The sequence below is a fragment of the Nesoenas mayeri genome (assembly GCF_963082525.1).
Source record: "Nesoenas mayeri genome assembly, chromosome: 1".
Lineage (NCBI taxonomy): Eukaryota > Metazoa > Chordata > Aves > Columbiformes > Columbidae > Nesoenas > Nesoenas mayeri.
Window position 1 is genome coordinate 41,059,088 of NC_137541.1, and position 144,179 is coordinate 41,203,266.

Sequence of the window (144,179 nt, forward strand, 5' to 3'; positions counted from 1 at the left end):
CCGGCAACAACCACCACCTGCTCCATTCAAGCTTCTCTGGGGAATCTGAGCTGAAAAAAACCTGAGAACTCTATCAAGCGCATGCAAACCGGGTTTTCAAGTGCTTGTAACACGGCCAAGTTTGAGCACAGTTTTAGAGAGCTGGTGCAATGTGTCTTCCTAACAGAAAGCTGCCTCCTGCCAAATTTCGTGCGTAATGCTTCAAAGCATTAAACTGAGAAAGGAAAATATCGCCAGAAATTTTTCTAATGGGTTAGGAGAAGGTCAGATAAACAATGTATTTCTAAGAATGATGTCAGCCATTAGAAAGGGATTAAAAAATGTTTGGCTGAACGTTACCAAACAAATTTAGCCTAAGGCACAACCCCAACTCAGGAAATTTTAGTCTCACTTGGTTCATTGTGACTTTCTTGGCCTTCAGATGGGGTTTTATACATTGGAAGTACTTCTGCAGCCTTGAGATGGACTGTGCTAACAGATTGTTCATAATAAAGCAGTCAGCAGAACTGAAACAGCCAAGTCTTTCATAGTTACTGTTACTATGACTTACTGCCAGCCTTCCCACATTGCAAAGAAATCTGTTCTTCTGGCTTTTCCTCCTTAAATTCCCTGTGGCCTCCTACCCTTTTTCCTACATCAATCAGAGCAGATCACCTGTCACCAAAGCCAGGCTTAGCTGGACTTTACTTCCTTCACCCATCCCATCCCATCCCATCCCATCCCATCCCATCCCATCCCGACCCATACATGTTCCTTGCTCCATTGCTCTTAAAGAGCAACAACTCTGAACTGGATACCAAAAGTGGGGCAGGTCTTGCGCCTCCTTTTTCACCCCAGAGATACAACTTTACACAGATACTGTAAGATATGGAGCATCCAGCCTGTGAACGACCTCCCCAGGTACAGAGGAGCAGCAGTGTCCAAACTCAGCCCGTTCCCAGGTCCCACAGGGACAGCTGCGTGGCCAAACAAATGTTTTGGCAGTCATGACACTTTAAAAAATGTTGGGTTGCTTAAAAAGTGAAAACTTGGAAATGTTGAAAGCCGCATCACCTATGGAGATGTCAAACCTTAGTCCTCCCATGTACTGGATGCAGGCACTACGTATGTGAATTAATGCCTTTTTGAAGCTCCCATCTGATTTGTGTTACTGCAAGATAAGACACATCGGTTCATATCCAGAAAGAGGGAAAGGCCTAAGACAAACCCTTAATTGCTTTATGCTCTTTATTGCCTATTGCAAAGTCCAAAGGTTTTTTTTATTTGTTGTCAATGTGTGTGTTGAACTAAGGCCTAATACCTGGGATAACCTTGGTAGTTGGAATCAAAAATTCAACAGCTATGTCTAAAGTTACCTGTTTTGCTGAGCAGGTCCTGTAAATCTGATAGCAAATGGCACCTCCTGTGATGACAGCTTCACGTGAGATAGATCCCACCACCCAAGTCTGCCTGTGGAAACAAGCGCGCCTTGCTGCCCAGAGGGAACAGCAGCCGGGGAAAAAGCTGCCAGCCTTGGCCAAGCTGTCTTCTGCAGCCCGTGGCCCGAGGGTGAGCTGCTGGTGACCGCGCTGCGTCCCCTGGCCAGGTGCTCCAGGGAAGCGGCTTCAGACCCTCAGGCCAGCGGCGCCCGCTCAGACCCACGCGGTGCCGGAGCTTTCGCCTGGGAGCGCGGTGGGGACGGAAAGGCTGCAGATCACACGAGCGGTCAGTGAACAGCAACATTGGCCGCAGAAAAGCTTTCAGAGCGCGCACGCCATGTGCAAACTCGCTGGTGACTCTTGTTTGTGTCCCAGAGCGCCAGGCCCTGAGCTTCGGGGCTGGGGCAGCAGAGCGGCAGCTGCCACGCGCCCCTGCACCCACCCCTGGAGAAACGGGTGCTGCAAAAATCTGCGCCGAGGGAGGAACTTTCATCTTCTGCCTCATCTGCCCTGCAGCTTTCAATGGGTGGCTTCTCATCGGCCTGCAACAACAAGAGGTGCGTGCCAGGACCTTGGCTGAAAGCCCTCTGTAGTTTTCCATGAGAGGCAGGGGGTAGCCACAGGGCCCAATGACACTTTATATCACCCTCAAACTGCTACAAACACCTTTGGTGGGTCCCCAGCTCCTTACCCTCTGTCCCCAGACTCATTTGTGCGTGTGTTTTGTCGGGAGTATGAATTCAGAAAGCCTTAAGGTGGCAGCAGCCCATCCCATCCCATCCATCCCATCCCGTCCCATCCCATCCCATCCCATCCCATCCCATCCATCCCATGCCGTCGCCATACACGTTCCTTGCTCCACTGCTCTTAAAGAGCAACAACTCTGAACTGGATACCAAAATGGGGCGGGTCTTGCACCTCATTTTTCACCCCGGAGATACAACTTTACTGATTTCTGAAATGAGTGATCCCTGGACAAGCCTCGGATATGAAAGACAAACTGAAATAAGGGCAGAATGGCTTTATCTTGACGTGATACTTTCCGTGGCTTGAGATGACATTGAACTGATCTTGCACACGTACGTAACGCTGCCCAGTTCGGCAAATGGCTTGACTGTGGTGGTTATGGGCCCTAACTCCAGTATCCTCATCGTGTTAACTGAGGTTAAAGCAGAAATCAAAACAACCCTATTTTTTATCGCTGAATTCAAGTTCAGCTTCTTCTACAGACCCTAATTCCTCAGGCTAAAATGTTCCCACTGTTACTTTAACCTGAGTTCACCAAATGGAGCTCAGCATGTGACATTTCTAACACCAGGATGGAGAAACAATGAATCCCAGTGCTGTTTGGCACAGGTCGTGGTACCAGCACCGGTCTAAAATGGCTCCTGAAGACACTGTTAAATCTTTGTGATGTGGCCGAGCCCTGGGAAGACACTTGCTCATTTGGGGAATGACTGGTAGCAGTTGCCTTGACTCACAGTCTCCTGTGAAACTGCCAGAAAAATATGGCTTATGCTCCTGATGCCATAGGCTGTTCATTTGTCTCAGCTGCTGGTTTTGGTTTCTTGTTCCTTAAGCTTCTCAAGAGCTATGAATATATTGCTTTTCTTTTCATTCTTGGTTTAGTACTGATACCACGGGTTTTTTCTTTGCTATAATGGGAGCATCCAGGGAAATTTTGGACTGAGGTACCAGCTAAAATCCTGGTTTTACTTTTTTTTTTTCCACGAGAGATGCATTTAAATCCACCCGGGGAAACTCATCCTGCTTCCCTGAAGGGTGAGATCAGAGAGATGCCTTTGAAAATAATGAGGTGATTAAACCCGGGGTTTGCAAGCCAAAGAGACAAAAGCATCTTGGTTTCCTGTCTGCCATTGATTTGCCCTGTGAGTTAGAGGCAGCACTCAGCTGGCTCCCGGCTCAGTTACCTCGCCTGTAAAATGTGTGTGATGAGGCTGTTTACCCAGCTGTGATAAAGCATCTGCAAATCGAGGTGCAAAGGACATTAACGAGGACTGATGCTGTAATTGTCACACAGCAAAGAGGTGTGTTGCCAAAGATTTCAGAATAGAGGTTAGAAAAGATAAAAAGTTAATTTGAAGACTCGCTCTTCTTCCAGGGAACATCTAACTCTGGTCTTTTTCTTCTGGCAGAGGGAGCATTTGGTGCTGTGTGGGGTCAGTAAACAGCTACAGCAAACAGCGCTGAGCCTGCGGTCTCTATCCTTTAAACCCGGGGAAAATGCAGTGTCACTTCTCCGGTAATGCCGTGGAGGGTCATCTGCACTCCCCCAAAAGTGACAGACTTTTGCTGCTGTTTCTGTGTGTTGGGGGGATCGTTGTGGATGCTGTTTTTTCACAGTTAAGTCCTCAATTCAGTTATTTATGAATTTAAAAAGAAAATAAATAAAAGGAAGATAATCAGGCTAGAAAGAGAATTGCATTTTTCTGTTTTGCTTATGGCGCTGAGGAGCAGACAGGATAACCTTGGGTGATGCTGTCTCCCAGAAGCTAAGTCAGATTTCAAGTTTTGGTGCCAATTTTCCAGGCTCGTTAGGCTGGTTTTGGCGGCTCCTAAGCATCCCTGGCTTCCTGGGAAAGTGTTCAGAGCTGCGTGTGCTCAGCACAACTCAGAAGGAAGAGCTGAAGAGAGGCATTACTTGTAAACCATGCTTGCTGTTACAATTTCCTTAGGTTCAATAAAAGTAGAAGTGACTCTCACTGTTCCCATCACCTTCCTCCTGGCTTGCTGGTGCAATTTCTCCAACGGTGAGAGTAAAATTATTCTTGTTCTGGTAAAGAATTAAGCTTTGTCTGTTTAAGCACGTGTTCAGAGTGATGCCACCATGGTTATTTTGGTGCTTGCTCTTCGCTCCTGTCTCCTTTCAGTTACGCAGCCATTGTCAACATTGTGGGCCCGTGCTGTCCCTCAGCTCTGGATCCCTTTTGTCCCCTTGTCCTGCCACATTTACACAGCTGTTTTGTACAGAGAAGCTTGTTTTAGCTTGCCTGTCGCTGTGCGATCAGGTGTGCAGGACGCTGGCCTCTCAAACACGGTCTTTTGGGGTGTTTGTCTTAGGCCGGGCCTTGCAGATATGGCGGATGCTACAGGAACAGTAAAGCCGTACCTGGTTCGGGGCCCTGCTGTGCTGGTTTCTACAGAGGGGCGATAGCAGATACCTGCTCCCCAGGACTTAAAGACTAAACTGCAGGGGAACTAAAGGCTCATCAAGCTCAAGTAAACACCTCAGAGTGAACTGAGCCCAGTGACTTTTGCAGGGGTGCAGATCACGCTCCGCAGCATTACCGAAGAAGTTGCAGGCAGAAGTGACGCTGCAGTTTTCCCCGGGTTTGCATGAATCAGCTGTTTGCTGTAGCCGTTCATTAACCGCACACGGCACCGGGCAGGCGGTGGGACATCCCTGTGGGTTGGACACACCGCGGGCACATGTGGGTCACGCATCGGGGACAGCACCGGGGACACAGTTCCCGCTGCCACAGAAGAAGTGAAATGAGCACATCTGGCACCCCGCGAGGAGTTCCCAGGGGAATGTTTTCCATCCTCCTCCAGCCGCTGAAACCCATGTGGCTTCTCCTGGCAACCTGCGGAAACCAAAAGGCGCCTCTGGCTTCACTCACTAACAAATGGGCACAAATCCCAACATTCTCAGCGCTCCTGTCTTACGCCCAGGCACCTGAGGAGCATCAAGGGGCAGGAATTAATGATAAGAAAGAAAAAAAACATAGTGACAAATAGAGAAATGCAAGGAGAGAAGGGAAATAAGAGAAAAGACAGCCGGCTCCGGAGAGAGCTGGCAAAGGCACGTGTCCCGCGGGCCTGGCCGCACTGCAGGACGAAACAAGGCTGCTGCTCACTGGGTACAAACTGGTGATTGTTCTTTCTGTCGAGCAGTTCATCATCTCCTGAATTCTGCCCTTCGTTCAGCAGTCCATTAAGGCAGCAGCAGATGATGAGCAGAAGAACTTGCAGTGATTCAATTAGGAAACTATAAATAACAGCAAAAATAAAATGTGCGGTTGTCCCAGCACTTTTTACCCAAATGTTGTTGATCCACTTAAAATGAAAATACTCAAACATACAGTTTTGATGATGTAAAACCTCTGCTAATAATTTCTAAGAGCGTGGTGTGCTTGTGGTTAGAGGACAGAATTCATTATTTTGCTGTTTTAATGAATAATGCAGTGTCACGCTCTCATTGGCAATTTTTCATGGCCTTATCTGCACTTTTTCGGTCAGTATAAACAATGGCTTGAATACACGTCAGCATTTAGGAGTTTTTATCAGTGTGCTGGAAGCAGAAGATTGTTCTGTGTTACTCTGACAGTGAAACAGGTTGTTTATGTTTGATTTCTGTGTGATGCTCCTAACGATAGTCTATACTTCACAAATCCGAATGTGCATTGGAAACCAGAATGTATATTTCTTTTTTTTCTTTTTTTATGGATAGGAAACCCGCAAATAACTGTTTTGGTTTGCAACATTGGCTCAGTCATGTTCACAGTTTGATTAATAACAGTGGGAGCATATGGAGCGAAACAGAAATTAGAAATTATGAAAATGCAGGCAAGATCTGACTAGGGAGTGTTTAGTCAGTTGGTTACCTTTGATACTCCACCACAAATGATTTGTAGGCTTCTTTTGCCAATAGCAGTTGCTACTGTCTCATAGCAACTGTGCGTAACGAGCTTATTTGTCTGTGTTCATTTTTATATTTTCTACAGCTACGTTAATTGTGGTTTTGTGTTAAGAAAAATTGCATTTAAAAAACCCACCACCTCTCCTTTACCCAGGAGGCATCTGTAAGTAGTGATCTTTCCACGGGAGGGAGGAAGGAACCAGAAACTATTTTGCTCTGTGTTTCTTGAGATGGCCTGAAGACTGAATGGATGGTGCCCAAAAACGTGAGGGTTGTGAGTGGGAGAGAAATGACACGGGAGACGTCGGGGCCCCCACTGGGCTGGCCCAGCTCCCCTCCTCCCGACGGCGAAGCACCGAGCTCCTCAGTGCAAACAGCCTGCCCAGGTACAGAGGAGCAGCAGTGTCCAAACTCAGCCCGTTCCCAGGTCCCACAGGCACAGCTGCGTGGCCAAACAAATGCGACACTTTAAAAAATGTTAAAGGGTTTAAAACCCTTCTGTCTCCAGCCTCATTTGTGCGTGTGTTTTGTGGGGAGTATGAATTCAGAAAGCAGCAGGCAGCCCACACAGCTGGGACCCAGCGCGGCCCTGGGCTGAGACAGGTGGCCACAGGGACAGACAGACCACAGGCTGGGGAGCAGCAGCCATTCAGGGGTCAGCAGGCAGGCAGAGGAGGGTGTGGAGGGCGGTGGGGGCTGTAAGAAGGAAAGGAAACACCTACACAACCTACCCGCCAGGGTGAATTTCACACCACACAGGATTCGGCGAGGTGCGCTGGGACCTGTGGTTTCTATGCAAGGTTGATGTGGTTCATCGTGCTGAGCAGTGCCCAGTGCTAGCAGTGATGGAAAGCTGCTGCAGCCTGACGTGCTCTGTCATGTGCATGGCCTGCGGTTTCAGTGCTGCTTCCCTCAAGCAGGCTGGGCTTGACTGAAGTCACCTTCCATCCCTGGAGGTGTTCGAAAGATACATAGATGAGGTTCTTAGGGACACGGTTTAGTGCCAGGTTTAGGTTAAGGGTTGGACTTGATGATCTTGAGGGTCTCATCCAGCCAAAATGATTCTATGATTCTGTGAAGTCAGGCTGAAGACCTCTGGTATCAAGAGAATCAACCTGAATGTCAGGTTTGCTAGAAAGCAGGAAAAAAGCAAGCGAGGAACAAGCAGAGAGTTTCAATTAGGAAGCAGCTTCAGTTAGGAAGAAGCTTCAATTAGAAGTAAGGCTTTGATGGCAGAGGCTCTGATAACTCTTTCCCAAAGGCTTCACACAGGCAGTGAGTGTTCTGGGCTCCCCTTTCCTGCCGCCTGCAGAGGGGGGATGGGGTGCAGTTCCCTGCAGGAACAGGGTCCAGAACAACCACGGTGAACCGCTGCATTTATAAGAAAGTTGGAGCCAGATCCTTCTCTGAATTGCACAGTGACAGGGCAAGAGGCGAGTCACACGCTGAAGCAACGGGACTTCTGACAAGATACAAGGAGGAATTGCTGCTCCGGGAGAACGGCTCAGCACACGAGCAGGGGCCCGGAGAGGGTGTGGAGCCTTCACCCTGAAGGTTTTCAAAACTTGACTGTCCAAAGCCTTGAGTGACCTGGTGTGGTCCTGAGGCTGGTCTTCTCTGAGCCACAAGGTTGGACCAGAGACCTCAAGAGGTCCCTTCCAGTCTGTTCTACAGCAGGATTTCCAGATAGCTTTACAACGTGAATGTGGATCACAGGTAGAAAGTTCACGTGTCCTTTTCGTAATAGTCATGGTTGCTGGACCAGGATTCTGGCTCATAGACACAACTGGAATTGTTATTTAACTCTTGGTCTAGAGCAGGTGTGTGTATATATATATATATATATACCTTTGCAAACAATGGAAAAGATTTCCTTAATTTTGGAAAGAATAAAGCAAAGCTGAGGAAGTCTGGAATGAATTTAGTGATTCTATTTTAAAAATAAAAAAAGAGAGAGAAAAAAAGGCAGAATTTCAGGACTTCTGTCCTGCCCAGGTAGTGAGGACAAGCGACATGCGAGAGGCCAAACCCCTATTGGAGAAGTTGCTGAAGTGTAACAGCACTGATACAGCCCCCAGATACTGGGGGTAACCTGTGGGTGAGCCTGGAGCGTTTCTGTGCCGTCTGAGCAGCAGAGAGCAGCTGCAGAAGCTCTGGGCCAGCCCGCAGGTGCCAGGGAGGGCTGGGAAGCCTGAGCTCCTGCATCCCAAGTCCTTTTCGCCCCAACTCTGAAACACAACCCTTGAGTGACTCCAAGACAAATTATGAAAAGCAGGACGAGTTACCTACAAGCAACACAGATGTGCCGTGCAGATCACCTGAAAGTAACGTAAAAGATGGAGAAATGCAACGATAGCGTCTTACAAAGGCTCCCGTAATCAACAGAAATGAGGCAGAAAATGTCTCAGCATTATGAACTCTCAGGTGCTTTCTGAATTGTGGTGTTTCAGAACAACTGGGATATGTGTCTGCTTTGGCAATTACCACAGCCTGAGTCGCACGAGCTGCAGCAGAAATCAAGCTCAAACACTCACTGTCAGTTGAGGCAGAAGTGGAAATGAATGAGAAACAGAGGAATTAGTTACTTTTCTGTCCTCTAACATGAGTCGCTGTGTTGCGTGGCTGTTAGCAGCTCATTTCAAGGACGGGCACTGCTTACTGCAAGGAAGGATTTTGTTATTTCATGAACGCTGCCTGTTGGCTTGTGGACAGGCACCGTGCCTTGAGGGACACTTTGAGTTGTGACATTTGAGGTGCCCAAGTGGCCCCTGATCTCATGACACAGCCGTGGTTTTCCCCACTCCCACCCAATGCCATGCAAGCTGGTCAGGGAACCATTTTTTCTCAGCTATTGAGCCTTGATACTCATATATTTCCAGACATATGTATACACTTAAAAATTACAAAGCTAAGTACATGTATTCTTAAAAACCACAAATGGCGATGCCCCTAGTGAAGGTCCGAGGGCTGTCGCAAACAGCCAGATTAAAAGGCTGCTCAGAGCTGCCCCAGATGGGTCCATCCTCTTGCGTTGTAAGGGACAAGAAAGGAAAGTTCCACCAGACCCCACACTGAACACTTGACCGCAGACTGGGAAGGGTTGTTTGGGTTTTCGTTCAGCTGCTCCTGAAGCCCAAATAACTCCGATAAATGCTAAAAATAATGGATAAATTTCTCTCCCTCTGCAGAAATGGTAAATACAGGTTGCACAGACTTCTGGTGTCTCCCTGTCTCAAGCAGATCTTTTAATTATCTCAAAAGGAATCCTAGAAAATGAACATCAGCCTTTGTGTTCCACAGTTTCTGCGGGTTGCTATTGACTGGAGGTAGAAAACCAAGATGAAGTGTGTGTGCCTTGAAGAGGGACCAACCAGCCCAGGTGACCTGGCCAACATTCCCTTTCTAAGCACAACAGAGACTATCCTCTATTTGGAACAACCACTTGGATGCAAAAAGGTTGTTCTACATTGAAGATTGATTTCCGGACCGTTGCTGTGTGGTCTAGTAAGTGGCACAGAATGAGTCTGATATATTAACAATACCTACACCTAGACTGTTCTTCCAAAACTCACACACATGCAACTTCACACAGAAAAGCTCAGCAGGAGCAGCCACCTCCACCAGTGAGGACTCCAGGCACCTTTCCAGTGGTCTCAGGTCTCCTGCTCTCATGTCTTAGGATTCCCTAAAAGGAGCCCCAAGAAAAAAATCTTCTGTGACTTCTTCTACTGACCTGTTATTTTTCCATGGCTCTTTCACATGATTAGGCCATTTGTAAAAGGTTTTCTCACCTCTCCTTCTTTTCAAGAGGAACGTTGGACTGTAAAGCTGCAGTTCTGACCCTCAGCTCAGGGATGAATCCATCACACACGGGTGGTGAGTGGTGTTTGAGGCTGATGGGCCACGCTCCAATGCAGAATTTGTCCCAGCTACTGGCGATCTGCAGTCACTGCTGTCAATTACTGGGGACTTGGATTAGTTTTAGTGATTTCTGCTTCTGATTTGTTCATCTTCTCGACTGTAACAATCCTGTGTGACCGAAAAGACGCACCTTATTTCCATCTTATTCTGAAGCAACAAACCACAAACTCGATGCTTGCTAAATCTGTCACATTTGTCATAAGGAATGCTCACATTTCTGCTACAACAGCATCTTTTCCAAGTCTTTTGTGTTTCTGTGGCAACACGCTGCTGCTGTTTTTAATAAAAACGAGTTTTGTGGCTGAAGTAGGGCACAAAAAGCTGCAAATGCCGACTTCCAGCTCATGGCTCTGGAAACCATCTCTTCTCCCAGCACATTTTCCCATGGAGCCAAGAATGTTTTGTACTTGGAGCAGAACTGAACACAACCCTGGAAATCTGCTTAGAGTCTGTAAAATTGGTCCATTCTGTATGACCTAGTTTTGGTTGCTGGAAGTGTCTCCGTCAGTGGTGTCTCACAAGCTTTGTGTGTTTTCTTGCAGAGTGCACTCTTTGGTTTCATTTCCAAAGGGTTACTTATAGTTTCACCGTCTATCACCTGTACACGTACCAGTTCCTCCTGAGCAGTTTTAGCCGTGGCAGAAGAGGCTGCAACACCCATTTCATACAGCATCCTCCTCACCTTGGTTTCCAAAGCAGCAAAGACATCGCAAAACCCAGAAGTGTTACACTGCATCACAGTCTTTGCTCTGCTTTTACACAAGGTCCTTCCTTGTCTCTTGGAGATCTGTTTCCACCTGCCAATTCCTGATTTCATCACACGACACTGAATGTTTGTCTGTATTTCTGTATTTCTTCCAACTACAAATGGGAACTGTGAGGTTTTTCTTGTTTGTAAGGCACTTTGACACCAGCTGATTAAAAAGTACACGAGAAGAAGCAGATACTGTTATGCCCCATAATCCAGGTCCATATCTATTCATAGTAATTCCAAGTTTCCAAAATAATGTCCTCAAAATAATCCACAATTTTAAAAAATCTAATGATTCCACCCCTCTTCTGAGAGGGAAACACAGCTCAGATGCAGGAGCTCAGGTGGAAATCCTGTTAAGTTTTCCTAATACAAATGCTATAAAACATACAGACTATTCCCTTTTTAATAAAACCATTAGATGTGGTGACGTTTCTCTGATCAACTGGTTTCATCTTACAGCTCTCTCGCTATACAGCGCAGCCTGATCCTTACAACACTACACTTATCTTTAGTGTAAATGTAGAGCACCTCCCAGCTCCTTCCCTGAACACTTCTCTGCCACTTTTTGCTGCTCCCCACTAACAGCTGTGGCACTGAAAATCAGTAATTTCAATGAAACTCAGGAAACCATTGTCACAATGTACCCCAAAGCCAGGGAGCACTGACCTCCAAACCCACTGTGACCTCCCAGTCTGGCTGTTCAGTAGCTCCAGCCCAAAAGCCACTAATGTAAAGCAGGTGGTATTTGCAGATGACCTGGATGTGTTCATGTTCAGTAGTACATGCACACAGGTGTTAACATGCAGATGAGTGCACAGTCAGTGTGCATCCTGATCACCAGCTGGAGTGAAGATTTCCTTCATAGGAGGTTTGCTATGAGCTAGAAGAGTATTTTTCTTTTCCAGGCTTATTTGGATGGGAGATAATGCTACGGCTGCTAAGAAGTATCAGCATTTCTAAAGCTGGCCAGGTAAGATCAAAAACCTGAAACCATCGCATTCAAACTGAGTTAAGCAAGAAGTTACGTGAAACTTCTAGAGGATGAGGAGGAAAGGGAAGCAATCTCGGCTCTGTGTACAGCCCTATGGAAGAAGCCAGCACACAGCAACGCTTTCCCTCTAATTCAGGCTCCATTCTCTAGAGCTATGAGTCCCACTTAAGAAATTAAATCCTACAAAAAGACCCTGTAACCAGCACTCTGTCCACTTTTCAGCGGGATGACATAGCGAGCCTTTTGGATCTGACCAAAAGTATAGGCAGAGGAAAAAATTAAACACTCACGTATAATGACAGGCACCATTTCACTGACCTTTATGCTGTAAGGAAAACCACACACTTTCCTTCACAGCTGTACATACTAATTGCTGGCTGAATAGCACAGGTCAGTCTGGGTGCAGGGTGTCTGTGTGGGTGGAGGTGATTTGTCAGTGATGTGCAATAGCCAAACTCTCTTTAGCACGCAGCAACGCCACAAAGTACCAGGAATTTATTGGTCTCCTACCCTTTTCTAATAACTACTTTTACCCTCTACCTTTATCGACTAAACTCTCCAACTCACAATATACTGCAGTAGCTCTATCTTAAAAAAAGAAGGCAACAACCACAAAGAAAAAGCAAAAACAGACAAAACCACCACAAAAAAACCCCAAACCCAACAAAACCAAACATGTTAGAAATATTCCCCAGCCAAACAAGGATATAATGTTTTGCAATAGAAAGATTTCTAACTGAAACCTAAGGTTGTAGCTACACTTTCAGCTTCTCAGAGGAAAGTCAGCAGAGCCACAAAATATTTGCCACTTCTTTGTTTTCTAGATCTGCAACTGAACCTGGATTACCTGTACTCCATGTTTTCACACAACTTTTAATCACTAAAAAAATAAATCCAGACCATTGATGACTTATTCATCCTCAGCCATATCCTGTTCCACTTCCAAAGGTCCAATGTTTAAACTGAATTTTCTACATTTTCAGAAAGAGCACAGTCTGATAATCCAGGGATTAGGTCAGACAAACCAGTTCTGTGTCTAGGACAACCACTGCACTGAAGATGGTGTAGATATTTGCTCATGTAATAACACTGTTATTAGGCATAAAAATTTAGAAAGTTGATATCCAACTCAGCCCCAAAATGTTCTCCCTGTAACTGTACCAGTTAAATTAAAAGTATTGTCTCTCCTCACATACGTTCTGATGTATGTTACAGTTGATACTGTACATTAAGCAGTCAAAATACCAGAGCTGTCATTCAGTTGCCCATATCTTGACCATTTTCTTTTTTTTTAACATATGTTCCAGCAAAAATGTTTTCCCTTAGCTTGGCATGAGCTGGGCTCCATGAACCAGATGTGCAACATTCCCTGGCAGAGGCTCTGCCCCGAACCCCTGAATGTTTTTTTTTACATCAATACTTAGACCTTGCGTTTGTCTTGTTCTAAGGCGAATTCAAAAGGTTCAGGAACGTCACAACCCCAGGTAAAATCCCCACAGGTGCCCGTGTGATACGCACATCAGTGAGGATGGCCGCCACCTCCTGCAGCAGCAGCTGGGACCGCTTTCTGCTGGGCTGCACAACCTCACTATAAACTCCATAGCAGCCTGTGCCTTGGACTTCCAAGTGTAGATTTCACATGCAATAAAAAAATCCATGATTAATCTATCAATTGGTAGCTCCTAGTATCACAGTGTGCTTGCTGTACATATCCCAGGCCCTCCATCAGTTCCTATATCCTCATCTCCAGCTGAAAACTGATCTGCTTGTTATCGATAGACATCCTTTGCACATTGGAGCCATTGCAAATCCTTTATGGAAAAACGACATCCTTCTTTTGCCCTTGATTTGACTCGCATTCATTGTTGGAGTTTCCTTTTTAAATGGCCACCACGCACTTTGGAAACGCTGTTAAACCATCACGTACATTTCTCAGCAAACTGGTGTCTCTTTCCTTTCAGAGATCCTGATGGGAGTGGGTGTGGAGAAACACTTTGGAAATGAGATGCCTTATCCAAACTCTCGTTAGTACATTCCTCATCCAAACAGGTAATTCCCAAGTGGCCGGCAGGCCACTCTTTTTCTTCTCTACACAATCTCCATGTTCTAATGTTCTGCTGCAGGTCATTTCTGCTCCACAAATTCTAAATGAGCCAAGATTGCCAAACTTTTTCCTTCCAATTCTGGGATATCCACAATATCAAGCTGTTCATTGCTTTTGCACAATAGAGCCAGTAAAAATATTGTACAATGGCTTTTAGAATCCACTCATGCACTTTGTATCTTCTCAGGCAAAATAAATTTTTATTTCCAACTGGATTCTGTGACTGCTCTGGATTGTTTCCAGGTTCTCCCACATTGTTTTAGGTTCCTCCTGGTCTGGTTTTAGAGAATCATGGCAGCTCCGGTTTCTGTAAAGACTTGGTGACAAGCAAAGACTACCAACTTGCAAGACCTCTCTTTACTAGAGAGCACAGCCCTTACCTCTGACAGCAGCGCCGATGAAGGGGGAAGCAGCAGCTACTTTGAAGGGTTTTAAGCAGTTCCCACCGAGAAATATTTCTCATAGAGTCAAACGCATTACCATACATTTATTTGCTCTACATGACTCCCGCTAATTTCCAACCACAGTGCACGAGGAGCTAGAGAACCTCCACCACTGCCATGAGCACAAGGGAAGCCCCCCAGATTCCCCCCCAGCTTCCCCAAAACCTTCTCCCTCCGCCGCGTGACACCGCCCTGAGGAGCCGGCAGTACCCAATTCAGCAGTTTCACCGCACCGTCCTCTGCTGTAGTACTACATAGGGGATTCTTCACCCACATAAATCAATGCAGTAGCAGTAAGTGTTTGTTTCTATGGAACAGGTAGAATAGAACAGACACTAGGAAAAAAAAAAACAATTTTTATTCAGTTGAAAAGAAGTCATTTACTCAATCACATTAACTATGCTAAAAATGATTTTTTGTTTTTTTTTTTTCTGACTACACCAGCAGTTAAATATTTTCAGCACCAATTCAGGACACATTAGTGACATTTATCACAACAGGTCTATTTCTTAATGTAGAAGGACATACTAACTTCAGTAGCTGCTACTGGGAAAGGAGTAAGCAGAAGACTGCCCTTTCTTTCCAAATACTTAACCGTGAAGAGTAGCAACTTCTAGAAATAAATAACTGCCAAATTATCTCCCGAATCTTTAAATCGATCTTTTAAAAATAGAGTTAAAATAGATATCTTAATATGAGCTATCATAGATTTTATTTTTTTATGTGCTGAATACTCCAAAATGCGAGCAGTTGAGCAAGCATCCAGTACATAACTTTTTAAAATAGTTCTTCCCACAATATCAACCCCGTTTTTTGATCCAAGTCATGCTGGTTAGATCCCTCTCTCTGGTGACTTCCCAGTAAACACCACATAGTTTGATATCGCTGGGATATGCTACCGTCCAATGAATGACACAAGTCAGCAACCTGGTGAGGTACCACCAGCCCACAGGAACAGAAAACTCATCCAGTCATTGGCTTGTTATCTCTGCACATCAAACAAATCCCAAGCTTTAATTTTTAAAAGCTTTTGTGGTCGTCTTCTTGCTGGGCCAGTTTGGAAGGTCATCGCTGAAGGCAGAACTGATGAAGGCAAAGAAACCAAAAAGCAGCAGATAGTACTGTCTCTCTGTCCTTTTAAACAAATCAAGTTCGCACAAAACAAAAGGAGACAAGGTTAAAATGAAGTTTATTAGTTTTTTTGGTTTTTTTAAGCTTTTTTTATATAAAACTGTTTGTGAAACAGCTATTTTATTCCCATGGCAGAGTGACCCCTGAAAGATGCACTAACCCCTTTCTTAAGGCCTTAACAAGAAAAAGAAAAATGGTTGCTGTTGTTCCTTAAACCCAAATGTTTTAAAATTACATAATTTACAAAAAAACCAAAAAACAAAAACCAAAACATCCCAAATAACCATATAGTGTAGGCTGTTCCACTGACATTCCCTCTTCCTGCCTTAGGAAAAGCAAAACATAAAATAAAAAAAGGGCTAAGTGGATTTTCCTGATCAGTTTGAAGACACCTTGACTCCACCAACATTCAGACTTCCTTTCCAATTCCCCAATCTGGCAGGCACACCACATCTTCCTCTCACCTGCTCTCAAAACTGAAGGCAGCTTCTTGGAATGATGTGGGGGCGCATGTTGTTGCCACAAAAGGCAGATATTCCCTCTTCCGTCGTGTGGTACAGACATTCCCACTCAAACAAGGTATACGGGATCTAGCAAGCAGCAACTACCTCTTACTTCATGACTCTCATGACCTAAGAGTCTTCAGATGTTTTTCAAGCTTCCACTATTGATTCTATAGTGTTTCTCAAAAATTACACCCCATTACCTGCAACCATCCAAGCCTTCCTCCCACACCCTAAAAACAATTTATCATTACTTTGTTTGCCTTTTAAAACTGGACGTTGTGAGAAAGAAAGCAAGAGGAGGGGACACAAGTCCTGTCTGCAGCGCTCCCAGTTCTGCTGTTCTTTCCCACAAAGTGTTAGGCTCCACGAGCCTTGCTTTAATCTTGGATTTAATATTTCCTTTAGCTACAGTTTTCTTTTTTAATTTGTATGGGTTTTTGTTAATTTTAATCAAAAGCATCAAAAGGGATATAGCGCACCTTTCATTTAAAACAAAGTCTTTCAAGACTAAAAAATAGATCTTTATATATATATATATTTATCCCTCCCTCTTTAATTCCCCCCACCTGTTTCCTTTTTCCCCCTCCCCTTCCCACTGTCACTATGGAGATTGTGTCCATGGAAACAGCTGGTTCAGACTCCTTGGTCAGGTTCTGTGATGTCATCAGTCTTGAGTGTGATGTAAGAATTTATGAAGTGCTGGCATTGGCAGGCACGTCGAGAGGGGGCATGGCTGCACAGTGGGAGAGATTCCATTCAGTCACGAATGTCCACCGCTTTTTATCTCAACAGCCTAACCTGAAAAACAAAGCAAAACGGTAACATTGGGATGGTTCCTTCCCTTCAGGCTTCAGAGGAACCCGCTCGGCAGCCCACCGCAGCGGTAACACCAAGAGCTCTTTTGTTTTGGGGACTGCAAACGGATGGAAGCACAACAGTAACAGCTCATAAAAGCAAATCCGTGTAATAAAAACTACTAGATTAACAACCTGCAGAAAGTTAAATGAGCTCAGTTACAGAGGAGGTCCAGGACGACAGGACAACCTGTGCCAGGAGAAGGGCACGGCACGCACAGAGCAGCTGCCTTCAGCAGCCAGAAAGGAGCTCGTTTGCCTCATGTTCACTCCTTATCTTGACTATGAGAACTGGAAACACAAGGGCCAAGCACGTTCCAATGCAATGGCAGCTTCGGGGTTGCCACGCTGCCCCTCAGGGACTGGAACCAAGCATTTCGATCCGGGTCACCAGGCCACCATCCAACAGTGGTTTTCAGTGAATATGTAGCAGACAGTGAAGCAGGTATCAAAATCACAGGAGTCCAACCACAGGAACAAATTTGGCTGGATTTCAAAAAATGAAGTTCAAGCTGCAGTTAAACTAGTCAGAGGGCAGGTGGTATTTCTTTCTCCTGCTTGTTTGGTCTAATTGCCAGATGGTGCTGATGGTGACAGTTCACGGAAGGACTAGGCTTCTGATGTCTTTCAAGATAAACGTGGAAATGTCGAAGTGCTTGGCACGCTCATTCTCCCTGTCCAGAAATTCTCTGAGGCAAGAAAATTAACTTCAGGAGTTTGCTAAGTTGATGGAGGCTCAGTTCAAAAGAGAAACTGCACACAAAATTAAAATTTCATTTCTCTAAGCCATGGTTCTCATTCTTAATCTGCACAGCCGAGAAAGCAAAGCTTGAAATAATATATTCCTTTCTTCCCTTCTCCCATAACACAAATGACCCCACAAGCAATCTGTTTATTTAGTAAGGTTAACCCTTTGATAGAACATATAAATCCCACCCCACCAGCTAATGAGCTTGGAAAAAGGAAAAAAAAAAGCTCGCACTATAAGCAACACATATGGAAAACAGTTAATGGCATTAGAGGTGTGCCTAGGAACAAATAACACCCGTGTTCATTCACAGCTGGCAATTAAACTCCAGGAAGCCTAACGAAGTGTGACACAGAAGTCAGTGCTGTTGTGATGATCGGCACACTGATTAGATGACACCCCAGCAGGCCAACCTCCCGGCTGCACGTACCCCCGTGGTGCAGGGGGCCAGGCTGGGAACCGAGAGCCGAGCGAGCACGTGTGGCAAACAGTGGGAACGCCACGGAGTGGCAGCTACGGAGGAAGGAGGGAGGTTCCTTGAGATCTCAGGCAGCTGACCTTCGCGGGGTTCATTACTGTGCAACTGCGAGCCCTCGCCAGAGGAGCATCAAGGCCGCGTTGCTGCCTCTGGCTCCTGTACAAGTGCAGCTCGGCTGTGCCTGGAATCGGCCCAGAGCGCGAGGCGCCGGCTCCGCGAGGAAACAGGCTCCCCACACAGAGAGAGTCCGGCCCCGCTCCTGGACACGATCCAGAGCACCAGACTCACTCTCCAGATCTGGACTGGATCCAAATGTTCTAGAGGCAACTGGCTCAGGCAGAGAGAAGCAACAGAGACGGAATACACTGACTTGCCTGGATGTTATCCAACACGCAGGGTTGTTCTTCACTTGCTGGGCCCAGGAGTGAACCAGGACTAAACCAGCCCAACAATCTAACAGCTGAGTGCCCATTCTGTCTTACAGTAAGGGCAGTGGAAGGGCAGCTCCTGTACTACCAGGACTACTGAATTCCTCTACACTTCTTTACCACAGTAATGCAGCAATTTTTTAACTATTATTATTTTAGATAACTGGATCTTTTAGATTTACATGGTTTTTACTTTGGGATTCAAGGTCAGGCTGGAGAACATCTTTAAGACATTCTCAGCAACAAAAGGAGGAGACTAAGTAGGACCTTCAGAAAAGAACTACTTGACACAGAAGTGGCTTTGGAAACAAATGATGCCTGAGAGAGATGTCTAGAGCACATGGTGAACATGATACAGAGATTCATGGTACAGACTGAAACACAGGAGGTTCCATCTGAATATGAGGAGAAATCTCTTTACTTTGAGGGTGCCAGAGCACTGGAACAGGCTGCCCAGAGAGGTTGTGGAGTCTCCTTCTCTGTAAACATTCAAAACCCACCTGGACGCATTCCTGTGCGATCTGCTCTGGGTGACCCTGCCTTAGCAGGTGGGTTGGACTAGATGGATCTCCAGAGGTCCCTTCCAACCCCAACCATGCTGTGATTCCACAGCCTGCAAAGTCTCAAGCCAATACATTCCTATGTTACATTGAAAGAAAGTTAGCCATTGACTATAAATGAGGAAACAAAGCTGTGTAAATATCTCTGGGACTTAGTAATGTTCACCAGTACCTTAAAGAAATGGCCCAGAAAAAACATAACTGGGAAGACTACAGTCATAGCAGATGCCCTGTGAGACGATCATCCTGTTTTAATACTATGAATTGTATTGCCTTTTACACTTTAAGGAAAAGAGAAAAGCTTAAAAGAATCCCAATGACCTTTACCATGGAAGGAAGAAGTTACTCAGATAATCAACTTTACATACTGTTAGCATGGTAACTGTTTTAACAACACTCCAAAGCCAAGAAATAATGTTGTTAAAAATGAAAAATCACAGAGCTAAACCAAGTCAACAGTCAGTCTACAAAGTGTTTATATGAAACACTACCTGTCTTCTGCTACTGCACTAAAAGTCAGAAGTTTCTGTCTAATCTCTCCTCCTTCACAGAAAACACCATTAAAAGTACTTTACAATTACTTAACTCAAGAAACAGGTAAGGTTTTAAGGTAAGAGAGGTGCCTGGGAAGCAAGGAGACGGCAGTGAAGGAAGGGGATTGTTATCATCAGCTCAGAGAACAGACATCAAAGAGCAACTTCACCTGCATGATTGCAAGAAAAAGAGAAGCAACGAGCTTGAGTGAGAAATGCAACTCAGCAGGAAAACTAAGACAAGAGACCTTCTTGGGAAAGGGTGCCAACAAGTATTAATTTGAAACCAAATACATACTGCATTTAGATGTCCCTGTTGCCACCGAGTGGTAATACCCTTGGTGGAAACGAAATAAGAAATCCCAACCACATCCCATTCCCTGGGCGCTAACTCCCACCTCTGCGCTCCTCCCTCGTGCCAGGGTATTTGCCCACAGAGTGAACCAGATTAGGAAAATGACCCAACTCAGACATGAACGTGACAAAATGTAGTTTCAGCCAAACTGAACTCCCCGCCATGTTCACCCATGGCTGCATGAACACTGGGAGCGGACAAAGGAGGCAGGAAGGAAGAGCAGCCGGGGAGCTGGGGCTGCAGCACAACTGCTCTTTCCCACAGACTTCTAGCAACCACAGCCCAGTCTGGATCCAGAGCGAGAGGAGACAAGGGACCAGAGCAAACATTACGAGCTTGTGAAATTATGGCCACATGTGGATACAGTTCCACCTTCTATCACCCACATCTGTCTGCAAAACAGAGGAAAATGCTGGTCTGAATGTAATGGGCTCCCGATAAGATTATTTTACTTACTCCTGTCTTTGCATTTACAGAAAAAGGGGGAATCAAGATTACAATAATCTTGAACTTATCAGTATTATTAACTCTTCCTTACATAACAAAATGTAAGAGATTGATTAATTTATTTATTTTTAGAGAAGCTTACTATTAACTACTCTGAGACTTACGGAAAAAAAAACTTTCAGATCCTCATGGACGTGATCACAGCAATATGAAAGGAGATTTCTGCCACTGGTTTAGCTGGGAGAGTAATCAGGTAGTTGTAACAGCTAACAAGTTTTGCCTCTCACTGCTAAACAAAAGAACTGCTGCAGAAATACAATAAAAAAAGTGCAGTCGCTAGTCTGAACAGAATGGTAGCAGGGGGAGAAAAAGAAACAGTTATTACAAGTTTTCTGAATATACACGAGAGCACCTTGATTCCTCATAGAATCGGGGAAGGCACTGGAGGTAAGGAGCCACAGAGGGCAGCAGGTGGAAACTGGAAACTCTCCCCAACTCACCTGTGCTTGCTTTTATTTCCATTCCCAGGTGTACACTTCCCCCCTCACCCCCGCTCCGACTGCTCTGTGCTGAGGCTGCCTTTCACCATCTTGTTCTGCAAGGAGGGAAGAGAGCAAGGAAGGAGGGGCTGACAGACCAGCAAGCCAAAAGGAGGAGGAAAAAGAAAAGGAGGGAGGAAAGGAAGACAGGGGTAGGGAAAGTGAACATACAGGAAGCGAGAGAGAGAAAGAGAAGTCAGTATTGGAACCAGACACAGATTTTTCAGACAGAGTTTTCCCTGTGACAAAAGCAGGCAATTCTGCAAAAGGAAAGAGTTTGGTATATGAAAGCCTGGTTAATTTTAAGAAAAACAGAATTTAATGCAAAAAGGTAGAACAAGCTGAGAAACACCACTTAAAACTGCCCCACAGATGGCTTAAGACAATCTAAGACTGACTGCAGTGCCACCAAAAGGTGAGGTATCCCATCCCCTTTATGCCCTCCTGAGTGCCTCGGCATCCTCTTCAGTTCTGTTGCAACAGCGCTTGCTGTGCTGCAGACACACAGCCAGCCGGGTTTGCGAGAAGAAGCTAACCCTTCGAAAGATGATTAGTTTTCAGACAGCATTTTCCCAGTGATAAAATCTGCTATTTTGCAAAAGTAGCACATTCCGGACATGGATGGGTGAAGCATCAATGCTGACAGAAGGAAATGGGAAAGCTCGCTGGGGAGCAGGGGGAAAGGCAGGACCCATCCCCATCCCTCTGGACGTAGCTTGCTTATGCCTCGGTGTCAAGCGCAGTTAATGAGGCAAGAAGCACCTTTGCCCTCCAGGAGCCACTTACTATGATGAGATGTATTTGCCTACGACTGAAAAAGGATAAGAGGCACTATGCTGGGGGATTTAGTGTTAGCACAGAAGAATGAGGTATTAGACAGCTACTAATTAGCTACTAATGTTAAACTGGTGTTACCTAAAAGCATAGTTTTAAATGGTCTAATCTAAAGTCTTTCTTCTTCTCAATTGCTCATGTTCATGTCATGCAAAAAACTGATGCAATTTGTTCTCCGGTCACTCCAGAGCGATGGTTTTCAACCCTCTTGCTCCTGCTTCGCAGCTGGCTGGAACTCCCCTTCCCAGCCACTCCAGTGGAAGGAGCAGGGTGATCCAAATGTGCCCTGCAGAAGGATTTGGAACAAACCAGTAATGATCAGTGAACCACAGGGCAAGGGCAGAGTCACAGCCAAGCGAAGAAAACTCTGCTTGACTTCCACCAAATGATTCACGTCTTTACTAAGCAAAAGCCAACAAACTTCAGTGTCAAAGGGAGGCTGCTGGTGTTGAATTTCCATTTTCGACGTAACACAGAAAACGATCTGCAGTGGGATAGTTTTGAATAAAATCCAAAATTTTATTGCCTCATGAAGTACCTTTATCAACTTAATTGGCAGCTCTCCCCCTCCTGCCCCACAAGACTACTTTAGAAACCAATGTGCCTGCTCAGTATCTTCTCCAAGAGTATAATCTTCTGGAAAATGGTTGTTTCCTTTCACAGTTTGACCACCATCACTGAAAGTACTTATGTACAGCAGCAGTGACCCAAGTCAGCCATGAAAAACTTTAACACTGTGTTTCCATGCAATACTTTGGACAACGGGCAGCAAAAATAAAACAGCCTTGCTACTCTCTTCAGTCAAATATCCAAAGTTAGGCAGCATGTGGCACTCGGGTAGTTGCATTCCACAGTAAAGGAAGCTCATCCTTCATGATTTTGTTTGGCAAGATCTGCAGTTTTGTGTAGCATTAACACATCAATTTAAGCTTGCTGCACATGTTCAACACTATTCCACAATTGTGCAGAATAATTAAGTTTCTTTTATATGATGAAAAGTAGGCCAGTTCTGGATAACAGCCTGAATGTCCCCAGAATCTTCCAGCGCATTTTAAATACGCGTGTATAAATACATCATATTGTGGTAGAACATCCAGAAAGGAACATGAGACTAATTCTTGTGTGTTTACAAAAGGCAGATTAATGATAATCTGTGAAGACAAAAGACCACCAGATGTCAGTCTAATTCTACACAGAGAAGAGATCTGCAGACAAGGGCTAAATGGAGACTAATCTCTGCCAGAAAGCAACCCAATTCTTTCTTCCCTATTATCATTTGCTTTCCATTATAAGCCATCCACACTCTTTCTCAATTCTTATTGCATCCAACTGGGCACAGGAATAGCCATTTTTCCTGGATATTTCTGAGCATTTAGAACTGGAGGACTGGTATCCACAGCCTCCCTGAAATCTATCCTCCCTTATGGGCTGGGAGAAGCATTCCCAGCACTGTATCATGTTGCTTACACGTAAAAGAGAGTATGCGCTGTCTGCCTTGTCTCCTCTTTCCACACAGACACAGAGCAACAGCCATCCAGCTCTTAGCACCACTGTGTCTGGAGGCCCCAGGGACTTTCAGTGAAGGACACCCAAACCCTAGGCAGAAGCAGCATGCTGAATCCATCATCAAAAATCAAAAACAATGATGGGTCTTCAGAAGAGTCAAAGATCTGCAGAACAACTAAACAGATATACTGAAGGCTGAGTGGTCAGACTCAGTCTAGTTAAGTACCACTAAACTAGAACAAGGTGTTTCAGGCACGTGACATAGTCTAAACGCTCCCAAAAACTGCTCGAAACTTTTCCACGAGCCATTTTTCTTCCTCCCTGCATCCTCAGTAAATCCAAGGAGAAAAACCACTGCCAGTTTCAATGTAGCACACAAACAGAAACAGCGAGCAATGCACTGATTCTATCACAGAAGACAGGAAATGAAGCTGGGCTTTCTGGAGAGTCATCAAGAATCTAAAGAACAACTGAACAGATAGGGCAAAAAATTAAATTTATCCTCTTAAACTCTCTGTATTCTTCTCAAGTCGATGTTTGCCCCCAGAATATACCACAAGCACACATCACAGAAGAATTAATCTAAAAGCATCTCTGGCTACAGATGTTATCAAAGTATAAAATTACCAATCCAAATTTAGGTACCAGAAGAGGGCAGCAAAAAACAGGTCTTATCCAGGAGAGGATTCTTACCTTGTGCTTGGGGCACCTCACTGAGAAATTCTCTTCGTTTAGTAAACAATCTAGAGGAGGAGAAAACAGTAATTTATTACTTATTTAATTAAAAAAAAAAAAAACAACCAAACTTGAATAATACATCACATGTGTTAATCTTCCTTCATAGGTATATATTTTTCATTCAAACATCTCTTATAGGAATAGTATCTTATCACAGGTTCATCCCTTCTACTCCCAAACTTTTAGCAAATAAAATTACTAAACACCCCAAGTGACAATGGTGTCTGGATTACCAAGACAAGTCCAAGCATTCCCAATCTTCTCAATCCTCTGTATAGAGTAAGAATGACAACAGCAAGCCTAAAAATCCTACACCCAACCCGCTTCAGCTATTCCAGCCCTCCTTGCTACAGCAAAAGGAAGACGGATGAATTCATCTAATCTGAACAGATGATCCCCACGCTTTATACTTTATAAGAAAATAGTTGCCTTTCATCCTTACCCCAAGGCCTCATCAGGATCAGGGGGAGAAGGGGTGTGTGTCTCTAGGTATGGGTGTACCTGACAGCTCATTTGCAATCCCAAATCCTGGTGATCAGTTTACACTTTGACACTATGTCTGGTACTCAGGTCACTCATGTTTGCTCTTGGATCTGCTTCCATGATTCGTATAGGTGAAGCTTCTATGATCTAAGCAATAGCTAAATTAATGATATAAACCTATTACAGAAAGTGGTGCACCTATGTAGAACTGCTTATTTAGGAACAAAATTAAGCAAAACTGTTGTTTGAAGAGCATTTCTTTAGTGGCACTGGCAGTGTAGGTGTTGCTTTCCCTTCTAGACAACACCTCCAAAGCACGCCGAGTTGCAGCTCATGGAACTTCAGCACGGTGCCCACAACAGGAGCACCGCTGCCCAGCTCTCCGCCTTCCTTCCATTTGTGCCTTCCAGATACCCTGTATTTCACCCTCTCTGCCAAGTGGAAAAGCAGCGCTCTCCAGAGACAATTCAGCTGCCTCCCCTGGGCACCCTGACCTGCACCTCTCAACCTGCCCAAACTCCTATGTTTTCCTCTCCCGTTGCCTCCCGCACAGAAGCCAGGCTGACCGAGCACCGTCACCAGCTCAGCGTGACTGACACCGCGAGAATTCAGCAAGGTGCTTCTGACCTCCTCTCTGCTCCCACCTACCCAAAGAGCTAGCAAGTAAAGAAGCACAATGGTAAATAAAACGTGCTAATTTAAAATGCTCTTAAATACGTATCATAACCAGCGCTACCTGCTGTTTCAATCTGCTGGAAGAGTTTAGCAGACAGCAGGAGACTGCAACTAAAGCTTGAGGGAAAAAGCTTTCTAGACACCCAAGCTTTGGCAGAGCATCCCTCTGCTATGAAATGCTTATGTTTCAACATGAATGCCTCTGGCCCGAATCAAAGGGAAACAGCATGCGACAGGCTAAGTTGAGAGATTTTAGCAAAGGGGAGTAAAACCCTTAATCCTGCCATGGATAGCAATTTCAAATGCGGTATTAGCAAATATCAGGAAATAAATAAAACGTTGCCTCATTATAAGGGCAGGAATTGTGTGTTCAGACTACAGCATGAATTATCACTGCATAATACACCAATCATCAAAAATATACAGAGCAATCATCAAAAATATACACAGTATGTTAGAACAGGATGGAGCTTTCTTCTTTCTTGGAAACGCAACATGGGTAATGAATGCACTTCTCCAGCTAGTACATCAGAAAGGAAGATCATACAAGGATCAGGAGGAACTGTCAGAAACCTCGTACCTCATGCCTGATCTGCACACAGAGCTCCATTTCTTACTGACGGTGGCATTTTTGTTGCAAATACTAACAGCAGATCCAATTAATAGCATTTTTTTTTTGTTTCTCTTAAGGGACATCTATGAAAAATTTCATCGGCTCACTGTAGAAAATCAGCTGAATACCAATAAGGCAAAACTTGTTCATCATTACAAAGCTGGCCTGGATTTCAGTTAGCAGTTCCAAGTACTTTATATCACAGATTACAATTCATCATTTAGTCACCAGACACATAGCTATGATCAGTTCATTGTGGCAGAAAGGGAAAAAGAACCGAGACTCGTCCTTGTTTGTACAGATTTTTCTCCATAAAGTAGTCAGAGAAAACCTAAAACATTTTTAATAGAAGCAATTATTCTTCTGTAAGCGTCACACTTTGTCTCACCCTCTGTGTTCTGCTTGTTACTCATCTTTAATGATACTTGCGAAGACACAGGATTTCTGTTCTCTGAAAATCCGTTTTATTTTGCTGCTAGTCTTTTCCTCATTTACAGTCAAAAACCTTTTGTATGTGAAAGCGCCTACGATACATGTTGTGGAAACAAGTGTGCCACAACAATCAGGATCTGACTCCAGGTGGGGAGGAAAAAGCAGAGGGAGAAAATACAAAATTTCAGAAAACAAAGATCCTGTTTCCATGGAGACGTCCCTGGGACTAAGTTATCTTGAGACATCAGAGGCTCTTCATAAATTTGGACAGACGGAAGCCAAACCCAGACAATGTTAACCACAGTCATTTCCATTTAAAAATCACTTAAGTGGCACCACTGATCTTGATTTTTACGCAAACACCAAGGAGGAGTTCAGCTCTCTTGCAGCCTGTACTGCCAAAGATTACTTCGTATGAAAGCAGATTAAAAGGAAGGCTGAATTAGGCTATATAAAAGCATCCATATGTACTAACTGGCAGCTTATGAAGCCACGTGCCTTGCATAGCAGCCAGTTAGTAACAGCAGTGCAGGACCTGGCTCCTCCAGCACGGGCGCAGAAGCCAGAGCCCAGGTCGCACCGCAGGGCCAGCCCTCGGCGCTGCCACTGACTGAAGCCGTTTTGAGATATTTCACCCTCCAGCATTTACCAAAAAAATGTTCTGCCTTTCAAAGGAGGCACAGAAACTGACAGGGTGCTGCCTTCCAACCCACACCAATGCAAAGGTGAAAACACGCTCACAGTGCAGCCGCCCAGGAGTACGAGGTGCAAACATCATTCCAGCTACAGTGTGGTCGCTACAGCAAACTCAGCCAAACAACAAGTGTTCATGACTTGACATACCCTAAAAAAAACCAACACTCCAGCCAGTGTTTTCTGATTATTTTTTAAAGATACAAAACCAGCCATACGTATTCCAAAAGCCTGGGAGCCCTTGTAAATGTCAGCACAAACTTCTGAGGATTCAGAACAGATCTGTCCCAGATCCTCAGTAAAGCAAGGTGGCACCATCCTTCAAAACAGGATGGTTGACTTCAAATGAGCGACCACAGAGCTCAAGGAGCTTGAGAAATATCCACAGCTGACTCGCTACAGGAAAGACGGCAGCCCTGCATAACCAATAAGAAGAGTTTATAGGCAGACAGAAGGCTGAGGAAAGAGAAAAGAATGCTGATTGCTTCTCAAGGCAGCCTGCATCTTCTGCTTGGGCAGAAATGAAAAATCAAGTCCTATTCCATATAGCTTGCTTATTTCTTTTACACAGATTTATTGGAAGAGGGGCTACAGATTAAGGCAGCTTGATTACACCAACAGATAAAAGCAACTGCAAACAAGGTCTTTTACTTTCATATCATCAGGCTGAAATCTTGAATGCTGAGATTTTACTTCAAGCTGGGCTCTTCTATTTGTTTTGGTCAAAAGCTTCAGTTAAAGCAGCCCAACAATTTCCTTAAACCTCCTTCTTGGAAAAGTTATTCTGCCCATGCTAAACATCCCAGAAAATTTTCTCTGGAAAGCTCTAACATACCCTGATTTTCAGTATGACTTGCATTTTAGCCAAGGCGTGCCCTGGCCAGCTTACCGCAAAACCAGCAAATATAAGTCTTTGAAAGGAGAAATGGGGATTTTAATCTGCACATGCTCAGGAGCAGCCTCTTAGATTTTAGTTGCCAGTTCCTTTAAAAATTCCACCAAATATACTTGTGTTTGGGCGAGAGCAGGTCTTTCCTGTAAATGAACCTCTGGCTTCAGATTTAAGCACCAGAGCCAAAAGCACTGAAGCTGTCAGGGGACATTTCCAAGGCTTGGGCAGCCTGAAGGAAGAAGGTGACCATTTCAGAACTGCACAATGGGAAGCACTGACCCAGAAGGCAGCAGAAGTGAAAATGTTACTGAGAAAGGCAATCTGGAACTGGAGAGAGTGGAGGCTCGCAGGATGACAAGACTAGTGCTGGCAGAAGTTAGGAGTAGGGAATTATGGATGAGTGCCAGTGGAAAGAAGCTAAAACGGAATCAGGATTGATTCAGTCAGAAGACTGGAGACCAAGAACTGTTGGGATAAGGCACAGAAAGGTGAAAAAGATCAAGGGCAACATACAAGAACAGACAGGGACCAGCAAGGTTAAATTTGACAAGGAGCTAAGTCAGGAGAACCAAAAGGGAGTGAGAAGCCCAGAAATGAAAACCAGAGCTAGAAACAAGAAAGGAGAGGAGGACGCCAGAATAACAGCTAGAAAACTGGGCAAAGTTAGAAGGGAGCAGGGAGAAGTGGGTCTTGGATAAGAAATTTGAGAAGGGGAACCTGACACCAATGAAATAAAGAGCCTGTGGCTGGTATGAAGAGCTGGAGTGAACATATTAGACACATACAGACTGAAGAAACAGAAAGGGAAATGTAAAAAGAAACAGAGAGGAGTTTTTGTTCTTACTAAATCACACTCTTCCTGGAATGAAACCAGAGATTCACCAGTTTCACCACCCCTCTGCTATTATTTAAATACGGTTGTGAAACTCACAGTCAAATTAACCCATCTCCACACGGCTCCAGCCCACCAAGTGGCTTGCAATTTATTACTGTTGTATTACTCAAAGGGGGGAAATTAGCTCTGAACGGTGTGCTCTGACTGACGGCCACATGACAGCATAATGTCTCATGAGAAAATTAAAATAAAATGAAGAAAGTGTAGCCTTGGAACCTGAACAAAAAAAGCTACTCTAAAGAAAATCCCAAGGGCTAAAAACTCAAGAGAACCGTGAGGAAAAGCCAAATTTAATGTAGCCCACTTCTACATATTATATGGCAGATCTATTGTATTTACATTTAATATGGACTAGAAAGTATGATTATATATATACTAGTTTTTGTACAGGGCATTGCCTCTTCTGTGCATAACACACAATTGCTCTTGGGAATCAGTCACAATTATTCAGTACATTTGTCATCTGGAGGATCCTACCGCATTTGCTGGAGTAGGGTTAATGAGCAAAGTATATCTGAAGAAAAAGGACAATATCTTAATTTTGATACCTGAGTCCACAACAAAGAAAATGCTACATACCATACCTAGTAACACAAGAATTCAAATTAAGCACCCCAAACTATTAGGAACATTCACTAGATTTATTTTGTCTTTTCATGGTATTGAAAAAGGCGGGTCACAAACCAGAAAACAAATTACTAAAGCACAATACGAATGCAAATCTGATGATTCTGCCTCTCAAATGTACTGTAAATAAAAGTTTTGTTAATGTTCATGAAACTCTTAGGCATGACAAACATCACAGAAAATTCCATAGTTCCACTTTTAGAACTGAGATGAAATCATATGCAGTAAATAAAATACAGAATAAGTGAGGACAACATATGTTCATGAATGAGTGCCCCTTCATCCTACAGGCTGAGGCAGGGCCTTATGGAAAAATATGTCAGTCTTTAATATGGCAATTACTGTCTTATAAGATACATTTGTAAGAGACTAAAATTAAACCTACAAAGACTTCCTTATTTCTGGCAAATTTCTGAGTGTGTGATTTTTCCAACCTGAACAATATTACCTGAACACCTTATTTCATGTAAAATCAAAAATTCTCCATATATAATGTGGTGCTATGTGTATTCCACTGCAATATTAATTTCATTGAAAACATTTCTATTAGAATAAACTGCTGTGCTCCAGTGGGAGGAATTTCACAGTGAGAGGTGCACAGTGCAATCATTCAGAAATGAACAAGCCTACTTCAAATACTGTAACATTTAAAAACCAGCATAAAATAGGTGCTGAAACAAGTGGTCTGCTGTGGAAGTGGGATAACAAACAAGAAGCTTGCAGTTAATTGCCAGTCAAGAGTTGTATTCTTGAATCCATACCTGCTTGCTATCAGACAAAGTTTTGTATGACAGGAGAAGTGAGTTACAGAGGTCTGGAACAGCGGGACATTGTTCATTCTGAGCTGGGATATTTTACTCAAGAATAAAGTTTATCTCCATGAAAAACTTTTGTACACAAAATACAAACTTCCAGCCCCAGGTTCATAGCTGGAGATAATATCAGCCAAGCCATCAGCATGTCCAAGGATGAAATTTGGACCTACTCAAGAGACTGGCTGAAATGCTTCTAAGGAGGGAGAAGGAAGGTTGTTCTGCAAGTGGTGCTGACAATTCTACAAACACCTTGCACCTCAAATTATTACTATGACTATCCATAGGAGTGTCACCCTGAAAAAGAAAACACCCTTCCGGTTACTTGTACCCTTTTAACACAGGGGGGTGGGGTGGTGGTGGTTTGTTTTTCAAGAAAAGAGTGACCAGTTCTCTAATTTGCAGCCAAATTTCAGTCCTTGTAGCTGCACTCCCCCAAACCAGGCTTTTTCTGCACTTTCAGGTAGATTGTTTTTCATTACAAGTTCCGTCTTGTCCCAACGCGTTACTGTACACTGTTTACCTGATGCCATTTCTCACCACTTATATTACTGTCCCTTCACAGTAGGTGAGAAACTGAGAGGGTATAAATTTGTAAGCACCTTGCTTTGAATAAACATGAAATACATGTCATTTGTTCTTACCTGCATCGATGGCACATGGGTAATGGTATCGGAAGGAGCAGCCTTTGTTGTAGCAGCCTAAGGTGGCTCCCGGTTCCTGGCAATGGGAACATTTCTGAAAGGGAAACCAACAAATGGCGATGAAGACTATTGTCTTTCAAAATACCTGTATTTTCCTGGGAATTTTATCAACCACATTCCAGCACAAATTTCTTGGGTGTCACAATGACACTTATCTTTCCACACCATATAAAGGCAGGCCTTTTGAACAGGCAACAACACAGGCTCTTTCAACAACAAACTTTTCAGCTGTGCTAACCAGGCAAGAGATACCAAATGTTCAAACCAACCTTTCAGAAAGAATTTTAAACACTTCTCCAATCCATTTCACTGGCCTATGTTTCAGTATCTCACAATGACATCAGTGTTAAAATTGGAGGAAAAGAGCTTTTTTAAATCTACAGCAGCTTTAAAATGAGAATTAGCATGACAAAGAATGATTCAGAAGATACCATCAGATACCATCAGTGTAAAAGTAATTTTCATTATCACTAGCAGTCCAAGAAGATCAAGGCCAAATTGAACATTTTTTCACAGGTGATCAAAAAAGGTTTACTGGCAGCAGGAGAAGATGCCATCAAGGGAAAACACCTCACCACCACAGAAATGGCACATCTCCAAAACAAGTGCCTGCAGTGCTGGAAAGATGCTCATACATTTATTTTCAAAGTAGTAAGACTCATCTGATGACCACATTCAATTTTCATTACTTAAATCCTATTATCTGACCTGGTCAATGATGTATTTAACCACATTATCAGGCAGATGCGAATGCAGCAGAAGGGAAGTCACTGGCTTATTTACTTCATCCTGAATGACTAAAGGAATGATCTAAGGGAGGAGGTCTATCATGCATCTTACTCAGACAGTAATGTTTTTTCTTGGAAGTATACAGTAAGTGATTTTCATTACCTAATCTAACATTCTGATGAAAGATAATTTCTGACAGGTTGACATTTGTCCTTTCTAAAAAGAAAACAAAGCTCATCTGGTAGAAACCACCAAAGGCAAAGAGATCACTACTATTTAGAAATTAAAACACAAATAGACTAGTGACAGAAAAAGGAAAGATAACTGACAAGAACTTTTGAGTTATACCTTAAAACAACAGGAATTTTGGTTTTGAGATATATAACCAACACCACAATAAGGCCTCATATAACTGATACAATTCACCTTACATTTAGGCTACAAGTTGTCTTTAGTCATCGACTGCACACCAAGAGATGATGACACGATCTAAAAACTCTTTTTCTACTGGAAAAGCTAGTGTCAAATTACATGTGCTCTATTAACACTATCAGTAAGCTACACCTGTAAATGCACACAGAACAGATGTGCGCAAACCAGCAGTGCACCTAGCACTGGACAAATGCAGGTTTTGCTCAGGTTTTTTTGGTTGTTGTCAGGGTGTGTATGTGTTTTGTTTTCATATAGAGGCTCATATGTCAAAATGGCCACATGAGCTACACCACACTTCTTCACATCCCTCAATAATATCTGTGGCAGTGGAGATTGCAGAATAGATGTGGCCAAAGACAACAGCCACAGCGAAGTTACTTGCTCTGCACAGTAAACAGGGTTTTAGCTACAATATTTCAAAAACCACTATGAAGATGTGGCAGTCATTGCTCTTCCTACTATTCTGTGCTATGCAGAGATGACTATAGTTTGTATTTAAATGACTGAATAAAGATGAAAGCAAAACTAGCTCCAGCCATAAACCAGGCGGCGCTCTCTGAATCAAAGCAGGTGCAAGTAAGAGAAAAGCTTGTGAGACGTCAGTTCTCATGACATCTACATCTGCAGTCTGGAATGGTCTTTTTGGTTATGCCAGAGCATCCTGAGCCTGATCTTCAGTACTCCCTATTAAATCGTGTCTATCTTCTAAGCAGTGAAGGTGTGTGTCACGACAAACTACTGCAGCATTTATGATGTAAGAAAAGTGTCCCCAAAGCCTACAGAGAGACATCCAACGAGCTTATTTTTGCCTGTCACAACATAAACACCAGTTTCCAAAGGTAAAAAAAAGAAATAATCTAAACCAAGATGTAAATTAACACCAAAATGTATGGACCTCTAGCCAAACTGCAGTGTATTCCACTCTCTCATGGGAGTAAAACCAAGTTTCATGCACAGAAGATGTCTTTTCCTGGCTATGAAGCCAACCCTAGAAGAAGAATATCTACTGGCAACAGTCCCAGATTCACCTATGCCAAGTATTCACAAAGAGCAGCTTGAGGAGTTCTGAACCAGAGCTCTTTACCTGTCTGCTTTGTTCTTGGCTTTCAGATGTGGCTGCCTGAGATTAATTATTCTAACAGGACAAAACCCAAACTGACTATTCTTTTTGAACACAGATACGCGATTCTAGTTTTCTTCCTCAGAGGCATTTTGTCCTTCCCCCTTTATCTCGTCTTTGAAGTACCATCACGCTGTTGCAACATTCTTCCCTGGAACACTGTGTCCTGTATAGAGCAGTCAGTAAGAGCATAAGAACTACAGCAGCAGAGATTAAACTGCAGCTGTGTAAAATATTTCTTAAAACTAAACAGGCATGTCTTAAAAGAGTATGCTGTGCAACACAACTGAAAACAAGACGACCCCCAGCAAAATTTTTGATACTTTTCCAAATGTTAATTTAGTCTTTGAACTTATTCTTTGTTGCATCCAGCGTTGCTCATCATGCTATTCTGAAACTTCCCGCAGAAACACGACAGGCATTTAGACGAATTTTAAGTGTGCCTGTAGCGCTGCTCAGCTGAGAATGGGTACAGAATATTTTCAAACTGGTTGTAGACAGGACCGATTAGACAGCAAAAGTGGGTAGTTAAGATGCTAGAGCATGAACATCAAGCCTTCATTTCCCTTTCTTTAGTCTGCCAGACCAACTAGATTATTACCAAGGTTACCTGCAGCTACGCCCCCAACAGCAATTCCCCAGTGGACGACAATACCGTTGACTGCTCAAGGCAGAGATCATCTGCTGCTGCTGCCTCCCCTGCTGCTGAACAAGTCTCATTTTGGCAGATGCTTCTGCTTTTCACAAGCCACTGACAGTCTAATGGCCCCATTTCTTCTACCTCCTGGGACCCCCGACCATCTGCTTCTTTCAGAGGAAGCTGGGGGAACCACATACACAATAACTACTCTTTTCTTTCGAGTTCTTCCTTCTTGACACACCACCGAGTGACTGAATAAAGTAGACACCCTACAAAGCTGTACGGTTCTAAACCAACTTAAGAGCCTATTACTTAATCTTTGAAAGAGACTATAATCACATAATGTCATGTGGTTTCCATATATATCCAGGTGTTTCTAGAAAGACAGAATAAAGTGATTGAAAAATTTCTGGATGGTCTCGGTCTTCTTTTATGAGACAACACTGCTGTACCTTAAAAGATAAAAACATTCATAGTCCCTGCCGGTACTTTTTGTGGCTTTGGTTAGAACCCTTATCTTATGCATTTATATTTCAAAACAAAAGAAAATATGTACAACGAGAAAACATTCTAAAACCCAAAATAAAAATCACAGAACTCATACAGGAAATGTGTGAATTTGGCCTAATGACCACTAATTGTTCTTTTTGGCCCATGAGCAAATTTTCACCCAACCTCCACCATCCTGCAGCCATTCACCAGCAGATGGTAGCAGCCTGCTTGTCACTTGCAAAGGAATTATAGCATTCTTAGCCAGGGAAACAGCACTCAGGCTCTCATGGGAAGAGAAATTCCTTTTGCTCAGTAAGCAGCCTGCTTAACCTCCCCTGCCTGAAAGAGCTGAAGGCTGGTACTTGGAGTGTGCTCCCAATGGGAGGTGCCAATGGATAGTAATCATTGCCAGGCGTCTAATCAACTCCTGGCTTAAATGAAAAAAAGGAAAGGGAAAGGAAAGGAAAAGAAAAAAAAAAAAAAGACCACACAGCAAAGATTGATTCAGAGGTCCTATCTCCACAATTCATCTCTGGCCACAAGGCACATATATCTCACTTAGAATAGGCTGGAGAGACTGAAAAGTGCCATTTAGAAGAGACACTCCATCCCTTGAACTAAATTATCAATAGTATTAAAGCCAGATACATTGTCTCTACCTCTCCATGCTATTAGCAGCCCATTTCTTCCCCGCTACAGCTCATCATTCTTTGTCTACCAAAATGAAGTAACACCCAACCTGGAAGCGTGAACAGTAGGGGGACAGCTACCACAGCACCAGCAGAGCTGTTCCAATTCATTCAAAATGCTGAAACATCCACTAGCTATATCTGTTCTGCTTTAAGGTTATTGCTGTGCCTTTTTTTTTTTTTGCCCCTCCTTTCCCCCCCCAATCTGTATTCCTACAAGCATATACTCTTCTGACAGTACATCGCTCTCAATGTAAAAAATAAAGGTGCAGTTTTGATATCTTTTTTTATGCCTCCTTCAGATTTGTACCCAACTCCATACAGCTGTTATGACATAAGCATGTCCTGAGATCCCTACCTTCCTCCTCCCAAGCAGGCATGAGCTCTTAGGCTTGTGAAAATCAGCGCCCCAAACTGCTCAAGTAAAACACACCCTTTAACTTGTCCCCTGGGCTCCACACTGACGGAAACCATGTCTTCGTCTGGGAGTGCTGGAATCCCACAGGGGATACGGTTTTGCTGGTGGGAGGATGGGAGCTGCATGACTAGCCCTTCCAATATGATCTAGGCAACAGCAGGAACCCTTGCTTAGAAGCAGAAATTAATTGCTTCTGCCTAATAATAAGGTGCTTCCGGAGGATTCCTCCACTATCTATCTTGTGGAACAATACCAAAGCAGTTTTAGCAAGGACATTCACAACAGATGCAACTGTATCATACTTGCTACTGTCTACAATCCAAAGAGACTTTTTCTTGCTCACCTGCACCCCAATTCAGGCCTCATTCTAACCTCCTCTCTTCCAAGCACCAGCTTTTCATTTGTCTTCTGCTGTCTTCCCTTTTCCACTGCTTTGCTTTCTAGGTATCTCCTCGCTTTTCCCCTTCTGCACATCAGTATCAAGAATAAATAAATGAAATAAAATGGAAAGCAACAACCAAAGATTACTAGAAATGAAAACCAAACAAAATCTGAAATATATGTGGCATTAATTATACAGGTATCGAGTCTTCACTTTACATGTTATATGCATTTTTCACACTCTCTCCTTCATCTGCTTGAATTATAAGCTTTTAGGAAAATAATTGCTTCTGTATAATTGCACTGCACGAATGCAGATGTAAGATAATGAGTATTTCAGAGTCAGCTGCAATATTAGGAAGGAGGGCCTTCTGACTATTTCTGATTAAACAGTTGGCAGGCTGGGCAGAGGCTCAGATTTAATATCCAGGTGAAAGGGCAACAGAAGCAGCAGGCAGCCACGTTCTCTTTCCTGGAAAGCAGGATGCAGAGAGACAACTCACGCCAACAAACTACAAGGAAGACTAAAAAAATATTTGTACCATTTTCTATGGGAGAAAGGAATAAGTGATTTTGGAAGGCTGCTGCAAAAAGGGACTGAGATTAAAAAAGAGCAGGGTGGGAAGACATTTTTAGGAAACAGGAGAGGAAAACAGCACTTTCACTCTGATGTCTGATACTGTTTAATGAAAAAATTGCTTATGTGACTGGGGCAAGGGATAACAACTAGTACTGAAGGGTACAAAATTATTAGTTTCCATTTCCTGTCAAACAATTTAACTTCTCAAATAAACAGGCACAGAATCAGAAAAGTAAACTCCATGATTAAAAAGCTAAAATTCCTCTAAACTTGCATTATAAAAAAGGTATCTCTTTTCAACGACGATATACTTTTGTAGCAAGCAAATCAAGTAATAATAAATGAAAATAGTCAGGGAAGTAAAATTGTGCAGCTATCTTCAATTCAAGAGATTAATGACAAATTTAGATTCCAGGATTTCAGCAAACAGACAAATCAGTGATCTGGAAGTTGCCATACTAATAAAGCTGCACTAGGAAATGCAGTAAAAAGTCAGGACTGCAGTGCTGCACGGGCTGTTGAAGCACAAAGGGAAACTGCAGCTCAAAATGGATGGCGTGGAAAAAAACAGAACAAATACAAGAACTGAAAAATGTCTTAGAAAAGGGAAATCTGATACAATACATACAAAACTGATTAAAGTACAACAGAAGCACTTGAAATGAAGACCAGAGAATTCTATTTCCCACTACTCAAATGAAAAAGAGAAAGGAACAAGAACAGAAATAAACGGTTCGTTTTGACAAGGAATGTTTTGTCAGCAAAAATTTCTAAGGTCCTATGCAGACACTGAAGCTATTCAAACTGTTCTTAGAGAGAAACTCAAAAAGGGGAGTGAACAATAAAATGCAAAAACTTGTGAAGTTTGTAAAATTATCCAAGGTAGTCAGATCTCAAATTGATGGTAAAGAGCTGCAAAAACATCTCACAAACCTGGGCAACTGTATGGTAAAACAGAGCTGAAAATTCATGTTGTTAGGCGCAAACTGATACACATAGGGAAAATATTTTCACCTACGTATAGAAAAGATTCTAAATTAACTCTTATCATGGGAAGGTATTAGTAGCATCCTGAACAGAAACATCATGAGGTCCCTGCAACTGCAAAACCAACAAACAAACAAACAAAAACCAGCCAGAGTGTTTAGAAGTTATTAGGAAAAGAAACTGGCAACGAAACACAAATCTTCATTATGTCTATCTGTTACTCTTGTAGTATCTTGGCATCTTAATATTGTGTGTGGTTCTTGTCACCCTATTAATAAATATAACAGATCACAATAAAAATGGACAGATCCCAGAGTTAACTAGGAACCAAAGACTTTCCATATGATAAAAAACTAAGTATTTTGGAAAAGAGGTAAGTGAAGGGGGATTGAAATCTACAAAATCAAATACGGTGTGCTTAAGGGAATTATTATTAGCAAATTCCAAGAAGGAAGAGCAAATAGCAGATTTAAATTTAAAATAAATCTGCTTTTTTTCCACATGAGAATTAAACTTAAAAGTCACTGCCAAAGAACGCTGCACTGGCCAAAAGTTGAGTTCAAAAACAGATTAGCCAAATTCATCAAAGATAGGTATGCCACTGCCCATTAACCACAGCAATGTGAGAGAGACTACTCTAAAGCTGTGATTGCTGAAAAGAGGGAGAAAATACACAAGGAATGCTCTGTGCATGCCTGGTTTACTGCACATCTCCAATGATAACTGCTCCTGGCCATTGCTGCAGGCAGGACACCACAAAAAACCACACTTCTGCATCTGCCTGGAATGGCAATTCTTTTGCAGATCAAGATGTTTGATCATGAAATTCCACAATGAACAACAAAGAAACCTCATGAGTATTAAAAAGAATGCAGGCACCCAGAAATTATAATGTTTGGTTACAAGATTTGAAGACTATTCAATCCTACCTCCATAACAGGAAAGCTGAGCTATGACACCATAGATCAGATTTCAACCCTTTTATAAGCGATAAATTCATGTTCACCACTCTATACATGCCAAAGTGTTTCATTCACCCGGTGGAGTGATCAAAGGCTTTAATGTGCACGAACATACTTCTAGGAGACAAGACTGGTGAAAAGCTGAGAGAGTCATGGAGGAGGATGAACTTCCCCGCCTCTCTGACAATGGAAAGAGCAAAAAGACCCAAATGAAATAAGGACCAAGCATAACTGAACCAGCATAGAGGTCACAGACTTCAAGAGTAAACTGATGGTTAACTAAAACAGCTTTAGCAAAATTAACAAAAAATATTAACTAAATAGTAATGAGAAAGCATGTTTAATTTCAAATTAAGCAGGCTAAATCCACACCTTTGTAGTGATTTCATATTTTAAAGGAATATTAAAGTAATACATAGACTACCAAATCCAAGAAGAAAAGAAATGCACAACTCTTATTTCCTTTGGTGACAAAGAGACACCCTGAATGACAGAAATGTTTCAGATGACCACTCACAAGTATATGGACTTGAATTTGCTAAAGTATGCAAGTCTAGCATAAAAAAATTACAGAGTTTATGTTATCTTGGCTATTCATTTGGGGAATTAAACGTGCAACAGTAAGTGCAATTTAGTTACAAAAAGGTCTGAAAGATAGAAGAGCAGACTTAAAAGAGGAAAAAGAAATTCAAATTTTCAAGCAGTGATTATGCGATAAGGACACACAGACTTGTGGGAACAGCACAGTCAGCAAGAGAGAGTGTTTACTCCAGTTGAATATTCTGCCAGTACTAGATTTCACGACTACCTTGGGTTCTGATTACAGGAAATATCCAAATATATGGTGAATTTCTATCGAGCATAAGGTCTACCAAGTGCAGTACAAAACAGTGTGCAGTTGCCTTAAAGCAACATCACCACCATAATGAAGGAGGCTTTAGATATATTAAATAATTACCAAAAGCTCTCCTCTGTAAAGCAATACCTTTGAATATCAACAAACTAGAGTGACATAAAAAAGGAAAACACAGACATGAACAAAAAACTGCAATAAACTCAGAAATTTGTTTTCAAGAAGTAAGTACATGATGGAACCAGTTTTTTACTAGGCAAAGGAAAAACTGAGGTGATGCTTAGTATTTACTAGAACGCTCAAAGAAAAAGAACAGGTCTAGATCCTTAAGGACATGGTCACTATGTTATTAGTGATAGTGAATTCAAGAGAAACAAAACCTTTGTAAAGGCTTTTGAGTGAGGCAAACTGTAAAAGGGAAAGATTTTAACAAGATATTAAATACCTATGCAACCTGGCAGGAAAAAGGGTGAAGCACAAATGCAGCCCTACCAACAACTCACAGATTTGTAATGCTGGACAAAAATAAACCATTTGTCATTATTTGTGCAAGCCCTCATCATAAACAGAGCCCCACTGTGAAAGACACTTGGGTAATGCAGAACAAAGCATCGGCGGATGCAAAGGGATGAAACAGGAAGGGTGGGACTGAGCCAGCAGCATTGGGCAGCGTCCACCACAGCAGCAGGTTGAGCTTGGCCAATTGTTCAGCACAAATCCCAGACGAGAGGGGCTGTGAAGAAATGCGTGAAAGAAAACAAAAGGTAAACGTGCAGAGTTTTGAAGGTGAGGCTCTTCATCTAGGAAATTATAAAATTAGCCAGGATGCACTGATTGGAAGTAGATCGTAAGTTCTTGAGACTGAAAGAAGAAAAAGCAGCACAAAGAAGGCAGATAAAATAATGATGAGTAACTTATGTTTGAGGCTTAAGAAAAGAGGAAGCTGGCAGGTGAAAGCAGCAGGTATGTGAAAATGCTAGTTTAGAAAAATAAAAAAATGCAACAGTATTCCAAATGGATATTTGCTCATTAATAAGAATACCTATTCTTAAATAAAGGTTTAAAGATCTGCTCCTATTGTGCAGTCAAAATATATCCCACTGCAAGTAAGGATGGGGGAAAAGGTACAATGGTCATGTTTCTCTAGAAAAAGGTAGCAAATAAAAATACTTCTCAATACAGTTAAGGAGAGAATGACAGGAAAACAATAGCTCCTCCAGAAGGCTGCTGAAGCAGTAGTTGTCGGCAGAGCTACAACAGGGAGTAGCAAAGTGCATGCAAGTATTCTGGAGTCGCTGGCGGCTGTTCCTACCAACCAGGAAAAGCAACTGAAGATGAGCAACAAGAGCAGGTGAAATGAATTCAAGAGGAGAGGTAAAGGTGCAACACTTGAGGAAGTAAAAAATACCTATGAGTCACTACATCTCTGTTTAGTGGTATTGCTGTCAAGTAACGGTTCAGTGCTAAAGAAAAAAAAAAAATAATCGAAGATACAAGCTCATGAACCACAGCAATAAATAATCAGAGTTGAGGAAGACTAAAAAATTAGTAACACACATTGATGAAATGACCTCAGATGCAGAGGAGGTGCTCTATGTAAAATAACGTTTGCTGGCCAAAAATATGAATGGTTTTAAAGAAGCACGTGTTATTTCACCATTGAGTAATCACCGGGAAAAACCTAAAAACCATGATGATAAATGTTCTTAAACTGTCCATCACAATAACCGCTACCTTTTATGAACTCTAAACTGCGTTTATTCAAAAACATCTAGTGTCAGTGTGCTTGCCAGAGACACACAACACAGGAAAACTTTGAGCTCGCAGCGGTGCAGAAGCAGCAGCAAATATAAATAGCAGCAGAAGCCCGAGGCCGGATGGCGTTCCAGCTGGACGGGGTAGAGCAGCTGAGGCAGTGGCAGCAGCTTCCTCAAAGGACAGACCGTGTTGTCCTCCTGGGGGAAGAACTTCCTCCATCTACGGATTAGGGAGCTGTGTGGTTCTCCCCAGATCTGAAGGGAAATAAACCTCATGAAGATCTTCCGGGCTCAGAATCATGGTAAAGGCAATAATATTAATCTAACTCTTTGCAAGCCACACCTTCAGTTTTGATAATGCTAGATCAATCTATGCTAAGATAAAAAGGACCACAGACTACTAGAAATAAGTCACTGTGCAAGATCAAAGAGAAATTTCAATCTTCTTTCACCTGGGGCAGAAATTGAGGGATACAGGCATTTTTGTTTTGTTTTTCATTTATTTTACACCAGCACACCCTCTTCTCGCTGCTTATTCCTTCATCTTCTGAAGGCTCTAGCCCAAAAGCAGAAGTGTAAGTCAGCAGTAAAGTCATCTTTGTGATGCAGCTTTAGGGACTCTGAATGGAAAATTCTGCTTTTGGCATTACCCTTGAAGCTATTTGTCCAAAAAACTGAATTTATTGGCAACTATTCAAAACTCCTGTTCCCCAGGAACTGCCTCTGCAGATTTCTGCCTGGTGGAATAGTACCATGTGGCATCACTAAAGAATCCTTATTCTCCCCAATGACAGTATGTGAGACGTCAAAGGAGGAATAATTAAATTTAAGTATAGGAGTTAAGACAGCATTAAAACCTCATAAAATAGTTTTATGTACCTATAATGCGGGTATTGGAATTTTTCTAATCTAACGTAAACAATTTTCTAAAATTAACATCAAAAACATTTGTTGATTTTCTGGAAAGCACTGGTTGTGCATTGTGTCAACCTTGAAACTTTAGTGGTTAGATTTAACTTGAAGAGTTATTTGCCCAGAAAACACTTAAAAAAAATACAATCATGAATCTACCTATGATACCAGTGCATTCAAGTAGGATTTTCAGCATTTTTACTTTCTACAAGAAAAGAGATAGCTAATATCAGATGAACACATAACAAGACATTTTTGTTACCTGCTGGGGACTTGAATCCAAATGACACATGACTAAACTTTAAACTTTGCTTCTTCCCATTAGAACAATGCAACTACAACACACAACTTTGTATTAGCTCCCGAATCTTCCAATTTCATCAAGAACATCTGACAATTTAAACACGTACTGTACTTCCAACTTTCACAGCACTCTACAAATTTGTCTTAATGGTCACAAAATAAGTGGGTTTAAAGCCTACTTTACAGAATAATTAACTGACTTGTCAAAGGCCATGTAGGGAAATTCTGACAGCGCAGGCACAAAGACTACAAAGTTCACAGCTCCCAAATCTGAACTCAAGCACACGAAGTTGCCTTCCCCTGCCCTCCTCTTTTTTTATTTTCCCCCACCTTTTAAGTTTCATATTGAGCAGCAGAGTCTTTTAGAGAAAATCCCTATTTCAGAGATTCATGCCAGGACACCCTCCTCCTCCTTCCTCCCCTCTTTTAGCAGTAAGTCTTTTATGAAGCTGGACAGTCCCCTTTAATCATCCATAACTTTCTGAAACTTAGCAAGCGTGAGTTCTCAGTGAGAATAAAGGAGTCAGCGGTGCAAGAAAAGCTGCCATTAACAGCAGAATAGTGCAAAGTACCAACAAATCACATTTTGTGAAATGACAAACCATGTAAAAAAGACAAACATACAACTGAGTTAGAATTGAGGCTTTTAAGCATAAATCAAAAGAAAACATACAAGGACCTAGAAACAAACAAAAACTGACTAGTAAGTCAAATGACGACCGCACAAAGAATTTTTAAGATCAATCTTTAATATTTTCCTAAACAGAAGGAAAGCTTAGGACACAGACAACAATTAGCTGATTGAGATAAGACGTAAATACATTTATGCTACAATCAGTTGTGCAACCTGACCTCAGGAAGACATACACAATCTATTTTTACCATTGTTAGCTCAGGTACTGACAAACAGCACAGCTTTTGCCACTCATCATCATCTTTGCATCTTGAGCAGGGTTGGTGTTTCATGCTAAGTCCTACGCTGTTATGTCTACTCTTAACAACAGTTCAGCAAGTCTGAAGACAACTTAAGCAGATCTACGTGATTAAAGTCACACCCTGAGCACTGCTAGAATTTCTCAAAAAGAAACTGCAGCTATTTTAGTCCTTTTTAACTGAAGAGAAATGACTGCTTCAGGTTACTCTGGCTGGCAAATTAGGCCAGAGGAGGGGAGGGAGCATCAGTCCCTAGTGCTTCTAGATCATGTAATAATAATAATAATAACAACAATAGAGAAAATCCCCTACCTTTTCATGTCTAGACAACTAGATGGCTGCACTTGGCATAAATGGTGTAAAGCTATAAACATTCATGAAGCACCTTAGACAACTTTTAAAATGTACCTTTTATGGAATTTACTAGTTTGTGTAATTAGTAATATTGTTCTGCGAAAGCCTTTCTGAAGTCATGGTCTTAACCAGTTCACTCACTTCCAGACCATTTTAAGGCAACGGTTTGTATTTGCACCACCTGCTGCCCACATCCCCTCAGCCCCCAATCCTTGCCTGGGGCATTTCACCTGTATCAGTACTGACAGAGTCAAGAAAACTGGTCCAGACAAAATATTAGCTTAATAAAAATGAGGAGGGCAGGAGGAGGGGAGAATTTCTTGGCCAGATCAGCTATCTGACTTGGTTCATTTGCAGAGCAGTAATGCTGGCATAACAGGAGGTGTGAGGGAGCAAACCAGCTTCTGCTAACCCGAACTTAGCCTAGATTAAAATTAACACCATATTTCATCTTTACAGGGGAACAGAAGTGGCTTCCAAGGGATGCTCTTTGCTCTTTCGTACCTTTTTACAGCAAAGGAGCCCTGACCTTTTGCTATATTCCTACCTCTCATCTCATCTTATTCCACTCACTACCTCATCTATTCCACTTCCCTCAGCCCTTGCCCTGCGCTCATCTTTCTCAAACTTACCTCACTGTGGCACAAAGCAATCAAGGGCTGCTATCACAGTGAAAACAGGAATTTCATCAAGTTCAGGGGGGGATTCTGAAAAAAGAGTTTTCATTGTGGTAGACAATGGGATAAGACTATCAAAAAATGGCATTATTATGAGAGCAGTTAGGAACTTCAAAGTGCCAATTGAGGACCACGATCATTTTTGATGGCTCCCCATGAGGGCTAACCCACAAAGGGCTCCGTGCCCCATGTGCAGGCCACCCTGGTTTGGCCATTTGCTCCAGCTCCTGCTCCTGCTCCCATCTCTCCTCCTGACCCAATGTTGTGGCAGGAACAAGCTGCTGAGGGCAACTAACATCAGAACTCCCAGCTCCGTATTCCCCAAACAACTCTGTGCCCCCATCTCCAGCTACAGACCTTCTCAACATGGCTAAAGCCACTTGTGTTCACCCATAGCTTTAGCAATACAAGACTGCTGTTAAATGCTAATTGCTTACTAATGAAAACTAATCATCATGCAATTAAACTTTAATCACTAAGCAGCTGGCTGAGATCCAATCCGTAACAATGAAGGCTCATTAATAACTTTTTTTCCAAAGTGCTCTATCCGTGAAGACTACCCTATACTTCACAAGGAGTCCAGCTAAGTCTGTGAAATTGTTTGAAAAAAGTATTTTCTCTGCCAAAAAAGAAAGACAAATTACCCAGAGCACAACACTGTAACGGTAGCGTAGTTTAGATTAGCTGCAAAGGATGGGTTTAAGATTCAGGGAACCCAAAATCTGTTCCTAGATTCTTCCATAACCTCAGGCAAAGTGCGCGGCACAGACAGAACCTCTTTTCTTCACTCCTTGTCTCTGCACAGTAACATTCTTCAAAGCAAAAAACTTGAGTTTTAATTATGCTGTAGTTTCTATAATTATTACATGAATACTCATCATACTTCAGTTTTATTTTTACTCATCTTTCTAAATCTAGGGAAATTAATCTAACCTCTTTTAGAATATATTTCGCTAATTAAAAAAAAAGGATACTGGGGTTATATAACTAGGTTTATAATAGGTAGATGAAAATTTTCTTTTGAAAAGAAAAAAAATGTTCAAGAACTGCTTTCTATATTGTATTAAAAAAAATGATCCCTGACACCACCACTGAGCAAGTGTCTCTGCTTTCCCTGCACCATTCCCACCCTAGTCGGGCTACTGCACAAAGCAATGTGCTTAGACAGCTTTTGATGAACATGGTTTGCATTGCAGCATTTGAAGAGCTTTCCTTTATTATGATGGTAGAACATTAGTGTATTTGAAGCATTATTTTTGTTGTTCAGTCACCAAAGGATTCAGGATAATGTTTATTTTAAAAATGAAAACGAGAAAACGTATTTTTTTTTAATTTAAAAAGTCTTACAAAAGATAGAATGCAATTCTAACAATACATACAGTATTATATAACAGAAATTCACAAATTCTTACCTCCAGAAACTGAACAAGCAAATAAAGATTAAGAAGCAATAATCTTTTCTAAAACAGGGAAAGATATTTTTGAAGGTTTACAGTTTTGCCTGGTTGTAAGCCAATACAAGCTATTTTAAACACAGGTATGGAGCAGAATAAACTTCTGAAGTTCTTGAATGTCCTTCAATACTAACTTGTTAGCAGCACTCATCTAACAAAGCTAAGGGGATAGAGCTCAAGTGAATACCATTTGGAATTAGTCTAAGTTCAAAGAAGAGTTGGTTTAGTTTAAGTTAATAAAATAAAACACAAACAGCGCAACAACCTTCCTCCCCAGTTTTGGGGAATCTTAACAACCTTTTTGCCCACAACAGCTTAATAAGATTCAAGCTAAAATGACACACAAATGGATTGTATTCACTTGCTATTGACAATTTAGCAAGAGCTTGGCACCTCTACAGTAACAGGCAACTTAAATCTTACAAAAAGGATTGTGTGAGTTTGTGGATAGCCAGGAAAAAGAAAAAAAGCTCTAAAGCTTTGTTTAGAAATCTCCTGCATAGAGAAGGCCCCATTCACATTTGAAAGTTTTTTAGAAATTAAAGTTACTTAAATGTATTTTTAAATGAGAATTGTACATAGATTTTGAGGATCCCTGATGCTTTATAGAAAGGCCACAACTGTGGAATGAGCAAGCTACTCTTTACATACAAGTTTCCAGTGCTCCTGGCTACAACTAATGTAAGTGGTTAAACATCTTGTTCTTTCCCAATGCTCTATTGTCAGTAAATCTATTTTCTGCTTTCCTCACTCCACATGCTAGACAAACAGTAAATCCCAAACCACATGCAAGAACAGACATAATGCCCATGCTAATGGCAAAGGAGTCTGCTAATAACGATGCACAGAAGTTACTTCCCTGCCTACCCTTCCTCTTCTCTCTGCTCCCACACAAAAGGTCAATACTACATAAGTCTTTCCTCTTTTCCCAATATCATCTTTGACACCTCAACTAAACTGATCCTCCTGTCATCTACAATCCATGATCACCATATGCTGCAACAGTTTTAACAGCTAAAGGCACTTGGAGAAGAGGAGACTGAGAGGAGACCTCATCATGGTCTACAGCTTCCTCACAAGGGGAGGAGGAAGGGCAGGCACCAAACTCTTCTCTTTAGGGATCAATGACAGAACCCAAGGGAATGTCAGGAAGATGTGCCAGGGGAGGTTTAGGTTGGACATTAGGAAAAGGTTCTTCACGCAGGGGGTGCTGGAGCACTGGAACAGGCTCCTCAGGGAGGTGTCACAGCCCCAAGCCTGACAGTGTTCAAGAAGTGACTGGACAATGCCCCCAGACACACGGTGTGAACTGTGGGGTTGTCATATGCAGGGACAGCAGTTGGACTTGATGATCCTTGTGGGTCTCTTCCAACTGAGGGCATTCTATGATTCATTATTGATTTCTACTCACAATAAAGCCACAGAAAGCCAGCTTCATTTCACAAATGTAATTAGTGGCTTCCAGTCACTCAAGATGTTGAAAGACATGCATCAGAAATGTAGACGTGGATTCTGTCTGCTCACCTCTTTGGCATTTGAGGTTTGTGATACCAACATGCAGAGCTGCTGTGAACTACGAAGTGCTGTAGCACTAGTCACTGACGCCTCCAGCTCCCCACCAGAGGAAGGCAATGAACTGAGATACAACAGGGGCTCCTACCAGGTTCTTGTCTCCGTGGCAGCACCCTCGTACAGGCCAAGAGTCATGACAACTTGGAGAGTTTCAGGCATTGCCATCTGCTGCACTACTTTCTCAGAAAACTGAATCTGAAGTTCATTATTCAGCCTGTCTTTCAGAATTTCTTCTCCACCCAAAATTTCATGCTTCCTTATTTCTGTAACACTGCAGAAGAATATTAAAGATGCTGCCATTTCCCAAGGAATGAAAACGAATGTTAAACTAATTGTACTAAGGACTATCTTCAAGAAAGAAAGCGTACATTTCCAACTCCAGCAACTAGGTGTTTGGACAAAGTCTGTCAACAAAAACCAAGAACTCAACCCCTTCAAGGGGAATTGAAGAAGGTGCCTTGAGATTCTGTGGCACTTGAGGGCTTAAAGCATACTAAAAGCTGTTGCCAGAGATAAAAATAAGCAAACAATGTTCTCAATACACCCTTTTTTTTCAGCCTCTGCTAACAGGCAGTTTCAAACTTCGTTACTGGTTTCCCTTTCCTCACAGTGAAAAATTAACAAGCTCCAGTGTCACTTCTTCTTACTCTGGAAATTTCTCCCTACTGTTACAGGTCTGGGTGTAAGAAACACAGGTTTTTCCTTCCTGTGTTTGTCAGGCACGCAGCCTTTGAAGCAGCAGATTATTATTTCAGCTGAACCTTGACCTCATGCAGAACTTCACTTGAGGGGCTTTTTGGAGGAAACAAAAAAAAAAAAGAGTCAGGTTCTGCACATTTTTCTTCTCTAAGAAGAAGGATAATGAGTAAAAGGTCAGCATTCATCTCCCAACACATAGAAACAGTAGCACTCTCAGCCTAAAACACTTTCTAGTGTTGGTGTCACCTGGGCACAATTTTGTGCTACAGCTACCTTGATCTAATGGTTGTAATTAGCAGCGGGAAGGGCCCTCCCTGTCAGATGCAGCAAACATGGTTCAGAGAGAAAGTGGATTCAGATGGCTGATCTGACACAAAGATCCCCCACTCCAAGCTAGTCTTCTGATGGATTAGCTAGCTAAAAATCAACCCACTGTGATCCAGCATAAGGGAAACAGTGGGAACATGCGGCTCGCAAAGAGGATAAAGTAGGATCACCCCTCTTGACAGCAACTTGCTCCTAGCCTGGCTCTGGGGTAACACAGCACACCTGTGCCAAACAAGACATTTGGAATTAATTGACACCTTCAGACTTTTGGTGCTACACTGCTCAGGTTCCAGGGGCTAGAAACCATTTTGCTTTGTTTTGCCAGAGGCAGCTAACCTTTACACAATTTTCTCAGTTCACACTGATTCCCTGGCTTAGGCATTTGATTAGCCACACAGGAACTTCTTAAAAGCAATTATTTACTATGTGTAAGAGCACTGTTATTAGGTGTCCCCCACCCCAAATCTGAGAATACAAATAGCTTAATTCCTAGTGATCCCTCTAGGCACCCCTTCTTTACCCAATTTACAGTCACAATCCAGAATGGTAAACAGGAGAAAACGGTTCTATGAAACCAGCAGAGTAAACAAAATACTAGAGATAGGTAATCCTTATTTCCTCTTTGGCACACATTTCCATAGATAAAATCTGGAAGGTCAACTAGCATAGTCTTAAATGGCCAAGAAAAACTTATGTGCAAAACCAGAAGTTGTTCTCCGTGAAATCTGGAGAGCATATGCAAACCTACCTCCAGCCCTACAAACCAACACGGGCACACTCCACGAGCCAGAAGGCTGTCACTGCCCAGCAGTACTGGAACAGTCAAATATCTCAACATCAATTTGCAAAGAAAGAGACACACATTTAGGTTCTGAACTTCTGTAAGTACATATGCGGTTTTTAAGAACTTTTTCCAGTCAGTCTGACCTTCTCAACAGGCTTGTTAACAGTCCTAAAGAAGGTAGATTTCTCCTCTTCAGGTAAGCGGCAGGCTTTGAAAGATAATCCATGGAGAGCTGGACAGACAAAATTCCAGATTAGTGACAGAAAGCCCAGAATCTCCTTCAATTATACTGCAGATGATGGGCAGATTTTACCCTTCACTCCTTATTACTCTGAAGTTCTCCTGACTGAAACCCAAGATGATCCTTTCAATAAGAAGCAACAAAGGAAAACAGGTTCCAAGGGCTTCTTTCCATGTGTAAGGATTAAAAGATTTCTCAAGCTGGGAACGAAGCAGAGATTGATGAGAAAAGCATTAAATTCTTTAGACCTTTTAAAACAGATCTTTAAAAGGGGGATAAACAAGTTTTCCTTTCACAAAACAAGAGCTAGATTTACCTTCAGCAAGGTCAGTTCTGACAGAGAAAGGGGGTGGGGAGGGAAACCAGAACCAAAAATGCCCAGAAGTAATAGCCCTGCTAGGCCAGAGTCTCTGGCCTTGGGGAAAAAAGTGTTTTATAAAAAGAACTTCCAAGAAACAACATACCACCTCCTAGTGAACAGCTTTTTAGAAAACAATAGAAAAACCATCTTCTTGGATTCTGCAACTCAATAACACAAAGAATGTTCTCTGCGTTGTTCTTCTCTTTGCTAAAGCTTCTTAAATTTAATACTGAGAATAAAGACCATCAATTCTTTTGAACATTCAATCTCCTGACAACTACCAAAGTGACTTCATAATTTTGCCAGTTTTAAATGTAATCAAGATTTCATCTTGCATGAAAATGAGTTTCTCTTGAATAAGAAAACAATGAGAAGATAAACAAGGTAGGAAACTGTTTTCTTTAAGTTATTTATAGTAAACTGCATGCAGCTGTTAGTTTTCCAAATCTATAAACGCAAAGGAATGGTTAATACGACTGTAAAAAGAGAGACCAAAAAATTTCCAGAGGAAGAATATGGATATATTTTCAAATGTGCTGCAAGAATACCTGCTGTAAGATTCCCAGTATCGTAAGGCAAAGATCTTACACCAAATCACTTATAATCTGCTTTACGTATCCCGTAACACGGCCACCTTCAAAACTTGAAAGAAAGCATTCTAGAGGCAACAGGATCATTCAGCACTAGGGAGATGCTGTATTTTCAGTTCAGGATTTCATTAGCCTTGGAATCAAAGATGTCTAACTGCAAGAAGGCCAGTTAGCACCCTCACGATGGTTTAACATGCAGTTTAAGAGAGAAAGACAGTACTTGGCAGGTAGGTCCATCTGCTGTGGTATCTACTTCGAACCTCAAAATAAGGAGAAGGATTAAGCCATCCTGCATCTGAAGCAGCACAATTCATCTGATCTGCTATTCACATTCTCAGAACCAAGAGGCCCTCTAGAGCGGCTTTTTGCCTTTGAGAAAGGCAGATTCTGGCACTTTGGAAACCAGCTGGATTGGATTACTGTTTAGAAGGTAATACATTCATAACCATTTTCAGTCCAGGGCAAAATCAGGCTTTAAGGAAAGCTCAAAGCTCAGGAGAGTCACTTCATGGTTTGATAAACCTTTATAAGATAATATCTTCTCATCTCAAATTCTTCTAGAGCATCTGGTACAAGTTGATCTTCGAGCAATCTCATTTGCGTTCTAAGCCTTCCTTGAGATCAACCATGGGGCTGTTCTCAAAAAACTGCAGTAAAACACAGACATTTATTCACATAAGGAACAGGAAACATAGCAATAATAGTGCTTCAAATTCCTTCCTGATTTTGGAAGGCAAACAAAAAATAGAAGTGTTTTGAAAAAGAAAATATCTACAATAGGCATTCACCTGAGAAAAAACAGGTGAGCTTGTGCAAGAAGAAGAAATGTAAAGGGGGTTACTTATGCCACTACCTCTACATCATGGTTTGACAGTTTATGGCCTTTGACTAGAAGTTTAAGTTTCTTATTTCTATACTAGGATGCTGCATAAACAACAGCAATAAGAGCCAGATCTCTAAAGAAAATGTTTCAACTCAATGTTATAGATTCAGTTTAAACTGGGTGCACAGTTGCCCTTTGTGGGTACTAGAGTTTACATAGATTTTGAATTATGGCAGTATTTCATTTGCACAGAAGGTGTTACATACATGAATTATTCACTTCCAGGCTTATGACCCTTCATATGCCATAAACTAATGTCTTTCCTTACCATAGACCAATTTAAGACCTAGATTCCTGTATGCTTGCTCACACATCTGTCTACTCCCTCCTGCTAGCAAGCAGCTACATGGTTTGCACATCTGCTTTTCCAGGACACTAACACTGATGAACTGCATGTCAGAGGGAACAAAAAGAAAATGCACTTGCAAAGCCAAAAAGAGGTAAAGAGTGAGCATATGCAACTAGCATAGAAAATGAGCTGTTTGAGCCAGAAGGCTATCCTCAGGCAGCAGGGCAGAAAGAGTCTAGTTCAACAAAGCCTTTCCGCTGCCTGGGGACGGCTTCTGGCAGGTACACCTCTGAACACCCCAACTGCCACCTTCGTGCTGCGCATAACCCTCTCCTAACTGAAAGGGAGAGGATATACGGCTTCCAGAGAAGAGCACAGCATTGAAATTTGCTATAATAGGATAAAAAAGGTTAAGGAAAAAGTAACGCTAGGAGAAAAGCTATTCTGTTATTTGTGACAGAGGTGGGAGAGAAAGGTGGATTACGCACATGGATGTCAGGCAGAAGAGCCCACCATTGAGCTAGGACACTTCTGTAAGACAGAACAAAACAAAGCACACACAAGAAAATGGTCCCTGCCTCTAAAAGTTCAGAGCCTTATTTACTAGACTAAAAACTGACCCAGGCAGAAGAGTGGAGAGCACTGTAAGGCTACGTATCGCTTCCCATACACAGAAAGTACGCAGCAGTTCTTACAGCCTTAAATAGGAAGGATTAGGAAGAAGTAATTTTCACATCAAGTGAGGAGATTGTGAATCCGAGTGACAAAAAAAATCAGAACAAGATGGCAGACGATGGATTAAGGATGATGTAGATTAAAAGCCACATTTTGAAGTGAGAGCCTGAGAACTCACCATGAATTCAACAACAATTTTTAAGTTTGTGGCAGAAGAACATGAACCTGGAGCAAAAAGCAAGTCCTACAAGACTCTGGAAAAAAAGCGACCAAGTTACCGAAAGCTACGCGAAAGCACGATATTCTGGGATACAGGGAAAGAAAACACAAGCAGAACTTCAGTGAATCCCACACAAAATGCTGGGAATAATGAACAACAGCCTCTGCAAAAAAATAGTGGCAAGAAATGCGGTAAACAAAAGAGGACACAGATGGGAAACAACCGTGGAGCAACACTTCAAGAGCAGCACAGCTGATAGTGATAAATGTAGCTGACAGGGAAAGGAAAATGAGGTACTGGATCTGAACCTTAGCTAGGAAGAGATCACCGTAAACACTCATTACTATTATAGAAGAGCACAATCAAAGCCACAGTGGAGGACATGTGCCCCAGACAATGCACTCAAAGAGTTTTGAGATAAAAAAAGGGAAAGGAAATTAAGAGGTGGTTGCAAAGGCAAGAGAGGACACAAGCATTTCGTACATTTTTTTTTTAAAAAAATAGGAAACACTTGTGCCTACAGGTACTATGAGAGAAAAGAAAAGCAAGGAGTTGAGCAAGTGATTAAAGGCAAGAAGTAGAGAAAAAGGACACAAGGTTCAAAGGTGAAGGAGATATTTTTGTATGGTGCAATAAGGGCAGAAGAAAGGGTTAAGAAGAGGACAAAGAAAATTTCTATTTGTGACACAGAGATTATCATAATGGTTGGAAGAAGGTGATAAAGGCTAGGCCAGAGAGTATTCACTCAGAAAGTCAAGATCCCATGCAGAGAAATAACTAGATGTCAAATAACATACAAACCCCATACAAAAATGTGGTGGATAACAGGCTACTATTTGTCCAGTTTGATTAGAGCCTACCAGCACAGCAGGGCTCTGACAGGCATACCCCTTTGCAGGTACAGGAACACAAAAAGGATTGCTGGAGGACAACTTAAGGCGGTTCAAGAACTTGCAGAGAAGGCATTTGCTACTGAGAGAACAAGGATCAGAAATGAAAGACCCTTAAAACAGGAAAAATGGAAAATCCGGCTGGAGCGATTCAGATTCAAAACACTGGTGAACTACGAGACGAATGAAAGCGCAGCCACATTGCAAGTAGAGCTCAAATGGTGGTGGAGATCCCAAAAGAAACCTTGCAATTATCCAAGATAAGAAATTCAGCAGTTGCATCAGAGCAAGCATGCAGGCACGGCTCGATGAAAACCAAATGAAATTAACTGACTTTGTTTAATGAGAGGCTAGAAACAAGAATGCAAGCCAAATCAAGTTAGGGCAAAGAAGCATGTAATTACTGTCAAAGAACAGTGAGTGAAAATGCAGAACAAGCCAGGAATCAAACCTGAAGAGAAAAGCTCATGGGGAGGAAACGATCACACTGTAACAATACAAAGAGAAGATAAAAATGGGATCCCCAAACTGTTTAGAAAAGGAAAAAATCTGAAGGAAAGAGGAAAAAATAGTCTAGTGCCTCTTCCATGGTCTGGTCCAGAACAGAAAGCATAATGCAAAAGGTAACCATAAAAAAGGGATGTAGCATACTGATGATGGCAAAGAAAGCCACATAAATGGGATTTTAGAGTGTCATGTCTCAGAAAATCAAGAATAGTGAGTGTCCCCATCTACAACCAGGTGGTTGTGAATGAAGTTTCCCCTTTGTTCCTGCTTTAATCTTACACATTTCTTCTCACTCATTGTATACTCACACTTTGGAGAAAGTCAATTATCAGTATAATTTGTGGTATAATTAGTATTGAATTCATCAATAGTAAACCAAGCCACTTCTTACTTAAAGCTTACAAGCTTCTGCGCAATTCTACTCTATCCACTGTATTTTCTAAGTGCTACAAATCCTCCTACAGTTGCATAACATGTATTACAGTCACAGAATAACTTAGGTTGGAAGGGACCTCCTGCCGAAATCGGAGACAACTTTGAAGCTAGACCTAACTTCAGAGGTAAAGTGGGTTTCTTAGGGCCTTGCCCAGTCAAGCTTGTGAATCTCCAAGAACAAATACTCCACAGATTCTCTGTTGGTCCTCCTCCCTCAATCCAACGGTTGACCACTCTGTGAAATTTTTCATCTAACAGTGAACTGGAATTTTCTCTGTTGCAGTTTGTGTCTGCTGCCACTCGTCCTTTCACTGTATGACTTTACGAAGAGCGCTAGAGAATGTTAAATATCTAATAGGATAGAATAAACAAGAAAAAAGATCACTGTAGTTATGAGAAAGGCTTTGGACATCCAGGACTTTTAGTAGGTAATGAGCATCCAGCTCTTTGATGCCTGAAAAAGTCTGTCTGATCAAGTGTGGCAGAGATCTAAACAAGGTCATGAAAAGGACATCGCTACAGATTTATTTAAGATGAAAGATGATCGCTTAAGACACGAGAGAAGATCAAGGAAAAATGGTATTCCAAATGGTATGCATATTGCAAATGAAAACAAATAACGTTGTAGAGTAAGGTCAGGTACTCACCATCTCTCTTGCAATCTCCACAGCTTCCTGCAGCCCATAGAGCCTGCCACAGACCAGGTAGATCCCATTGGCCCAGAGAATACAACCCTCATGGACCCAAAATTCATTGCTGTCAAGAGGTAGTTCAGGAATTTGTAACTCCAGCTCAGTGCCACCTTCTGAAGTGGGCATAGAGGGTTTTGAGTCCAAAGGAGTCTTTTCACCACCACTGCCACCCTCAGTGGTTGCTTTTTTACACGAAGCTCCCCTTGAAAGTGACCGAGAGGCTCCACTACAGTCCTCAGAGCGGTGCCGCCTCTTAAAGCGGGGATGAGCAGCGAGGCTTCTTTGTTCCTTCTGTTGTTGCTGTTCCTCCTCCTCTTCCGTATCTGTCTTGGAACCATTAGAAGCACTTTTGTGCCGTACCTTGACTTTGCTCTGCATTTCTGTGGCCCTCTTTGGAGGTGGGTTCTTGGGCAAAGTGGCTGCGTAATCCTGGGGGTAGAAAGGACCAAAGAGGTCACCCATGTTACGATAGCTTGCCCATTTGCCACACAGGCAGCAAACCAGATGCCCCAAGACAGAAGACTCTGTTACTACAGGGCCCTGCAGCATGAAAGTTGAGGTTGGCAGCACTTTGCTCTCCGCATTGCTAGGAGGGGGTGTCGAAGACCTCTGTCCTTTCCGACCCCTCACCAATTTGTTCTGCTCCTCTTCCTCCGCGTTAATGATTGTGCACACAGCGCCTAATTCACACTTGTTTACCACATGAATATAAGGGAAAAAGGACTTATTCTTGGAGTCAGTTTTATCTACAGACTGGGTAGCATATTTAAGCTTGATCTCTGGTTCTTGAGGCTCCACAATTGGAGCAGCCCGTCTGGGCTTCCGCTTCCGTGGCTGTGCTGCCGGTTTTCGCCTCTCCCTCCTTTGTCTCTTAGGTTTTGGCTCACCACCACCTACCCCTTCTGAGGCCTGTGAAGGTACTGGTGGGGGTGGTGGGGGTGGTGGCAGTTGCTGCTGTTGCTGCTGCTGCTGTTGCTGCTTCTTCTGCTTGTTCACACTCCCAATTGGCCTCCCCTTTTTCTTTCCAGAGGGAAAATATCCCTTTGGAGGGAAACCATCTGGCTTGGGTGAAATATTTGTCACATCTCCATCTTTTTCCTCAGACTTCGGATTTGGTTCAGAAGTAAACACACTGGAAGGGGAAATTGTTTTTGAGTCAGAAAAGGTGAGAGTGCCAGCTCCACTTACAGATCCATCAGGCCTTCCCTGACCACTTGACTTCTGAGAAGGTGGTGGTGCTGCACTGGACCCTGCTCCTTCTTTACCGACACTGGCAGCTTCAGGGACCTCTTTCTTGGTTTTATCATCCTCACTGTTTTGCCACTCTTCTGAAGATCTTGGAAGAGCTATTTCACCAGTTGTATCCTGGCTTGCTGGCCCCACCTGATCTGACAGCTCTCCTTTTCTCTTCTCAGCCTCTGGTCCATGTCCAGCCACATTTCCTCCTTCAGGTCCACTCTTAAGGGACAGGATGTCATCAAGAGTAACAGTATCTGCACCAGTTTCAGCACTGTTGGTAGGAACACTTCTCCTAATATTGGGAGATGTAATTTTTTGAACAATAGCTTCCAGTTTTAATCCTCGCCCCTTTCTTGGGGGCAATATTTTGGTCTTAGCCGGGCTTGTGAGGGAAACAGCAGGACAATTCCTATTATCAGGACTTGGCAGGTCCTTGAAGGAATCTCCCTTTGCAACTGACTTGCCAACATCTTGGCTTTGAGATGAATGGGCATAGGAGTTGTATGTTTTTTCAGCTCCTTCTTTCGCTGAAGTCATCAGTCGCCCTTTATCTTCACTGCCACTATTCTTCATATCCTGTGGCTGTCTTTTGGTAGGGATAGGCGAGATGAAAGAACGTACTCTCCTCCTCATAATTAATGGGTTTTGAGGAGACTGGTCTTCCTGGCCAGGGAGCCTGAGCATGGCATTACTAGGCTTGGGCAAATCTGTAGATTCCTCTCGTCGATGCCCATCACTTTCTTGAGGGCAAAATCGTTTTTGGTTGGCTGCTCCAAGAGGGCCGCTGCTTTTGGCAGGAGAAGTTTGCCGAGAGAGGTCCCAACCAGATTCGTGATGCTGCAACTTCTGGTTGCCGTGTTTCAGCTCGGTGCATTTGCTCTGGGTACTGTCACCCCCCATAACACAGCGCCCAGCTTCCTGGCTTCCAGTGTCGTGGTAAGAGCTACCCTGAAGGTACATAATTCCATCCTTGTCATTTTTTAAGGGACTTCTTACTCTTTCCAGAAACTGTTGTTGTCTTGGGCTCTTCCTTGCTCCTTCCTGCCTGTGCTGAGCTGCAGCAATCACACCCTGAGCAGTGCTGCTTGCCCAATCTTTGTATTCTTCTTGCTGTTGCTGGTATATCTGTCTCTTGTAATGGTACTGGGAATTTAAACTCTGGTTAGGGTCGCCAAAAGCATGAGGCCTAGCATTTGTGTGATATGCTGAAGCCAAAGACGGGCCTTCTGAATTCTGAGGGTAGACAGAGTGCAAGGAACCCCTATTAACTCTTTCAGATAGTGTCATGTGTGGGTTCATGTGATGCAGATCTGCTCCTGGGCCTCTGCTCCTGCCTGGTGACATTTTTAGCTTATCAGCAAGATCCTGAAATTGAGAAGGTGATTTACCCCTGCTGCTTCCAGTTCTGCCAGGTGCTCGTCTCATTGGTGTCGATCTGCTGTCCTGCTGGGGAATGTAGTCTGGAGCAGCATCCGAGACTGCAGCTCCAGGGCTGGCGTTGCCTCGGAAAGACTCGTGCTTGATGCCAGCAGGATGACAATGGTCTCCTGTTTTTTTATTATTGAGACTAGCTGAGCTCTTTGACTGTTCAAAGTCTTCTTCTTTTATTTGCCCACTGTGAGCTTTCATCTTTGCTTCCATGGATACTAAACCACCAGGGAGTATTACTGACTGGCTCAAGCCAGGGGCAAGACGTTCACTCCTTCCACCTCTGGCCTCAGGACCCATGTGCCCCATTGGGTGAGGGCCAGGATCTCTGACAAGTTGCCTTAATGGAGATATGTCACAGATCACTGATCTCCTCTCTGAGAGCGCTCCCCCTTCATGGGCAGAAGACTGAGACTCCACATCGAACTTTCTAGCAAGAGGGTAATCAGCTAGATTTATCTGCTTCATGTCAGGAGCTGCACTGCTGGACTTCCTATCCCAGGGACCCCAGTGAGTGCCTTCCAGGAGAGACCCCATGCTTTTATTTAAGAGGCCTCTATTGGTCAATTCATTGGTTTGACTAATTAAGATATTGGGCCTCATGGCTCCCTCCAAACTCCCAGCCATCCCAGAATGCTCCTGTGCGTTCCTAGAATACCTTCTGTCTGGATGATGGTGGTACCCCTGTAAAACCTCCTGTAGGAGGCTGGGAAACTTCTCATTCCGGCCTTTGCGCTCACTATGCCCTGGAAAATCCCCTTTTTCTTGACCAGAAGGATACTGTGGAAAGCCACCAATACTTCTCTGTATACCAGCTGCTATATTATCCTTGTAACTGTATCTTAAACTGCCAGGAGATTTTGAAGGTTCTGTCCTTGTAGGAAAATTTGGCCCAACAACTGCATGACCAGGCTGGCTGTTCCCTTCTCCATTATGGTTAGTGTTATCTCCACTTTTGCTCCCTTTACTTCCTCCTTGAGTCTCTGGCTGTGTCCCTGCATGCCCAGCTTCTTTTGCTCCACTAGCACTAGCTGGTGCCTGAGTGGCTGCAGTAGCATCGTCTTGCGCAGGTTTATCTTGCCCACCTGACTTTTCTACTCTTCCTGTCATGGCTTCCCGGGAGACAATCACCCCAACTGCCTTTTCATTCACTTTTGGGGCATTTTCCACAGCCACCACAGCTTCCTTCCCATCAGGGGAGGCCACATCTTCCCTAGCTGCAGGGCTGCTGCTCAGTTTTGATGGCTCATTCTGAGAGCCTTGAGCTGGTGAGGAGTTGGACCTCTCTAAGTTACCCCCTTTGTAAGTGGTGTCTGAGCTGGTGCTCTGGCCACTCAGCTGTCTCACCCTTTCCCCATGATCCTCTGAACTACTGGAACAGCCGCCATCAAGGGACTCTGCCATGGGAGACTTAAGTTGCTCCTCTGCCTGAGAGGAGCCTTCAGAGTTGGTGCAGCTGTCAGCCTTCTTTGAAGATGATGACCTCTTGGAACTTTTTTTCTGAGGTGCCAAGGCATCTGAGAGCAACATGTGCTGGACTGTGTTGGGCAAGTTGGCAACTTGAGAACTTAGAGCACTCAGGCTGCTCAGCCCTGGATCTGTGAGCCTTTTTTCCTGCAGTCCTTCCAGCCCAAATCCCTTGAATCCTCCTGCATGAGCATTGGGACTTGGCATCATAGATGGTGTAGGACTAAGCTGAGGCATCATCTGCAGGATTCGGTTTCTAGAACCCATGGACATGTTGCCTTGCCCACACTGGAGATTCTCTCCACCTGGCATGAGTGGAGAAGGGGTAGAGCTGCAGCTTGGAGACTGAACCACAGATGCAGCAGGAGATGGATTAGAGATTGGACTGAAGTTTTGGTGGAACTGCATTGGTGACCTTACAGGAACTTCAGTCTGACTGTACTGTCCCACTTGACTTTGAAGAGAGAGCTTGGTGGCAGCATTTGAATACTGCATTACGTGCTGAGGTGGGTGCTGTTGCTGCTGCCCCTGCTGCCCGCTTTGGGGCAGCTTAGACTGCTCAAAGCTTTTCATCGGTTGAGTCTGAAAGCTGTAGTTTGACTGGGTCCCATATGCCTGTGCGTTGGAACCCACAGCGTGGCCTTCATACTGCGACCCAGAATTCACACTGTAGCTTCCATCATAATTCTGTCCTGACTGGCCAAAACGCTGTGGGGAGGGGAAAGAGGAGGAGGAGGAGGACGAAGGTGGCTGATAGTGTTGGCTGAACTGACCCACTCGTAACTGGTACCCAGAAGCAGAGGAAGGTAGGGTGGATGGACGCTGCATTGGCTGCAAGTGTGAGGTGCTAGAAGCAGACTGGCTGGAAGCCTGGGGTAAAGGCTGGTGAGACTGATAGATCTGCTGTCTCAACTGTTGCACCTGCTGCTGCTGGCTAGAAGCCTGCTGCTGATACTGGGCACTCCCTGGAGAAAAAGGACCAGTATAATCCTGTTGATAGTGGGATACACCCCCAAGGGTCGAATGCTGTGTTTGAAACTGGCCCACATGTCCCTCACTCCCATACTGACTCCCAAAGCTACTCCCTTGAGGGGGCCCATAGCTCTGCACTGGTCCAGAAGGCCTGCGCTGAGGTGGCTGCTGCCCTCCTGATGCCACTGGATCTTTGTTGGCAGCCATATAGTAAAACTCTCCTGCTTCTTTTCTGAAACCTTGGTAGCTCTGATGTCCAGAGCTCTCACCAGGCATTGCTGTAGAGGCTCCTGCTGCTCCACGACGTCCACTGCCAGCACCTCCTCCAAAGCTCTGGAACATCTGGGCCTGCTGGCGGGGGCTGAACTCTTCCAGTCGGGAGGAACCCTGCACGTCCTGTGGGTAGCTCTGCTGGTTTCCGTGGTAACTACTTTGCTCCCGAAAGGACTGCATGCTGTTCAGCAGCAGAGCTGCAGCTCGAAAGCCCTCCTAAAGGGGGAGAAAAAGAAAGAGAAAAAAAAAGGTATAGCATCTACATCTACCAGTCATACCAATACCACTGCTCAATTTCACTGTTTTAATGGCAATTAAGATTTGGTACTTTCTGGTACATCAATGGGTATCACCTCACCTTTCCAGCCTTCTAGGTAATGCAAGTAAGAGGTAACACTTCCAACAAAACATAAGTCTGGAGCCTACTACCAGTTGGAGCGTATTTTCAGCATGATTATTTCCGCACAGTCATTTACTAACCGGGTCTGTCTATGTGCCCCTGAAGAAACAAATTTCCAACGATATTTTGCAAAGCAAAGGAGAACAATCCTCACCCTCCAGCTATTCTCCATGACTAGCACTGCGAATAATCAAGTATTTTGCTACTGTGTTAAAAGATGCAACAATGAGAAGTCTGGAACACCCACAAACCACTCTTGGATCTACTGTAGGAATGATACTCAAGGCCTTAGTTTCATTCTGGGCAAGACCTTTGTTAGAAAACATTCAAGATACAATTGACCAAAGCTCAAACCAAGAGACTCCAATGAAAAGGATCTATGGGAACCTGGAAAGAACTGGCACCAGCATACTCAAAGGTATCTGCTCCAAGCTCCATTCCTGACTACTCCACTGACACTTAAGCAAAAACCGAGACAATATGTGATACTCTTCCTCCCGACTGCTTTGTTTTAAAAGATGGAAAGTCAGAACAAGCCTACTCTATTTGACCAAAAGGATCTACAACTTCATCCCTTAAGACTTTTATATTACCTTGAATGAAACTTAACTGAAAACATCTGTTGGCCAAAATAGATGTTTTGAAATATGTATGATCATTTACATAATCAACCCCTAAGTAAATGCACTTCAAGAGGCTCTCCTATGCACTTCAATCTACTATTCAGTGTGTGGAATCATGACTCATCCTTAAGGACTGGACCACAGCTGCAAAATTTGTTAGAGTCCCTAGCTAGTCCCTCTGCAAAAGCCTGAAACAACAGTAGACGCATTAAGAAAAGTACAGTAATGAACAAAAACAGGCATATACACTTTTTAAAAACCTATTAATTAATTAAATAAAATCAATAAAGAGATGACAAAAGCATTTCATTTCTGAAACACCTTGTGGTTTTCTCTTCCTGAAAACAAACCAGACAAAGCCACCTGGAGAGATTCCTTCCTTTAAATGAATCTTAAGACAATGCTCGCACTTTTCCAGGAAACAGAACCCTGACTCCTCCAATCGGAGACTTCCTGGAAGACTCGTCCGCATTGTGTTTTCTCATTTAGCCATGTTTTGTGCCACGTGTTCTGTTGCCACACTCAACTGAACCCACTCAAAATTAAAGTCTGGTTTTGCACTTAAAAGTTTTGTTAAAGTAGGAGATCATTGGAGTCCCAAGGAAACAGGCATACAAATGAGGAGATGCAGGCGATGTCTGGCATTGTGCTCTTTTACCATCTGTGCCTCGAGGGTTGGTTTGTTTTTTTTTTTTTAATTAATATGTATGTTATACACAGAAGACTCTAACTCCACCATTATGGTCTTTCAGAAAGGCATCCTAGTTATATTTGGATTTCTACTATCTGTTTATGCATGCAGGCTACAGAACACACAAAAAACCTCCACTGTAACACATGTCTCCGCAGTTCCTCTCTGCTAACTCAAAGACACCTTTGTGTTCCAGCCCTCGTTCATGCAGCTTAATGTCCACAAGAGTATTACTGAAACATTTCCTAGAATCAGAAGGAAACTTTCAAATTGTTGGTATTTCCAATTCTGTCTCTCCCCTTCTAGGAAGCCAACTTGACTGCTGTTTTAATCTTACACTCTAATATTTTAAGTGTCATACTATAAGAGAGGTCTGCTGTTCTGCTGAAATTCTACTTTTTTAGCACTTTAAAGACTACATATATCACATGCACAACACTTCTATGAATGCCACACCGTGTTAATCTGTCCAGTTTGGGCTTCTTATGGATAAAACCCTCCCTTTTCTCAATTATTCCCTTTGAGTCTTCACCAGTTTGAAGCCCCTGCCCTCAAAACTGAGATACCTAATGCAAGCTGCTTTCTCCCTTTTTGTATGACCTGCTGTTAGAGTGAAAAATGAGACAAAAAGTAAAAGCAGGAAAGAAAACAGACATATGAGTAGAAGGGAGCTGTCAAACTAAAGGTAAGGGACTATCTACTGTAAATGGCAGATGTTAGGAAGCAGCTTTGCTAGATAGGCAGTCTGGGGCTCTGCAATCAGCTCTGTCCACGTGCTGCGGAGGCTGCACACGCCCTGGCGCCCACGGGCTTCGCATCCTCACGACAGCAACGTCCCCATCCTCATCACAGGCTCAGTCTCTCATGGAATCTATTACTAGTTTTTAAATATGACTTTAATAAAGCTTACTTTGCCAGGTCTGAACAAGGTCTCAGGAAGCTTCTTTTGTACTACATCACAGAAAAAACTTCCATCACTTACGATATTCGGTCTTCTATAATAATACTAACGAAGGGCTTGAAAACCTCTAACATGCATTAACAATGTTAGGAAACATTTTTAAGACTTTCTCACTATTAATAAAGAATCATTTTGATTGCATGATGGAACAGAAACAGTATAAGATGCCATAAAATACCTTTAGGAACAGAGATCCAGTAAAGGTCAACCTGAGGCACAAATTCCTATCCTCCACAATGTCATGCAATCACATAATATTTATTTAGTCCAGAAGATATATATGTTAACTCAAAACAGGGAGAATGTGTTTTTCTCCTTCAATTTATTTACTTATTTTTTAATCTTTGCTTTTATCCTGGCAAATAAATAAAGCTTTCATCAGGAGAGCTTAAATTGCTGGTGACCTGAGCAAATGCTTTCTGTTTTCATGCCTCCGATGGAACAACACTTGCTTTGAATATCTCACAAGGACCTCAACTTGAGCAACACGGCCAGTAGAACAGCCACCAAAAAAGGCATTTCATTAATAACAAGAGTAAGAAAAGATAAGAGATGCTTCAATTAATTACAGCATTGATAACTTAAGACATATTGCATATTTCCTGTCATTAATGTACTATAAATACACGACTATCAAAATTACTATGGTAATAATATTTCTTAACAGCACTGTAAAGTGCTTAGATCTAAGTGCTATGTTCTCAGCAAAGCCACTGAAAATAATTCCATGGGCAAACCTTGTTAATAAAACACATTGACAGATGAGGCCTTCAAACTCTACCTCGATCCACAGGAAAAAAACAGATTCATTTGATTAAGAGAATGATACACCAGCTGCCAACTAGAGGCTACAACACAACCACATAAAACTCCATAATGCTGGTACATATCCACAAAACCATCTCCAGCAGAAGGAATGAAGTCCCATCTCCAAAGAAGTGCTCCATAAACAGTCACAAATTACACACACTTACAGTGTTTACCAACACACACAAAAACATCCAAAGCCTTCCCCATGTATTCAAAGGAAAGGTAAGATTCTGGCACAGCTTTCACTGCTTCAGTGTCACACCTACACTCCTCACTACACGTGCACCCAGTTCTATCAATAAAGCTTCATGATTCTCCTTAAGTATTTACAGGTTGTAGCTGTAGAGCCATCTAAGCACATCCATCTAGAGATTACAGGCTACGGTCACTAAGCTAAGCAGTTTCCCTCTGCTCCAACACTTTTGTTCCTTCCCCCATAGCCTTCAACCTGGTGGGAACAAAGGAAGCACATTACAAGCTTGTGTGGCTGATAAAGAAACAGCCTCACATATGAAATCACTGCACATGAGCCATGAATAGAGGGAAGTAGCAGGTCCTCTTCAACATACCTCAGACTTATTTGTGACACATCTGAAGTTGTTTCTTTCAACCTACCTTCTTCATGTGAACTTATTTTTAAGCATATCTACAATGCAGATTCTGTTTCTTGCTTAATCATCCGAAACAGCCTCGTAAAACAACTTTGTTAACACAGGAGCTCCTCAAAGTATGGAGCTACTGCATTCTGATCCTACTGTGAGCAACATTATTAAATGGTAATCAACAGCATGTAAGCATCTTTCAATGGTTCCTGCATGTATTATATGAGACCACCCCCAACCATTCCTGATTAACAGGGTTCATCAGTCCTCCCACACCAAGATTACTGTGTGAAATCATCTTCTGCAACATACTGTACTAGTTTTCTTTTAAAGCCATATATATCTTTAAAACTTTTTTTTGTCCCAATTATTCAAGACTGGACAAATACAGAATGGTTGCCCAGATTTTCCCACATAACACTGATGCCAGTACAGTAGCACCGCACTACCAACAGACAGTTCAGAAAGAAGGGAGCCGAAAACCAAAACACTGTGAGGGTATGCTTAATTCTTAACGATAAGCCTATAAAGGAGCAAACAAAACCAGCATCGCTTGATCCTGCAGGAGGCAAGTGAGGTCTTTCTGCTTCGTTAAATTTTCTTTAGATTTGGGTTGACTACTGCGACCCATCTGTGCAGAGAAGTCTCAGGCAGCAGTCAAATGCAATATATTTTCAGTGATCTGTCAAAGACCTCTCACTTCCTAGCACGCTTATCAGGAAAGAAAATGTAGCTACAGGCAGGTGACAAACCGTAAGACAGCATTTTCTGTAGTCAAAAAATGTACGTGAACAAGTGAGGTTTTCATAGTGTCCAGGCTTCTGATTAAAATAGACTCACTTGCTAAATGCTGTGCAAATAACAGATATACATACATCTCCACAGACATTTCTAGTCACAACTCATGCGAAAGGCAAAAATTACCATTTTTATCCTTCCCTCACTGTATCTTCTCACAACCAAAAAAACCCCACCAAGTCAGAACTTGAGTACAAGCAACTCAGTGGCATAATTTGTAAGTAAAGAATCCTCAGGATCTGAATTAAGCCTGAAATACATGAAAAAAAGATTTCCACATACTCAGTATCATTTCCACAGTCAAGGCCAAGTTGCTAACCCTCATTTCTGCAGGTGCAGTTATTACTTGCGCACCTGAGCAACAGCTGAGAATAGACTGATCCTGTTTCAGTTTTGAAGGAATGTTACCCTATCTGCAGCTTTTAAGAGAAGACAAATCAGCTATGCCACCAGCAGATGAACTTAACGATCAAACCTAAGACTGCATTCAATGAAGTAACAGTTCTAACTTATTTGTTCTACATTTGATGCCTTTTTAAAACAAAAGGGAAACTAGTTTTAGTTTTCAGCCTTATGTGTGATATTGAAGTAAACCAAGATAGCCATCACTTCAAAAGGTCACCAGTTTGTACGAGCAATAATCCTCACTGCTCACTTCTTTCAGGAAGTTGTGCTTGCCCTGAACTACAAACAGATTTTCTCCATATCCCTCTGTAAAGCTCTTTCAGATCCTGCTACATTAGAAGTTACTTTTTCCCACTACAAATAAACAGAATTATCTAAGACATGGGAAACTGAAACTGCCTTATCCACCACTGCACTTCTATCAGATCTGGCTCACCAAGCCTTCATAATTTATTCTATCAAAGAAGCCTTACTACACCACTCCAAGTTTAAATAGTATACAATTAATTTTCAATGAGAGTGCCAGAACCTGTTGAAGTAGGTAAACTGTGACATTAAATCCAGAATACTACGTTACTGAAAACTGGATTTTACATTCTAAAAAAACCATGACGTCTTAAAAACACCCATATGTAGTTGTTATACAAGTTTCAGTGTCTATTAGCAACATGCCTTGCAAATCGGTGCCAACACTGGCCTTAACATCAAAACTGCATTTTGTTAGGCCAAATGAAAAACTTCATCAGATTCCTCAAGTGAGCTAAAGCTTGGCCAAGTGGATTGCCACTAGTTCCCATTGCCTCGCTGAGACACTTCATCGTCTTTATCAAAATGTCTGTACGCCTTTTCAGAAAGTCAGTATGTATGAACTTAAACCAAAGAATTAAGGAAACATTTCTCTCCAAATGGGTGAAGAACAGATGGGTGTGGCAGAAGGATCAGAGTGAGCTTTGTCAGCTGAGAGGGGAACGCTCTGCTCTGGGGATTATTGTACTACATAAGATCCACATTGACTTCTCATTTCATATATTTCCCTAAGTGCCCACAGAAAATTTTGCTAAGCCTGAGTCACTGCATCTTCCTGTCTCACAGGGGAGATGTGAACAGACATATTCAGAGTATTCAACTGCTGTAATAAAAGGCCCCATATAAACAAACAATAACAACAAAATAATAATCAGAATTTTGTGTGTGGATATTATTTGGCTGCTCATTTCTTCCCCCAGACCCAAAATACTTTTCCTGATTTTTTTTTTTTAATTATTTGGATAACACCACATTAAAGATACCCAACCAGATTTTTTTTTTTTTGGCGGCTGAGAGTCTTCCTTATTTACCGCATGAACAGAACTAAAATACCATCTCCACTTCAGCTCTTCACTTGGAGCAAAATGTAATGTTAAATTCATATTCCTAAACATGAAGAAAAGTTTTGACGCAAGCAAAATTTTGTTGTAAGCGGGTATTAAAGTTGTGGTGTTATGAAAACGTGTATTTCTAGAAATATAACTAACGATCAAAGTTCAGCAGAATTTTATGTGGTTTTGTACACCTGATTTTATCATTGTCATTGGTTCTCAGTCTCAATCAACAGCACAGATGCATTTAAATGGCTTTTAAAAATCCACCAACAAATTGCTGAAAGTCATCCATCTACTTTTTTTCTTTATCGGATACCATTATTTTAATAAGAACCTAGGCAAATCAGTCAGATTCCATTTTATGTCAAAGATTAAACCAACAATTTTGGTTTCACATATAGGGTCAGTCCTCTATGCACTAGCTTTCCTCCACAGCACTAACACGGTCATTCATGCAGCAAGCCAGATCAGGAAATTGATACAGTTGAGAAACAATTCTGCAAGAGAAGAAAAGCCATTTCTGAACTGACAGATCCATTCACTGTATCATCACACAAACATCTGCACCAGCAAAACAGACACAGCAGGAACTGCTTAAGTGGCATGGCTACTGAAGTGCACTAGAAATGAGAAGTTCGTATGTAAAAGGCTCTTCATCTTTACACAACAGTCAAACAACCCTTCTCACTATCAAAGTGAAAATTATACTGAACCCTCTGCTCTTCGTTTCTTTTCTCCAAGATGCAGATCAGTTGATTGCACATCCTAACCCAATTTAGGTTAATGCAAAAGTAATTGTGGTTTTGGACTGTGAACTTTGAATCATTATGACAAGGCTCAAACACATCTTTATTAATCAAAATAGGATAGGAACCATTACAATCAACACATTTTTGCCAACGAGAAATAAGTGTGTTTATTCCTGTAGCATAAAAATCTATGCTTCGGGATTCGATGCTTGGAAAGCATTTTCTGCATCCTGCTGGTTGTGGAAGCTTTTTCCCTCCAAAAAAGTCGCCAGGATGCTTGTAGAAGTGTAATCAGCAAGAGGTCAGGTGAGTATGGCAGATGAGGCAGAACTTTGTAGCCCAATTCACTCAACTTTTGAAGCACTGGTTGTGTGATGTGTTGTAGGCGCTGTTGTGGAGAAGAATCAGGCCCTTTCTGTTGACCGATGATGGCTGCAGGTGTTGCAGTTTTTGGTGCATCACATTGATTTGCTGAGCAGACTTCTCAGATGCAATGGTTTTAGTGAGATTCAGAAAGCTGTAGTGGATCAGAGCAACAGCAGATCACCACACAGTGACTGTGACCTTTTTTGGTGCAAGTTTGGCTTTGGGCAGTGCTTTGGAGGTTCTTCTCAGTCCATTCACTGAGCTGGTCATCACCAGTTGTTATATAAAATCAGCTTTTTGTCGCATGTCACAATCCAATCAAGAAATGGAACGTTGTTTTTGTGTTTAATAAGACAATAACACTTCAAAAGGATGATTTTTTTTTTGTTTGTTTTTGGTCAGCTCATGAGGCACCCAACTATCAAGCTTTCTCACCTTTCCAATTTGCTTCAAATGCCAAATGACCATAGAATGGTCAACATTGAGTTGTTTGGCAGCTTCTCATGCAGCTGTAAGAGGATCAGCTTCGATGATTGCTCTCGGTTGGTTGTTGTCAACTTCCAATGGCCGGCCACTATGCTCCTCATCTTCAAGGCTCTCATCTCCCTTGCGAAACTTCTTGACCCACTACTGCACTGTACATTTGTTAGCAGTTCCTGGCCCAAACATGTTGTTGAAGTTTTAGGTTGCTTCCACTGCTTTGTAACCCATTTTGAACTCAAACAAGAAAATTGCTCAAATTTGCTTTTTGTCCAACACCATTTCCATAGTCTAAAACAAATATAAAATAAACAGCAAGTAATAACTCTGCAGTGAAAAAAAAAGTGAGAAAAGAGCATTAAAATTATGTATAACATAACCACACTTATTTAATAACGTATTCCAATATCAAACAGCAAATTTCAACAATGCAAGAACTGCAATTACTTTCACACCAACTTAATACTAGTTGGCCAAAAAGCTTAGCAGCTCATTATATGCCTCTTGTTGCAAATTCACCTGTGTCCACATCTCCATGTCCCCATACAGTCAAACATCACGTTTGCTTCCACAACACAGTAAAATCTGAGCAACCACTTGAAGGACCACTCCTGATCTGCTCTTCGCCTCCTCAGACATGTGAGACAGAAGGTTCAGCGACATCACAACTCTCACCAAACCTTCACTTTTCAGTTACAGAACTGAAGACAGTGAAAATAAGTCAATTATTTATTGTAAGAGGAAAGCAGAAAAGAGTGAGCAGGGTTGCCAGGTTCTACCTGTCCAAGCTCTCACTTCCGTTGCAGAAATTAATCCAGTACCACAAATACTTGGAACTACACAGCAGTGGGGAAAAAAATTAATACATTATTTTTAATTAACTTCTATAAATTGTTCATTCTAAGTATTAGCGCCTGCCTTTAAATTCTTTAACACATTATCTCTCCAAATTATGACAAGTCGCTAAGATGAATACTTAGGTCATATTTAATATTACCTGTAATACATGTCTTTCTTTTCTATTCAATGTAGTCTACACAATTAAGTCTTTTTATTCTGTTTTACAACGCCTGGTGCAATGAGCCTGTAACTAAGACTCCTGGGAACTCCTCAAGGCAAATGAAGTAAATTAACACAAAATCTCTATCAGTTATGTGCAAGTATTATTACAATACAGGTTACGCATTGTATACAAGAATTAAATCCATTGATTAGGATAAAACCATTGTTGAGGATAATACCACCTAGCTACTTCATACGCAATAACATTAACATCAGCTAGAAACACGACCTCGATCCACTTAAACTAACAAATAAAGAATTACCATACAACTGCAGAAAAGCTGTACTCAAATTTATGTCCTCCAAACTTTTTACAGATAATTTTTATTCTTTTAAGATAACACAAGAAATTTAGGTATGCACTATACCACTCTCAAGTTTCACTAACCTATCAATCTAGCACTTCATCTCCCCGTGACACAGATTTAAGAGCAATTTGGCTGTGGAAGGTCTGCAAATAGTGCTGCTATGGAAAACTTCAGACAAAAAATACAGTCAAGGCCATATGATGCTTACTGATAAAATGTTAAGAAAAAATGAGTTTTCCTCTAATGTAAGAGAGAAATGGTTTAACTTCCAAAAAAAAAAAAAAAAATCTCCAATCATTTTTAAGATCTTCACATTAAAACAACCAACAGCTTTTCCTTCCCTGACATTTCTCCTTGTCTCCTACAAGCTCTAAACATCACTTTGCTCATTTCTTCGCCCTCTGGGTTCCACAGCCATCCACCTCATACCAGAGCCAGAAGCTGAAGCAGATCCATTCCAACAATTTAAGTGTTTTCTCCTAAGAGAGACTAAGACTACAGTTACAGAGAGACAGAGAAACAGTTCAGATTAATACAAAATAACTTCACTTTAGTGACCCAACAAAAAGATTACTCCAGTGGCAGCACTGTTTTATGAAGTTCCTCCCGCACCTCCTACCTTGCCATTCCCAAGACTCTCATTCCCACCCCAGCACTGCAGGTTTTTCTTTGCATTTTTCAGACTGGACTAGTTTCTTGAATTATTTCATTGTGCATCTCTCCATTGTAGTTACACTGGCACAAACAGAGAGACGACAGAGAAGATGTAGCACACTGCAGCGTTGGAGCAAACAATTAGGAACTCCTTAAGTTTGTACTTTTTGAAATTCCTGTATCACTAAAGCAGTTAATTGGTTCACTTTCACCAGCTTCCCCATGGAGTCAATGAAAGCCTTCCAGAAGGCCTCCTCCCATGTCAATTTTATAAGGTGACTGAACTTCTAATACACCTAATTTAAACGTCTGAAATTATATGGTATAAACCCAGGCCACCATAACCAACAGACATGCCACTGTACCCTGGTACTCTAAATTGCAGACACCGTGCTTCTAAGTTCTGCTGCTCCAGCCAAAGGCACAGCAAATGACAAACAGGAGTCACACCACACCACAGAACCAAAATTAATTCTAACGAGCATACGCTGTTCAAAGAAGTCAAGAACTGCAGACCCTCTTAAAACTCGGGCCTAAAGCTTTCTCCTCCACAAGCAGATTTTAGTGCCACCACAGTGATAATGTCAGGCAGTGTTTGAGACTGGTGATGGAGACACACTTGGAAAGCTGATGGATGAAAGTTCCACGGTATGTATTCCATCCTGTATCCTAGAGCATATATCCTGAAGAAAGTCAACAGCTGAAAGAAAAGATTGTGATTCTGTGTAATTCAGCACCAAAGAAAAAAGATCACATATATAAATACAGATTAATGGAAGATAACAAAGACACTGAACTCTTGAGCATATTTTATTTGGAAATGCTAGAGTTAAGACTCCAAAGTAAGACAGAGGGAGCTTTGGATGGCTCACTACTCTGAGAATCAGCGCAGCATTCTGTTAAACTTGAGCTCCTGCCGTCACTCATCCTGTATATCAGAGAGGAGAAAAAACAAAACTAGAAGATTCCAGTGTTTCTTTCTCCACCCTGCCTCCCCTCAAGAGGACACTAAATAGACAATTAACATAAACCATACATGACAGATTATATATAATCATTCCATAATGCTAATGTATTCCTAGAGTTCTATTACAAAAACATAAGGATGAGATGCCGTTTCCTCACTTGCTCCAAAACATCCAAAGAAAAACTGAAAGGTTTGCTGCATCATTTCAGCTAGAAAAGTGACAAAAAACCAAGTCATTGACTTTTACCTTGATTATTGCTCCTGCTTTAAATTCTTTATTTCTTGCTAACCAACTGGGCGAAAGGTTCTCACTCCTTAGCTTATTTCAGAAGGGCGATATACACATGGAGCTAATAAGGAAAAGCTTCAGGAGTAAACACAGCCTAAGAAAGTCTTTATCAGCACTACAGTTCTGTGGATAAGCAAGAAGTTTACTTCCTAACTCCTCTCCCGTCTGCATTTAGGAGCTTCCTGACCCTGTTTCTCATTAGGCTGAGATATGTGCTTTCCCCAGTGAGCCTGATCCAGATTCACTCAACTCATCTTTTTCCACCAACTTCAATGAGCTTTTCATTAGACTGTACTCTCTCTCTATCTATATATATATATAGTTCATCTCTTCTCCCCTTGCCAGTTTTACACACCCCTTATTTCTGAAGGCCAAAAGACAAGGAAACAAACAAAATTAACTTCGATGACAAGTCAAATTTCTATATCCTAACTCCAGGATACTACCATAACTAAAAAACAACCACCAGACAAAAAAATACCACTACCAACACCACAAACAAAAACCAAAACATACACTCAACTGAGAAGTTCTCAAGAACAGTTTTGTCTCTGATGACTGGGCTACGACAAGGATAGCCACCAGAAAAGAAACCCAGAGCAGAAGGCAAGACTCACCATGCAGCTCCCAAACTGCAATGAACACACTGCTGACTGAGGTCAGAAGCGCAGAAGTGCAGACCACCACCCTTCAGTGGACCTCCCTAGGTCAACATCAAAGCCAATCCTCTACCACAGCTGGCAACCAAACAATTCTGCATCAGTGGTGTTCTCTTTATACGCTCCCACAGTAAATGCGAGATTAAGAAAGGCAAACGAATAATATTTCTCGATTACAATATAGTGATGTGGAAGGAAAGTGGATAAGGATAGCACAGTTCAGTTTTTTTCATGCAAAATAAACAGCGTCACTTTGGAGCAATTATGCTCCTGCTACTTCTACTCCCAGCAGCACGGAAGAGAATCTGCCACTCACTCAGCGATACCCCACAAATACAAAGACAATCTGCTACCACCTTCTGTAACAATTTTGCCCAACTCTTTTAATTCACCGCCTGCTAAGTGTCTATCATACTTTTCAAGACCTATCTAAATCGCCATTTTTATGTAGCAATATGCATAAGGTATGGTCAGGATCAAGAACATAGGAAAATCTGATGAGCACAACATTTCATCCAAATACGTTAGAGAAGGGAGAGAAAGAAAACCTCCTCACTTCCACATGCACAAAACAAGATTGGAAAAACTTAAGAATGGCAAACCAAAGTGTGCACCATATGACAGAACACTGTTGACTTCACTCTTTTTTTCCTTTGAATACAAGATGAGAAACAAAATACAGGATAATCATAAAATCATAGAATCATTTTGGTTGGAAAAAAACCCTTAAGATCGCTGAGTGCAACCATTAACCTAACATTGCCAAGTGCATCTCTAAACCATGTCCCCAAGAGCCACACCCACATGTCCTCTAAATATCTTCAGGGATGGCCACCCAATCACTTCCCTGGGCAGCCTGTTCTACCGCTTGATAACTCAGTAAAAAAGTTTTCCTAATATTCAACCTAGACCTCCATTGGCACAACCTGAGTCCGTTGTCTCTCATTCTATCATTTGTTATTTGGGAAAAGAGACTGACACCCTCCTCACTACAACCTCCTTTCAGGCACTTGTAGAGGGCAATAAGGTCTCCCCTCAGCCTCCTTTTCTCCAGGCTAAACAGCCCCAGTTACCTCAGCTGTTCCTCATCAGACTTGTTTTCCAGAGCCCTCACCAGCTTCATCACCCTCCTCTGAACCCTCTCCGTAGTGAATGGCCCAAAACTGAACACAGGATTCAAGTTGCAGCCTCATCAGTGCCAAGTACAGTGGCACAATCACTGCTCTGGTACCTCTGGCCACCCTGTTTCTGAAACAAGCCAGGATGATGTTGGCCTTCTTGGCCACCTGGGCACACTGCTGGCTCATGTTCAGCCGGCTGTCGACCAATACCCCCTGGAACTCTTCCACCAAGCAGCTTTCCAGTCACTCTTCCCCAAGTCTGTAGCACCGCATGGGTTTGTTGTGACCTAAGTGCAGGACCTGGCACTTGGCCTTGTTGAACCTCATACAACTGGCCTCAGCCCAACGATCCAGCCAGTCCAGATCCCTCTGTAGAGACTCCCTACCTTCCAGGAGATCAACACTCCTGCTCAGCTTGGTGTTATCCGCAAACTTACTGAGGGTGCACTCAATTCCATCGTCCAGATCATTCATATAGAGATTAAACAGAACTGGCTCCAATACTGAGCCCTGGGAAATACCGCTTATGACGAGCCATCACCTGGATATGACTCCATTCCCCACAACTCTTCAGGCTCGGCCACCCAGCCAGTTCTTTACCCAGCAAAGGGTACACCTGTCCAAGCCATGAGCAGCCAGTTTCTCCAGGCGAATGCTGTGGGAAACAGCGTCAAAGGCTTTACTAAAGTCTAGGTAGGCAACGTCCACAGCCTTTCACTCATCCACTAAGCCAGTCACCTTGTCACAGAAGATCAGGTTGGTTAAGCAAGACCTGCCCTTCATAAACCCATGCTGACTGGGCCTGATCACCTTGTTGTCCTGAATGTGCCACATGATGACACTTAGGATGATCTGTTCCATGACCTTCCCTGGCATCAAGGTCAGACTGACAGGCCTGTAGTTCCCCTGATCCTCCTTCTGGTCCTTCTTGTAGACAGACGTCACATTTGCTCCTCCAGTCAACTGGGACCTCTCCGTTTAGCCAGGACTGCTGACAAATGACATAAAGTTGTTTGGGTGAGCACCAGCTCCCTCAGTATCTTGGGGTGGATCTCATCCAGCCCCATTGACCTGTGTGTGTCTTTGGTGTAGCAGGTCACCCACCATTTCCCCTTGGATTATTGGGGCTTCACTCTGCCCCCTGTCCCTGTCTCCCAGCTCAGGGGGCTGGGTACCCAGAAGAAAAATGGTCTTACTATGAAAGACTGAGGCAAAGAAGGCATTGAGTACCTCAGCCTTTTCCTCATCCTTTGTCACTATATTTCCCCCCACATCTACTAAAGGATGGACATTTCCTTAGCCCTTCTTTTGTTGCTAATGTATTTATAGAAATATTTTTGTCACCTTTTACAGCAGTAGCCAGATTAAGCTCTAGCTTGGCTTTGGCCCTTCTAATTTTCTCCACACATAACCTCATTACACTTTCATAGTCCCTCCTGAGTTGCCTGCCCCTTCTTTCAAAGGTCATAAACTCTCCTTTGTTTTTTTCCCCCGAGTGCAGCCAAAGCTCTCCGTTCAGCCAGGCCAACCTTCCTCCCTTCATGCAGGGATGGCCTGCTCCTGTGCCTTACAGATTTCCTTCTTGAATAATGTCCAGCTTTCCAGGACTCCTTTGCCCTTCAGAACAGCCTACTCCCAAGGGACTCTAAACAGGCTGAAGTCTGCCCTGCAGAAGTCCACCATAGCAGTTCTGCTGAGTCCACTCTTCTCTAAGGACGAGGACTCTATCATTTTGTGATCACTGTGCCCAAGGTGGCCTCCAACCACACCACCTGCAAGTCCTTCTCTGTTTGCAAACAACAGGCCCAGCAGGGCACCTTTCCCAGCTGGCTCACCCACCAGCTGTGTCAGGAATTTGTCTTCTGCACACTCCAGGAACCTCCTGGGCTGTTTCCTCTCTGCTGTGTTGTATTTCTAGCAGACAATATAATAATGCTGATCATGCAGCATTCACTACATTTATCAGATAACCATTTTTATTAATTTTAAAAAAATATCATATACAGTGTCCCTGCTATTCCAGATTTTCTACTCATAGAAAACACTGTTTGACAAGTCAAATCGCATGGAACTTCAAGTGTATCCAGGCATCTGACCAAAGGTAACAGCAAACTGTAGATATTGAATTGGAAGCTGATTAACAACACTTCATTATAGTGTACAATGGTTTATTCCTTTACATTCTGGCAGGTGTGACAGCACATATTTTTCTTTCAGTTAGTAAGTTTTAGGTATGTTTTTCATAGTCATTAGTGCTGTTGTATATGGCCACAAGCCATCTATAGAGTCAGCTCTGCCAGTACCTAATCTCTAGTTCAGTTAAAAGCTATTACCAAGACAGAGTTTGCAGCACATATTTTCACAGGAAAAGTGATACGAACAATTCTCCCAATAAACTGTGTTAAAGCTTGTACCATAGTAGCTCCCCATACAATTTCTAGCTAAGCACTGAGCTCTTATCAGAACTCATCAGAGGGTTCTGTTGCAATTCACTTGCAATTAGATGACTGAGTTCATACTAGTAAAGTACTCTGAAATAAATCATCATATTCCAGCACAGAATACATAATGATTCCATATGCAGTTATTAGCATGAATGCAGACGTGCTGTGTGCTTACAAAGAAGTAGGGGGGGGAAGTCAATTTTCTAGCCTTTTTTGTATTTGTCGCATCACAATGCAGGCAAGAAATACTCAGCTTCTCAGAGAACAGATCACATCTCAAAGGGACTCAAGCCAGGGCTTTCAGACAAAGAACCTGGTAAGACTTTTTCCATTCTTCCAATATTATCACCAGTTACAAACATCATGCTAAAAAGAGGAAACACAAAGAGCACTGGGAAAGCACATGCATATTCACTGTCACCAGGCTGGAGCAACAAGAGGACGCTTGCACTTTCTTCTACCACTTCTTAACTTTGTTCTTGAGGAACCACTACACAAGAGGCAGGAAAAAAACAAAACAAAACCGGAGTTTTACTGCAACATGAATGCTTTGTTGTATCCAGGTCAAGACTGGAATTTTGACTGCTTGTGCTGTTCACAAATACAGCACAAAAAAGTTCAAGACCTGGTAAAAATTTAATTTTCGTAATTTTTTTGTCCTTAAAGGTAAATAGGCAGCTTATCACAGACTCTAGAACACCCTGAACTACTCTTATCCTCCAACAGGTCTAAACAGAATCTGCTTTTGCTTACACATCAGCCTCAACTTTTGAGTCTTTGTGTTTGGCTTTTCCCCCCGCCCCCTCTTAAAAAAATGAAAGGAAACCCATGTACCTGCATAGTAAAGAAAATTATATGCTTTTCCAAGTGTCCCAAAACAAATCCAAACATAACTTCATGGTAAATACTGGTTGAAAGGTTCACCTGAAGAAATCTAGGAGTGGTATAGCGAGACATTACTGTGACACAGATGCACCAGCAGTGCTGTACCCGGCTGTAAGACAGAATCCTTCATTTTTCCGGTCAGTCAAGACTGAAGTCTAGTCAAGAACAGTAAGGGAGAGGACCCAGGTCAGAAGAATAACAGTACCAACTTTATTTTTTTAATAAGAGTTTGATAGAAACAGAACCGCACCTTAGAATCCCATTACCAGAATACAATAGCTTCTCCTGTATAATTTTGGAGAAGTACCAACCTCTGTTTACATTATGTTTGTGTCCTCTATCAGTATCACTAAAGCGTTCTAAAAAATTTTATCTAGCATATCAACACTATTAGAAACAGTTAAAAATACTTCAGACTACCTTTATCTTTTATTTTAGAAGTCCAAAAGCTAAACCAGAAATTAATTTTTTTTTTTTTTTGAGACAGAGCTATCTCACCAAAAACAGCCAAGATAAAACACCTTTTGCTATCAGACTGCAGTTTAATTACTTGAATAGGAAGAGTTGGTTGGTCTCAGTCCAGTCTCTGCCAACAGATCAGCACATTAGTTGGCTCTTCAGAAACTGTCATACATAATCTTTCCTGTCTTGGAGGCCAAGTGCAGGATTAAGTAACACCAATTCTCACACAGCCATTGAAGGTACACACTGAAGCTTGAGAAGCTAGTGCTGCCAAAAACATTTCTAAATCTTTGGAAGTTATACGAACTCAGGTTCCAAAAACATTAGTCTAATACCCTTCATAAGTATAAAATATAATTGAATAGGGTATGAAAAAATAAACGTATGTTTTAATTAAAAAGCTGCCCCACCCAAATGGATATCTGGCATACCCTGTGTCAAAAGGCAAGATATGCATAAGCCAGCTATAAACTCTTAAATATACCCTTATCTCAAATTATATGGAAACCAAGCAAGCAGCATGAAATTATTCAAGTTTATTACATGTTATGCCCACATTCTAGATAGCAACCTGCCAAGCTGGTAGAGTAACAACAGGATTGTGCAGTACAATTCCTACAAAGGGACCCTCCTAAGAACAGCATTATTGCCATTTTGCTGTGCTTCATGGGTGGTTTAGTTAAACATGACCTAAAAAGGAAGGGAGAAAGGGGGTATGCAATGATTTTCCTTTTAACACTCTACCAAGAGCCCAAAAAGACTTCTTTACACACATTTCCACAACACAAAAAGGGAGAGGGGTGGAAAAAAACCCCAAACTAAACATTTCACTCTTTTTCCTACAGACTTTAAACAGGTATCAATCATAGACAGCACTATATTAAGAACGTTTTTACTTATACTGCTTGAAGTCCTTAAATTTAATATGAGTAGCCTTTAAAATGTAGTAAAGAAGTACTTACTATCTCCCCAGTTCTTCAGTTGAAGGTTAAGAAAACTTATTCTGACAATAGAGGGCCTCTTCACAACTAATACACAAACAGTTTTCTGGTTCATTTGCATAACCTTCAGATTTTATTAATGCATTATAGAAACAGATTTACTCATTCAACAAAAATTAACCTCAAGCCTTCTTTATGAAACATTAATAACTAAAAAAAGGTCAAAAAAGAAAATATTTCCTAACCTCCTGTTAAAGACACTCACAAGCAAGCTGTTCCTGGTGCTTTCATACAGCGTACTATGCTTAACCTGCCCCAGGCTGCAAAGGTATATTAAAGCACCCATTTTCAGCAAAAATGCAGGTTTCATCAATCCCAAAGCCTCTGGAATTTGATTTAGAGATCAAAGCCTGAATTGTGTCGAAACATGTACTATTCTACTGCAGGGATGCTAACGCATTTAAAACTATGTAGTCTGAAGAATACCAAACTTTCAAGGAGTTCCAAAAACCTCCCCTAGACATTTAAGACTATTAATACAAAGCTCAAAAGTCTGCTTTTCTGAGGTCATTCCCAAAACTATAAACAAAAATGTACAGTAGCAAGTCATGTTTTTGATGTGAAAGGTGTTGTCATACTCCCACTCACAAAGCATAGTAGTTTGCTTACTAATTTAACCAGGAAACACAAAAATAGGCATTTCATGTTCCAGCAATTTACAGAAGTGAGCAAACAATATTCTCCCCTCCTCATAACATCAACAAAGTTTAAGACACAGATAACTAATAAAAATTTATTTATTTACAGTAATTCTCTCTGCATTACACTAATGCAGCTGCTTTTCTCTATACCAATAGAACCTAACAGAGAGACAACAGATAAAAAACACACAGCTTCAAACAGCTTAAAGTTAACTAATATGAAAGCCTATTTAAATACGTAGATTTAAGGAAAAAAAAAGCACACACATAGATTTCAGTCAAATAAAAGCTCACAAGTAAAATATTAAGAAGTATTTCACACATACACTTAACCAAATGGACTTAGCTGCACAATACTCATGCACAAACCTCAAAAACCAAGGTTACCTAACAAAAGGCAGTCTAGAAAATAGGGGCAAAAGCCCCAGCTCTTCCTGACTTGAGCTCAACTAATATGATTATAACTCTAACCCAGAGCTTGGTGCATCTCCAACATCCAGTCACTTTATTGCTCTACAAAGACTGGGTAAAGGTGAGCCAACTACTACACACATACCTATTGATCAGGAAGCATGCTAAAAATGATACAGTCTGAAGAATTATCCATGGATGAATCAACAGATGGCAACAAGTGATACAGATGTGAATTGCTTTCAAAATGCTAACCTAAACATAGAAAGCTCCGAAACTGATCCTCAGTCCCCTCACAGGTATTTTTCCTTTCGTTTTCAAAGGAGGATTAAAAAAAAAAAATAGTACAGGAAACAATACTGCAATTTAATCAGACTGCCTGCCCTTTTAAACACAGAAATCAAGGACTCTGATGGTGCCATATCTACCCACAGAGACCATCACTTGTTGATTTACATACAAATGAGCTCCTACTTTCAACTTAATAACAGAGTCCCAGTACCATTAGACAGCTCTGATACATCGGCTAAGACACTCAGGTTACATAACTTTCTCTTATTCCTTCCTTGAAGGTAAGAAAAAATAACTTCCAACTGCAGCCCTAAACACAACTTCCAGCAAAGTAAGAGGCTATTAACAAAAGACGACCTGATCCTCACAACAGCCCAAACACACTGTATTCTTGTTACCTCTGCAAATAAAAAATGCTAGGTTAACCCTTCAGAACGAAAGAAACAAACAAAAACCACTACAAACCTCAGGCATTCACAACACATTCTGTCCGTATACTATAATTTGTGTGCGGGGTGCACTTATATGACATTTTTAATCATTTAGCCCTTAAACAGAAGTACCAATCCTCACATCACAATAAAAACTTCACAGTTCTTGCAAATGACCGTTTTTTCAGGATGGGAAAACAGGTGGGCACCTCACTATGGAGCATGAGGGCCTCTTTAAACACACATAAACACAAGCTTTTTTTTTCTCTCAAAAAACCAAACCAAACCTGGGGGAGGATTAAACCTCCTAATAACAGAACTTCCTAAGGGCCCTTCTGTAGCCAACGCTTGCCCTCTCACCCACGGGTGAGACCCCCACACCCCTCCCGCACCACCAAGGGGGCCGCGGCCTCCCCAGCGAGGGGCTGGCGAGCCCTGCCGGGAGCACGCCCCTCCCCAGGCCTCCCCTGCACTCCGGCACCCCCCGACACGGCACGGCACGGCCCGACCCGAGCGCGGGTGCCCCTTACCTGCGACCCTCCCCCCGCCGCCTTCCCCGGCGCCCCCCGCCGCCGCGGGAGGTGCGGGAGGTGCGGGGGGGCTCAGCAGCGCGGGCGGCGGGCGGGCGCTGCGGGCCGGGGGCCGGGCCGGGGGGCCGGCGGGGGCCTGGGGGCGTCTCGCTCCATTCTCCCCTCACACACTCACACACACACACTCACACACACACACACAGGAAATAACACGAGGTCAGCTGACCCCCGCCAGCCAATGGCGGAGGCCGCTGGGGAGCAGCGCGCGCCAGCGGGAACGGCGCGAGGCGGCGGGTCCCGGCCGGGCGAGGGAGCGGGGAGGGGGAGAGGCGCGCGCGCCTCTGTGCATGTGCGTGGCTGCGTGCGCGCGCGCGGCGGAGGGGGGCGCGAGGCGGCCACCTCCCCTCCAGCCACGCGCCCGCTTAAAGGGGCCGCGCGCCGCAGCCCCAGGAAGGGGCGGTTGGTGCCGCCTCCGCCGCGGGGACCCGGAGGGCGGCGGCGGGTCCGTCCTGCGGGCTGGGAGCGGGAGACGCCGCCCGCGCGTGTCACCGGCCCCCGCCACGCGGCCGCAGCGACACCCCCGCCCCGGCGGCCGCTCAGGGCGAGCGCGGCCGGCGGCCCTCGGGCGGTGCGGGGGCAGAGCGGGGCGGCGCGCCGCGCCCACCCAGCAGCTGCCGGGCCCCTTCGGCCTTCGCGGGGGAGGGACCGCGGCAGTTTCCATTTCAATCGTCTCATACATCAATAACACCCCCTCTTCCCCCAAGTTATTTTAAGAACCGGATTTATTCCCTTTGGCCGCTTCTCCTCCCAGGCAGCAGCCAGGCAGCTGCGGCCGGAGAGCCCGGGAAGGCCCGTTACCGGCCCGCAGCCCGCAGCACACCGTGAGCCCGCGGCCAGGCCGCACGCCGGGGCCGGGCGGGCCCCGAGCCGGCGCTGCCTGAGCCGAGCCGCGGGAAACAACATGGAGGCTGCGGGCGGCCCGGTGCGGGGAGCCGGCGGCGCGGGGAAGCCGGCGGCGCGGGGAGCCGGCGGTGCGGGGGGTCCGCTCCCCGCCGCACTGCCTGGGAAATTAGAAACAGTTCTCCCCGCCCTCCCGAGTCCCCTGCCAGCCTTAAATCTGGGAGTTAACGACGCCTAATCTGCGCCGGAGAAACAAGCTTTTTTTTAAAGCGCGTTCACTAGGTTTTTTTGGTATTGATTTTTCAGAGTGAGGGGGCCAGGAGACTGGCCGAGGGGGCAGCTCGAGAGCGAGGATGCAGTGCCTGTCAAACCATCATCATCTAAGCCTGCATGTCAGCAAAGGAAGCTCCCAGTGACACTACAGCTTCCTTCATCTGCCACTCAGAGCGATTCACCTGAAAACGCAGGAGGCTGGCAGCCCAAGGAGCCCCAAGTGCTGGGCACAGAGAGCTCGAGCATCATTTAAAACTTGTTTTGCCAGGAACTCTGCTGAGCAGATACAACAGTTCCGATAACTGTCCTGTTTCCCAAGCTTTGTTGCCCAGATCCTCACTGAGCACCATCTCCTGTAGGAAGCCTTATTCTGAGAGAATGCCCCTGCTTATAGCTCATCCCAAAATGCAATGAACTGTGTTGTAAGCACAGCCAGCTGACAGCTTCACCGATGGCTCCCCAACAGGTGACTCGCTCTTTACAAAAAATAAATATAAAAAACCACATCTTGTACCGCACGTTATCTGTCAAAAATAATTCGGAGACTGGCTGAAATTCCATGGAGATAAGACTGCGACAGTGGCAACAGTCTGGGGAAAACAACCAGAGCAGGCAAAAATTACATGTGCTCCTGCCATTTGTTTTTCAAGGTAACAGTTTGTGAGTGTTAGGGACTCCGCGGCTGCTGGCAGGAGCGCCCAGGAAGGACTCATCTGCTTCTCCGCTCCTCTTTGGACTCGACACAAGTACGTGATGGCTTCTTTCAGAGGCAAAGCCTTCTGTGCTGATCTGTGCCTTATCTCGTTCAGATGAGAGCACCGTGATGTGCTCCGCATTGGCCACCTGGGACCCACAGCTAGGGCACAGAGGCAATGCTTTGCTGCTTGCTTTTCCTCTCGCGGCGCAGTTCATCCCCGCTCTCCGCAACACTTGTTGCCCATTTGCAAGTAGCGTTTAAGGCAAGGTGCTTCACTTAGAGGAGGTGAAGGTCATCGCTTCCTTCACCTGAAGAAGAGGCTCCGACAGCACATTTCACCGTGACAAACTGTGAGGTTGCTCCAGCAGCGAACAGCCTTAATCTTGTTGACTGCCGCGGCACGCGAAGGCCTTGGTTAGCACAGCATTCCCTCTGGGGATCCCGCACTGTGATAAAAGCCCTAATGGGGTGGGGGAACTCGATATGGTTTTTATAATTTGATTTTCTATTATCTGTTTTCTGATTTTCAAGTGAAGCATCGAGGTCAATCCTTTGTGTAGATTTATAAAGTAGGAGTGCTTTGAGTGCTCTACCTTAAGTTAAACTTAAGGTAAAACTCTTTTATATATACAAACACGAGAACAGAGCTTACCTATATAAGCTTCCTATAGCAAGGGATTTTTTTAGCTAATGTACACAATGAAGTTGCAGCATAAACAGAAAAGGTTTTGTAAAATGCTCAAAAAAGCGTGATAAAACTCTAAGGACAGCTGACATTGACAAGTCAAAAATTTCTCAAAGGACCAAAAATAATTTGCATACTTAAATACCTGGATCTCTAGCCTGCTGCACAGCAGCATTTCCCATCTCCACTAATGACTACTTACAAGTGTTACAAGGCAACTACAAGAGGAGTTGCTCTTTAAAATATTTAAAAGCTCAAAACTATATGGCTCATTTTAAAGGATTAAATGGCATTTAAAAAACCTCATGCTATAAATACATGCAAATGTCACACGACTGTCAGCTGTTGCACTACAGTAGGCATCACCAGTAACATACAGGGTCATTGAAAGCGCAGAATGAAAACACAAGTTACCAGAACTATATTAGTTACATACCACAAGCACCGGCAATATATCCTTTGCAGCTTTTGAAGTGATGTATCAGGCTTCAACATACAACCCTGCTGAGCTTAAGGGAGAATTTAATTCTCTCCGAAACTAATTTTTTGCTGTCTGAAGACTCCAGATGAAAACCTGTCATTAGTACACCTTGTTCACATCACTGGGCTTTTCTTTGCCACTGAACATTTCACTTTCCAGAAGAAATAAATTCAAACCTTCTGACCTGGCTATTCAGTGAGAACTACTTGAGCACCATCAGTTACACCAAAAAAAGTTAGAAATAAAACATTGTTAGGACTAATGAAGAAAGTAACCCCATCATGCTACTAGGGCTCTGATCCTTCAACCACACAAATCAAACATCCACGCAAGCAGTTCTAGTTTAGGGTAAAGCCATTGGTAGTATCTATACGCTCTGAAAGCAACTTAGAAGCAAAGTACCCTTCAATTCTGAAAAGAAGAAAAAAACCCAGGTATTGAAGGCCAAAAATGGTTACTTAGCAAAATAAATCCTTAAAAGATCAATTTCAAAATCAATGCAACAAACTAAACGGGTTTGCATGTAAATTTCCAACAAATACATTTCATCATTGAAGAGTAAGTGCTATAAATTGAGCAGATGCGCTATGCCACAGTCATAAGAAAGACTGAAGTCTCTCTGCTTTTAGTGCAAGAAAATCAGCTCAACCATAATTATACAGAGCCACTATGGTACTATCACAACTGAAAAACTTCTAAACCCTACCCATTTTTCCCCACAGATACCTTCGCCCACCTCCAAACTACTTCCAAGGATTGAAGTGCAAACAAGGCAGAGACAGGCAGGGAAATGGTCTCAAGACTTGGAACCCTCCTCTGCGACGGATGCGAGCTTCTGGGCAAAATAATGCCCTTTGAGTTGCCCTCAGCGTTAGTGCTACTGCTCCTACTAGCTGCGGTCACAGCACACAGCCAGCCAATGCTGACTCTTCTGCTGCCCATCAACTCCACAGTGGCAAAAGCAAACGTTTATTTCCCCCCCCCCCCTTATGCCTTAATGTAAGGCTTACCTTGCACATCCCTTCCCTCTCTCTCACAGATCCTGGAGAAAAAAGGTCCTTCTGACCACAAGAGGACTGACAAATGGAGATGGAGAGTCTCCTCCCGTCTCTGAGGTCACCACTTCTGATCTAGCCGTAATTCAGTAATTACTCAATTGGTGTGGCTCTCCAGAAGCATACATTAGCAGCTGGGGGAGGGGCGGAACTGAGGGGTGACACCATTCACGACCTCAGCCCATTCATCTCCACACAACCTCTGAGCTCCCTCTGCCTGGAAGGGGGGAGGCCAGCAAGCAATGCAGCTTGGGGGATGGAGAACAATTTTGCAGGTAACATATGCTGGAAAGACTCTGAGCAACCCGGTGTTTGTTAGAGGAAAGATGATTTCTGAATGCAGCTGGTGGGGTCCTTTGAGAGATTTCTTCTTCTTTACCAAAGGTTTCACTGCTGATGAAAAGCACTGAACTAGCAGCACCAGGAGGCTGAAGTCTCCGCAGAGTCAGGCATGCAGATTTCTCACAGGCACGGCACCCGTCCCCTCAAAGTTTTACCCTTGTCCTAATCCTTTCCCCTCTTACACAATTTCACGTCATCCACAGGCTCACCACTGCACATTTGCAGCTTTCATCTAGACGCACTCAGATGCTATGGGAATGGGCATTAGAGACTAGCTTGAAGATAGATAATACAAAAGATGACAGCGAGATCAGGCACCTACAGGTCACACAACCAGGGACTGCAACTTATACTCACGGTGGGACAGCTACATCTTTAAGCAAGTGTAAAGCAAGGGCAGCAAGCCTGATTCTCTTTCTCCAAGAAAGACATCAGCATGGCTGCATTCATTAACATTTCCTACCTCTCCTCCCATCTAGCCCCAGGATTTCCCGTACTTTCCTCCTATTTCTTTTACACTTACTTCAGATAAAAAGTTTTACATCTGACCCTACACAAGGGAGAAGCAGTATCAGACATCTCCCAATGAACTGCAGCAAAGATGGGGAGGGCTCTCCTCTCATTAATCCACCGATATTGAACTTTTCCCCTTAAGATAGCCAAAGGATCCACGTACGTGCTGGAAAGTACTGGACAGGCACAGATTCTCAGCCTACTGACTCTTGTGTCTTGAGCGCGTCATTTGGAAGCATCACCATAAGCCACAGTGTTAAATCCTACAGCCCAGTTTCTGCAACAGAGCAACAACTGGAGTGCAAGACTTTGGAGTAGCTAAGGGAAGAAAAATGATAAAGAAACTAAAGGTAGGTAGCGTGGATCACAGCAGGAGAAAAATTAAATCATCTATATGGGAGACAATTCTGTTCCATCTTTTAATACTGCAACACTTCTGTCCTCTCATCTCACCTCAGCTCCATTACAAGGAGCTGATTCATGAAAATAAGATCTTTGTACCTTAAGACCTGCTCAGCTTCTTCTGCTTATTCCTTTTACCTCCTGCCAAAAAAGCTGCTTCTGGCAGAATCGAAATAGTTGCTGTGAAAGTGATTGTGATGCTGCAGGGAAAGGAATCCAAGTCCAGTAAAAAAAGCAAGAAACAACAGAAGCTGGACTTTTGAGGAAACAGGAATCACATTTCCAGGCAGATGTCGAAACTAATAAGGGTGGAAATTAAAATAGAAAGCCAAACAAATATGATTCTCCAGAAAGACTGTCTCCAACAAGGCAGAAAAGGCCATCAATAAATCTCCATTATCTGAATTACTAAACATATCTAAATAAAAGGAGAAATTCAAATATTAGAAGAACTCATCTTTTTAAATGGTCTTACATAAAAATAACTCTGCCTTGCCTGAACACATTTTACAGAAAAGGACTGGGGTTTTCTGCCGTTACTTCTGCTGGCCTTTTACAGAGGTTTAATTTGCTGGTGGCTTGGTTTGGGGTTTTTTTTCTGCCTACAGCGAAGTGGGAATTTCCAGGCTTAACAAGCTTAAATCCCCATGACATATAGTCCCAAATTTTAGAGGCAACTAAGATTTTGATTCTTGCTTTGCTCCCTGTTGGTTTCCTCCCTGATGCATGCAATAGCTGTTTTGAATCTCAGCTGTTCCAACAGGAGGGAAAAAAAAAGGTCCCTGAAGAAACCGCGTTAGTTCTTCCAGTCACCTTGCTCCTACCATGGTTCAGCACTCAGGTACATGAAACAGCACATGAGAAGGGCTTGCAGCACCAAGAAGCAAACGCAGAGGGCATCAGACTGGACCAAAACTAAGACTTCATCCAGTAAGAAGGCTGTATTTATATTGGGTAGTAGTAATCTAAGGGTCCACTGAAGATACATGTTGCATGAAATCTCATTAACTTCTTGTCACAGAAACTGACTCCTGCTTTTCTGTGATGTATAGTGATGCTCTCTGGTCCCGATTCACCAGAGAGATTGGTTTATTAAAAATATTTTTAAAGTTCCACCGTGGTTTACTTATGTATTTCCTAATGCTAACAAAACACGAAGAAAAAAAACTTCTTCAAACACAACTACTTTAATTACTTTCTATCTCGAGACTCATAAAAGTACATTCAATGCTCAAACCCTCTAATTCTAAATTTCCAATTACATTAATGTCTTATTTTAGTGCCCCACGTTACTTTAAAGTTGTGCTCAAATCCACATCAGGATAGGGCACGTGAGAACACACAGAACTTGACATTAAACACAACATATTCAGCTATTTACAAGCACTACCTACACATTTGGAGGTGGGGGAAAGAAGCATACGTTCATTCAAGTCACCTAAACCAAGTGATGACAATGCCTTAAAAGCTATCAGGTAACGGAGGTAACCATCCCAGGTTAAGAAATTCAGCATTTAATTTTGTAAAGTCTATACAGACTCATCTTTACAGAGTCCAAGGAACGCAGTAAAATCCCAAGTAACTTGTTTCTACTTCAGGATTCAAGGGACTCTTCTAGTTGCCTACTGAAGTTCAGGTTCAAACTAACAAAGCCTCTGCTTATATTTCATGGCTTTCATCATCCCTCTTGAAGAGATTATGTTCTGCAGCTGGGAAACATGCTGGTACTCACATTTGTCCTGAGAGGTGATTAGGACTAAATGCTCCCAATTTAACTTTTCTGTAAACATCCTCAGAGTAATTAGACCTAAATAAAATACTGTTGGTTCTGAAAATAAGGCAGGCACTTCTTAGGACATCACCAGTGAGCACAGAAGCAAGATCAGAAGCCTAAGTAAGGACGATTTGTGTCAACTTACCAACTCGATGAGCCTCTGCTGGTTTTAGCCAGTTTCAGAAATAGCCCAAACCCACAAATAAGAAAAAAGGTGTCCCAACACAAACAGTTTCATGAGGAGCAGCAGTGTTCGGGGGGGCTGTAGTCCTCAAGCTGGTCCCCTAAAAGCCTTAGCTGAACCCAGGTCTAATGAAGAGATGCTGCTCACATCGGAAAAATTTCACCAGGGTGAAATTTCACATTCCCTGGGGTACTTGCCCACAGCACAGGGATCCCCGGTCAGGGGCAAGCCTTTGCACAGCAGGGAGTGTGGGCTGAGAGAACGGATCACTACTCTTCTCCGAAATCAGCACGGCTTCAACTCTTACAGTGTGATTCATTCCACGGGCTGAAGATCAAGGTGCTGGCTTACTCCTAACACTGATGAAAAAGGGTAGTCATCCTATTTATAATCAGCTAACATCATCTCATCTCAAGAAACAGTAAGTCAGCAGCTAGCCTTAGGTGGTAAGTAGGGGGTTTCCTTAACACTTCTCTTCATTGAGACTGAAGTTAAAAAAAAAAAAAAGAAGAAGAAAGAATAAAAAAAGCAGTGGTGGTTACAAGAAAGGGAATATCTTAACAGAAAAGAGGGTGGGGGGGAACCAATTAACGCTTTCAGCTCATTCCCCTTCACCACTGCCAGGAAATTCTACTCTGATACAAGCATTGCCTGCCTAGGGCTTTTTGAGAGACCCTTGCACATCCTCACTGATTACTTCCCCTACTCAGGGAGACAGACTGTCCTTTACCCTAAATGCTTTTATCTTCTTGATGAGGTCTCTTTACCCAGCTGGATCCTGCCTCCTTCTCCCACTGCAATCTCTGAGCTTGAGAGAAGACACCTGGGGACCTTCCACTTTGCTTAGGAAAAAGATTTTATCCTTTCATATCCTAACATGGGGCTGAAGTGATGCATGCCTCCCCCTCCCCAAACACCTATGGTTACAGTCCTGGGCGACGGATGTCCCCAGCTGAAGATACATCAAAGCAAAGGGTTTTCTCCACTGTTTTCTACTCTTTCAGGAGTCATTTAGAAGCAGGTGTAGATAAAGAACTGAGGAAAACCCCGTAGGGGACAATCCTGCCGTACCCAGACAAGATGAGGAGGCTTAAAATCTCTTCCATATCTAATCTTAGCTAAAGCACATCCCCCATGTACTCTGCCCTCCGTTTTGCAGGGTGCATTTTGCTCATCGCCCCCCACGTCCCAGGCTCACATGCAGTGTCCAGTCCCACCTGGTCACCCCCACTTCTGCCCTCCCTGGGGCCAGAGGCCCAAAGGAGGACCCCCAATATGGGTCATTTGACTTAATCCTCCAAGGGGGCTGCAGGGTGATTCCAGGCTTCACTTCCCCACCGAGCACAGGCTGTGACTCAAACAAGCCAACAGGCAGCACTCACCACAGTGATTTTTATCTTCAAAGAGCTTTACAAACTAACAAATCCTTACTTCCCCTCTGAGAGAAGAAGGGAGGAAAAAAAAAAAAGAAATCCCTAAACATCACCACCTTGATGGAGCAGAGATGCAAATAACCCCAAAAGTCCTTTCATGTCAGAGCAGCGGCAGGAGAGTCCTGCTGTGCAGCTGTGCTTTGGGTTTGGATTTTTTATAGTGTTTTTGGCTTTTACACCAAAGACCTGGACTGGGATTCTATTTCAGATCACTACACACAGTATGGTAGGATGGAGGCTTTCAGGGCTGTGGAGCTGGGGGTCTGAGAAGCAGGCAGCAGTACATGGGTGTCTTCCAAGAATCCACTCGCCTGTTCAGACTGCAAAAGCGCTGCACAATTAATTATACATCTGTGCTACAAAAGATCGGCTCTTTAACTGCAGGGGGTGCTATTCATCAGCCTTGAGACGCGTTGGCAGAGGACAGCCAGGGTCCAGTAGTTGAAATAAAGAAATAAATAACTACAAAAGCAGGATGCGCTCTGGGTCGTTAGGAGCCAAGTGCAGCAGCGGGACTCAAGTGACCCAGGAGCAGAGAAGAGCCTGGGATCGCAGCTGGTCACCATGAGATGCTTTGCCCAGGAGCTTGGTGAACTGGAGCACCGGAGAAGCCACCGGTCACCGGGGTGAGGGGCATGGGCAGCGCAGCGGCGGCAGGGAGCCTGACACCTGCATGCACTCTCCCTTCCTCAGCCCTCCTCGTTTGAGGAGGCAACAAAACATCATGTTCCCAGCAGCCAGGCAGGGTCCAGTCTGAAGTGGCTCCACCGCAGGGGCAAATTCAGAAGGACCCCCTTTCCCTCATCCCTGTCTTTTGAAGCCCTCCCTCTCCTGAAGACGGTGTTTAGCAAGTACAAATACACCACAACGTTAGGCATCCTTCCACTGTCACTCTCCACTATCCTTCCTCCTCCAGACACACGCGCTAACACAAAATGACGGCTTCTTCAACAGACTGAATGAGCAAAGCCCTCGCGCTGATCCTTAATTGTCTGCGCTTTACTCTCGCTCCAGTCATATTATATCACAAAACTCAAAGCAGCCCACCCACTGCCCCTGTCTTTGTCCAAAATCTCAAGTGAATGGTAAATTGGACACAGGGAAAAAAAAATGCTGAAGAAGAAGGGAGGGGCAAACTAACGCCCCCTTTTCCTCCTCCCCCCCTTTTTTCATCCCCCCCCCCCCTTTTTTTTTGAGGTTGCTCTTTGCTGGTGCACCCACATCGCTATTGTGCGATTGCCAGTTAAAAAAAGAAGAAAACAACAACAAAAACCAGAAAAGATGGAGATTAATTAAATAAATCGTATCTGCCAGCCCTTGAGAATGTGACCCTGAGGCCCTGCCCTTCTCCCTCCCGCTGTACCCACCCGTGACGGTGAAATGGCAGGCCCCCACCCCAGCCACCCCCGTGCTCCTCTCAACCTGCAGAGCGAGGAAAAAAATAAAAACGCATCCGAGACCAAAACAAAATAAAACCCATCGTCAAGGAGAGATACAGGGGGAAGGAAGGACGGGGCGGGGGGAGGTCCCCCCCGCACACACCTCATAACCCATTTCTGTCGGTCTGGGAGCAGGAGCCAGACTGCAGCGAGCAGCCAACAGCTGGGGCCTTTGAAAAGGGACACGGCGAGCGGCTCCCGGCGCTCGGCCACGCCGGGCTCCGGCCGCCCCCCCGCCGCCGCCGCCGCGCTGCCCCTCGCCGCCCGCCCACCCCCCGCAACACCAGCACTCCCCCCAAACCCACCCGCGGGCACGGCGGCGTCGCGGGGGTGGGTGACACGCACGGGGCGCCGCAGACACGCGGCCGCGACCGCCGCCAACGCGCGCGGGGTGGGCGAGAGGTGGCCTCTGCAGGGCAATTCTCCACTCTCAACTTTGAGGGAGAGGGAAGGGAGAGATAAAGCCCATTTACTGTACCTTTCTGGCATCTTTCGCAGCTTTCCCCGCTGCTTCTCCCCACCCCCTTCCGATTTATCTCAGCTACTGGTTTTATAAACCGAGGGGGGGGGAAGGGGGGGGAAGGGAAGAGGAGGGGGCTTTTTTTTTCTTTTTCTTTTTCTTTTTTTCCCCTCTCTCCTCTCCTCTCTCAGCCCCGTCTGCACCTTCTGCCTGAGCCCGCCGGTGAAGTCACAAGGCTGAGTCTCTGACATCACACAGAGCCCACAAACGCCGGATTGTGACTTCACTGCAGGGTAGAACAGGGAGGAATAGGAGAGGGGAGGGGAAAAGGCTCTTATTCAAACACATATCTGCAGTAGTAACAAAGGGAACTCAGGAAATGGCTGGCCAAGAAAATGGCTTTTTTCTCCTTTTTTTTTTTTTTTTTTTTTGTACAAAACATACTCTCTTTTCATGTTGTGTTTTTTTTGTGTTTTGTTTGTTGAGGTTTTTTTCCCCACAAATAAAGTTTGTGACCACAATGGAAATACCTTTCAGAAGTGGTCTGGGCAGGACAGGCAGCAAGTGTGAGCCCAGGCGCCGTCCTCCGGCGCGGCACAGGTTACCGCAGCCCTTTTGGGACAGACCCGCCAGGGCTGGAGCAGGACGAGGGGCTGGGGTGACAACCGAGGGGCATCAGCGGCTGTGGGGGAGGCTGGGGGGGGAACGGCAAAGGGGGATTGAGGGGAAAAGGCTGAAACAGGCGGATGCTCCAGGTTGCACTGGGAAGGCAGGGGCTGAGAGCCGCTGGGTGAGCAGTGGAACCAAAGCTCAGGTCTGGGAGCCGTGGGCCAGAATGAGCTAACGCTCACCAGCATGTTCTTGGGGTTTTTCTCCCCTACTTGAGGATCCAAAACCAGTTTTAAACTCTAATTGGAGTAAAAAAGATATTAAAGGTCAGGCTTAAGGTAACAGAGTTGTACGTGAGGCCTAAGCAAGGCAAAAGGGTTAAAGAGTGAGATTTTTTTGTTCCCCATCGTATTTTTAGGTTTTAGGTGTCCCGTGGAGAAGCAGGGAGGCTGGGGTAGGTGAAAGAAAGGCCAGGAGGCTTTGATGTACTCCCAATACAAGGCAATGCTTAGATGTTGCTGTGGGAGTAAAAGCTGATGATAGAGACTTCTGTGGTCACTTCTGAAATAAACCCTAAAAGAAAACAAAGGGTTATTAAGGGGCTATTGGCTTAATGCAACCTGGAAAGTTGTAATGTTTGGGGAGTTTTTGTCTATTCAGCTTGAGGACTTTTTTTAATATTAATTTCTCAAAATTTAACACAACCTCAAAGATGTTGGTAAACAGGCCAAAAAAAAGAAAAATCTGTTATTTGTGTTTAAAATGGATTTTTTTTTCTCCTTTTGAAGCAAGGCAGCTCAAACTTGCAGTGTGATAATCATGCCTGAAGGCCAGGAATTCAGAGGGATAAGCCAAGGGCACAGCCACAGCCAAGTGAAATTAAAAAAAAAAAAAAAAGAAAAAAATTAACCAGTGCTAATTGCAAACGTTATATATTAAAGTTATCTGAACTGCCGAGCCAAAGGGGAGACAGCTTGTGTGCCCACTCCTCCCTCCAGCCTCCATCCCTGCCCTCGCCGAGCCCTGCAACACATTCCATGCCACCGCGCAGACCTGGAAGGGAGAAGAAAATGGCGCTGCCATCGCAGCCTGCCCTTCTCGCAACCTGCCAGTGCTGCAGGAGTGAAACACGCACATGGAGCGAGCAGGAAACAATCCAGACCCCTGCCACGCATCGGCTGGCAGGTGCGTTCCCGGCTTGCCGCTGCCGGTCGGCGGGAGCGCCCCACGCGCACCCGAGGTGCCCCGGAGGGCCAGCACCGGGGACGGCGGCGCTGAGAGCCTGGCAGCGGGCAGGGCCAAGACCAGCTTGTCAGAAATTTTTGCACCCTGGCAGCTCTACATGCTTCCAGCCCAAAAGCCAGGTGGCCAGAAGACACTGTTCCAGGTGGAAGCTCCTCCATGGCTGGAGCCTCCGTTCCCACACCAATGCTGAATCCCAGCGCCTTGGGGCATCGCCTCAGCCCTGGCACGGCTACAGCACCAGGGAAGATCTTCCCAGTCGGTTTAAAGCTTCTCTGTGCCAGTACAGCAACAAACCAGGCTGCAATGGAAGGAAGAAATGCTCCTTCTGCCTCCCCTTGTGAGAAGGAGAGAAAAGGTATGATTTGCAAGCAGGGAGGTCCCAATCTTACACCCTTCAGCAAGTCTTTAGCCTTGTTTGGCCACAACTTTGCTACCATTTTTATACTGAATGAATCTCCTTTGATATTTTTAATTTATTTTTTTCCACCCTTCTGTCTCTATGAGAGAAAGCTCCATGTTTATGCCGTTCCTTCTCCCTCAGGGATTCTCCCTGAACCTGCCTGGGGGGGGAGCAACATGGCTGCCAGCGAGCCAGGATGCCAGCGAGGGCAGGAGGTGATGGGGGAGAGCGGGAGGCCTGGGCGCTTGTTGGGAAGCGGAATAAAGGAGAGGGGAAGAGGAAGGAATCTAGCGCATGTACACCGACTAGCAGGGGCTTGCTCCAACTTGGCCCACGAGGCAATTACCTGAGTTGGAGGCTGGCCAAGGCTCCAGGCCGAGTCCCTCTGCACTTGTGCAAAGTGCTGTCGGGGCTGCTGGGACCACAAATAGTCAGGGCTTCGACAGCATGTCTCATCCGAAAAGGAGAAAAAGGAAGCGGGGGAAGAAAAAAAAGAGACAGGGCAGGGACTGAATGGGCTTATTTTCACACAACTGCGATTGTTTTGTTGATGCGGAAAGGTAATTAAAAAAAGTTCTGATTTCAAACGTGCCACAGAATTCCCAGAGCCTGGAGGCTGCTGCTTAGAGGCAGATTAATCACACTGAATTCTCCATCTAGATATTGCATGCACTCCAAACTCCCACCGCTAATAGCTCTAATATTCTCCTCAGCGTGTGCATGCTGCTGGTGTTATGTTCCAGGAATATTAATTCCCCAACTCAAGCTCCTTCGCTTGCGCATGTACCCTACAGGCTTGCTGCCGGGCACTGGGAGATTATGGAAAAGAGAAAACAGGGCTAGAGGAGAACCGGGGTGCAAAGGTACTGGCTGGAACTCCTCAAGGAAAGTCATTAATGTTCTTTGGATAAGCAAGCCGTCCAAATAAAATCTACCTGAAGGCCAAGTTCTTTAAACAAAGACAGCCAACTACACATGCACAAGATGGTTGAAATGAAAATGAGCTCCCAGTGCTGGCTTTGCGTTACCCGCTCCTGCTATCCTGAGACTCGCCCAAAATTTCAGTTCTATTAATTGTGAGCTCTGAACCAAGGGGTTTTCTTTGTGTCTCCTGCTGGTGTCTTCCCCCAGCCCTGTTTACCCCCAAGCAAGGCTGCACGCATCTAACTCTTGCTGCCCTGTGTTAGTAACAGTGAAAATGTTAGCAGGTTGTAGCACAAACACCCAAAAAGCAGGTAGCGCTTTAAACAGTGAGCCCTTTCTACCCCAAGCAAAACTGACAGGCCAGTAGGTTCACAGTCCAGCTCAAGGTCTCACTGCGTGTCAGGGACCAGAAGGTGCATCTCTGGGGATTCTTGTTCCACACAGAAAAGGGGAGGAGGAAGGCAGGAGAGAAACGTGCAATTTTTCTTTGAATTCAAATAACTGCCATTCCTAGTAAGTATTTCAACGAGTGTGTGATCTATATATATGGCCAAAAGGCTAGCTAGTAGGCTTTAAAACAAATGCACACTTGAAAAGTACCATTTAAGATGCCTATGATGTAATTTTCAAAGCTGCTAAATGCCCAAAGCTCCCAGTGCTCTTCAATGAAGACTGCAAGCAGTCACCAGGTTAAAACACAGGCCTCGGTTTCCCAAAACTAGCCGCACCAGGACTTGAGAAAACACCACCCAGAAGACACCTCAAAACGGATGGCACTGATCGTGCTTCCATTTGGTAGGATTACTTGCATGACAAGAAGCTGTCGTCGGTATGATTTTCTTTGTCAAGCAGTCAAAATATGTATCTCCGTGTAATATAAATCAGCATGCCTATGTCAGCGCTAGAAAATAAAAGGGAGTTTGTCCCTTTTGTTGCAGGCATTTCTGATAAATGCACCAGTACGGTACCCGAGCCATAGGTTAATTTGGATGTATAGACCATCTCATCAGCTGTTTTCACAGCTCAGAACATCTTGCCTAGTTTCTGGACTAAAATCTGCAACACCACGGGTGTACAGGCACAGGTGGTGACCCTCTCCACAATCACAACAGGTTGAAGAGAAGAGGCAACGTTTTTATGGCTAAACACTTTACAGGGGGTTGGTGGCGGTGGTGAGAGGGAGGCACATGAGAACAGAGACGTTTTTCTGAGCTTCCTCTGTTTGCTACAGATCATGCAGGTCTATAATCACACGTGCGCCTTGAACTCTCAGCTGGTTCCTTGAACTTGGCTCTTGCTGCAGGAGGGAGGAGGACAGGACCCCAACCCAGGCTGCGTAAGGCCCCTGGGGCTCCACTCTGCTGGAACAGAGGGAAGAGACACCGTCTCCCCTTCGCTGTGACAAACCCAGGCATCGCTCTGTATAGCTTAGGTGCAAATCTGTGATCCTCTTTCTCTCTTTGTACACAAAGAATGAAGCTGATAGCGAAGCTGACATCTAAATCCTCACTATTGCAGGTCTGAGATAACCCTGGTGGTTTTTTGTTTTTCAAACTCAAACATGTGAGAAGGGAGAAAGACAGAAGGATTTCAACCCTTGCCAAACCCTGTTGCCAGCCCCCTGAGTTACAGATCTGTGAACTCTTACACGGGATGAGGGCTCTTTGCTTTTATCTCCCCGTGCAGCGCATGTCCTCAGCCCTTTGCAAACAGATGTTTTGCCCTCTGAAAAGGGAAAAGAGGAGAGGGGAAAAAAAAAAGAAAAAGGAGACAGAGCGCAAGCACAGGGGAGAGAGAGAGAGCACGAGCAAGACTGCTGTCTGCAGATGTCAATCAGGACTTCAGTCTAGGTCTAACCTGCCAGTCCTGCAAAAGGAGGATACATGAATTTTCTAGTTGGATAGTCAGTATCATCAAACAAGAAAATTGTGAGGTTTAGATTGTAATGCAGTCTCACGTTCAGTAAAAAGGCCTTGCTACATGGAGATGAAGTGGGACTGAGGAGCCTATTCCTAGCACCTTAAAAATTAAAATTTCGCTACAAATATCCTGAAGAAATGGTCAAAAATAGTACAGCATTTCACACCGGTTTTGCAGAACACGGTAATATTGGCAAGGGGGAAGTGATTGTAGGTAGAATACTGTCAGGTTTGGGGAAAGCTTTCTCTGCATTTTTAAAAATTATATGAAGGCAAATATTCTTGGGAATGAAAAGTCTAATGATTACATGTCTATAGAGAGTGTCATCTCAATCCTGGCGTTTAGCAGAAATCAACTCCCCCACGCCAACACCCTCCCCTCCAGCCACCCACCCTGATATTCTTCTTCACCACTTCCCACCCATTAACCCAGTACCTGCAGTGCAGTGTTCAAGTGGGACTGGCGGAGCTGCTGCCGCTGTCATCTCCTCGGAGCTGGCAGTCACCTGCCAATCTCGCCCCCACTTCCTCCTCCCCCCTGCTCCCCCCCACCCCTCGTCAGTGCCGCTTTCCCTGGGGATAGATCACTCTCCCCCCCGCCGCTCCAGCAGCCTGACAAATAACTACTGTTAACTCGATAATATTCCCCTCCAAGGTTTTTTTTAATTACCAGCCACGCGCAGGGCGCGAGACTCGCACGTACGGAGAGGAACGGGCCAGAGAGGGAGGTTAGCAACAGGGGGTCGGAGAGTTTGGGCTGATGGGCTCCTTGTCCCCCATCCACACGGAGCAGCATCCATGCACAGGGAACCCGCACAGCCCCGTGGGAGGGATGCTGCCACCCCGGCAGCAGGTGCGGGGTGGGTAACGTGCTGCTGAATTTGGGGAGGGAGGGTGGATTTGGTCCTGCCAGGACAAGGGGAAGCCCTGCTACACCATCCAGGGCAGCGTTTGTTTATATGGCATTTTAAATGGGAATCAGAAAAAAAGGGGGGGGAAGGGAGAGAGGGGAAAAAAAAAAAAAATCAGGTGCATTTCTGTTTGTACATCTTTACCAAATACATCTATATTTTCAAATGTGAAAAGGCCTTTTTTTTTTGTCTTTGCAAGACAATAGTCCCATTTTTGCCATTTTTTGCTAAAAATTCATGGGTCTGTGGCCTGAGAGGCTTTTCTGAGCCTTGCATTAAATGGACATGGCTTACTGAACTTTCAAATAAGCTCTCCACCGAATATTTGTTTGTTCAAACGCACTTAACACTCCCTTGATTTTTAACTGGTCTGAATAATGCTTATTTTTTAAAATAATCAGTTAATGAAGTTTTATCAGAACAGTCATAAGCCTATTACTGCTTGAGTTGTCCATCGAATCTCCCCTCCCCCCCACAGAGGTTAAACAAGACCAAAAATCCTTTTGTACTTGAAATAACACACTGGGAAGAAAAGAGTCAAAGAAGGATAAAAAAGCCCAAGCCCCATATTCAGTCCTTTTTAAATTATAAAGAGATACTGGAAAAGGGGCATAAACGCAAGGCTTTTTTTCTTTTTCTTTCCCCTCCTCTTCTTCTCCTCCTTTCCCTCCTTTGTGGGTCACCTTTCCTATGAAGACATTGATGCTTCGAGACTTAATTTGCTTAAATCAAGAGAGTAATTTCAGCACCCCAAGTGGGTATCTGCCATGCCCCAGGCAGGAGATGAAGGGGAAAGGGCATCCATCCCAGCACTGGGGTGAGGACCAGATTCACTGCTGTGAGAGGGGATGGGGGGACCGCCCCGGGAAGGGGCAGGAGCTTTGGGAGGAGGACAACTTTGAGGGTACAGCACCAAACACGCTGGGCTTAGGTGGAAGGGGAGCAGACAGTTGTGTTATGCCGAGGGACAGCACAACAGTGGCCTCTGCACCCCAGGAAGGGCCCAGGACAGCAGCTGAGGGGGAGAGCACAGCACAGCAGCCCAGGAGCCCTTTGGCAGCCGCTCCTCGGCCCCGGGGGAGCATCCTGGCAGGTGAGAGAGCCCCCACTCCCCTGAAATAAACAGCAGCCTTCCCAATGCTTCATTAAACTAACACAGCTTCCCGCCATTGCCCCGGCAACCGGCACAGGCCTCCTGTTTGCCAGCTGGGGGAATTAAAGGCAGCCTGGCAGCCAGCCCCTGGTTCCTCCAAAAGCTCCCTTAAGCTGTCAGAAATCATCCCCGGGCACAGGAAGGGACTGGGCAGCCCCCAAGGTGACACCTGAGATGGGAAGAGCCCTGTCTGCCCGCTTTCTGGCAAGCTGCGGTCCCCGGGGATCCCACCACTGGGGCTGGAGGGCAACACTAAGCTGGAGGGCTCGTCAAAACAGTCCCTGGGCTGGAAGCAGACTAAATGACCCCCCAGATGGTCCAACAGCGCAAAGGCTGACGCTACTCCCCATCACGGCATCGCCCCTATCCAAACGAGACCAACAGTTCACATTAATTAGCAACACACTCCTCTTGCTGCCCGTCCGCCAGCTGAGTGAGCAAATTATGTGCTCTTGTCTCCGGTTTTCTTCCTTTGTCTTAAATCATGTAAGCTGCAAGGTATGACTTAACCCGAAGTCCCTGCTCCCCTTGGTGGATGCCAAAGAGGTGACAGAGGACAAGCTGCCCCATCCTTGGAGAAAGCCATCTCAGGAAGAGCTCCGAATGAAAACATCGCAAATGAAAACAGTCCCTCTGTTCAAAACAAGTAGACGGTTCTTTCAGATACGGCACAGACATCCCTCCACACCGCCTCAGCGGAGGAGCTCGTTACGCTGCCCAAATCCCAAAAATCAGGTCCGCTGGGCTGGCACAGGTGCAGTGTGCCAGATGCTTCCAGGACCTTCCTGCTGCCACCACCCCAGGGCACCGATAAAGGGGGCTCACCAAACTGGTGAGGAGAGGCAAACACCTCGCTCCACAACGGTGATGAATAAAGCAGCACTATTCACTGGCCTGGGCATCCACATCTGTTTTGTCCTGTTTTCCATGACTACTGGCTGCAAGCAGAGGTCTCACAGGGAGGAGCATTAAGTATTTATTCCAGCTCTCGGTTTTGTCAGCTTCTGATGCCACCAACGTGTTTTGATTCCGCTTGGAAAACTGCATTGCTTTTTTTTTTTAATTCTGGGGATCTCAAAACAAGCCCACAAAGCAACAAACTTAACTCTGTCCGGAGAAACCCACTCCAGTCCCACCTCTGAACAATCCGTATGCCCTACTCTTATTTTGTGGCAATACTTAGCTTGTGAAATACTACTTAGTTATATTTACCAGAATTGGGAGGTTGGGGGGAAGGAAGAGGAAAATAAAGAAATTAGTACATTCCAGATTCTGGCCACTACACTGCATGAAGAAGTGGCACATGGAAAACGTGGAGCTGTTTATAAGCATTAAATAAGACTCTCTAGCAATCTTGTAGGGACAAACGTAAAGGCAGCACATCAAAGCAACCTTACAAAAATGAGCCCAGGGATCCCACCTCAGTGACAGAAGACAGCACTGTAGTTAAGGGTGTCTGAGCAAATCTTGAGCAGAGGGAAATAAGGAGCAAGAAAATATAATCAAACACCTTCCTTCAGTCCAAAACTCCCAAAAAGAACTTTTACAGACTGGGACAGGGGAGTCTTTGATGATAAGGGGAAAACATATGGACACTTTGACATCATCCACCCTGAATTATAGTGACAGTGGGAAGAATATTGCCTTAGCTTTGGTGGGGATGAAGACAAAAGGGGATGCTTTCAGCTACTTGCAGGAGAAATTGCAAGGGGAAGATGTGCATGCAGATCTCCACAGGTAATGGCCATTGGACTGGCAAGCCTGGTTAAAAGTTGCAGGCCTGCCAGTGGTCCTGGTTTGACCATGGGACTCCTAGTTTGGAGGTTTCTGATATTCTCATTTTACGGTTCTCTTCTCGTGCAAGACACATACACATAAAAGAAAGAAAAAAAAAAAAAAACAAAAAAACAGGTTTCTAGTTCTTAAGCTTTTATTTAAAGCAATTCGAAGTCAAATCCTGGAGACTTAAAACCAAACTCCTTCCCCAAAACAGAAACCAATGTATGTTTAAATCTCTTTTTTCAGGCAGTGACAGGGTGTGGAGCGAGCAGAGGCTGACAGGTCCTGAGGCAAAGGGACACCTGCACCAATCTGGGCTGCTCTGTGCCCTGTCCCCACCTCTCCAACTGGGAAGCACTCGCAGCCTGCTGTTGCCAAACCCACTTTTATTTTTTACATGTTCCTCGCTAATTAAACCTTCAGTCAGGTCTGCCTCTCCTCCCACCTGGACTAGCTCAACTCCCTGCTTTCACATTTTTTTCATTCTTCCCCAGACAGTGGGGATTTAAGTTTCTTGTGTCTCAGAGCTCCCAGCGGACGGGGTGGGTATGGAGCGGTCTCTTGGCTCGGGCGAAACACAGACCCCCCCTCGGCCTGCCCTCCTCCGGGGCTGGATTTCACAGCAGAAGAGATTGCTGCCAGCAAGCCCAAGGCGTGCAGGGGTAAGGGAGGTGCTGGTCTCCATGTGCGCACCGCGTCCTCCTTCCTCGCTGCTGCCATACATGATTAATCATCCCTGAGACACGCCTGCTGCTTCCCTCTGGCTCTCCAACAACCACAACAGCGACGGCGGCAGCAGTGGAGAGCAGAGAGACCTCCTCAGGTTCCCGGCCCCGGCCCAGCGAGCATCTCCCCGCGGGGACCTCTGCTCCTCACACACATCTCTCCCGCACTCGCCGCTCTGCCTCACGGCCTCGCAATTAATCGCTCCCATCCCCCCATTTTCAAACTCGGCTCGTCTCCCACCCCTCCCCCACCCCCCCGTCCATCTGTGTCTAATTGCATTTCATCTGTAGTCATTCTCTGGAAAACTCACCGGGAAGGTGTCCAGGAGACAAGCACAAGCTCCAACACGCGCTTGACACGGGGAGCCGGGGGGAGGCCGGCTGCTCTGCCGGGGTGGCTGGGGGCCCACGGGAGCCGGTCCTCCCCGCAGCCCACGCCGCTGCTCCCAGCGCCGGCAGGACGGGCTGCCTGCGGGCGGGCAGGGGCTGGCAGCGGAGGAGAGGCGGCAGGCAGCCAGCAAGGGCTGCCGAGAGCCGGCGGGCAGAGGTGAGGCTGCTCACATGCCAGCCCGGGCTCCCCGGCGGGAAGCATTTGCTCCGCTCCGGCCTCTGCCCAGCACCGGCAGCCCGTGCCTGGGGAGAGCCACGGTCCGACCCGCGGCAGCCAGGCGCTCCCCTTGCTCCTGCTCTCCTTCCCCATACACTTGTGTTACCAGTGTTCCTGCCTTCTCCGGGGCACACTTAAGCCAGCCATGTCCCAGCTGTGCCTGGCACAGGGCACGCAGCCCTGCTGGCCTCACAGCCCCTCACTCCCACCCCATCACCTCACTGCTCCGATCCCGCGCACCCTCCTGCAAAATCCAAATGCTATCAGAGGTCTTCTTCTCCCTGGGAAGGGAGCAATGAGCCAGGCTCTGAATGGACAGCATGTCACAGCCTCTGTTACTCAACACCACTGGAGCAAGCAGCTCAGTCCTTAATTGCAGAAGAAAAATGCCCCCACAAAATAGCCCAGAACAGCTGGGGAGTTAAACTCACACCCCAAGCTTACAGCGTGCTAACTTCCCTGCATAAACAAGCTTAAGTGCATAGTGATTCTACACCGCAAGCAAGGTTTCCTGGAGAGGCAGGCCCCAAATGTGGGCTATGTAAGGTTTTAGACCTCAGATAGATCTGCAACCCAGAGGGCTGAGCACAGTCCACAGGTTCATTTTGTGTAGGCTGGAGCCACCTGACTTCACACATCACTGCTGGATTTGTGAAAGTCTGGGCTAATGTGTGGCTGCCCAAAGCCCAGCTTGGCTCTCAACAAGGGAAAGGTTTCTCCACCTCTGCTGCAAAGAGTCTGTCTTCCAGCTGCGGGAGGGTAGGGACTGAACTACTAACCCACATACCACCACCTTAAACCTTGTCCATTTACTGCCAAAATTTTAAATATAAGAATTCACAGCTCTGCTCAGGGTGATAAATTTACTTTAGCAGGCCAGAAACTTAGATGCTAACAAATCTTTTTCAGTTTCTTTCCTCCCACCAGCCAGCAGCTCTGCAGGCAGATTTGCTTCTACCCAGGCTAGGGGTGAGAAGAGTGATTACAACCAGTGAAGCCCCAGGCTTTTCCTTTCACTTGCCTTCCATTGACATCATCTGCCCACCAAAATGAGGCCAAGAGATGCAAACACAGAAGTAAGCAAACAAGTTAGCACGGCTAACGAGTTACCATTTGCCAGCTGAGTCTCAGTAACATGGAACCAACCAACCTCCTGATGGTTTAAGCAAACATTTCGCTTCCCATTGCAATGAAGAAGGATCACAAAGAGAGTCAACTACTCCAGCCCAGATGACAACTTACAATCTGATCGTGGTAAATCAACTTGCTGGCAATCGTCTGTTCATACATTTTGCTCTGCCAATATCAGATTGAGTCAAACCTTTTGGTTCTACCAAATGCCACAAGCCAAACACATTTCTGCAGTACAATTGCAATGCTGTTCGTGGTGAAGATGCAAATGACTACTACATTTTTATCTCTTTAAGTCCCTTCTCAAGACAATTATTCTAAGGTGCCACATTCTGAAGTGCCACATCAAAGTTGTTCATATCCAGAAGCAGATTCAACACAAACATATGTAAATATACCTTTAAATAAGCACAAAATCATCCTAGCTTCTCCCTCATTCTTCCTGGGTACTGGACACTGAATCCCAGAAGTCTGGGGTCAGTTCCCAGTTTTGATGCAGACCTTCTGCATTATCGTGAACCACATGGTACAAATCCTTGTGAAGGTATAAAACGGGGAAACTACTAGTTTTGACACAAAGCAAGGTAAAATACATGCATCACCGCTTGTAAAAAGCTCTATACAAAAGACATGGGTTGTATAAATAACTAAATATAAATATATTCCACAGATTTAGCGCTGCCCCAGAACCTTTGTAAGGTAACTCTATAAAGAAGGGTATTTTCCTGATACTTACCCATTTAATGAAAACAAGTACCTGTGAGAGAACAGACAGCACTCCATCTGCAGATGGATTTTATCTGCTTTCAATGCTAGTTCTGAGCCAGCACATGCTGGGAGTAAACAAAATCCCTTACGAGACAACAATTTGTGACAAATGAGAGCAACACATGCACTGAGGACCACTGAACCAGCTTCCATACGTGCCAAGATCACAGAAACTACCATCGCCCTTCCGAACTCTCGCAGAGGTCGGGAATTGGGCGAGACACAGAAACTTACCCGTCCTCGCGCTGCCAGCGGCACTCTGCTCCGTGTCAACACACGTCCTCCACGCTGGCAGAGGAAGTTTTCACTGGCATTGTCTAAACTATATCGTTACAGTGCAAGGACTGTCAACCCTGTGTCTTTCATCAGCACAGAGTTCTCCTTATCAGAGAAGAGAAGCACAAGAGAGAGAGAATTACGTACACACGAGCAGTGTTTCTCCGATGCTCAGCATAAAAATCTAATCAAAATTGTACCAGAATGGTGATGTGAAAAGCACCCTGCCAAGTCAGTAATAAATATAAAATTCATATCTTACATTTCCACAATATATCACCTCTCATCCTGCAGTACTTTACGCATTGTTGGGACTCGGATGAATCCCCAAATCAGAACAGATTTGTCCTGGAATCTAACATTTTTGTTGGCTTCACATTCATTCAAATTACACCCTTAAGCAAGAGAAGGATAACAGGCACTTAAAATGGCCCCTCGAACACGGCGGCAGCCATTTTAAATGGGGCCCAACTCCTTCCAGCCGCCGGACTCGTTCTCTGAAGTTTGTCCCCCACCCACCCACTGTGAGCCCCACACTTCGTCCTGTTCCCCCTGCCACCTGCCCTATGGTGGAGGAAAAGACAAAGTGGTATTTTTAGGGTGAATAAACAGCTGGGCCACCCCAGTAGGTGCCATTGATGATACCCCACCTCCAAACACAAAGCATCTAACTCTGGAGATCGCAGCCACCGAGACCTGAGCAAACCCCGTCACAGAAGACAATAAATCCCTATCCTCTCGGCTTCCACCCTTCCCAAGCCACGTCAGGTAATGCTCTGTGCAGGCACAATAACACAGCACCTGCAGAGACCAAGAACTACACCTTGCACAGCCAGCACTAGTAACAGCTTCTCCTTTCTGTGAAGATCCTGTGAAGTGGGAGAAAAGTGGAAGGGACAAGGAGTGAAAAGTCATAGTCCACCTCCATGTGGCTCATTATCTTAATTCCCATCACCGAATCCTTCCTGCCAGGTGCACTTGCCAACGACTCTGATGGGAACATTCAGCAGTGCCATTCTTTCTCGTCCTTATCAATATGCCCATATGACAAAACTGTGTCCATTTTTGGCCCAAATATTTCATGTTCTGAAAGACAGATGCATAAAAAATAGGAGGTGTTAGAAAACCCTGAGGAACACTACAAGTGTTAATAGCAGTAGGTACCTTAAGACAGAACTGCTAATTCTAGGCCTTCATGTATCGTACCATACCTGATCACTGCAGGTCTAAAGAGGGAAAGCATCCTCTAAAAGCTCAGCTAAACGCTAAAGTGTCTACATAAAGACCACGGTTCCACAACTACTAAGGAGCAGTAGGTGTTCAGTTCTTCAAAATTCTGACATTGCCTCTAACAAGCCCCAGATGATCTCAGAATCCTCTGCTGCATCACTAGTGGCAGCACAGCTTACTAGCAACAGAGAGAAGGGCATGGCAAGGTTTACCTTTTGTCAGTAAGGTTTTGGAGATATTAATCTTTTTCACATTCATATCTATTCACTTCTTGGTGGCATTGACTACAAGCCAAGTATTTGAGGAAGAAAAATCCCCTTGGAAGCCACAACAATAATAATGATTTAAAGTAGTCCAGCCAAATAAGGTAATAAGAGCTACTAATACTTGGAGATGCTTCCAAAAGGAGGTACATGATAAAGGTAGGAGTCTTCTGTAGTTCCAAGTACATTTATCTGCATCTACACTGGCAAAATCAGGACAGTTATTTCACATGCAGCTGCAGCACTGTCAAGAATCAACTCCTGATATTAAAAACAAAACACCATGTCATTTAGCTTTACTACAGGACAATAAACTATGCATTATTTGTTTTTGTTTTCCTAGTATAGATAAGGCCCTAGAACAGCATCACCCAGACTGTGGTCCACAGGTCACTGCTGGCCTGTGAAGCAGAACAGGTGGTCCAAGCAGCATGCTATCTGCAAAGAACACTCAGTGAGCCACAGCACCTAATAAAACCTCCCATCCATTGCCCTGTGTCACTTTTCTCATAAACACTGAATGTTTTTATGCCTATATGACAGATAAGCTTTTGCATCTAAACGTAAAACACTGTCCAGCGTGCGTCTATTTTGACCAAAGGGAACAGGCAGTATGAGACGCATCCTGAGAGAGCCAGCCAGCACAACTATAACATCAGCATTTTCTATTCACAGTCATTGCAACGATGCAGGCAGAGGAGATGTAGGATACGTTGGTCTCCTGGAGAAGACACTTGTAACAGAGCTACTTCTGTGTACAGGTGGGCACTGCTGCAAGCAAACAGTTGCCTTTGCTGCACATGCCTGCAGTTATTATTTGCAGTCTCTAGAGCTGATGACCCTTGAGTTGTTTTGGTTGTAACCATACCTGAAAGCTGATATTTAATGCTGGGCTAAACCTGCTCAAAAAGCTCACAACAAAACCGAAGGTTGCAGAAGAGCAACAAGCACATTACCAAGAACCAGGAATCAATTTACAAACACAAGGACTAAATACAAGAGCTTGCTAAGCAATGGCCAGTGAGATGAGAACTGAACTGTCTACAAACCCCTGACAGGCACGAACAAAAAGTGGGATCGTTCAATGCTACCTGGACTATGCTTAGGTCCAAAGGAAGCCAAAAAAGAAAAAACACAGGCTTGTTGCTACATGGGGAAAAAGGACAAATCACCTTAACTGGGAGACATATGGTCTCATCTTCTCAGGAAAACATTGGAAATGCAATCACTCAGGACAGCTAAAACTAAATTGAACGCAAACACCAGAAAATGCATGGAAGGAAGTATCACATCTACCGTGTTTTGATCATGCACACAGCTAAGTAATCAGATCAGTGGTGTGGGTTTTTTTGTTGTTGCTGGCTAAAGGATATTCAATTCCACAGCTGAACAGCCACTTACTCTTCAGTTCCCCCTTGCCACTGTGTACCAGGGCTCCAGTGGAGGACAGTCCCTGTCACAGAGTGTGACGCACCTGTACCTACAGTCCAGTACAGTGCAAGAGGCAGAACCTCCACGCTTGGCTCCACAAGAATAATCAAATAACCATCCTGAACCAGGCTGGTTGTTTGTTTTCTCAAAATGTGTTTACTTCAACACGTAATGAATATTTTGAGTAGAGAGGGCCTTTGTTAAAGATTCACCTCATTCACCCCTTCAATTAACGTTTTAAATGATCACATTAGTAGATTCATTTACACCTCCCATTTGTCCTTCAGCAATGCCAGAAATGACCAGAGTTTACATTCTTGGCGTCCCAAAGATAAAAGAGAAAGGGAAAACAAAACCAAACCCTCCAGAAAGCAACAAAACAACAACAAAATAATACACCAATGACTTTTTTTTTTTTTTTTAAATAGACCAAAGCCAAACCTACCAGGTGTTTTATCCATCGCCAGAAAGAAGAAATGGTGTCCAAGACGAGCTCTTTAGAAATCTCTCCCCTCTGATGTGCAATATTGCAGCTGTAAGATGAATTAGTGGAGCAACTCGGGCAACTGGGGCATCACTGGGCACCGGAGAAAAGACCTGAGCCCCCCAACCCAGACAAGGGGCTGCTGGCGTGGGCAGAAAGGCCTCACCCTGTGGCTCTGCCCCCCAACGAGGGCAGGTGTGGGGCGGGGGGTCCGGCCTCCTTCAGCACCTGCAAGGGGGTCCAGACATTTCTGCTGAGTGCGCGGTGAACTCGGTGTGCCCCGGCGATGGGCAGGTACCTAGGGTGGCTGCGCTATTTGCACACGGTAATTGCAGTGTCAAGGTGTTTGCAGCTGCCACCCTCACTTCTTCAGGGGAAAACGGCGGCGGGATCCGACTCTACCTGTGCCGTGCTGGTGACGTCGCAGGCTGCTATTTCCAGCCCGGTTGCCATGGAAACCACCAGGCCTCAGCACCAGTTAGTGGTTCAATATATAATTTACTTATTCTTTTTTCACCTAAGTGATTAGGACTCAAAAATACAGAAGCATCTCATGGACCTTCGAATCCTCTGATAGTTTCATAGGAATTTCTTGAAGGAAAAAAAAGGGCGCCTGAAATACTGAGCTGTGCGCTCTCCACGGGGAAAAAAAAAGAAAGGGGGGAAAAAAAACACCAAACCACAAACCAATAAAACAACAACACCACAACAGGTAAATAAAAGCTTTAAACAAGGAAAAAAAAAAAGCCTCAATCCTCTCCCGCCTGCTGTCCCCTGCCCTCTCAAGTTTCAAGGGAAACAAACGCTGTGGCTCCCGGAAGATTTCACAGGGCTGTCACCACCTGAAGGAGACAAGCCGATGGCAAAAGAGGAGATAAAAACCCAACGCAGGAGCTGCTGTGTCCAGCGAGGCCTTTGGTTTGTCCTGCCCAGGACACCAGGTCCCGTCATGTCCCAACACCAGCACAAGGCACCCACCCCATCCTGCACCACTGGCGACAGGCAACAGCAGGACCCCAAAAAGTCTCCTGTGGCTCCTCCAGATGACCATCGTGCGTTAAGGAACAAGTGTCTCCTCCTAATTAACCTTGTAAGCAGCAGTTATCAGCGCTGCTGGTCAGTGCAACACCAGCCCAAGCCCTGGGGAAGGCAGCCCCTCCATCTCCACCCCCTCCTGTAGCCCAGGATTGCAGCATATATTATTGCCTATATTTTCCACAACTTTTTAAACTAGTGCTGTGTGCAGCCAGAGGTGAGGTGATTTCTCTGCTTTTCCATTGCCTAATTAGTCACTGCAGAAGCTTGTGTGAGACCCAAACGTTACACTTCAACATACTGGTCTGGTGAGAGAAAATAGAAATATTTTTACTGGGAGAATTTTCAGGTGATTGATCTACCTTCAGTTTTGAAGTTTTGAAGTGCTGGTCTTAGTGTTTCTTATTGTGCTTCATTTTTGGTTGTTTTTTTTTTTAAATTGGTATCTTCCAAAATGGGAAGTTTTAAGCATTAATTTTGAAAGCCAGCTGCTCTGTGGCCGAACCACACTGTGTGGTGGAACAACAGGAACAGCACCACCCTCAGCCCCCCATTTCAGACCAACATCAGCCACCTCCCTCCTATTGCCCGAAACAAGTCATCGCAAACCACCCCAGCTGCACCCCTTCTCCTCACCACTCCTTCCTCACACACAGAGCTGGCAGTGCAGAAAAGAGGACAACCACCGAGACCCAAACAAACAAACCCAGAGGCGTTATCAGGCAAAATTTTAAATCAGGCGCATTATTCCCTAAAGAGTAAAAGGCAAAAAAAAATCCATAGACAAGAGTCTTTCCGCAGTTACATTTTCTTCATGTTCTTAAATCTTTATATGTTAGGAAGTTCTCATCTACAACACAGGACAACAATTTGAAAGACACCAGGAAGACTGGCAGAGAATAATGCCAAGCCATTCAAACTTTCAAGAGTTCAAGGAGCTATTTTCTAGAGAGAGTGCTATCAGACACTGTATGATCTCAGGAGCAAATTTTAGAGGCCCTCCTACTCCAAAATATAGAATGTGATAATTTAGAGTGGTCAGATGCTTAAAAAAAAAAAAAAAAAAAAGGCAGCATAATTTCACTCCAAGTTTAGAAACACAGGGTAATGCCTCAAAACTAAAAATCAGATGAATGTAATTGATAAAGCAAATTGGCATGAACAAACCTTCTCCCTTATTTCCTCCCTGTTCTTTCTTCCAATTCTGACTCAACCCACCCTTCTCCAAACCACTGCTTTCATTTGTACTCTGCTTCCTTTGCTTTGAGCTGAAGCGTCTCCTTTCCTCTCACCCTTTTGCATAATCTTCCACATTCCCCGCAGCTCAACACCAGCCTCTCCCCTTGGCCTGAACTTCCCTTTATTTCCACCACTGGTCCCTTTTCTGTCCCTTCACGCTCCCACCTTAACTCTGCTGGGTCACAGGGTGCATCCCTCCTCCTCTAATATTAGGATTTGGTGCACACTCCACCAATATCAACTAACATAAACAGCCACAAAACCTTCCGGAGTTTATCAGGAGCCACCCTGATTTCAAAGCTAAGAGAAATAAAATATAAATTCATAAGTGACTGAGCAAAGACCATGTGGGAAGTCAGTAGTATTGGCTGGAATAAAACGCAGGATCAGGCTGATCTGTACTTGGGTCACTTCATCGTCTAGAACTGGATCACGCCATCGACAAACTGAAGCAGATTTATGCCGAATCTAAACTAGAAACAGCCACTGAAAAGAATGTCTCTTGGCTGTACATTGAACAGTATGATTAAAAAGATTATTAAATGTTTCTATTTTGGGGGGAAAAAAAACCCCAAACAACAAAGAATGTCTTTAAAACCCCTTTGCTACAGCAGCTCATTTCACATAGGGAACGAGGCAAGAAGAACATGTTGCAGTGACTTTAGCTATGGGAGAATGATCCCTTGGATCAAGCTGACAGCTGACTTAAGAGTCACGGCTGAGGCTAACATCTTCCTTCTTCGTGCAGCTCACAGTGGTCTGGCATGTCTCAAAACTTGAAAGAAAAACAAAAAAAAGCTGCTGATTTCATAGGGAAGTAGCCTAAGAGGCTGTTTGGAGGATGAAGTCAACTGCATATGGTTCTATTTATTTGTTTGTTTTGGGGTGGGGAGAGGGAGTCAGTGGCAAATTCTCAGCCCTAACAACCAGCTCACAATAAAAGCTTATGAAGTCAAGAGCTCCTCAAGCAAAAGAAACACTCTTAAAAGTTTGTATTTATTACACAAATGCCAACATATTTGCAAGATTCCAAAGCTCAGGCAGCATCCAGCTGAATCCAGACCACATAAACTGTAATCCAAAACTGCCTTTGGACAGCAGGTCAATAGAGTTTACAGAAAAAAGCCGTGTGTGTACGGAGGTGATACAAAACAGGTACACTGGGCAGGTCATGTCCTAATGCACACTTAGACCTCTACAGCACAAACCAAACACAGCTGTATTTGAATGCACGAGTAAAGTTTTCTGCATTTTCTTTTAGTAAGAGGAAAAAAAAATGAATCCCCTAGGAAACACTGTGCAGAAATATCCCTCTTCTGTGCTTTATGAATGAGAATTCACATGGAAAAAGGCAGGAAATGAAGTAAGGTTGCTTTTTCCCCTCATTCTCTATATTGTGACCGCAGCGCACACATACATTTCTCCGTTTAAGACTATAACCGCATACTCGTATGTAGCTGCATCTCATCCAAGCTCCAGCCACTTGGGAAAACTTTGAAATTCAAGAATTCTGCGACTCTGATCCTACAACCACTACCAGTTGGGAGCTAACATACATTTCTTTTTTTGTTCATCCTGAAGCTTTGAATTATAATTTGCTCATTAGCCTAATAAATATCTCATCCTTGTGTGGCCTGTAACAGCAGAAACAGCAGTTATTATAACAGTTTCCCACTGCAGCAGAGGAAGCTCGTCTGACCTCAGCATCCCTCAGCACCTTAAGCAAACACGGATCCAGTTCAGCCACGGTCCTCACAGAGCTTTCCTGCAAACCCAGGCATGGCAAAGCAAGAGGGGTGACTCTCTGCAGAGCACATGTAGGCTCATCTCCAGCCACAGGAGAAATATCCCATCCCCAGGGGTTTTCTCCATCCGCTCTCAGTAAAAAAAGAATAAAATTAACAATCTATGGCACAGGGGCAACACATGCTGTAAAAAAGGTTCGCTCAAAGCTCAAGTGCTTTGGCTCTGCTGAGCATTTCAGTTGTGACCAACATAATTTCCTGCCATTCAGCTTTTCCCAGGTCGCCTCTACATCTGGCCTGAATCTACGTGAAACTCCTGTTTATACTTGATCCAGAGCCTGGCAAAAATTCACGCTTAGAATGGAAAGGTAAGAAAACCAACAGGTATTAACAGTTAACATTAAAAACAAACAAACACACACACCACAAAAGCTTCTCAATGCATATAAAAATGACCCCAAAATAAGGAGTCTGAAAAAACAAACAAACAAAAAACCACCAACAACAAATACAACAAGATTGTGATTCTGATTCTGTTGAAACCTCCCCTGGCCCACTCCCAAAACATATGCATGATAACAAGAGTGATGACTCTCCCAAATGTACTAAAATAGGGAAATTTTGGGACCTCCTCCAAGATCTCTCTCCATCTGTCCATGTCCTGCCCAGCAATTCATTGTGTCCCCCAAATCTCTAGCTCCACTGCGTTCTCCAGCTCCAAACTTTGTCCCGCATTAATCCAGTCACATTCTACCCCACAGCAACACCTCTGCTCTTTGTGGATTTCTCTGTCTCCTTTCATATACTGACACCAGGGAAATTCTCTAGTTTTCCATTCCCAAAGCCAGGTGGTCCCTGGGGCACAAAGGGACAGAGCCCACTGCTTGCAAAAAGGAGGGGGTAATGCCTTTGGGTTGGAAGGGACCTTCAAAGGTCATCTAGTCCAACCCCTTGCAATAACCAGGGACATCTTCAACTATGTCAGGCTGCTCAGAGCCCCGTCCAGCCTGGCCTTGAATGTCTCCAGGGATGGGTCATCTACCAGCTCTCTGGGCAACCTGTGCCTGTGCTTCACCATCCGCATTGTAAAAAATTTCTTCTTCATGTCCAGCCTGAATGTCTCCTCTTTTAGCTTAAAACCATTACCCCTTGTCCTGTTGTAATCCTATGGCACAGATCTTTGTCTTCTGCTGCAAAAACAGCCATCCATCCCAAAAGCAGAAGCATCAAGTTTTGCCTCCCTTTTACACTGGCTCACACAAGCTCCAGTAGCTCCATTGTCCCATTTCTGTTCCAGGTTACTTTTCAAGCAAGCCTGAACCTTCTGGCATCGTTATCAGACCTAACTCAGCCTTGCTGAAATCCCATCATTTGCCTGCACAAAATATAAAAAGAATTAGCACTGATCTTAGACCCCAGACTGCCAATTATCCCTGCACACAAAATATGTTGTGCTTGCCCAGAGGAGGTGGCAGAAAAGACTCTTCTGCCTGCAGCAGGTGAGAGACAGACCTGCAATTTTCCTGGGAACTGGGCTTTTTCCCTTAAGCCTTCTGATTTACAGCACAATCAATAGGTTTCTGTCCACGGCTGCCAACCCCTTTGGTTTTAGAATTGATGAGCATCGGCGCTCGTGCCCTATTGTGTGACAGGCAAACTGCAAAATGCCACCGTAGATGTGGGCTGAGTCACACACGGTCACAGCACAACACAGCCGGGACCAGCAGCGCATTGGGATGGCCTGCGCGGACCCACTGTGCCGCGGCAGCCCGCTCCCTCCCGCCAACAGCCCCTGCCAAGGCCATTTCCAGCCCCACAGAGGTTTTGCCAGCAGAGATGACTCTCTTGGGTGTCTCTCCCTCTCACACACGTATACACACACATGTGCATGTTGCATCTGATTGCCTCACAGCCTGCGATACCCTTATCGCACCCTCATGAAGCTGGGAAATACTATTAAATGGGGATAATAGAAGATGGCTAAGGGTGGAGGCAGGTGAGTTAGCTAAATAAGCCAAAAACAAGTTGTTGGATAAAACATCTAGACAACCCCAAGTTCTTACTTCTGCTGAGAGGGACAAGCAAGCCCCTCCTGTCTCTTCCCTCCCTCCCTCAGCACATTTCCCTGACCAGATCTGGCTGAAAAATCATATTTTTACTGGGTTGGTTTATCATGCCACACTTGCAGCAGCAACAGGGAACGTGGGAGGCAAGTGGGTCCATTCTACTGGGCAACTGTGCTGATCTGTATGTACTTCAAGCCACTACAAAGCCATGCCCTTACCAACACCCTGAAACCTGCAACCCAAACCGCAACACTGCTTCATCTCTGAGCCGTAGATTTCAACTCCAAGTCATGAACAGCACAGACAAAGCGCAAGCCTGCTTCCATTCAGGTTCTTCCCTCCGCTTCCCTTCCCCCTGCTCCATCAGAAGGGGCTCAAGCCCAATTCCCGCTTTCCTCATCAGATCCTCACAGCCAGAGCTTACACAGGAGAGCCCTCTGGCACATCCTCCTCTGGAGATGCAGAGATGCTGAACAACGCTGTCAGCAGAGGCAGGCTTGGGTTTGAAGCACAGCTTGTTGAGTCCTCATCCAGCACCTTCCCTCCTGTGTTCTGGCAATACCTTCTCACCTCTCCCTGAGTTGCACGTGTTGTAAATGACACCACATCCACGGCACTGCCAGTTCCACTTAACACAAACCTGCAGCTTGACGAGCAATTACTCAGCGCATCACATCAACAAGTACCTGGACCATAACTTGCCACGCAGCTCTGCCCTTTCACTCTCCAACACCTTTTGGAAGCATTTTCCAGGAAAAAAACTTATTGCACACCAGCCTCCAAAGTCAAACAGATGTAAAAATGCCTTAATTACGCTGCAACAGATCACACGCCTTTTCAAAGCTTTAAGGGAACAAAACACAAACCAAAACAAGCCTCTTCCTCCCCTTCCTCGCGGAAGGGCCCGAAGGCACAGCTGGATCCTGGCTGCTGGTGACAAAGCCGGTTTCCAAAGCCACTGGTGCTCACTCCTTCCCCAGGCGTGACTGGGAAGCAGGATCTGTTTCGGTAAGGACAACCACCAAAAAAATGCTCTGCCTACCGCCCCAAGCACAAAGTGTTGTTCTAGCTCAGAGGAGGCCTTTGAGCTGGCAGGGATGGGGATATTCTGGGCAGGCAGACAACACCACATTCCTTTCCCAGTGAAACTTGTATGAAATGCTGCATCTTAGACAGACACTTATTACTGTTGAAACCAACAGTTCCCAAAAGATTAAAAAAAAAATTTAAAAATTAATCAATATTCCCAACTGGCTCAAGCTGCTCTCTCCAAAGCACTGCAAGGTAGAGGATGAAGAGAAGGGAAAGTAAAGGAAAAGGGAAGCTCAAGCTGCTCTAGCAGCTGTAATGCTGTGACTGGGACCAGTGGATGATAAGCTATAAAACATGTTGGCTGGACGTATAGGTAAGTATGAACAGAGGGGTCCTTCATTTCCATCTCCAGCGCCCGCAGTTCTGGCAAGAGGCTCCCCAGATACTTGGACATGGAGGACAAGTAAAGCTTCTTAGATGCAGGCACCACCCAAGAGGAGGCCTTGCCAAATCACAGCCTCTGCAGCAAGATTCTTAAAGAAATTCTACAGGAGGATAGAAGCACATGGAGTTGCTTTGACACTCCAGATAAAAACTGGCCAGTTATCTTAATTGAATTAGACTTTTCTAAGGACAACGAAAACACCCACAGTGGTATCAGATAGAAAATCAGTCATAAAATAGTACAGACCCTCACATTTCGAAGTACATGAAAGCCAACTGACAGAGACATAAAGAAGCAGCTTCTCTCTCAGGGTCGTTGCTCCAAACTATCCACAGTGGAGCAATCCTTCACTTTCCAGCCAACACTTGGACTCAGCTCCAGCATCACAGCCAGCTCCAGTGTGCAAGAGAACATATCAGATCAAAGAGGCTGGCGGTCCAAGCAGCGTGTGGGTGTGCCTCTGGCACCTTACACTTCCATGGACATGAAGCAAAGACCACGCTTCTTCAGTTCTGCTGAGATACCCAAGGAGCCACCCCATCACAGGAAATTTTTGAGTGATGAACTACCTAGTTGGAAGAGATGGTTTTGCCACTGGCAAGAACCCCAAATAGTTCCTTTGAACAAGAGATTTCATTGCTAATCTGCCATTTTTACTCTTGCCATTGAGTATTGGATTAGGCCTGGAGGCAGAAGAGGACTCTGCTAATTGCTCATCTCTTTTTGACAGTTAATGACAATCATGCATCTATGCTAACTCTTTTGTATCGGCGATCTGCCTGCAATTAGTCAACATCAGTGGACCACAGAAGCAAAAGAGAGACTGCTCTTGAAGGGACCATATCACCATCATCAGGGCCAGGATCGCAGACAGCAAAACCAACTGTTCTCTCTACATCTCCAGACGTACATCACATTACAGGTTTTGGTAAGCAGTTCAATGCCTGTCCTCAGACCTCATGCAGGCTGGAGAGGAGCTATGGGGTACAGTATCTCCTGGCATCCAGTTTTGGAATTCCACCTCAAGCAACTCATTTATGTTCCTTCTCCGGCCAGGTCAGAAAGGAGAACTAACAGCACCTCATCACCAACAGAGCAGAGACAGACAAACCGTGACACCCCAGTCCTTCCAGCAATATACCATGGCAAGAGGCTTGAAAGAACCATTGACAGTAGATGTAACTCATACAGTAAGCATCTAACTCAATTCTGTCCATCATACATGTTTACCTTATGTAGCCAAAATAATGAAATATCCAGTTCTGTAGCATATGACATAGAAGTCTGGGCTACTCCATTGCATCTACCTGCAAACTAGGTTTCAGATGAAGAAGAGTCCTATGAGAAATAGGAATAACCTGCAAATATCAGGGGAGTAGATGCCCCTTTCCAATAAGGCTTAGAGATCAGAGTCCTCTCAGGCAGAAACGTGGCTTACAACAAAAACTCAGGGGAGAGGACTAAGAAGGAGGATTGAAATGTAAAGCTACATCTAAGATAAAGCTCTAGGGAAATATGGCAAACAGCAGAAAGACATTTGTGCTGTGCAAAACCCAGCATGGCCTATCTTCACCTGAACTGCCCACCCACCGGGTCTAATCAACAAAAGCACATGGCTCCACCTGTGAGGGACAGGCCAGGCCGGTAAAGGCGGGTGCAACAGAGGGGCCTCTGCAAGGTCTCCGTGACCTCCGCTCTCCCAAGCCACCAGCTGAAAGTCATCGCCCCAAAAAGCTAACGGAAAAAAGGGAGAAGGTTGGGGTGGGGGGAAGACATCAGATTCTGTATTTGGGATTCTGAAAAGAGAATAAAAGACTAGTTGAAGCCTAGCAGTGCACTCTGCTAAAACACCTATGTGCAGACACAGAACAAAGCTGATTTTACACTAGAAACCAGGAAACAAGGTGGAGGAAGAATGCAGGGCAGCGCTGTGTTTCTACATTACGATTTTTAAGTACACTGCAGGATTTCTGTCTCAGAGTACTCATTGAGTTACATCAGACCGTAATGGCCTGTTGATTTTGAGAGATTATGGCAGCGCTGCTGATGCAGTGCGAGAGGAGATGGAAGGAAAGAGAAGATGTGATCTATCAGCCAGCATGCGCACACATTTCAGGTGATTACCTACACTCCTGTGCAAGAGAGACACGCCAGATTCACAGTGGGACCAGGACTGGGAGGGGACTGTGCATGGGACCCCATCAGTAATCTGGGCTGGCGTGGCAGGCGGTTTGGGTCCATCCCTGACCCCCGTTTCATTCCCCTGGGGCAGCAGATGCCAAAAGCAACATTTCTGCAGGGGAGTCACATCCAGGGCTGGCAGGACCAGAGCCACATTGTGTGGCACAGCAAGTGTCATGGAGAAGGCGAACCCCCTGTGTTCGAGGCGTGCGGCGCGTCCCTGAGATGGATTCAGCCTCACTCTGCCAGGCTGACAACTTTGCCTGCCTGCCTTTCTCTCTCCTGGATTTCACAGAGAGATGGTATCCTTTCCTTTTCCTTTCTTTGCTCCCGGGCACAAGCAATCAAGAACAAAGGATGAAAGAAAAATGCGGTGGGGGGGAGTGAAGCGGGGGAGGGACATTTGAGAGTTAGGGAGCAATCTTTAGCAGGGAGAAGAGAATTTAAAAAAAAAAAAAAGGGGAGGAAGAAAGGAGATGCAGAGGCTTGGAAAAAACACAATATGCAAATGAGGCAGAACAAAAATCAGAGCTGGAAAATAATAAAATCACACCAAAGAAACCCACCTCTCTATAACCTCTCTGTCTCTCAGACAGCGGGATGTCATTGGAGTGAGGGGTTCCCAAAACCTTCTACCACCCTCAATCTCCAGCAGACACCCGTGGCTCACTGCAGGCAGGCAACCTGCCCTCTGGGGCATAGCGAGGGAAGAGTAAAGCGCTTCTGGAGCAGTGAAAATCCTTGTTTTCTCTCTGAGGTAGGGAGCTGTGGGGCAAACAGAACCAGCCAGGTGCTTCTAACATGATGTTTGTCAAACAATCTGATTTCAAGCTTCACTGGAGTAGTCCCTCAGCAGCTGCTTTAATCTACCGCGGCACCTCTCCCCGACCGCAGGCTGCATTCCCCCCGTCCCTCCTCCACTCTTCCACCAGGACAGGGGTCCCCCAAGAGCAGAGACCTCCAACCTGGGTGGCAGTGGGTCACCTCGCAGACCAAACCACCTCAGGCCACACCACAAGTTAAGTTGGACTGGGCTTGAATGGGAAGTTTCCAAAGGGCATTCAGCTGTGAGAGGAAAAAGGGGATTTGTCGCTGCAGATGACATGCTGCTCGCAGCGCAGAGCCCTCATGCTGCTCAGAGGTGGGTGTCAGCAAAGGTGACCTCTTCCCTCTGGACTGCGGAGTAAATAACTCATCCACTAGCTCGTTCATTAGTGACACCGTACCTGGTGTTGCATTATGACACACCACAGTGCAGTTACCCTTCTACTCATCATCATTTATTTCTTCTCCTTTCAAGGTATGACAAAATATCAGTGCATGCTCTCCAGCTGGCAACAGCAAGAGGTGTAAAGGGAACTAGGAAGCAGGAGGATTCCTGGCTTTTAGGTCAGCTCTGGGGCTGACTCACCTGAAATGCCACTTTTTACTCAGTACCACTAGTGCTCTCCTTCCACCTGAACAGCAGCTCCTTTGCCCCAGCTTTCTAGTCTCATTCCTGCCTGTATTTCTACTCCAAATATTATTACTTGTTCATCCAGTTCTGCCTGCAAACACCTGAAGCTAGGGACTATAAGCTATGGGCTGGTCTTTACAAAACAAAACATTTTTTTTTAAAGTTTATCAATATCAGAAAAATGGATTATTATTTAACTTACTACCAAGGAGCAAAAATTAACTTAGTAAATACTAACTGCCTATCAGTATAAGTCACAGCTGTGCTGCAAGGGCTATTTAAAAAACAATTTCAAGAACCTGACAAATTCCACAGCAGAGGTGTCTATGCACTGGTGGGGCACACAGAAGCAAAGGCAAAGCCTTGCGCTGTATTTTACAAAGGACTGTAGATATCAAGGTAAAGCAGACACGGGAAGCTGTGCACGTATTGAGGGCAGTAAGTCATCTAAGGGGAAATCAGCAAGAGAACAAAAATGCGGCGGTGAGGACAGGAGGGAGAAGAGGACAACAAGTTTTAGCAGAGATCCGTGCCAGGCAGATCAGTAACTGCAACTGCCTGCAAAGGTCTCACACCTCCAGCAACCAGAGCAGCTGCCGGCTCTGGCTGTATTTCCCAGGAGCTCCCTTGCTCCCAAATGTGACTTCGCCACCCCAGAGACTCATGAGGAGGCAGAGTGAGAAGACATATGATGTCTCAGTTCACACCTTAGCCAGGTCTGTGTCCCCATCAGTAAGAACCACCACCACAACTGACACTAATTGGTTCTCTTGTTGTCATGCTGCAAAGGTGACAAGGACTACATGGGCACAAATGAGAAGACATCCTCTTCCCGGTCCCCTCAGGTCATGGTGAGGTGCCCTGGTAGGAACGGCGTGAGTGCATAGCTGGTATTGCCACGATGTGTGTGATGCTTGCTCTGTGAATAAAGAGCATCACTATCTGGAGCTGTCGAGCCTGCGTCACTCACTGCAAGAAACAGGGGGGGGAAAAGACAACTACCAGCTTAAACCAGATTTTACTGGTAGGAGCACCACCACAATCCAGGCTATCAGTGACTTTACAAGGGAACCTGAAACATTACCAGCTGCAGTTGCAGTCTCCATACCCTCCTTCAGCCTGGAAAAACAACAATTAGTACACGTGTGCATTAGTGCATGCATGTGTTTGCATGAGCCTGCAGTGCAAACATACACAATAAACAGAGTGAGGAAGAAAGAGATTGTTGTTTGAAACTCAAAGAAGCTATTTGTAAAAATCAGTGGGCAAGGGAGAATGAAACATAGGCAAGAATTACTTTCATCTTTCTGGGAAGGAGGGGGGTGCAGAGAATTAAGCACACACACCTCGAGCAATGCCCAAGAAGAATTACGCTGCTTGTGATAAATGCACTTTCCTGGTTCTGTGTAAAATCTGACATAATGAAAGTACCCTGAATGCAATTACCGGCACTTGTTTAGCATGGCAGGGCACTGCGCTGCCACTGGGCTCACTCCTCTCTGCTCCCAATTAGCATGCCAAGTACTCCAGCCACACACATGGGCTCACGGGTCAGGGATTGGCGCGGAGGAGCAGCAACCAGCTACCTGCTCTCCAATGAGGAGGCGAGCGACGTGCTGGAAAGCTCCGGCTTCCTTCATTTTACATCCCCCCATCCCTATCACACTCTTTTCCTCCACTCCTCCGGAGTCTCTGGAGGCAGTGATAAAAACCGCAAACTCTCCCCCCTCCTCTCTCAGCTGGTCTCATTCACGGCTCACGGCAGACCCGGTTTCCTCTGGGGACTCACTAATGAAGACGGCCAACGTTAATCTCTTTCCCCCTCCCTGACGGGTCGATTTATAGTTCCACGGAGAGTCCTGGATTGCAGCCAGAGGGCTTGACACATTCTTCTTGTTCCAAGACAGCGAGGGGGGAAAGAGACAGGCTTGCGCACACACACACTGAAGACACACACGCGCATTTATGATCTGGATTTGGCTGGAAGATGCAGCGGGAAAACCTGTTTACCTGTTCCGAAACAGCAGCTGAAGAGAACAGTAACCAATAGCGCTTTTGTATATCCGTGTACACTCCAAACATCTTTGTGTTTCCATAGCACCTTTTTCACCCCAAAGACCCCAAATCACAGGGATCCTTCCCTCATCACCAGGATGAAATAAAGCATCAGTTGTGTGCCAGCAGCATTACTCGTGAGTCATTAGGAGAGGAAGCAAATGATAACTTCTCCAGGGTAAACGGCAGGGGGAGGGGAAGGGGAAATTTTAGATGGGCAGAAAGTAATGAAGTGGAATCTGGCCAGGACACCGAGGTTATTGTCCCCTCATCTCATGGAAAGTGCAGTGGGATCTTTAACAATCGATTGATCAAGGCCTTGGCTCTACCTCTCATCCATAAGAGGTTCCAGCAGTAGTTGCAGCTTCTCCAAGAGTGATGCTGGTGCACAGGCTCAGGAGCAGCCAAGAGAGAAATGCACCCTCTGGTACTCCCACCTGCCTTTCTACAACACTGTGTGGCATTGTCCACGCTGGAGCTCCTCAGACCTGTCATTCCCAAAGGAAACTGAAGAGAAGGAAAGACTCGGAGATTTTTTTTACCACTGAGCTAGAAGGGAGTATCCCTTTCTCCCTGCCAGCATTTAATTTTTCCCCCATTTGGCAGTCGCTGCCGTAGCCTCCACGTATCCCCCAACTTCACGCAGTTTCTTTAGTTCAGCTCCCTGTCCGCGCTCCAGACTCACCCGCGATGACAGCAGGACCCTGCTAACAGGGTCAGTCAGTGAGCTACTGCTGCAGGGCCGCGGGGGAGCACAAAACACCGCCTTTATTCCTGTAAGACCTATACATTACCTCCTCACCCCCGCCCTCTCAGGAACCAAGTGGTGGATTTAAAAGGAGCACTGTCAAGTCATTTAGGCCCATTATTTTGCACTAGAAGAAATGGCCTTTACAAAGCTCAATGGAAGCACACTCTCATCCCGTCTTTAAGTAATCTTAGAGGTTTCAACTGCAGGGCTGCAAATCACAATGCAAAAAAGCACAGACAAATAGATCAGATCAGATATGAGACTGCCCAGACACAGAGTTCCACTTGCCAAGCTGACTGTAGAGCAAAAATAGAAATGAACACTGCACATAATTATAGTATTTTACATTTCCACTGCATTTTCCATCCTGAAAGATCCCCAAGTGCACACACATGTGCATGCATGTGCATACAGAGAAGCAGGACACTGGGGAAATTCACTTGCTTGTGAAAGAGACCAAGAAATCGTGGTCCGGTAATAACAGCTTGTACTGAACCAAAGCCTTCATTAACACACACACAAGCTCGTAGAAAATCATTATAATGTGAAACAAGACTAAGCCAAGCCACAGCAATCTGTAGATCAGCGGCTCCAGCACTTCTGCTGCTGCTCAGCATTTCCCCTAAAACAGAAGATTAGAAACTGATCTTTTATTAGCTCTCGCCCTCTGTTTCCCAGTGAAGCCCTAGGTGCCAATTCCACTTTGCTACTGTGGGGCAGGGGCAGCTCTGCATCTGTCGACCCCCAGCCCTCCCCTCTCCCGTGGCCAAGCACTTCGCAGCCTGTGAGCACGTGTCCTCCAGCCCTGTGGGCTGCAACAGCCCCATTTTGCAGCCAGCAGAGCATCTGAACGGGGGAACCAAAGCCAGGGACAGTGCCCTAACCACAGTGCTCTTCTTTCCCTCCTCACACAAGAGCCAGTGTCAGGTTCAAAGGCTCGTTTCTCTACATGCGTGCCACCCAAGACGCTCTGAGTGAGGATGAAAAGGGCCAGGAAAAAAGAGGGTTGGAAGATAAGCAGGAGCAGAGATGTGACACTCTGGCAGAAACGTCCGACTTTCTCAGGAGGCTGGCAGGCAGCGGAGAAAAGGGCAGGCACTAGCTCAAGCCTCAGCCCAGGATGTTGAGTCGCTCTCTTCTTTCCCGAATGTCTGTGGCAAGTCAGTTTTGTCTTCTACATATTAAATATCTCATAGCAGTTTTAAACTCCCACCTGAGCATGAACACGTTTCTATGTTGACTTGTGGCCAAGCATATGAAGTATGGGGGTAGGAGTCCAACAGGAGATAGAGACAGCAGCGACTCTAAGGGCACTACAAAAAACAAACTTACAGGGCAGGAGAAGGGAAGGAAACAGTCTGAGGTTATGAAATGATACAACAGCTGGCTAGATAGTGCTGGGATTTTTTAAATTTTTTTTTTTAGTGATAAACAAGAATCTCACCAACAATACAATGTAATCACATGTAGTAAGCAACTACTTGTTCAAGGAAGAGACTCCCTTCAAGTACCCTTAGCCCTTATACTACTATGAGGCTGATACCTGCTTTTGATGCCCCTCACAGAAGAATCTGTTCTCTCAGCAACATGCTGCAGCCATGTCTGATGTTCATGAACCAACCCCATGTGCCCCTCTCAGTGGAGATTTTGGGGAAGGAAGAGATTTTTTTCAAGGACACTGCAGCAACACCCTCCTCTATACTTAGGGAAATAGCTGTGGGATTGTTAACATCCAGAGAGGACTCCAGGTTTTAATAAGGTCACATCTGAAAGAGCCCCACATAATAAGCTGCATGGAAGTCAATTTATCGACCCCAGCGCACGGGGCTAAGTCAAGCCTGCTGGGATTCACAGTTGTGGTTGCAGGGCGCGTAGGTAATTCATACCTGATGCTCGAGGCCATCCCCTCTGGCTACTAATGGGAGACGAATGCAATTTCTTAAATTTCATTTAGTTTAATAGCCCAGTGCATTATTCAGGAATGCAAGGAAGAGCCTGCTTAAAACAGGACTTTATTTTGACAATGTCACTTTAACAACAAATGGCTGGCTGCTCAGCTCCCTTGGCGGGGAGACAGCAGGTGCTCAGCTGGCTGATTTAGCAGCAGCCGCAGCCACCACAAGCTGCTGAGTGCAGTTCACAGGCTGCGATTCCCGACTCCCAGAATGGGACCACCAAGTCCCAAGGAGGGGGAAGGGGTAACGGGAGCAAGAGAAGAGTCGCAGGGGCAAGCTTGGGGTGAAGGATTATTAAATTAATTAACAAACCTCACTGCCACTTCATTGGGACACCCTCGTTGGACCCCGATGGGCACCCACATCAGCTGCCTTCCCTCAGCCTTGTGTGCTTCCCCGCCTGTGCGAGGGGATTAAACACCGTGGTCAGGAGACTCCTTTCCCCTCCCTGAAATAACATGCCCATGTTTTACCTGCACACAACAGCAGCAAGATACTGTGTGGTCTTCAGAGACCCTCCCCAATGGCTTCATTTTACGAAATCAAACAAGCGCCTTCAGCTCTGCCTTCGTAAACAACCAGAAAGCAAGAAAACTGTGTTGCGCAGCCTTGTGCTTACAGAAAAGCAGAGCTATGGCAACATATCTCAGCAGAGGGGACAGTACAGCAAGTGGCTTGTGGCATGAGATTGCTAGAGATGACCTTAAAATAATCTTTAAAAATAGATGGGCACATGTGACTCTATAGTTTGGGGTTTTTTTTGTTTTAGTTTGTGGATTTGATTTTATTTTTAAAAACGTACCACATAAAGAACATCAAAACAAAAATTTTGGCTGTTTCCTTTACCTCCCCACTCTTCCCCATCTAGCAATGAAAGTTTTTTCTAGGCTGAAAGACTAAGACAACCTTAGTGGATCCAGAAAATGATCTCCTCCTCAACAGTGAGAAACTGAAAGCTGTGACGTTAAACTCAGCTCACATAAAATTCTGTTTGGTCTTCACTTGCTTCTGCTACCATCTGTATCAAGACTTGTATTTATTCAGTTGTTTTAAGCTGAAGATAGCCAGTAAACTCACAACTCTCTTACCTACAATTAAACTATTAGAGCTCACAGAAACCTCATTATACCTCAGCAGCAGTTCTCTAAGCCCCTCAAAAATTAAAACAGAGAGCACACATTACTCCCTATTGTAGCCTTAGACATTTCAGGTTTGATGACAGCACCATTTTAAAAATCCATCATGGTGAGGTAGAAGGGGGAGATAAATTGGTACAAATCTAGTGTAAAACCAACATTCCCTTTCGGTCATCTTTAAATTAATCTGGACAGGGCACTAGAAAGCACGCTTAAGGAGACAAACAAAAAACCCTCCAATTGTTTTATAACTATACTATCAGTGGAAGAGGCCTGAGTAAAAATAATACTACATGACTGTATTAGCTGACTGTTATTGTTGGCTACTCAAGCAAAGTAGGGCTTCAACAACCCAGAATTTACAGGACTGGGAGCCTGGTGGGGCTCTGGCTTTGATTTTGTGCCAACTCACATTCACTCATGCTCTTGGCTAAGTCATGATGCCGTCAGCAACTTCAGCCCAGCTGGAAAATTGGGTTAAGAAAGCAGTGGACACTCACCAAAAACTCGGGCTTGCCTGCACAGGGACACACAGGAGAGGCAAACTGAAGTACTTCAAGCAGATGGGTAAAATGGCATTAAACCCCTGTGTGAACAGATGCATACAGAAGGCAAACGTTTCGTCCCTGATTTGCCTGCTTCGCTACTAAACCGATTTTACTAAATCAGCTGGAAGTTAATTTATATCTAAATAAGGGTATGGTCAGATCAGCTAGGCAATCCAGTCAGTGAGGGCTAACAAGTTGCCGTCCTTTCAGTTATATATCAGTAGCTCACCATATGTGCTTCCAGTCTTCTGTAATGTGAAGAAACTTACAGTATCCTCAGAGAAATCTCCCACAAACTGTTTTTGTGCTACTTAAAAATCAGAGGGGACAGTCTGGCTGGGAGTCAGCAATCTGGTACGTTGGCAGGGGCAGGCTACAAAGGATGTCCCTAGAGTTGCCAGTCTAGCACTGTTCCTTGGCTCTAAAATTAAACAGACAGTCAAACGTTTAATTTTCCGAAAAAAGAGAGAAATACAGCTTTGACTCTGCTGGGAGGTTGCCTCAGGAACACCCAGAGATGTTGCCACCGAGAAGTGGCATTCACCTGCAGCAGGACATTTTCCAGCAGTGCAGTTACTTGATGGAAACAAGAAGCCAGGCGAGGACTGTTGGCGACTCTCACACACGCTACTCCAGGACTGGGCAGGTACTCAAGAAAATGACTTCCCAACCTTCTCCCAACCGTGACCCCAACCACGCACGTGCCCCAACAGATGCTGGCATGTCTTTATGGCCTTGAGGAGAAGAGGTTTCTCGCATGTTGGCTTCCTCACTTGGAGAAGGCCCCCCCAAACCAGGCAGGCTCAACACTGGGTGGACAGACCTCTTGCAACCGGACAGGGAAAGCTGAACTTGTCACTGAACAGAGAGGAGATAGAGCTGGCACAGTAGCTGTTCCCTGAGGAACAATAAGTTGCTGGCGTCAGGGAAAACTCTGTTTTAGAGTCTACCTGATTTTCTGTGCTCCCTGCCCCAGGCTTATATCGCTCTCAACTGGGATTTTCTAAGAATGGGAGTGCAAGATTGGAAGAGCGATGCCACTGCTCCCCTAACCCTGTGGTAAGAGCTGCAGGGGGTTGGCTCAGCCCGTCTTACCTGTCCATACCATAACCCCTTCCAGCCCACCTGTCAGTGTGTCACCAGGGCCATCCTCTCCTGGCTGCTCTAATCAGCACAGACCAGCATAAAGGCTCATCGCTACTTGCTCTCTCCCCCTCTCACCGGGGCTATGCAGCATTAATTCTTCGCTGGCAGCTCTCGCTCTCCTTGTGCGTGTTCCTCCTCGCAGCACCATCGACCTCACCTCTGCTCCGACGCACCACCCCACACCGCAGCCCCAGCCACCAGGCTCCTGACTCCCAGGACCGACCCCCAGCCCCGGCAGCGTTCGGCCTGCATTTGGAACAGGAAAACAGCAAAACCCCCATCACCCTGAGGGGCCGGCTGGGACCACCAGCCTCATCCTGCCTGCAGCTTAACTAGCACGTTAAGGTTGGAAGGGAAAAATGCCCAGCAACTCCCCCCCCGCACCTCCCTCTGCAGTCCCGTCAGCTCCCTCCCCCCAGCTCGCCTCAGTAGCGTAAATCCTTTTGTTTCTCATCAGAAATACAGCAATTATTTCAGAAAAATCTCTCCCCTCACCACTGGCAGAAATAACACAGTCTGAGACAGTAGCTCTCTTGATGATCGCAGACAGTGGAATATTCCAGAAAAAGAGGAAGATTTGGGGAGGGGGAGGGGAGGAGGTATCTGAGATCCAATCTTCTTCCTCTCCCTGCCAGCCCCCCTCCATCTCTAGCAGTTTTCATTTGTATCATCAAGATTTCTGTGAAATTTCTACCCAACCCTCCCTCTCTCCCATTTCAACTCCTGGCTAAGCTTAAAGGTGCACAAGAATAACACGCTGCTCCACTTTTCTCGCAGGCTGGACAAATAAGTCTTCAGCTAGCCACATGCAAGCCATTAAAAATATATTAACATACCCAGCAGGGTCTGTCACTTTTTCTTTTCTTCCCCCCCCCCTCCCCTTTTCTTAAACACAGAGAAAGAAGAAATCTTGCCACAGTAACAAGAGGTTTTCATCAAGTCTCATTACCTCAAGCACAGCCGCGCACCACAGCCCCCACAGAGAACAGCCTTCGGTTCCCGCTGTCATTAAAGGAACGAAGATCTTAAACAAAAATTAAACTCATGACAGCATGAAGATGGGAGCACATGAATGGATCAGGCAGGGAAGGGTGTGTGAAAGCCAAGTGGCAGAGCAGGAGCAGAGCCACCAGACAGGGGCTCGGGAGGGATGGGGCAGGTTAAACGTGTCCCGCAGAGCGCGGTAGAGACAAGCATTTTCAAAGTTTCATGCCACTATGCAGAGGTACACTATATTTCCCAGAAACTGAGTGACACAGCAACATCCTGGAACATTAATAAGGCTTTGGGTAAAACCAGACTAGCAATTAGCATGAGTCTGAGATGCTGCACAACAAGGATGATTTTGCACACTCTGTGACACACTTCAACTTTTACTCTGGGGTCCTCGACCCTTCCAAAGAGCGTCGTGGCCCACGCTTCCCAGAGCAGCTGCACAGCACATCTTAACCTGCAGCAGCTGCTCCACACTTGACACAGGTGGCTGCTGTTGTTACTAGTGTCGGAGGAGAATCACAAGGATGGGAGGCAGCAACTCTACATGTAAACAAGGGATTTCTATACTAGGGGGTTGTAAGTCAAAGGGCTATCAAGTCAAAGTGCCCTTAAACTGTAGTTTCTCAAGTATTTCTTTGGGCAGATCGCTAGGTTAAGCAGCTTTCCTCTCCACCCTGGCAACTTTAATCCAGATCAATTCCCTGATCCAGTTCAGTGTGCAGCAGCACGTTCAGCTGCACTGGCACAGCTGAACAAGCAGCTCGGGAGCAGCAGCAGAAGGGGCTGCCCAAGACAACACTTGTAAAACTACACCCTTGGATTCAACAGGCGTGGATGGCACTTAGCCCCAGGAGAGCAAGCCGCTGTATGCAAACCCCAGGAAAACAAAGATAAGGGAAGAGGGATGCTTCATGCACGACTAACTGAAAGGGATGACCCGAGCCAAACAGGAGGTAAAAAAACCCAAAAAAATTATGACAGTGTGGCCATGTTTTATGCATCTCTAAATGAGGCATAAGCTTTATTTCTCCCTTGGGAAAAGAGGAGCCAAAGCAGGCAGTACAGTCAGGAAAGGCTACACAGAAGAGCCAAATGATGGTAAAGCACTGGTGAAAGTCAGACAAGGACCCCTGAGGAGTAATGAGGAGGACGAGGACCCAGGGCAGGTGAGGAGAGGGGACTGTGCAGGGACACCACAGAAATAGTTCCCTGGCAGAGCCATAAGGAGCAGAGGGGAACCAGGACACGAACTGGATGACACAGAGGCAGGGATGGGGATGCAGAGAGGTCCAGCCTGGGGGTGGAAGAACGAATCGGGAGAAACAGCAAGGAAGCTGCTTCAGAACACTGGTGTCACAACCATTCCAGCTGTGAACAGGGTAGCAGGTCATTATCTGAACAGCTTATACACCCTCTGGTTCTGGAGTAATTACATCCATTCTGTAAAAAGACATCATACAATGAGGTCTATGGATATCACAGAAGCAGACAGGAGAGTAAGCAAAATGTCTGACTGTACTAGGAACAGACCAGAAAATAGCACTGATTTCATAATGATGTGACACAAGACAAAGATATATTTGCCTCTGCACCACCAAAAGCTGCTCTATTCATTCCCACCTTGGAAAGGGAATACAAAGAACAGAGGGGGTTCAGCAAATGGCAACAAAGATAAGAGACTTGGAAGACGGAAAATGCTTACATGCAGCCCACACGTGCAAAACAACTGCTATGTGCTAGCAGAACAGAAAAAAAAGAAAAAAAGAAGTCTTCTAGTGCAACCAGATTATACTGCGTACCAGGACTGCGACACAGTGGGTGCACACTCTTCTCCCCAGGAAACCCATCCACCTCTTACAGCCAGACGCCACAGCCTGGCAGTAGCTGCCATCAGCCATAGGAGAGCCATCCCCTGAAGGGATAGCAAGGCGGGCTCCCTCCCTGTGCCTGCCCAACGGGATACACGGCACAGAATCTTCACTGAGGTGCATCACGGTTGGTATTTTCCACAGCCTCGCAGACAAGCAGCTTGGCTGGGTTGCTCTTCCTAGGCACTTCAACATATACGGCCCAAATTCTGTCATGTAAAAGAAATCGAGAGCCCTAATTTAAACTGCAGGAATATACTGGAGTCTTACCTGGACTCCCAAGTTTGACAGCAACGTAATTATGGCAGCGGATAGCTGTGCTGTAACAGGTTTCTTTGGCTTGGCTCTACCCAAGGTAGAGTCACACACAAACACTGCTTCAGCTTGCATCCACTCACTGGATTCTTGAAAACCTACTCCAGGTGACAGGTGACAACCTACTCCATCTCAGATGACAACTCAGGCCCTTGATGTGTGATGCCAGCTCCACACTTCTGCAGCAGCCTCCAAGAATGGCACTAAGGACAAGGTCCAGCTGCCTGCAGCTGAAACAGGCCTGCAGAAACACCAGAGGAGAAGGCGGCAGGCTGCAGGCAGCGTATGCAAGGAAGGCACCTGTACTGACGCAGGCTCAGGTCATCCCAGGGACAGGAATTTGACACCCATGATTAAAGCATAATCCAAAAACGCTTCCTGACAGTGAAGTCTATTAGGCTGTGGAACAGACTCCCACGGGAAGCATGGGAAGCCTCATCCCACTCTCTCTGTAAGGACTGACAGGGCAGGCAGGAGAGAATTGAGTCTAGGGCTGACAAGATGGCCTGATGGGGCCAGTACCACAGGATGTGCCTTTCAGGAGTAAAACCAACTTAAAAAATTCACTCCACCCCTCTCTGCAACATCTCCCCCCAGTTCTGCCAACACTGCTGCTTGCAAAGCAGCACTGCGGACTAGATCATTGTAGCCTGGGTCATTTCACTTATTCGGAGGGATGGGGCTTTTGACCCACATCAGGTCACTAGTGTATTTTACACCATGGTCCTACCAATGGTTACATTAGCACAATCCACGGGATAACAGTGGTGGTACAGGTCAGGAATGTGAGAGGGGAGGTAAGGAAATAGGAATTTCTTAGGCCATACTACAGGTGTCTTTATACTAGCCGGTATGTATGAATTCCTGCAAATGAAGACAGTGGAGGATGGAACTGGGGTGCAGGGTGTTAACTAACCCATGATTTAGCATGGTCAGACTTGTGTAATTGGACATGACCTAAAATATATGGAAATCATCTTAATCTACAACAGCGAATGTCCCCGTTAATAACATATATAGTACCAAGTAAGTAAGTTTCTGACCCACTGGGCTGGCAAGATAAGCTTGGGTTTAAACTGTGCAGATTGACAGGAATGTATATTTTGCCCCCTTTAAAGCGAGCAGATACCCACCTCCTTTTATTATTTTTTTTTGTTTGGGGGAGAATGGGGGTGCTAAGAACATCACACAGTTCAAAATTAATGTCTCAACTTGTAACACACTTCCCTCTCTCCCACAACACTGGTTGCAGAAGCTACCCACAGCTGACACTACTCATGAAGCTCCATATGGTTCTGCTTCCTTTCATTTTTCCTCAGCCTGACAAACTTTGGCACTGCTCAGGTTTCCCTGATCCTTAGGAAACAGGAGAGATTCCAACAATTCCAGCTTCTCCTTCCTTTGCTTTTACAAATCTCCCATGGTGCCATCTACAAAAAACCTATTGTTATGGCAAAGCACAAAGGCAAATTTGCCTGAACGTCACTGATGCTGTAGAATTTTTCACACTGCACTTAGTATTGTTAACGATTACTTACACTGCATTAGAGCTGAAGGACCTCAGTAGCATAAGGGTCCCTTATACTTGCAACATGCACATACAGCAACAAACGTCTGTGCCTGACTAACAGGCTAGTAAAGTTATCTCATTTAAGGTACAAAGACTTCAAAATGGACTGTCATTTTAAAGCATCCATGAGTCGACAACAGTTTGTACAATTAACACAAACCACTCAGAGAACGCTCACAGTACACTCGGGAAGTAACTGTGTACACAGCGAGTACCCCGTACACACCATAACTCAGCAAGTGCTTTTTGCAGCTCTCTTCTACACTCAGTCATGAAGGATATAGATCATTACAGCCTCCAGCTATAGAGCTTTAGCTCACAGAGTAGCAGCTCACACTTTTAGCTCTGGAGATCCCCAGTTCAATCTGCTGCATGTCAGCCAAGAGGGCAGCTGTCATATAATTACAGCCACAACTTTGCATGTGAAAAAGTAGGGAGAGGGAACAGAGATCTTATTATAGAATTCTGTTTGCAACCTGCTGAACAGTTCCCTATTTAAAGTAACTTCTTGTAAAGAGAAGGGAGAGGGAAAATAAAAAAAAAAAGGGGAAAAAAATAAGGAAAGAGTGTCTTCCAACTCAGCTTCCCAGTTCTCTTCGTTTCGCAGAAGTCAGTGCTGCTTCGCATAAAGTCTTTTGTTACAAATGCATATGTATATTAGACAAAGCACAAAAGTGCAGAGCCAGGAGTAAGGCTCTAGCCCCTTATCAGTCCAAAAGAAAAAAAGAAAACCTCATTGCTGCAACCAAGACATCTGAAGTCCAACAAGACATCTTAGTTTCTTTGTGAACTATAACCATTCACCAGCAGCCAAGCCATTTGGCTATGCAATTTAAGTATTAAAAATTAAGTTCAAAAAAATATTAACTCAGTTACATCTTGTCTTCTTCAAACTGTACATACAAGCTCTCAGGGAAACTTAACAATCCAGGAGAATATGTCTGAAGTACAAAGATACAAACCATGGCAAAAAATTTCATCTCAAATGAAAAGATCTTTTAATGAGTGCAACACAAAACAATCAGACCAAGTTTCTTCTTATCCGTTAATCTTTCTGCAGATCCTTCTGCACACACACAGCAATTTTTGAGCCAAACATTTTTTCCAAGCCAAGAAGTTCAAAAACAGAATTTGAAGTAATGTAATCCAGTTTTAAAGAAACGTAATTTTTTCCCCAACAATTATTCTAGAAATCTGTCTTTCCTCAGTAAAACTATGTCGGACTTAAGATACTGATTAAATTCTTTGCAGAACATCGTTCTCTCCTTGACAGTCCCATCCATCCATCCATCCATGACCCAGTAACACAAACCCCATGGGTCCTCCATTGCCTGGGGTGAACCAACCACTTCAGACCACTAGCAACACACTGGAGTGAACTCTCCAGCTTCTTGCAGACTTACCTGCCTGCTAAATACCACTCGAAGAAGACTGATCTGACTCAAACCATTCGCTACCTGCCTGCAAGAACACAGACTCGCTGGAACACATCGACCAGTTCATGCACACTACACCAGCAGCACTTCCAAACTCCCTGAAATGCGGTTCCAACAGGATTTGAAGGAGAAGTACCTAGCAGACAGCCAAGCTGGAAGGTGTTCAGATGATTACTAACACCAAGTACAAGCCTGCAACAGTTAACTTCAGAATTCAGCACAAGCACAGGCACACTTACACCTTGTATTTAAAGCAGCTGAATTCTCTGGTGGCATCCTCTTATCAGCCTTGTTTCGGACGGCTTGTTTTTGTTTGGCTCAGAGTCTTCCGCTCCTCACCTCAAGCAAGACCTGCTCAGGAAACACACAGACTACCTGACCACCTCCCTCCCTTTAGAAGCGAGTAAGAGAAAGAATCAAGGGCATGAAGCCCAGATTTGAAGAAAGCTATGCACAGCTGCAGCAGCACAGAAACATTTGGGGCTGATTATTGCACACATAGCAAAACCCTGGCTGGGCTCATCCCACAGAAGGGACCTATAAAAGCTTCACCTCTCCCTCACCTACTGCAACCAGGCAAAGCTCACAAACATCTGAACCGCACTTGTTGCAGACGCCCAATGAAAGCAGTACAACCCTGTGCAGAGATGACTGAAATGAGACACCGTTATGCTATTTTCTAGTATTATTTCTGTAAATTTAGCACTGCTAAAAGGTTCCAGATAGACATTCTCCAGAGAATGAAATCCATTGCCTACCCTGAGAAGATGAGCAGAGAGAACAGCAGCAAAACATACGTGTTTTTCTCCTCTCTCCCAGCCTGCCGAGGCTTAAATGACTGACAAAGGTCCAAAATGAAGGGCACATATAAATTATTAATATTGCACTAGTAGTCTCACTGTTGCTGTGGCAGTCGAAAGACTTAACAGAGGCAGGCTCTGCAGGGAAATATTGCTTTATTTCAAAATCATTCATTCAGGAAACTTACATACTGAGGAGAAAAGAATCATTCTGCAGCATGCTCTGTCAAACCCCTCAGCTTTAAGACCCTTGCTTCTAAAGCAAAACCAATTTTAACAAGAACAGGAAATCAACGCAAAGCATAAGGAGCTTTGGATTTCAAGTGAGCAACACTGGAACGGCATTACTTCCGGACACGAACCCTAACACACATCTCCTCACGCCTGACCTGGAAAGTCCACCCCATTTCTGAGAGCCAGATAAGTGTTTTGTCTCTGCGGCCTCTCTGCTGAAGCAGCCAAGTGGCATACCAGCGCCAGGATAATGGGCAGCCGCGCACTAGCGAGTGGAAGGGAGCCAAAAAGCCACTTCAGTTCGCCGCTCGGGCCGCAACCTGGGCTTTACGCCCATGCGAGGCTCCCGATTCACATTCTTCCTGACCTTTTATTTCATTCCAGGTCTCACGCTACACCTGCTGCCACAGCAGCCAAGTACCCGTGAGCAGCACACAAAGAGATGTGGCTTCCTACTGATCTATTTGCCTCCTCTCGCCTGTTGCAAGGGGAACAGTTTACCAGGGTGTTAAGTCTGTTTCACATTATTTCTAGAACTGGGACAACTGACCTGAACTTTGACATTTCTGAAACAAGTTAAATTATTTTCATCTTTCTTGGTAATCAGAATAGATTTACTTTTCATTTAAAACACCAAATTTCCCTCCCAAAATATTTGAAGTAGTTACTGAAATGTTTTCTTTACCAAAGCCTCAAGATTATTAATATCATTTTGAATATAAAGAGGCACAACATTGGTCCATACAAATAAAATAAAATAAAGAAAGCAGTCAAATTTTCACACAACATAATTAATTCTGAAAACTAGTACTTTCTATTAAAAATTCTTGCATTAAAAAAAACTATTTCCAATAACTTTAAACACTGATGGGGGCAAAGAAAAAACAGACCCTACCCCCAGCTGGATGGCATTCCTCTCCTTGGATGCAATGTGGTAGCATTTGATTGACGCATCTGATCCATTCCAAAACTCCAGGCGATGTTTTAACCATCAATGGGCAGAATCCTATTAATTTTCAGGAAAAAAAAAAAAAAAGAAAAACAGAGTAGAATATGGAGGCAGGACACAGAACAGCTGGCATTTGTCTGGTAGATCCAGCTGATTTAGCTAGATCCATAATAATCAACAGATTAAGACCAAAGTTGACAGCAGAAACTCACTTCTACCAGCATCAGCCCCTTCCTTCCCTCCACCTTCCTCCTGCCATCTCAGTTCAACTCAGTCTCCCAACACAACATTAGTTCCATACCAAAGGAAATCAAATAAGAACAGGGAAAGGAGAGGGAAGAGATTAAACAGGGATAACATGAAGAGCCCATTGGCATGCAACCAAGAGTCCACACAGGCCCTTGCTACAGCAGAAAACAGGAGATGAGGGATGTACAAGGAGATGGCAGGAGAGCAGATGCAAGAAGGTGAAGGTTCAAGTGGTCCCTGAGCTCAGGGGGTAAGAAGTGGCAGCAGGCAGAGCACAGAAGCGAGCCCCGGCATGCACAATGAGCTCGGCCTTCAGAAGCAGCAACGCACCAGGCGACCCGCTAGCTTGGTGTCTGCTGCATTTGCATTATCGATGGGCATGGTGTGAGAAATGCAGTGTGAACCTTCCACATTAAACCAGGCTTCCCAGTCCACCCATAAATTCATTTTATTACTGGCCAAACCCAGATCCCCCAATATCAAGTACTTTTTCCCTGAAATAAGCCTCCACTTACAGTCTTCCACCGACCAGCTGCCACTGATTCATTTCAGTGCCAATCAGCACTGCAAGCTCTCAGGACCCAAGGTAAGAGGCAGCACAACCCAAGAGGAATTGAGCCATTCCAGCAGCAGCCAGAAGGCCAGCGTTGTCAGCCTGACCCTTCCAGATGGCCAGCTGATGCGTCAGACCAGCCTACGTCCCAGTTAACCAACCTGGAGCTGGACACCTTCCCACTGGAGGTGGATGCCTGGCTGAATGGTCAGCAGGACAGCTGGGAAACACTCCTGGTTGAGGTGGACAGCTGCCCACTTGGGAACATGAGCTGCACAAAGGTCTCCAGGCACATCCGTCATTCGCCTGCTTGCTCCTCACAACTGTCCTGTGTTCCCAAGCCTTGGAACGATTAACAGCAGAGAAGAGCTGGATGGGCAGAAGTAGGGAATGCAAGAACAAGCTGATATCCTGCAAAGGGAAGGGAGCAGCAGGCTGGAAGATGGAATCTTACAGGAGGAAAAATGGTTGCTACAGTGCAGAGGGGAGCTGGGAGAAACAGGAAGGGGCTGTTGGCAGAAAGCAGGCAGAGGAAGGCATGCCACCACAGGGAGCTGGAAGGGTGCATAGCCCAGGTCTGATAAATCAGGTACCACTGCCAGACTCCTACACCAGCTCCTAAACCTCTACCACTGACCTGGGGGGCTCCAGGCTCAGCAACAACCAGGATATGACACAAGCGTGCCTGTACAGCAGCTTCAGGTGGTCGTTTCAGGCATCTCACATCCAAACCATTAAGTACCCTGAAGACAAGAACACAGACCTCAAATTCGATGTGATACGGTCACCGTGAGCTCGCACAACGAGAAGGACAGGCTCCTGGCCCTGACAAGGACCACACAGCTGCAGGTTGCACCTCCATCAGGCTCCCCAGAGCAAGCGGTTACACATCAGCCAGACTGCCCTTGTAACCAGCCCCCTGGCCCGTCAGGAGCGCCTAGACCCTGCTCCATCCACAGTGAATGCACAAACTTCCACCTCGCACTCTAAATAATTAAACTCCTGGGGAGCAGCAGCAGACTCACAATACTCTTACATAGACCAAGCCAGCCATTAATGGGGGGGTCAAAGATGAACGCTCTATTTTTTTTAAGTGTGCTTTGATGCATGCGGAGAGCGGTGAGAGGAGATCTTCATTACCCTCTCTGGTACCTGATGAATTTTTCCTTTCCTGGCTATCAACACCTCCCTGCTTCCACCTGAACCCCATACTGCTGGCAATCATCCAGACAGTCAGAGACAATTAGGAGGTGTGTTTGGACGAAATCTGTGCTAGCTGGTCACCTGTAGGCAAGGAAGCTAAGCCAGGCTGAGCAAAGCCAGGCTCTACCAGAGGCTCAGCCAATGTTTATTACGAGGTTTGGGTTTCACACAGATGCCACTGGGTGGAATCCCAGGGCCAGAATGACGCTGAAAGTCATGCAAACCACAACCTCACACACCGTCTCCCTTACAGTAAGGCGCAGAGCATAAGCCAGTAAAATCTGTCGGGATTATTAGCTTGGGCTTGGAGCCAGCACTGGGAGCTGCCACAGGGCAGGGAGGCTGCCTGCAGACCGGCAGGTCACCGGGAAGGAAGTGGAAGTCCCTTGATGGAGAGAGAGCAGGCAGGGAAGGCAAGACACAGTTGAGAAAAGGTCACAGAAACACTAGTCTGATCCACCCCTTCTGGCCTTAAAATACATACACACATACACGTGAGCTTCTTACTACTCTGCTTTGTTCAGACATTTTAAGGAGAGCTCTGCTACTCCAAGTCCCTTTCCATTCCCCCAGTCCACACCAGTTCTGGGAATTGGTTCTTTAGGGTTTCCATCAATGAAAACCTCAGGTGGAGAGAAAGGAAAGCAGTATTTTTCAGGGAAGGAGTCACCACAGACACAGAAAACTCCCCCAGCAGCACACAGGGAGGTCGGATGCTCTACTGGCAGTGCCAATTCCAGCCTGCACTGGCCAAGCCTCTGCCAGCCCGTCTGCTCCCTGTGCAGGGGAGGCCACAAACTGGAACTGGCTCCAGGATCTCTGCTACTGTGCTGAGAAAGTGGCTGGTGTAGCAAAGCCATATTATTTATAAGTAGTCCAGATAGATGCCCCTTTTTTCAGGTCACTAGGAACCTTCTCCTGGCAAAACCCAATACTTGCGCTTTCAGAAGGAAGTTAAGAGCTTCACACACAACACCAGCACTCACCTCTCCCAGCATGGCAAAAGCAGCAGCTGTTACTTCCATTATTCTTGGAAACAGGGGGGAAAATAGCTAGGACTCTCGAGCCTTGGCACCTCTTCCCTCCTGCTGTTTGCCTACCAGAGCTACGGTTACTATTCAGGGCAGGAGGGCTCAACAGGGTACACATTCCAGGGGACTGAGCCATCCCTCGTGGCCAGGCTCAAAATGGCAGACAGCGATGAATAGGATAATTAGAAAGTACAACAGAAACCGCAACGTAAAAACAAGTGGCTTCTATTACAAGAAACAGTTCCATGGCATGGTTAGATCCATCACCCCATATGCTGGGTGGTGGTGGTGCCTCAGGAGCCTGCTGCTATTATCTGTTTGCAATCACATTTCAGCCCGTCTTTCTGCTTAATGCACAAAAAGCAGAGCTAATCAGATTCACGCTCTCTTTCTGCTTAATGTCTCCAGTTCTCAAGCATGCTCTGTACTGCTTCAACCAATGTTCAGATAACACTAGCCAGGAGCACACAGTGCAAAAAAAGGGGAAAAAAATGAACTACCTATTAATTTCAGTCCTTCTTTCCACCTATTACGTCTAAAATTCCTTCTACACTTGAGCTTTACAAACAAAAGTCAGGAAATTCCCGTTTCCCTCTCTACACCACACCCGGTTCATGTGTGAGTTCCCTTCTCCAAACTGCTCCTCCAGTGGTATCTGGGCAATTAGTTATAGCACAGATCTATGAGGCTTGCCTCTTACTCTCTGGGACAGCTTTTTAAAATATTTCCTGGCTAGGAACATCCACAGGATATATTCTGCTGGCACCATAATAACTCCTCTTTGTTAATCTATCCGTAGTGACCAGCACATGCCCTACTCCTCGCTCTCACGCCAGCACTATTTAATTATTGCAATCCTACATGGGAACTCTAAGGTGCCATCAGCACTTCCAGCCTGAGGACAAACAGGGCCCTGGAATAGCTGCTTCTTTCACCGCATCCCTTCGCACTCCACAGGGCAGCTGGAACATCGCTATAGTCAGCTATGATCCCTGGATCTTCACTAGAACGACCAACAAGACAGCACAGAATCCCACAGACTGGGCAGATTGCATGAAAATTCAGCAAAGAGATCCAGGAAAAGATGGGCTTATGGGAATACCCATCATCATGAGCCAGGTTAAGCAGCGCAGGAGGAGAGTCACCCATTACAAGCACGACTGAAGATTTGCCAGAAGAACAACAACAAAAATCAGCAAGTATTTACAGGAAATGAGAAGGAGATGTAGGCGGAAGACAAAAGTGCTAGGATACATATCTCTATCCAGAAGGAATAAAAAAGGGAGACTGTAGAGATGAAACCCCAGACAGCCCCCGCATCTGTACACATCCCCCTGCTAATACCCACTACATCAATCAGAACAATGGCAGCGTTGGAGAAGACCCCGATTATCCAGCTCCTTCACTAACATCTTCCCCAGAGGCTGCACACATGTGCAAGGGGATGGAAGAAAAACATACTTCACAATGAGATTACTTATAGCATTTTCTATATTGCCCCCTCTTTTATAAATGTATCTTTTTTTCAAAAAACATTGCAGCTGGCTTATAAATGTGTCTGATTTAAAAAAAGAAAAAAACCCACCATATCCTTGAAAACAAAGACACTTTGTGCCCAGCACATCTAGTGGCACAATTATTTAATACCAATACACTGGTTCTTTCCTTTATTCACTCCATCCTTGGAACACAAATCCACTGTAACAGCCACCCAGTGTATAATCTTACCATGCAAAGCAACACAACCCTACAATAATCTTTCTCTTGCCATAATGTCTCCACATGCCAACAAGAATTTAGGCTTAAGTGCTTTAAAAAAAAGCCCAACCAACTGCAGTACAGCCTGAAACAAATCTCTAACAACTCTCAAGCTGAAACAAATTGTCTCATCCCTCCCTACTACTTTCCTTATTTGAAAATGGCTGCACAAACATTTCTAATTCATGCACCACGCTGATTGCAACCTGCCCCTCCCGCCCTGTACAGCCACTCGGTCAGTCCACACATGCATGGGCTCACTGTATCCTCCTCCCTCTGGCACATGGCTCTTCACTGACATCATCTTCACCTTCATGCTGTATAAAATTCACCAGTCAGACACCGTATCTGCTCCTTTAGCCATAAAGCAATCACCGCAGGCCAACAGACGCCTCCATCCAGTCTCCCAAACGCACACTCTGACCTGCACCGTGCCCCTGCTAAGTAGATGCTGGTGCACGCGTCTCGTTAGGTGACACATCCCTCCTTCCCTGCACTCAGCAGAGGCTAATGCAGATATGCCGATCCATCAGCAACAGAAACACTGTTCATGCCGCTCAGCAGAAGCAAAGTTCACTCTGGTCAGCCCCCATGGAGCCTGAGCTTCAGCACACCCCTGGCTTCACTGCACCCCCGGAACAGAACTGCACTGTTCTGCACCACCACAGTCGTGTCCCACAAGGCCTTCCGAGTTTCTGCTGGTGCCTGAAAATTAGTCAGTCACATTTCAGAGATGGAGAGATGGTGTGGTACCCGACTTGAAGCCTGGCTCACTATGGGCATGCAGAAAATTCTCCCAACATTTCCCTGCCCTTGCCATGTATCCCAGGCCATAGGGACCACCTGATTCCACTAACTCCAAGGCCTTAGTCCAAATAGCTGCCATCGCCACATTAGAGGAAGCTTTTTCATGAGCTCAGCCGCCAGCTCTCTCCTCAGGCAGTCCCCTTTTGCCCTCTCCTAAGGGAGGGTTATTGCTACTATTTTTTGAGCCCCGTAATACCCTTAGGCTCTGTCTCTGAACAGATACCCTTACAGCAATGGGCTCTCGGGAACTACGGTACATTTCTTACTGCAAAAGTGGTGGGGAAAAAAAACCCAACACTTTCCTTTTTTTTCCCCTTTTGAAATTACTGTTTGGGAATGGCGTCAGCATCTGGAGGCACACAAGTATATCCCAGGGAAAGAATGAGAGGAGAGGAGCAGAGGGGAAGGGAGGGACCTGAAAATGAAGGCTGAGGGCGAGGTTTCACATTACAGCTGAACCAGGCTAATAGTTCACTGCTGCCAAAAAAAGGGGGGCCCCATTTCCACCTTTCTTTCATTCCCTACCTTTCAGTCCTGGCAAAACAATTCTCGCTCCTCCTGCATGGCAGATCTGATACGAGCCTGAACCTGGTGAGCAGATTCAGCTCTCTGTCCCAGGAGAAAACTATTCACTTTTCTATATTTTGGGGCAAGTCAGCTTTCCGAAAGCTGAACAAGCTGGATCCATGTAGCACCAGAGAAAGCATAAGGCAGGGAACACCACAAGGCATGGCCACCCCTCTTAGAAGGAGCAGTTGGTTAAATTGGTTCAGCTACAGCACGAAAACCCATCCTTACCCATGGGAAACTGCAGTTTCACCCAACAATTAACTACACCAGTCAGCACAAAAGAAGGGGCCTAGCTGAAAAGCCTGCAAGAGAGGTGTTTGCTAATAATCTTAAAACAGGGAGTTTTACCTGTTATTAGACTCTATGAACCAACAGCATTTCTGAAGTGGATGATGAATGCAGCCATGTACATAAAGGCTGACACTAAAATTAAGCAGACCCAAACTAGAGAGAAAGATGAGAAGTACTGCAGGACCTATAATAATAATTGTGCCTATTTCTAAATTAGACTCTCTTACTATCAAACAAGATGGCTGCCTTCATCACTATGCTCAGAAATGTCTGTTTTCATTACAAATTTAACAATTAGTTTCAGGGCGTCTTGATAAAGCATTTTTCTTTCCCCATCAGCTTCTACATCATCAGATGAGCAAAAATACTGCAGTTCTTTTCGACAAAAAAAAAGAAAAGCCCATATTACTCCAGTGTCTTTATTCCTCTCCACCTCCTCTGCTCAATTACTAAAAGCAATTTACAGACAATAAATGTAACTTCACAGCTGCCTGTATGAAGTATTCCCTTCATTTTATAGATGAGGTTACAGGCTATACAGAAATTAATATCAGCAAGGTCTACTTCAAAGCTGGATAAGCAAGAGGAACAGATGAACTCTTAAAGAATACAGATCATGCCTGTACTCTAGTAAAACCAGTAATAAAGAATTAAGGATACTACCAGTTGGTTATAAATTCCTTGAATGTATCTGCTCAAATACAGTAAAAAACAAAAAGTTTGCTTTGAGGTTTTGTTTGGGTTTATTCTATTTTTATTAGGAACAACATAATAAGATTTCAGATTTACAGCTCAGCATCCCATAGACCAAACATGTTCACTTTACTAGTAAACCCACGCTTAACTGCTAACCTCACAGACTCAGAGGTGCCTGGATCTTCCCACTTGGTACATGATCACCAGTAACCTGCAGCTAGAAACCCTGTACATAATTTAAATCAATGAAGCTAAGTAAGTCAGGAGAGAGTCCAACATTTTCTGCCACAGCCTCGCTGGCTTTGGCTTGGCTAGGAGGAGCAAAAACCTACATATGTTGTTAAAATTGCCAGCGGTGACTTTGAAAAAGCAGCAGGAGTAGCAACATTAAAGGGGAAAAAAAAAAAAAAAGTGCAGTTTTGTACAGGCACTCTTCTGAGGATAACTGCTCCTTGAGGCTTCATAAAAATGCACGGCCAACTTTTCTTCTTCCACACATTAGTAGAGCTCAGAAATAGCACCTGAGTCTAGTTACACAACTCAGTAGGCCCAGCTTCTCCCAGGAAAAAAATACCATCAGCACACAGGTACTCCAAAGGCTCAGTCATCCGAGCAGTACCTTCAAGGAAAAATAATCCTATTAAGAATTGGGGTGTTGCTAATGAAGACAAAAAGAAGTGTTCATTTTGGCACTCCTTAATTACACTAGTTCCACTCTGTCCATTTACTACCAAACCTAACACCTGTAGGTCAGTAAACTCACCGCGTTCCTCCATCCATCCCCAAGATCCTCTCCTGGCACCATCCCCTCTTCAGCCAACAACCACCTGTCACTGCCCATACATTCCCTTATCCCTGACTAACACAAACTAGTATTTGTACAACCACAGTGCTTGGAAAACTAATTTAGGATTAAGGCCTTCATTTCTAGCCTGCATACAAATACCAGGCATGCTTAAACCAACAGGGTGTTGTGGGCTTCTGCACTGCAACTAGCTTAAAACCAAAAGCCGTATCATGCACGCATCAACAAACACACAGGCTTCAAGATGGACCAAAAAACTGAACACAATACAAAGGATTTGGACTTGTAAAATCTCTCACATGGGGAGAGCTGATAAACAGAACAACACTTCCAGCAGAACTGTGATTTTCTGCATTTCCACCGCAGCAAGTACAGATGTTTGTGCCACTGGTACTTGTGCCATGTTCACCCAAACCTGCAATGGCACCACAACCTTCCACTAGCCCCAAAAATGGCTCAGCAGATGTAGCCACTGCAGCAAACGCCTGCCCCAGCAAGCAGGTGTCCATGCCCAGAGCACACAACCCACGCTCCCCTTTCCCGGCAAGATTTGGGGTGTTCATGCCAAACCACCAAGCCCTGAAACCTCCCAAAAGCTGCACAACAATAGCAGGAAGGGAAAGGCGACCTAACGAGCTTGAACAGGTAGTCCTGTGGTTTAAACTGGCACCTCAATGTTGTCAGCAATGCTACGGGAGTCTAGAACTGAACTCCAACCAAACCCCCAGTCCAGCAACCTCCATCTGCTCCACCTGAGGACAGGCCACAGCTCTCCTCCCTCTCCTGAACTCTTCCAAATGGGAAGAAACCAGTGGCTCAGGCTGAGAATTTTCTTTTTGAGGCTGGCAGATCTGTTGTGGAGACTGATCCACTGATATTTTTCTAATATAACGAACATATAAGATGCCTAGAATTTGATAGCTGCTTTTTAATTAAATTCGAATAAGTAAATCACAGCCTGTTGCCATGGAGAATGAACAGACATAGCCTCTTGACTCCAGGGCAGGATCAAGCAGGAGAGGCAGGCAAGGCTGTGAAATTAAAAACACCTATTTTAAAGCAAATGGTCTTGATAATTAGCAAAAAACGTGGCACAGGGAAATAATATAACCATATGGCAGGAAGTGGTTTTCAAGGTGAACTACAAAGCTGTTTTAAATAAATGAATAAACTGCTAGAGCTGCTGGGTCAGTTGCAAAATCATACATGCAGGATTAAACACGATTTAAAAAATATACCAAAAAACTCAGCAATTAGCTCTTCTTTCAGTTTCCTGCCTATGGCCTGCATTTCTCAGTTCTTATTTTTAAGGACTTGTTTCAAGTGATTAACATTTGCACCTATTTGCAGTTACCAGAGAGCCTTCAAACGCACACGTTTTCAAAAGCCTTGAGGTTCACTCTGAAGCAAGAACCAAGTATACGGGATATAAAACCTTTTATCTCTTACTCAGCGTCATTACACAGTCCTGGCCAGGTGATCAGGCACTAATAATCATTCCTGAATCCATGCATCGCTGTCATGACTCCCATGACTTTGAAGGGAATTTGTCCCTCACACACCGATCCTGTGGTACACCCCTCAAGAAGCACAGCTCAGAGAGAGCCAAAAAACAACACTGGTCTGTCAGGAGGAGATGGCATGGCCTTCAGCACAAGCTTGGCTGATGCACAAGAGCCTTGCAAGCTCTCTTCCCAGTTTGTCCAGAGCATAAGCCATCAAGATATTCCACCCCTTCCTGCTTCCAGCTCACCCCTGTCAGCGAAGGCTGCCCAGAGACATGGGGCTGGACAGTTTATGTCACTCCTACACCACCTCTGCAGAGAGGGTGTTGTACAGCAGTTGTCCTGGCCCTTTTAAGACGCTTGTGCTCTGCTCGGATCTAAAAGAGCCGCAGCAAGGAAACTCCCTCATTGCCTTCTCAAGCTCAGCCAGGGCAAATCTGAGCTAGACTTGTCTTATGATTTCCAGTGAGCATGCGGCCAAAGTGCATCAAATTCATCATAGCTTAAAAATACTTGACATAAATTGTACCTGATGACTCAGTTTCAAAAAAGTGCTGTACATTTTTTTGGAGGGAAGGGACAGATTAACTAACTTTCACTTCAAACCTCCCGTCCGCTCCCAGGGAAAAGCCAACCTTTTCTACTGCTTTGTGAAGATACAAGTTGTCAGCCACAGTCATTAGTCTTCCACTGGAGCTAATGACCCACACAAAACAGTCAGGGTCCCAGTCCAGGCCCTCATGACACAGCCAGTTACATAAAAAATCAGTCATATTTTCAGCACTAATCAACAGAATGTGAGCTGGCTATTAACAAGTTCTCTTCTATTCCCCACCAAAACCAAGAAACACTCCGTAAAGGGAGAGG

At 44.7% G+C, this 144,179-nt stretch overlaps 1 protein-coding gene across 2 annotated transcripts; it reads right to left on the reverse strand.

Annotated features, from left to right (window-relative positions):
* Positions 1–16,548: 16,548 nt before the first annotated feature.
* On the reverse strand, positions 16,549–80,603 carry TCF20 (transcription factor 20). Of its 2 annotated transcripts, XM_080340236.1 has the most exons (5): positions 80,394–80,603; positions 54,568–60,207; positions 30,715–30,808; positions 23,904–23,953; positions 16,549–16,726 (listed from the first exon to the last, which is right to left on the reverse strand). In XM_080340236.1, exons 2-5 carry the CDS (start codon positions 60,169–60,171, stop codon positions 16,709–16,711), a joined length of 5,766 nt encoding a protein of 1,921 aa, XP_080196362.1. In that variant the 5' UTR covers positions 60,172–60,207; positions 80,394–80,603; the 3' UTR covers positions 16,549–16,708. The 2 variants fall into 2 exon arrangements, with proteins under 2 accessions (XP_080196362.1, XP_080196361.1); XM_080340235.1 differs by lacking the exon at positions 16,549–16,726 and having other exon boundaries at positions 23,719–23,953.
* Between the last annotated feature and the right edge of the window lie 63,576 nt (positions 80,604–144,179).

Excerpts from the sequence above, each read along its gene's own strand:
- TCF20 (XM_080340235.1), bottom strand. The coding sequence starts at position 60,171 with ATGCAGTCCTTTCGGGAGCAAAGTAGTTACCACGGAAACCAGCAGAGC. Across the intron at positions 30,809-54,567 it reads TGGAGATTGCAAGAGAGATG|AAATGTTCCCATTGCCAGGA; the intron begins GTGAGTACCTGA and ends TTTCCCTTTCAG. Across the intron at positions 23,954-30,714 it reads CCCATGTGCCATCGATGCAG|ATTGTTTACTAAACGAAGAG; the intron begins GTAAGAACAAAT and ends CTCCTCCTCTAG.